A 144,179-nucleotide genomic window follows, 5' to 3' on the forward strand; every position below is an offset into this window, starting at 1 on the left:
TTGCATCTTGTGTTGCTGTGAAAAAAATCTGATGTTAACCTGATTCTTAGCCCTTTTAAGTGGTCTGCTCCATCTGGTCTTCTTTAGAATTTTCTCAAACTTCACTCTACTATGTGTGTGGGGGGAGGTTCCTTATCTCTTCTGTTTAGCAGTCTGATTTCTTTCATTCTAAAGTCTTTTATTTTACTTAGTTATGGCATATTAATCTTTACTATTCCTTAGGAAGTTCTCCTTCTCCACTTCTACTTTCTCTCCCTTCTGGGACTCTCATAATCTGGGTTTAGCCACACTTCTTTCTGTCCTCCACATCTTTCAGTGTTTCTTTTTTATTTTATATACTGTCAGCTTTTCCTGATGTTTTCTCAGAGAGCCGCACAGTCTCATCTTCCAACCCATTCATTGGTTCTTCATCTTTTATCCCATATGGGTGATGTTCTTTAACTATTTCCTTGTCTCCTTACGTAAGCTGACTCTGCTTACTTTTTTCTGATCTTTCAGTTCTGCTTCAGATGGTATTTCTTGTTCAGTGTCTCTCTTTCTTTTGCAGTAAATGATTAGTTATTTTGGCCTTTGAGATTATATTTTCTTGATCATATCAGCTAGTTTCCCCAGGGTTGATTTGCAGAGAAGGAGCCAGTAAGTCCACACCAATTTGCCATATTGGCAGAAACTAGAATTACTCTCAATGGATGTTTCTATCCTATAAATCAAATACCTTGATGGCTCTAGCTCTGGCCCCATTAGTCTTTGGACAAAATGGTTCTTGTGGAGATTTCTTACTATGGTTTTTGGGTTTCAGCCTAAAAGACTTCATCGTATTTCAATTAAAAAAAAAATGTTGAAACCTGTCTATAACTTCTCTTTTACACTCAAGCTCTGGGATAGCCCTGCAGAGATGGCAACATCGTGACTGAGACTCCTTGAGGCTTTGGGTTCAGGCTTAATCAACCCAGTCCCTCTAGGCACTTCTCATGCCATGGGGTCTGCAGCCTGCTCCTCAACCTGATACCTTCTCTGGTTATATAATAAGTGTGACCTTATGAGAAATCACTAGTGTCTTCCAAAGTACTTGTACCATTTTACATTCCCATCAGCAATGTATGAGAGTTCTAATTGCTCCATATACTTGCCAATAGCTGTTAAATTTTCAGTTAAAATTTTGCAGCCATTCTGATAAGTTTCTAGTAGTATCTCACTTGTGGTTTTAATTTGCATTTCTTTAAAAGACTGATGATAGACATCTTGTTGTGTGGGTTTTTTTTGGTTTTGTTTTTGTCATCTGTCTTCTTTTACAAAATGTCTATTCAAATATTTTGCTTAGTTAGAAAAAAATTGGGTTGTTTGTACACTAATTGGGTAGTAAGAATTCTTAGGTATTCTAGAAATTTGTGTTTTTCTCAAATTTGTGGTGCTCCATTTCTTTTTGGAAAGTGTTGTTTTTTGCTTTTGTTTTTGTTTTTAGGAGCTAAAATATTTAACTTGGGTAAAATGAAGTCCATTATTTTTCTTTTCATTACTTTTTTAATATTGTTGTAGGAAATTGCTGTCTGCCTCAAAATTATAAATATTTTCTCCCGAAGTTTTATAATCTTAGCTCTTTATAATTTTAGTTCTTCATACAAAAATATGAAGTTTTATACCTGAAGATCAGCTTGATCCTTTTAAGGGTTCTTACAATCTTAAAATTAAGGTGTAACTGCCATATAGTAAAATTCAGTCTTTTTGGTGTACAGTTCTATGAGTTTTGACAAATGTATACAGTCAGGTATCTACTGCCATAAATAAGACATAAAATAATCCCATCACACCCCTGCCTCTGCCAAATGCCCTCGTGCCCTTTATGGTCATCCCCAACCAAGGCAACCCCTCATCTATTTTTTCTGTCCCTATAGTTTTATCAAGAATTATTTTTAGGGGCACCTGGGTGGACCAGTAATTTAACCACCTGCCTTCAGCTCAGGTCATGATCCTACCTGGGATCAAGCCCCACGGTGGACTGTTTTCTCAGTGGGAGCCTGCTTCTCCCTCTCCCTTCCACTCCCCCTGCTTGTACTCTCTCTGTCAAATAAATGAAAATATCCTTAAAAAAATTGTTTTAAAGTTTTACTAGGGAGGGTCTAGATTAGCCTTTACTCCAAGACCAGCTTATCCCTATTCATATGAACTGGCTTTTCTGGGGTTTTCACTGAAAGGCCAGGTCTCTACTTTTTTGTGGGGGGGAGTTTAAGTTTTTAACCTCAGTTAGTTAACATTATTTATATTGATTGCAGGTGTACAATCTAGTGATTCAAAGATTCCATACATTACCTGGTGCTCATCATGACAAATGTACTCCTTAAAGCCCATACCTATTTAACCCATCCCTCCACCCACCTCCCCTCTGGTAACCATCAGTTTGTTCTCTATAATTAAGAGTCTGTTTCTTGACTCTCTTTCTCTCTCTTCCTACCCCCCCCCACTTTGCTTATTTTATTTCTTAAATTCTACGCGAGTGAAATCATGGTATTTGTCTTTCTCTGATGATTTGTTTGGCTTAGCTTTATAATAGCTCCATCCATGTAATTGCAAATGGCAAGATTTCATTTTTTTTATGGCTGAATAATATTCTGTTGAATACATATATGTATATCTTCTTTATTTATTTGTCAATTGATGGAAACTTTGGTTGCTTCCATATCTTGGCTATTATAAATAATGCTGCTATAAACATAAGGGTGCATGTATCCCTTTGAATTAGTGTTTTTGTATTCTTTGGGTGAATACTCAGCAGTGCAATTATTGGATCATAAGGTAGTTCTATTTTTAACTGTTTGAGGAATCTCCATACTGTTTTCCACAGGGGCTGGACTAGTTTGCATTCCCACCAACACTGCAAGAGGATTCCTTTCTCTCCACATCCTTGCTGACACGTTGTTTCTTGTGTTGTTTATTTTAGCCATTCTGACAGGTGTGAGGTGATATCTCACTGTGGTTTTGATTTGCATTTCCCTGATGGTGACAATGAACATCTTTTCGTGTGTCTGTTGGCCGACTGTATGTCTTCTTTGGAGTAATGTCTGTTCATGGCCTCTGCCCATTTTTGTTAGATTGCTTTTGGGGTGTTGAATTTTATAAGTTCTTTATATATTTTGGATACTGACCTTTTATCAGATATGTCATTTGCTAATATCTTCTCCCATTCTGTAGGTTGCCTTTAGTTTTGTTGATTGTTACCTTTGCTGTGCAGAAGCTTTTTATTTTGATGTAGTCTTAATAGTTTGTTTTTGCTTTTGATTCCCTTGCCTCAAGAGATGTATCTAGAAAGAAGTTGTTATGGCTCATGACAAAGAAGTTACTGGCCCATGTGTCTACTTCTGACTGGTTGGAACTTTAATGTCTCCCAACCATCTGTGAACTGTTAGTTCATGCCTCCCCTGTAGTTCTTTACCTGGCCTCATGAAGTCATGCCCTAAACATGTGCAGTTTAGCATTCAGCTGAAGACTCAAGGAGATCCCTAGGCAGAGTTCTAGAGTTCTCTCTGCATAACCCCCTCTTCTCTGATACCCTGCTCCACAAATTCCAATCACCTCTCTCTCCCAAAATTCTGATCTCTCTCCTCAGTTCAGCAATACTATCATACTCTGAATTCCCCTTCCCTGAACCATGATCCAGAAAACATCTCTGACAGAAACGTAGGGGTTTACAGAACTTTCTCCTGCCTTATTATTTTTCAAGGGTCCCCTCTAGTACCAGTTACTCCGACATGTTTGGAAGCAAAATTCAGGCCATCTCTTTTTTGTTTAGTTATATCTTGTTCTTTGCTTATGTTTTCAGTTCCTTCTTTTGCTTATTTAAACATTAAAAACACTTTATATTGTCTGACAAGTCCAATATCCAAAATCTTGGATGACTAATTTAGTGTTTGATATTTTCATTCGCTTTGGCTTATATTTTTAAATTTTGGATTTTTAGCTCACGCTCAACTGGATTATCTCTGTGGGAATCCTATGAAGTCTAGGTTGAGAGTGAACATCTTCAGAGAGGATTTGTTTGCTTCCACCAAGCATTCTGAGGGTTTCCTAGACCTCGTGGACAGCATGTATATACATGTAAACCCAAAATCTCTCTGAAGACAGAGCTGGGTTATACATAATAGGGGGATCCTTAACCAAAACTTTTTTTTTTCTCTAAGGTTAAGATATTCAAATTCCCATGTCATTTTATATCAAAGGTCCCAGATTTATATTTGGGAGTCTTATTTAAAGTTTGGTGTCTTGTTCAGGCCCGAGGTTTTGTCTCATGTCTCTCTACAACCAGAAACCCCAGGTTCTGGGTCATTGGGATGAACAAAACAGCCTCAGGACAGCTGTGGTTTGAGTCCTTGCTTACTACTTGTACTACTTGTACTACTACATTTTTTGACCACCTGTAGATTTTCCTTTCTACCATGTGAGCTCCCATATGCATTAAAAGGGTTTTTGATTTATGTTATTCAATATTTCTATGTGGTTTGCAATGTAATTTTTTTCAGATTTATTTATTTATTTGATAGAGAGAGCACAAGTAGAGCAGCAGGCAGCAGAAGATGGAGAAGCAGGCTCTTCACTGAGCAGGGAGCCTGATGTGGGGCTCGATCCCTGAATCCTGGGATCATGACCTGAGCCAAAGGCAGCTGCTTAACCAACTGAGCCACCCAGGTGCCCCCCGCAATATAATGTTTTTCAGGCCCTTTAATCCATACTATTGTTGGAAATGGAAGTCTGATCTTTATCTTGCCTGGTTCCCTCTTCCTCTGGCCCTGGCTGGAGGAGAAAGAATGGATTCAACACCAAGGTCTTTGCCTAATGCAACCATACGCTGACTGTGTGGCCTCTGGCAGTCCCTTCCTTTCTCAGGGTCTCAGTCTCCCTCTTTATAAAGTGAGAGATTAGATGCCCTAATCCCTGGTTTTCCTTCCAATTTTAATTTTCTTTGAGTCTATTTATCATAATCTTCTCTTTTCCAGGGGGCTTTCTAATGGGTCACTTGGAACAAGAATTTGGGAAAGAGTGCTCAGTGATAAGGGTATCCTGCTCCCATTTCCTAGATGCCCTGGGGTTACTGACCATTAAGTGTCCCCCTGATGGACTGAGTATCTCGGAGGTGAGTAATTGGGTTACTCCTTACTTCCCTGCTGGCACAGATAGCACACAGCAAGTCCTCCTAACAAAACCTACATCTAGGCTCTGGCTCTAATTTCACCCTCACTTCCCCCAAGAAATCTTTCTAAAAGCTGACGTCCAGATAGAGGAGAGGACTACTCAATGGATGGCAAAAATTGGTAGTGAACTGGCAGTGGTTGCCTGGACCTTTGTGCTAAGGATATTTTCTGAACCATCACTTGAGTTCAAATTGTTGTGATTGATTAATGATGCCTGCAGGGGCCTGGGCGGAACACACAGTACCATGGATGACATGTATTTGCCATCTCTGGAGTGTCCACTTGAGTCATGCTACATCTTTTTGCTTTAGAAAGACTTGGACCTCCCTAATCCAAGGAAGATGACAGGAGGGAGCTTTAAGGAAAAGTCTAGCTGCTCTAGTGAGACAAGAGTTTAAGACTCAGATAATTTCACATCTTCCCATCATACCTCGTTTGTTGGGGGCATTGTTGAGGGGGTGAAGCCTTATCCTCCTCTCCTGGTGTTTCTCTGGAGAAAGGGGCTCCTCCTTTTCTCCCTCCTCAAGAGACAATTTGATTATGTAGCACTGGATATTCACTGGGCCCTATTTCACCAGTGGGAGACATCCCTGCTCAAGTCTGCATATTTTTGGCCCATTTTCAATGTGGCAAGCACCCTGAGTCAGACTGGGGCCTGCTCTGTAGAGATAGTTCCATGGTCCCTGTGCACACAGCTTCTGAAGTACACAACTTAGCATCCAGGCCCAAGGGTTCAATTCGGGGAAGAAGGTAGGAGGGCCAGTGTCTCCATTCCAATGTCCTGCCTGAGGAGCTGGAGAGTGCCTTCATGCCAGGACAAAGGTAGAACTTGTTTTCCCTTGTCTTCTAATCCTTTTATGCCCTTATGCTCGGAGAGGGGGTTACGGAGGGGAGAGTAGTTAGATGCCCAGGACCCCTAGAAAATATCAAGCCCTTATGTATCAAGAGATGCAGGCTTAAGAACGTAGCATGTCATTTCAAATCCATTTTTAGGGGAATACATGTATAATTCAAAACAAGCCTTTGAATGATACAAAGGATAAAAATTAAACCTCAAAAAATTCAGATGAGAAAAACATCTATTCCAAAGGAGCACAAGTAGTTAAGTATAGAGCTCATCACCAAACACAGCCCACAGATCAGGGCCTGAACTCTTTTCAAAGTCTGGAGAACCAGGCAGACCCTCTGGGGTCCAGGCTCTGCTCTGGCAAGTAGCTCTCGGGAGCCTCAGACAAACAGACCCAGAGCTGGTGACTACCACCGGGGGGTAGTCAACACCTGAGAGGTGCAGAGGGGGCTGCCATGATGCTGGTAAGGACTCTTCAGGCCTATCAGCTTGAGAAGGGGTGTCTAATCCACCAAAGAGTACTGAGGCTGGGCTACATGGGGACATTAACACACGGGGGTGCCGCAGGAATTCTGGCTTTTGGGATACCACCAAAGGGTCCCCGGACGTGGTCTCTCACCATCTTTTCCATCCCATTCTGTGCCCCTTTCCCTTATTCTCCCTCTTCCCTACTTTCCTCCTCCCTCAGTCCTTGCCCTGCCCACTTCTCAGTGGCTCTCTTATCTCTCCCTCTGTCTTTTCTTCCATCTGTTCTTCCTCTCCGTCTCCGTCTCCATCTCTCTCCTCCCTCTTCTCTCTCATCCACTCTTACCCACCTGGGCCAGAAGCAGAGCCCTTTTCCACCCTGTTAAGGGTAAGAGGGCACACTTCAGTCCCATCCACGACCTCCTCAGAGTTAATATACCCTTTGGCTTGGCCCCCTTGCAGTGAGACATCTGTTTCCTTGGGAATGTGGGATTTTCTGGCTGATTTAACTGGTTACAGAGGAAGCTCTGGGTTAGAGAAATCAAGTTTCCATGAATTCAGCCTAGAACAGGGCTGTGGGGGCCTTGTAGGAGGCAGCCTATCCCATGGCCTCATCCAGATGCTGGAGACATGCTTATTTATTATTCAGAGGCTCAGAGAAAGCGGGTAGGGGAGTTGGGAGGCAGGGCTGGGTGGACATGAAAGGAGCTGTGTCCAGGCCTGGAGCTCTGGTAGCCACAGGGACAGCATCACCTCTTAGAGGCCTGTTTTTTCCAGGGGACCACCTTCTTACTGCCCCTCCTGACTTTGCTGAGAACAGGCAAATCCACTTCAGGAGATTTCATTCTAAAAATCAAAATAGAGAGAAGCAAATGCTGAGAAATGGATGGAGAGAACTGGTGTAAACAGTGCTCAGAGCCCTGCCCTGGCCTGAGCAGAAGTGGGCCTGGCCCTCTGCCTTGCACAGCTGAAGCCCTCTGGGTGTTGCTCCAACCTGGAGGTCCCAGCAGCACCTGTGACCTTTCTAGAGGCTCACAAGTTTGCTTTTCTATTTTCATAAGAAATGTGTGATTTTTACACTCTTACAGAATATGTAATTCGCTTCAGTCGATGTGGCCGAGTTAGTAGACTTCTGACAGGTCTAGAAAGTTTCCTGTAGGGAGACAGCAGGCAGCGTCTACCCTTCTCAGATTAATGGGCTGGGTTGTAGGGTTTTGCAGCAGAGTCTACACAAGACCTCAATCTCCACCACCCAGACCACTGCCTGCAGCTCTAGGGAGCAGGCTTGGTGCCCAGCTGGACATGGTGGTGATGAAATGGGCCAGAACAGGGATGGCTGGAGATGACCCACGCCCAGGGTAGAGGGGAGGGGGAAGGGACTTGCCCAAAGCCACTTAGCCCCACAGGAACCCTGTGGCCTGTGGCAGAGCCAGGGGCCCTGCTGTGATCCATGCCCCTTCTGTTGACCACAAGAGGGCCCCTCGGCCCCAGGGCTGGGGTGGCCACCTACCTCTTCTCAGCTTCAGGAGAGGACTCTTCCACCTTGTCCCCCATGGCCAACGAGGAGAAGCTTTGTTGGATATCTTCCGATATTGCTTTCTTGGCTGAGTCAGGGTCTTCCGGGACCGGGGTGGAGGTTGGAACACTGTAAGGGAGGCAGGGAAGGGAGGGCAAGGCTAAGCAGCGGCACAGCCAGAGGGAATCCCGAGTTTGCAGCACTGGCTTGGTGCTTCCATTTAAAATTCCAGCTCCAACAGAGAAAAGGGTGCAGGGCTTTTCTTCCCCAGGGTGAGTAATGGAAGAGTCTGACCCCTGGGAACCCAGAGACTCCCCTGGAGCTTGGTTTTTCTGGCCTCGGTGGAATCACCCTAACTCTATGTCAGCAACACCTGTGCACCCAGCACTGACCACCAGAGAGGCAGGAGGGCTCCATAAAGTGAGCAAAGGAGAGAGCACAGGAGGCCAGGGAAATAAGCCATCATGCACAGCCTTATGGGGTGCTTGTGTCCCCTCCCCAAACTCACAGATTGGTGGAGTCCTAACCCCCCAGTACCCCAGACTGTGACCTTATTTGGAAATAGGGTCACTGCAGATGTCATGAGTCAAGAGGAGGTTATGCCAGAGTAGGGTGGACCTCTAATTCAACATACCTGGTGTCCTTATAATAAAAAAAAAAGGCGGGGGGTGGGGGCGGCGCCTGGGTGGCTCAGTGGGTAAAGCCTCTGCCTTCGGCTCAGGTCATGATCTCAGGGTCCTGGGATTGAGCTCCACATTGGGCTCTCTGCTCAGGAGGGAGCCTGCTTCCCCCTCCCCCTCTACCTGCCTCTCTACCTACTTGTGATCTCTCTCTCTCTTTGTCAAATAAATAAATAAAATCTTTAAAAAGGGGGGGTCAGTGTGGACAGAGACACACAAAAAGGAGAACATCACGTGAAGCCTGGAGTAATAATGCTGCCATAAAGCCAAGGAACTACCAGAAGCCCAGAGACTGGCCTGGAGCCAGGCCTTCCCTAGCACCCTAGCACTTCCATGCCTGCACCTCTGTCTGTGGCCTCCAGAACCATGACACAATACATTTCAGTTTAAGCTACTCAGTGTGTGGACCACTGTTACAGGAGTCTTAGGAAACTAATGAATAGGAGACAGGACAAGCCCTTTTATTCATTGAGCTCCTTCTATGCCACTTTCTTGAGGGCAACTCATTTCAGGGACAAAAGACAAGCAGGGGAGGGGAGAGGAGAGCATCCTCCATTGTTTAGAAAACCCTAGAAAGATTAAAAAATGGAGGTATGGGCTGAGCTGTCTCCCCTGCTCCTGGTCCCAGGTGGACAGAGGTGTTAGGGAGTAGATCCTGGGAGTGAGTCTCTTGGGACTTCCTGAGCACCATGGTGGTGCTAAGGGCTCTTCCTCCTTTCCCCAACCCCATGTCCACCCCCCTGGATGGGTCACAGCTCAGCATTTCCTAGAAACTCAAAGCACAGGTAAATGGAGAAATGAGAGTCCAGCCAAGTGGGACACTGGAAAGGGAACCCTAGGTAAGAGCTACCAATAGCAGGTTACACAATGAGAGTGTCAGGGTGACCAGGATGCGGGCAGCATTGGCAGTGTCCCCAGGTGAGGCCCTCTACCAGGCCTGGGGCTGTGTTGGCAAATGAAACATGCTGGCAGCTAGGGAGACGGTCTCCTCTGCCTGGCCCTGGGCGGATGGAGAATGGGACCTGGTGTTACCAGAGTGGGGAGGGTGCGCACTGGAGACCAAATCAGCCCCTCTCCTTCCCCCTCCCTCAGCTGCAAGCACACACAGAGCATCTTCCCTAACCCTCCACTTTTACGTTGTGATTGCAAGTACATAACATAAAATAGACCCACTTGCTAATGCCTAGCTCTGCGGTGTTAAGTACACTCACATGGCTGTGCAGCCATCACCGCTATCTACCCCGACTTTTTCATCTTCCCAAACTGAAACTCTGTCTGCATTAAACACCAACTCCCCATTGTTCCTCCCCCAGCCCCTGACAGCCACCACCCTCCTTTCGTCTCTGTGCATTTGACTCTCTAGGGACCTCAGGTAAGTGTTTGTCCTCTTGTGACGGGCTCATTTCACTGAGCATAATGTCCTTGAGTCATATCCGTGTTGTGGCCTATGCTAGGATTTCCTTCCATTTTAAGGCTGGGCAATATTCCACTGTATGCACAGACCACATTTTCTTTATCTGTTCATCCACTGATGGACGTTTGGGTTGCTTCCTTGAATAGTGCTGCTGTGAACACAGGTATAGAAATACCTCTTCGAAACCCCACTTTCAATTCTTTTAGTATCTACCCACAACTGAAATTGTTGGATCATAATTCTGTGTTTGACTTTTTGAGGACATACAGTACTGTTCTCCACAGCTGCTGCACTGTGTCACAGTCCTGCCTACAGCACATGTGCGTTCCAGTGTTTCCACAGCCTCACCAAAACGTGCTGGTTTTGCTTATTTGATGGTAGCCATCCTAATGGGTATGAGGTGGTATATCACTGTAGTTATGACTTGCATTTTCTAAGGATCAGTCCCCTTCACTCATTTTCTCATTGACTTCCACATCTTTGGATCGGCCAAGATGAAGCACGTAGAGATCGTGTTCACTTCCAATCCCTAGTGCTGAGCATGAGCCCGGGAAGGCACTCGGAGTGGCAGGACTTTTACGTTAAAAGTGGGGGGGGGCTGCTTCCAGGGAGAGGAGCCTCCCATCACTGAAGGCACATGAGGGGTGGGCTGGATGACCAGGGTGGCTGGTTATCAGTGGACACTCTGTCAAGCAGCCCTTCTTCAGTCTGAACTGACCTTTGCCTCTCCCAGGGATAAAAATCAGCTCTAGGTCATCATTCAATGAAAATGTCCAAGAGGGTTCTATGTGCCGGGCCCTGGGGCTGAGCAAAGGACACAAAGAAAGGGAGGTAGGCCATGTGATACAGGACACCCGGCCTTTGAGGCTGGCCCAGCTTAACAGGTGCAGAGGGACCTGCAGCTCCTTCCCCACCCACGGCCTGCTCCTCAGGGCAGAGCTGGCTTGTCAGGCCTGCATGAATCTCCCCTCAGCTGTCCTTGGCCTGGCCTGCCCCACCCCTTCTGCTCTGCCACAACCCATCTACTCCCAGCAGGGAGTCACCTCATTCTCTGCTGGGGCTTGCAAGGCCTCAGTGGGGAGACTTGCCTCCCCATGCAGCCAAGCTCCTTCGCTGGCCACAGACAGACCTAGCTCTTCTTCCTGTTCACAGCCCTTGCTCCTCCATGGTGGTGGCCTCACAGACCTCGAGCCCAGACTGAGGGCTGTCTCTGTGGCTGGCCCCCCTGAGTGCCCAGTGAGCAGCCCAGGCCTTCTGGATCTGTCCTCCAGCTCTGCCCACCTCACTGCATTTACTCTGTAGACATGTCTCCTCTCCCTCTCACGTCCCTGCCTTGAATCCTTGCACTAGAGCTGTACAAAGCCAAGCACACTGAAAGTCTACTCTGGCAGGGAAGAAATGATTCCCACCCAGGGACAGTGAGGGCACCCTCCCGCCAGAGCTCTGGATATGAGGGTGCCTGCCAGCTCCCTCTTGTAACAGAGGACCCAGAAATGAAAACACTAGCACTCCAGCAACTGCATCTCCCTTGTGCTACACCTCAAGCTCTGACTTCTAAGATGCTTTTTCAACAAAGTGGTCTACCATGCTGGCACTTTCCACATGCACTGACCATACACCTCTCAAAACTAAAAGTGAACATTTGCTCTACTTCTTCCAAACTACCGCTTGGCGGTTGAGCTTACTGCAAACCTCCATTCTGTCATCCTTCCCCATCTAGGGGCCAACTAATTGGTTAGCCTTCCGGGAACACATCCAAGTTACATATTTTGGGGAAAAGTGGACAGGCTGAACACAGAGGTTTGCCCTTCAGGTTGATCACCACTTGCTGGGTGTAGCCGAACAAGCAGCAGCCTGAGCCGCATTGATCCACCTTGTTCGTAAGGATCTCACCAAAAGTCTCACAAGCGATCTCACCCAGTGTCTTCCTTAAAGTTAGATAGTCTAGGCTGACAGCGTCTCACTACTATTCCAGCTACCCTGCTGGAAGAGGAATCGGATGAGTGGCTGGCTGTAGAACACGTCCAGAAATTCTTTGACACCCCTCCCATCGAGAGAGGCGCGTGGGCTGGCCCTAGGGACCCACAGGCAGTGCAAGCGGACGTTACCTGACTTAGGAGGAAACACAGCTCCCACCTGGCTGCATCTCAGGACACTTGCTTTGGAACCCAGCTGCCATACCTGAGGAAGCCCAGGCCACATGGAAAAGCCAGGTGTAAGTGTTCTGGCTGCAAGTGCAGGGACCGCCACGCATGGGAATGAGCAAGTCTTTGAGATGACTCCGGCCACCGTCATCTTCTGACATGACCACATGAGAGAACCCAAGCAAGAACTACCTAGGTGAGCCCCTCAGTCCCCAGACCCTCAGAGACAATGATAGGAAATGGCTGTGTGGTTTTATACCACTGAGCTTGAGGTGGTTCCTTTCACAGATGTAGATAAAAGAACTGTTGTTATGGCAACATTTTCTTGTCGAATTCCATTCCCTTTTTTCTCTAAGTGCCTTTAAACTGCCAACTTAATAGGCCATTCCAGAATTAAGAGGAGTCCTACTGGTTTATAGTCTCAGGAATCCTCCCCTTTCCACTTTCGAAAACCTGGACTGTGCACACATGAGTGTGTCTGTGTGTGACTGTGTGTTTGTGTGTCTCTCTGTGTATGTGTCTGTGTGTGTGTGTATATGTGTGGGGTTTTGTCTGCATCTGTGTGTGCATCTGTGTATCTGCGCGTGTCCATGTGTGTGTAGTTTGTTAGTTCTCTCCCCACCATTCCTCAAAACTTACTGAAATCTTCAAGTTGTGAGCATGAAGTCCTTTCCGAACCCTTGCATATAACAATTAGGAGCCTAGAATTCATTAAGTAACAGTGACAGCAGTCACAACTGTAATTTGTAATGTGTCAATAGGTGGTAGTGATGTGCCAGGATCTCACCCATGCCTGACTCATCCAATCCTCAGGACCCAGTACAGTGAAAACTATGCTAATTCTTGCTCTATGGACAAAGCAGCTGAGGCAGAGAGGGTAAGTGGTCCTTTTAAGGACACTGGCAGCCAAATAAAGAGCTACATCTGCTTGTCACTAGTTTGGGCCTCTCTCACTCCCCATCTACCACACGCCCAAACACCCCATTAGTCAAATGTCTCTGAAAATGCCTTCGCTTGCTGTCTTCGGCACCTTCCAGTGGCTTCCACTCATCCTCAATTTGGGCCTTCTGGATGGCATCCTCCCACCCGCTCTGTTTTTGGTATAGTACTTTCTTGAACCTGAGCAGACCCAGAGCCTCCATTTCTCTTTTTCCCTGGGACTGTCAGTAAGCTACCCCAAGCCATCCTCCAGTCTCAGGTGGTGGGGGCTCAGTGACTTTGCTCTCTGTACCTGGCAGCATCTGCCCTTCCTGATGTCTCTGGGCTCCTGGGGATCCTGCCTTCTCTACTAAGTGGTCCAGGGTGTGACCGCTACAGTTCCTCCTAAAGGAACCTCTTTAGGGTCTGGCAGACGTTCTGGCATGGCTCGAATTCAGTGCACTGGGGAAAAACTGACTCCAGGACTCCTAGAAAGCTGAGGGGCCCGGTAGGAGTGGGGTAGGGTTGCTGTCTGGACTTTCCGTGCTAGGGGTGCAGGCACAGGGAGCCCCTATGTTTAGGCAGGTAATGCTTTGTATATGTGTTTGCTCCTCACTTTGTTTTTTTTTAAGCTTTTATTTATTTCACAGATAGAGAGACAGAGAGAGCAGCAGCACAAGCAGGGGGATTTGGAGAGGGAGAAGCAGGCTTCCCGCTGATCAGGGAGCCCCACTCGGGGCCTGATCCCAGGACCCTGGCATCATAACCTGAGCCAAAGGCAGTCAGTTAATGACTGAGTCACCCAGGTGCCCTCACTTTACAGTTTATATGACACTTTGGCAAACACACTTTCATAAGAGGTGGGAATTATCCTCATTCTAAAGGTGAGGACAGTGAAGATTAGGGAGGCAAATGGTCCCCCAGCCTATAAAGACCAGAGTTGGGGCTCCTGACTTTTCTTGGGACCCCTGACCCAGTAAGGTTTTTCACTGTACAGCCCAGGCATTTCAGAATCCACTCCTAACATAGCCTCCAGCAATGTCAAAAACTGTGGGCTCCTTCCCTGGACGAGGCTGCATACTTCTTGAGCTAAGAGACCAACCCTTGTTCATCTCACCCAAGCTGGGCCTGGGAGGCACTCAATAGATGGGTGTCACCTGGTTGAAATGCCTACACTCAGTGGCCAAGAGGCAGCCTCAAGCCAGCACCACCCCACTTCCCTTCCCAAGCTCACTTCATGAGGGACCCTTATCTACGTGGCCCTGCTGTAAACAGAGAAACAGGACAGGGATTACACACAAGATGGGGTAGGGCATGATGGGGAAAAAGGTGGAGGTATCACTAGGACACCTACTCAAACCTGTCTTCATGATTTCCAGCACCACGCAAACCATCCCATGTTCCCCTTTCTCCAGAGGGACCTTCTCTCCAACTTGTGTTTCAGAGAAACCAACAGCATGACCTCACTCCCCCTTGCTAACCTGAGAAGTCTTCTGCTTGCTGCCAGCTTCTGTCCTCACCAGTGTCCCTCCCATAATGAGGCCCACCCCGTGCCTGCCCTGCATCCCAAGTTTTTCCCATTTTACCTAAACTTGTAGTTGTCTGGCAGGAAGTAGCCCATCTTGCAGTCTTGTCGAGCCTGGAAGATCTGTTTCAGCAGATTCTGCCTACTGAAGCCATATCCATTCAAAACACAGCCACCAAAAAGGAGCTTCCCCCCGGCGAACATCTGTGGATACACAGGAAGCACACGATGGGAGGGGCCCTCAGCACACCAGCACTGAATCCCAGGCCCGTGCCTTGGGCCCTCAGAGCTTGTGCCGGAAGCCAGGCCTTTCTCTGGTGGTTTTGGTGGTGGGGGAAAGGGTGTTGCCTTCCCCAAGCTGCCCAGTCAGTTGTGGCTCTCTCCAGGCCTCTCAAGTCAGAGGGCAGCCAACCTTTGCCCCTGCCAGCCCACCTGCTCAGACGCCCCTTCACACACCAGCGCTCCAGGGTCCTGGGGCTGGAAGGGTTTCTTCCTGCTCAGAGGGTCCCACCACACCCACCCACAGCTGGCTGGCCCACTTATCCCTGTGCACTGATCAGCTGGTCCCATGGGATGGGAGCCTCTGGAGGGCAGGGATCTTGTCCTACTGCTCTCTGTACCCCCACTCTCTAATGTCAGTCTCAGCAAGTAGACATCTGTCTAGGGATTTCTGTGCAAGGATATCCATTAGCGTGTTATTTGTTATGTAAACCTACCCAGAAATAACCTAAATGTCACACAAAAGGCTCACAGGCAGAGAAATCAAACGACAGATTCTCATGTAATGGTTAAAATCACAATTACAAAAGTGGGACCCCAAAGTCAGAAAAAAGACTGAAAAAGCTAGAGGCACACCACAGGTATGGCCCAGATGTTCTGATTGTGTTGGATCTAGCAGGAGCCCGGTACATACATGCTGCATGAGCAAATGAGGCAATCTGTGTAATATGGGGAAGTCATTATTTTCTCAATTGTATATTCTAAATTTTCTATAATGCATAGGTGTGTGTATATATATATATATATTTTTCTTTTTTTTACAATGCCCTGTTTTTGGTAAAAAGTTACTTAAAAACAGATGAAGAAAGGAGCACTTGGGTGGCTCAGTCAGTTAAATGTTCAACTCCTGATTTTGGCTCAGGTCATGATCTCAGGGTCCTGGTATCAAGGCCTGCATGGGCTCCATGCTCAGTGGAGAGTTTGCTTGAGGATTCTTTCTCTCTTCCTCCCTCTACCCCTCCCCGACCCCTCAAATAAATAAATCTCTAAAACAAAACAAAACAAACCAGATGAAGAGAATTTGGTTCTCTAGGTTGGGTATGGCCTGCTCCCTTGAGTCTTCCAGGATGAGGGATGCATGGGGTCAGGCAGGAAGAGGAGACTGGACTCCCGCCCTGACTCTGTGTGTTGGGTGACTCTCAGTCAAGCCTTCAGCTCTCTGGGCCTCAGATTTCACAGATGCTCTCTCCTTTCCCCTCCCATTTCTGATTCCACAAGGGTAGGGACTGCAGGAGACTATGTTGGCAAGCGGTTGGCACTGCATCCCCGGTGGGCCCCAGCTCACCAGAATCATCCCCGGCAACACAGCATACTTCTTCACCAGCAGGGGTGGGTCCTTCTGAAGGGAGCTGTCCAGGTCATACCGCAGCAGGCGGTAGGGGTCATGCCGACACTGCCAAGACAGAAGTAAGTGCCCATCCATCCTATGCCAAGAGGATGCACTGATTCCTGCATTCTCAGGCTAGCCAGGTTCCTGTGAAGTCCCGGAGCCCCATTCAACACCACCTCCCATCTCCTGTTCAATGGGTTGTTCAACTCCCGCACACACACACCCCATTGCCACGACCATCTAGGCATCTGGGTCTATCTAGGACCTTTTGCTGGTGAAGGGTGTCACGGAGATGACTGCCCCTCACCACATGACAGCCACTAGCTCCACCCTCTAGGGTCTGCAGGACTTGACTGTTCCCTCTGCCTGGAAGAAGCCCTACTGGAAATTTGAAGGCATACCATATTCATGGGTGTCCCCATTTTCAGGATTCCTCCACCCTCTACCCACTGCTGGCTGCCCCTCTAGACAGTTCCCTGTCATTAGATCCAGTGCTGGGACCTGAGTCAAACCTACATCACAAGGTGGGGTCTCGTCAATCCAGAGTAAAGCTGGTCTCTTTCCCCTCCTTCTTTCTGTATGTTACAAACCCTTTAAAATGGCTAATGTATGTTTCCTGGTTTTATCTGCCTTTTATTCCAGTTGCCTCCAGCTGTCCTGCCTGATGTTTCCATTTAAAATGTGAAATCCAGAACTGTATCTGGCATTCTAGCTTTCAGAGCAAGACAATGTTAGGAAACATTTCAGCCTTAATCACATATACTGGAATGGTGAAACCAGAGTCGCTATGAAACCTGACACCTCTCTCCAGATCCATCCTCCACATCCCTCAAATCCCACTGCCCACGCCTCCCTCAGATTCAAGGTCAGGGCCTATGCTACTCATGCTGGGCTGGACTGCTGTGCATCCTATACTTACAGATAACTAATGGCCTCGAGGTAGACTAAAGGCACCTCTAAGTTCCCATGTGGGCAGGGATCCTATATCTATATAGCAATGAGTACAGGGCAGGACTCAATAAGTGTTCACTAAGTCTGTGTAAGTTGGGGCTGACTCTTTAAAATATATACAGCTTGGATGTACAAGACCAGTAAAAGGGCTTTTGGAGTCTACTCAGAAGGGTTCCAATGCCAAGCAGGAAGAAGGGGTAGACGATGGACCAGAGAGGACATAGGGCCAGAGGACTTGAAAGAAGTCAGCAGGTGGACATGAAACTGACATGCTCACATAGCATCCTCTGCTCCAGTCAGGGTGGGGATTGTGTTACCCCTGAACCCTGCTAACCCTGGCAGGGATGGCTACTGAGGGAGGATGATGATGAGATTCAGGAATGACCCTGCAGCCAGGACAGGACTGGGAGTGTTCTATGTGCCCCGGACAGACCCTTGAGACTTCAACCACAATGAACAGGGACCCCTTGACCACCTTTGCACAGGCTGCTGCCTCTGACAGGAACACTCACCCACCTGCCCAAACCCTCGCATCCTGGGAGACTCCCCGACTCTCTGGAGGTGGCAGGCCCTGCTCCCAGCTCCTGAGCCCCCGGAGCTGGCCTTTCATGGCCCTGCTCAGGGCTGCTATAGTTGTTGCCTCACCATGCTGGGAGGCCCCTCTGGGGTCTGGCATGAGGCCAGCATATAGTAGGAACTCGGCCACAGTCTGTGAGCATTCTTGTGTCTTGAGTATCCATTGGTGAGTCCATCTCTGACCCAAGCATGCACCCCAATACATAACCACAAGCTAGGGGGAGTGCTCTGGATGAAAATGCCAGAAAAGTTCTCGGTCAGAAAGAGTGCCCACTTCAATGTGGTGACATTCGTCTTAGGACAAGAGGATGAGTCAGAGAGAGAGAAGAGAGGCAAAACATGGCAGACAGCATGTCAAAGAGTATATGCAAAGGCCCCAAGGAGAAAAGGAAGTGAGGGGGGCCCATGTGCTGAGGTTGAAGGGCAGTCTCTTAGCCAGATGCTCAGTCAGTCCTAGCATCCCTGTGGGTGTCTCTCCCTTGGGGCTCCCGATGCCTGGACCTTGGGGCCTCCTCAGCTGGGCCCAGGACCCACCTGGATGCAGGGCGAGGCACGGCCCTGCTGTCGGTGATTATAGAGTGTGTCAAGCAGCCACTGGAGCTGTGCGGTGCTGGTGGGGTTCTGGCTTGAGACTATCCCGAAAACCAGGACCTGGCCGGGGTCACGGGGTGCAGACAGGAAGCGCTCTAGCTCCACGTCGGTGACCAGCGGTGCCTTCACCATGCACCTGCAGCCAGCCCGAATGTCTTCCTTGCGAATGAGCTTCCTCAGCACCAGCGGGCAGTCGGAGGGCGAGGCTGCCCACCTGGTGGGGCTGCACATCTCTCCAGCCTTTCCTCTGCAATGAGGGACAACGGGCCAGTGCTCAGTAGGCCAGTGCTCAGGCCTTGGATGGGGCCCCCTAAACTCTGTGTGTCTCAGTTTCCACAGGTAAAACTGGTAACTCCTTCATCCACTCAACAAAAAATTTGGAGTCATCCTGAACCCCTTTCTTTCTCTGATACCTCATGTCCCATCCAATCTACCAGTAAGCCTGTCTGCTCTATGTTCATGAATGATCTAGAATCCACCCATGTTCCTTCTCCCCCACTCCTACTGACATGGCCCAAGCCACCATCATTTCTTGCTTGGATGCCTGTAAGGGCTCCTAATGGCACTCTGCTTTCTTCCCTGGCCCCCCTTCAATCTATTCTGCTCACACCAGATGGAGAGATCCTGGCTCCTGTTAGAACCCAAGTCATATCATGTCACTAATCTCTTTGAACCCCCCCAGTGACCTTCCACCTTTCACAGAATAAAAGCCTATCTCTCCATGATGCCCTTCCAGGCTGTACATGTTCTGGTCTCCTTCCTCAGTCTCTTGCCCTCTCTTACTCTCCAATATTCTCACCTTTGCTTATTGTGTTCAGTTACTCCAGCCTCTGCTTATCCCCCAGCCTTAGGACCTTTGCTCTTGCTCTTCCTACTGCCTGCCTGGCTTTCCCCCTGGGCAGCCACCACACAACTCACTTTCTTTCCCACCTCCTTTATATCTTCATGCGAATGTCAACTTGTCAGAGAGGCTTTCCCTGACTGTCCTATTTGGAATTGCACCTCTCAACCCTCAATACTCTTTCCCTCTCCCTGGCTATTTTTTCTCCTTAGCATTGCTCACTAGAGCACATACCATACATTTTATTTATTTTGATTATTGTACTTCTCCATTCCAACAGAACATAAATTTCATGAGTTCATGAGTTTGGAGTGTTTTGCTCAGTGAAATAATAGTTCTTGGTAGATAGTAAACATTCAATAGAAATTCAATAAATATGCAAACAAATACTAATCAGGTACCTATTATGTGCCAGGCATCACACTGGGTCGTCCAGCATTATTGTATTTAGGTGGGAATGAGAACCATTCAAATACAAAGTGCTGCTATGATTTTATTCTTATCATTACCACTGTCTTACACTGTGGTTAGCATTGTAAGCACCCACAGCCCCTGGCATAGACATTGTCTTGGCTAATTTTGTAATAACCCTATGTGATAGTCTGGACAGAAAATACTATCACTGTTTACAGATTGGAAAACAGAAGATTCCCACTGGGTGAATGGGTTATCCAAGTTCATACAGTGATTAAATGACAAGGGCTACGATTAAAAACCAGGTCAACCTAAAACAAGATCAATGCCAGTAATTTAACTATTCATATTTTCACAGAAGCTGCCTGATACTAATAAACACTTGCTAAACTTAAGAATATCTCTTCTTTAAGAAAAATGAATATCTTGGAGAAAAAAGGTTAGATCTACTAATCACAACTCACACTAAGATAAATCCAAAATGGATCAAGAATTTAAAGAGAAAATTAAGCCATGAACATTCTAACAGAAAATAGGGATGAATCATCTTATAGTTTTAGAGTAGGGAAAGCCTTTGATAATTAGGATTCCTAAGTCCAAAGCCTATGAAAGAAAAATACTGATAAATTTAACTACACAGAAGAAAAATGAAAAAACCTGAGTGGCAAAACCATCACAAAGACAAATGACAAATGACAAACTGGGAAATATGTATATGAAACTTCCATCTCAGACAAGTGGTTAGTTTCCCTACTAAGTAAAATACTGTAAATGAGTTAGAAAAAGTTAATAACCCAGCAAAATATGAACAAAGTAAGTGAATACACAGTTCACAGAAAATTATATAAAAATGATTTTTTAAAAGATTCGTCCATTTATTTGAGAGCAAGAGAGTGCAAACAGGGGGAGGGGCAGAGGGAGAGGGAGAGAATCATCCTCAAGCAGATTCCCTGCTGAGCACAGAGCCTTACATGGGGCCTGATCCCATGACCCTGAGATGATGACTCAAGCTGAAATCAAGAGTTAGATGCCTAACCAACTGAGCCACCCAGGTGCCCCAAAAATGATTTTTAAAATTATACAAATAAAAGAGTGGCATAGCAAAATGTAAAAGTGGCATAGAGAACCCTAAATCTATGTCCCTTCACTAAAGCAACAATTAAGCTGGCAAAAACTGTCAGAATCAACTTTATCAGAACTCTGGAAACAAATTTAAAAACTTACCATAGTCAAGGAATGCTTAATGAATAAAGAAACTGCTATATTTTGGTAAGAGAGTACTGTGGTGTTTTAACTTACTCACTTCCTATCCCCTGCTCCCCACCTTGGTGACATCTGTGAGGATGGCAGCCCATGTCCCTAGTGTGGTTTGCTGATACCAGAGACAGTAATATGGACTTTGCTCTCAAGGAACTGTGATTATGTGGTTTGGCATGTCTAGAGATTCCCTAAAGGACTGGCTAAGGGGCTTGACTTTGTTTCGCTCACCTTGGAACTTTCTCCTGGACAGCATCTGTTAAAATCATTTGAAAGGAAGTATGGGATATACAACCTCCTGGTTTAAGGGATAACAGACAGGCACACGGTACACAAATGAAAAAACCTGGGAAGAAGACGCTGGGGGAAAAATACACGGAGGGGTGGGTATAAAGACTTTGAAAGTTTCCACATATACTAGGGAATCTAAAGGGGCACATACATGTCCAGGGTTGGAACCATGTTTAGAGAAACCTGAGAATACTCTAGTCTTTCATATCTGGATGACATTTGGTCTCTGCCAATGTGGGACATGAAGGACAAAGCAGAGACGTAAGGAGCCTGGCTAAAAGCACTGAAGGGGTGTACCTTAACACAGTTAATCTGCAAAGACTAGGAGAGTGTTTTTTATTTTATTTATTTATTTGTTTATTTATTTATTTATTATTTGGCTCCAGGTATTTAAGAAGTCTTTCAAATTTCACTAGTTGACCACTAAGCTAAACAGAGACTTTATGACCACACATGACAAAGAATGTAGTCTTTATAAAAGTAGTCTTAGAAAAGTCACTAAACAACTACAAACTATGAGCAACAAAAATAAACCCTGGAAAAAGGGAAGAATTTGATTTCCAGAATTACCACATTATGATATTAAAAATGAAGCACTAAAAGAAACAAGAAAAAAGGAATGAAGAAAACCTATCCCTGAGGAATTCCAGCCATTGTACTTACTAGATAAAGATCTATAAATCAACTGTCCTAATTATGCCCAAAGTACTAAGGAAATGAAGAATGAATAATTAAAGGAAACCAGGAAGACAATGTCCTACCAAACATGGAATATCAACGAAGAAATAAAAAGTATAAAATAAGCTAACTAGAAATTTGGGAGTTGAAAAGTACAATAAATGAAATGAAAAATTCAACCGCAGATCTGAATAGTCAGGAAAAAGAATCAGCAGACTTGAAAACAGGCCATTTAAGATTATCCAGTCTGAGGAACAGAAAGAAAAAAGAACAAAGAAAAATAAGGAGAGCTTCAGTTACACGTGGGACACCATCAAGACTGCCAAGATAGGGGTGCCTGGGTGGCTCAGTGGGTTAGGCCTCTGCCTTCAGCTCAGGTCATGATCTCAGGGTCCTGGGATCGAGCCCCACATTGGGCTCTCTGCTCAGCGGGGAGCCTGCTTCCCCCTCTTTCTGCCTGCTTCTGCCTACCTGTGATCTCTCTCTCTCTCTGTCAAAAAAATAAATAAAATCTTAAAAAAAAAAAAAAGAATGCCAAGATACACTCAATGGGAGTTCCAGAAGGACAAGAAAGAAAGAAGCAGAAAGAATATTTGAAGAAATAATTGCCAAAGACTCTCCAAAATATGTCTTTCTAAGAAGCTCAACAATATCTAGGTAGATAAATTCAGAGATCCACAGAAAGACACATTATAATACAATTGTTGAAAGTCAAAGACAAAAAGAGAATCTTGAAAGCAACAAACGTGGTTCATCACCTACAAGGGATTCTTAATAAAATTAACAGCCAGTTTCTCATAAAAAATCATGGGGCTGGAAGGCACCAGAATGACATATGTAAAGTGCTAAAAGAAAAAAAAAAGATCTCTCCAACAAAGGATTCTATATTAAGCAAATTTACCATTCAAAAATAAGAGAGAAGTCAAGACATTCCAAGATAAATAAAAGCTGAGGGATTTTGTCACTAGTAGACCTGCTGCAAAAGAAATGCTAAAGTGCCTTTAGATTGAAATCAAATACTAGACAGTAACTTGAAACTATATGAAGAAATAAAAAACACTGTAAAGCTAACCATATAAGTAAATATAAACCAGCATAATCATATTTACAACTACTCTGTTCTTTTCCTATATGATTTAAAAGACAAACACATAAAACAATAATTATAAATCTATGTTAGTTGGGCCCATGATGCATAAAGATGTAGTTTTTTACAACAACAGGGTGAGGTGGTGAGTTTGTATTGGAGTAGAGATTTTGTAGATTTTTGAAGCTAAATTTATATTAATTCAAGATAGATTGTTATTGTAATCCCCAGACCAACTACTAAGAAAATAACTAAAAACTATACAGAAAAGGAAATAAGAAGGGAATCAGAACTGTATGTGGGGCACCTGGGTGGCTCAGTTGGTTAAGTGTCTGGCTCCTGATTTTTGGCTCAGGGTCATGAAATTGGGCCCCATGTGGGCTCCATGCTCAGCAAGGAGTCTGCTTGAAATTCTCTCTCTCCCTCTCTCTCTGCCCTCCTCCCACTCATACACACAGACACACACACTCTCTCTCTCTCAGATAAAACAAATAAATAAAATCTTTAAAAAAAAACTATATGTATTACTTAGGGCTCTCTAGAAACAGAGCCAACAGGATATATATGGATATATATCAGAGAAAATTTTTATTATAGGAGTTGGTTCATGTGATTACAGAAGCCAAAAAGTCCCACAATCCGCTGTTTACAAGTGGCAGAGCCAGGGAATCCAGTAGTATAATTTAATCTGAGTCCAACAACCTGGGAACCAAGGGAGCCAATAGTATAATTCTTAGTCCAAGGCCAAAGGCTTAAGAACTAGGAGGCTGCTGTGTAAGTCCTAACGTCCAAAGACCCAAGAACCAGGAGCTCTGATGTCTGAGGGCAGGAAGAAATGGACTTTCCAGCTCAAGAATAGAGAGAAGGAATTCACTTTTCTTCTGCTTTTTTTTTGTTTTATTCAGGTCCTCAGTGGATTGGATGATGCCCATCCCCATTGGTAAAGATGAATCTCTTTAATCTGTCTACTGAATCAAATGCCAATGTCTTCCAGAAGCACATTCACAATCACTTCTTGGCCTTTTGGCTAAGATCAAGTGCAGAAGCACATTCACAGACATGCCCAACAATACCATTTCCCCCTTATCCTAATCAAGTTGGAACAAAATTAAGCATCACAACACACACACGTAAAAAGAAGAAACAAAAATAAAAGTCAACAATGGAGGAATTGAGGAACAAAAAAATATATAAGATTTATGGGAAACCAATAACAAAATGGAAGATGTAAGTCCTTAATAGTAATTACTTGTAAATGTAAATGGATTGAAATCTTCAACAAAAGTCAGAGATTGGCAGAACGGAAAAGAAAAACAACAACCCATGATCTAACTATATGCTCTCCACAGAAGACTCAAAGATACAACTAGGTTGCAATAAAAAAGATGGAAACAAATTCCAAGGAAATAGTAACCAAAAATGAACAGGGATGGTTAAACTAATACCAGACAAAAATATACTTTAAGTAAAAAATTATTTCAGGAGACAAATAAAGCACTATATATTAAGAATAGGGTCACTCTCATTAAAAATACAATTATGAATATGTATGCAATATGATAATACAGCCTCTAAATATATGAAGCACAAACTGACAGAATTGAAAGGAGAAACAGAAAATTCTACTCTAATTCTAGTTGGATATTTTAACAGCCTATTTTTTTGTTTTGTTTTGTTTTATTATTTTTTTTTATAAACATATAATGTATTTTTAGCCCCAGGGGTACAGGTCTGTGAATCGCCAGGTTTACACACTTCACAGCACTCACCATAGCACATACCCTCCCTAATGTCCATAAGCCCACCACCCCCTCCCTAAACCCCTCCCCCAAGCAACCCTCAGTTAGTTTTGAAAGATTAAGAGTTTCTTACAGTTTGTCTCCCTCCCAATCCCATCTTGTTTCATTTATTCTTTTCCTACCCCCCAAACTCCCCATGTTGCATCTCCACTTCCTTATATCAGAGAGATCATATGATAGTTGTCTTTCTCCAATTGACTTATTTTGCTAAGCATAATACCCTCTAGTTCCAACCACATCATTGCAAATGGCAAGATTTCATTTCTTTTGATGGCTTCATAGTATTCCATTGTGTATATATATATATACCACATCTTCTTTATCCATTCATCTTAACAGCCTATTTTTAATAACAGACAAAACAACTAGAAAAAAGATAAACAAGAAAATAGACACTTTAAAGAACACTGTAGGGGTGCCTGGGTGGCTTAGCGGGTTAAAGCCTCTGCCTTTAGCACAGGTCATGATCCCAAGGTCCTGGGATTGAGCCCCACATTGGGCTCTTTGCTCACCGAGGAGCCTGCTTCCCCCTTTCTTTCTGCCTGCCTCTCTGCCTACTTGTGATCTGTCTGTCAAAAAAAAAAAAAAAAAAAGAACACTGTAGACAACTAACCTAAGAGACATGGATAGATTATTTAACTCAACTATAGCAGATACACATTCTTCTCAAGTGCACAGGGACCATTCTCTAGCATAAACTATATAGACACCCATCAAAAAGTCCCAGCAAATTAAAAAAGAATGAAATCATACAAAATATTTTCTCTAACAACAGTGGAATAAAATTAGAAATCATTAACAGAAAGAAATTTGGAAAAATCATAAATTGGAAATTAAGCAACACATTCTTAAACAGTCAATGGAGCAAAGAAGAAATCACAAGAAAAATTAGGAAATACTCTGACATTAATGAAAACAAAACAGCCCAAAATAACAAAATTTAAAGGATACATTGATTAAGAGAGAAAAAAGAGCTCAAATCAATAACCAAACCTAACATTACACTAGCAAAACAAGAACAATCTAAACTCAAAGCTAGCAGAGGGAAGGAAATCAGTCACAGTAGAGTGAGGATAAAGAAAATAGAAATAGAAGGCAATATAGAGAAACAACGAAAAAATGTTGGCTCTCTGAAAAGATCAATAAGGCTGACTAATCTTTAGTTAGACTAAGAAAAAAGAGAGAAGACTCAAATTACTAAATTAAATATGAGAGTGGGACATTATTACTGATCTTACAAAACTAAAAAGGATTATAAGAAGTTATGAGCTATACATCAACAAATTAAATAACCTAAGTGAAATGGATAAATTCCTAGAAATAAACTACCGAAACTGACTGAAGAAGAAGTATAAAATCTGGATAAGTCTCTAATAAGTAAAAAAATTGAATCAGTAATCAAAAAAGCTTTCTAACAAAGAAAAGCCCAGGACCAGATGGTTTCACTTTTTTTTTTTAAAAGATTTTATTTATTTATTTATTTGACAGACAGAGATCACAAATAGGCAGAGAGGCGGGCAGAGAAAGAGAGGAGGAAGCAGCCTCCCTACTGAGCAGAGAGCCCGATGTGGGGTTCGATCCCAGGACCCTGGGATCACGACCCGAGCCGAAGGCAGAGGCTTTAACTCACTGAGCCACCCAGGTGCCCCCAGATGGTTTCACTTTTGAATAATACTGAACACTTGGAACTGACACCAATTGTCCTCAAATTAATCTAAAAAGTGGAACAGGAAAGAAAGAACACTTCCTAACTCATTCTATGAAGGCAGCATTATCCTGATAACAAAGCCAAAGACAAGAAAAGAAAAATATAGGTAGATATCCATTATGAATATAGATGTAAAAATTCTCAATGAAACAAATACTAGGAAGCCAAGTCCAACAGCCTATTAAAGGATTATACACCATGACTAAGCAGGGTTTACTTAAGGAACATAAAGGGGGTTCAACTTACAAAAATCAATCAGGGTAACACATCTCCTTAATAAAATGAAGATAAAAAAAACCACAAGATCCTCTCAGTTGATACAGAAAAAAATTTGATAATTCAAACACCCTTTCACAACAAAAACATTCAACAAACTAGGATTAGAAGGGAACTTCTTCAACATGATGAAAGACATTTATGAAACACTCACTGCTAACATCATACTCAACATTAAAGGCCTGAAAGTTTTATCCCTTATAGATTAGGAATAAGACAAGGATGTACACTTTCACTTTGTCTATTCAACACTGTACTGGAAGTTCTAACTAGAGCAATTAGGCAAGAAAAAGAAATAAAAGCCATCTAAGTTGGAAATAAGGAATAAAACTATTTCTATTCACAGATAATATGATTTATATATGGAAAATCCTAAAGAGCACACACGCACATACACACACAAACAATAAGAGCTAATAAACAAATTCAGTAAAATGTCAGGATAAAAGATTAACAAGCACAAGTCAGTTATATTTCTATACACTAGTAAAGAACAATCTGAAAAGGAAATTAAGAAAATAATTTCACTTATAATAGCATCAAGAAAGATAAAATACTTAGGAATAAATGTAACCAAGATAGTGAAAGGCTCACATAATGAATACTACAAAATACTGAAAGAAATTGTTTTGTTTTTTTTTTCTATTTAAAATTTTATCTAACTTCTAGTTAGTTAACATTCAGTGCAATATTGGTTTCAGGAGGAGAATTCAATGATTCATCACTTACATACAACACCCAGTGTTCATCTTAACAATCCTTAATACTTAACAATCGTTGATACTCATCACCCATCTAGCCCATCCCCCACCCATCTCCCTCCATCAGCCTTCAGTTTGTTCTCTATCAGTAAGAGTCTCTTATGGTTTGTTTCTCTCTCTCTCTCTCTTTTTCCCTTTTTCCTTTCTCTCTTTTTAAAAGAAAATTTAAAATTGTTTTTAAAAGTATTCATTAACAGATAAATGAATAAACCAAATGTGGTCTATATATACAATGGAATACTATTCAGCCCTTAAATAGAAGGAAATTCTGACACATACCAAAGCATGGATGAACCTGGAAGACATTATGCTAAATAAAATAAGCCAGTCACACACAAAAAATACTGTGTGATTCCACTTATATAAAGTAGTTACAGTAGTCAAAGTCATAAAAACAAAGTAGAGTGGTGGTTGCCAGAGGCTGGGGGAGAGGAAATGAGGGGTTAGTGTTTAATGCGGACAGAGTTTCAGTTTTATAAGATGAAAAGAGTTCTGAGATGGACAGTGGTGATTGTCATATAACATTATGAGTGTATTTAATACCACTGAAATGAATACACTTAAATATGATATATAATTTTTATTTTACATGCATTTTATACCACAATAAGAAATTGAGAAAAGAAATTATAAAAGATGCTTGACTTCACTTACAATAAAATAAATGCACAAGATGGGAGAGTAGGAGGATCTTAAGCTCACCTGTCCCACAGATACAACTAGATAACACCCATATCAGTGTATATAGATGTAATAGATTCAGAAAACAACCCGAAGACTGGCAAAATAGACTATCCACAGCTAAATGTAGAGAGATGACCATATCAAAGAGGACGGGAAGAGTGGAAACATGGTCAGAAACTAAATGGACCCTCAAGACTGTTTTGGGAGGGAGGGACCCTGCAGGGTGAAGAAGGGGAAAGAAATAGATCCTCACATCAGGTACCCGAATCACAGGGAACCCACACAGGGAAGAAAAATCCCCATGACATTTGGCTTTAGAAACCAGATGAGCTGAATTTTGTGTTCTTACAATCAGTGGGGCTTATTACTTGGAACTTTAAAAATCAGTGAGCTCAGCTCTGGGAGAGCTGGGAGAGGACAGTAGGAAACTGAGTCCCTGCCCTTAAAGAGACAGCACAACAAACAGTCCCATGGAGATACAGCAGAGAAGCAGTCATTTGAAAACTGCCCAAAAAAAACGGGAGGGAGATCTGTTTACCAATCTCAGAGTGTGTGCTAAAGGGGCAGTCATTGTTGGGAGACTTCTCCAGGAACAAAGAAGCTGGCAAGTGCCACTTCCCTTCCCTACCCCCAGCTTAGACACACAGATAGCTACAACTAGCACAGTGCCAACATGCTGACATTTGCTACCAAACTTGCTAACAGTGCACCCTACCCCCACACACTTCTGCAGATACACCTCTTTTAACGTGGCAGGCCATGGTTGCCAAGGGCTGTAGGTACCCTCCCATGGCAAACCTTCTCAGACCTTGATAACACCACTGTCCCATTCCTGTGTTCTCCTTCAGAGAGGCACCCACTAATACTATCTTGGCTAGAGCCCATCCAAAGCAGTGCCACATGGCTGGCAACATGCAAGCAGTCCCAACAAGGACTGGCACCACTCCAAAGTGACCCTTGCCTTAGGGAGAGGGGAAGATTGCCACCCACACCAGTTTAACTGTGGCCCAGCAATGGGCTGGGAGTAGACGAAAGGTCTGACTACAGGCCCTGCCCACCATAAAAAGCTTCTCAGGGGACAACACAGGGAAAGCATCCTGTACATCGATGCTACTGCATCTCTGGAAAATGCCTGGTCTGGTCAGGCCCAAGGAGACCCCATTAACAACCAGGAACTAAACCCTGCCCACAACAGGTAAAGAGAGCCATTGCAGATGACTAGACTGAAGGCAAAATGGCTCAGCCACAACAGCAGGGTACACAGAACACATACACTAGACAGTCCTAAAGTGCCAATTCTGGTGAATAGGGGACACTGCATAGCGGGGCACCAGAGGACATCTTCTTCATAAGACCACTACTTTTGAGAGCAGGAGATGTAGCTGACTTTCCTAAGACACAGTAACAGACAAAAAGTGAGACACAATGAAGAGGCAGAGGAATATGTCCCAAATGAAAGAATAGGACAAATCACAGCAAGACACCTAAACAAAGTGGAGATAAGTAATATACCTGATCAAAAATTTAAAGTAATGGCCTACAAGAGTCTCATTTCAGACCTGAAGACACATGTAGGTTAAAAATGAAGAGATGAAGAAGCATTTATCATACAAACAGAATTGAAAAGAAACCCAGGATAGCAATACTTATACTGGACAAAATAGACTTTAAAACAAAGACTGTAACAAGAGACCAAGAAAAACACTATATAATTAATCATAAAGGGAACAATACAAGAAGAAAATATAACTGTATATATTTATTCACTCAACATGGGAGCACCCAAATACATAAAGCAGCTTATAACAAACATAAAGGAAGTAATTATTAGTAATGCAATAAGAGTAGGAGACTTTAACACCCCATTTACATCAATGGATAGGTTGTCCAAACAGAAAATCAACAGGAAATAGTGGCTTTGAATGACACATTGGATCAAATGGATCTAATAGATATATTCAGAACATTCCATCCCGAAACAGCAGAATATACATTCTTTTCAACTACACATGGAACATTCTCCAGAATAGATCACATATTAGGCTACAAAGAAGTCTCAACAAATTGAAAAAGACTGGAGTCATACAATGCACCTTTTCTGACTACAATGCTATGAAACTAGAAATCATAAACAACAAAAAATCTGGAAAGACTACAAATACATGGAGTTTAAACAATATGCTACTAAATAATAAATGGATCAATTAATAAATGAAAAAGTAAATTAAAAAGATACAGGGGAAGAAATGAAAATGAAAACATAATGGTACAAAATCTTTGGGATGCAGCAAAAGCAGTTCTAAGAAGGAAGTATATAGTAATGTAAGCTTAACTCAAGAAACAAGAAAAAAATCAAATAAGCAAACTAAACTTACACCTAAAAGAGCTAGTAAAGAACAAAGAAAACCCAGAACCAGTAGAAAGAAATAATAAAGATTAGAGCAGAAATAAATAAAATAGAAACTAAGAAAACAATAAACAGATCAATGAAACCAAGATCTGGTTCTTTGAAGAGATCAACAAAATTGATAAACCTTCATCAAACAAACAAACAAACAAACAAACAAAACCAGAGAGAGAGATAGAGAGATAGAGGACTCAAATAGACAAAATCAGAAATGAAAGAGGAGAAATAACAACCAACACCACAGAAATACAAAAGATTAAAAGAGAATGGGTTGCCTGGGTGGCTCAGTGGGTTAAAGCCTCTGCCTTCGGCTCAGGTCATGATCCCAGGGTCCTGGGATCGAGCCCCGCATCGGGCTCTCTGCTCAGCAGGGAGCCTGCTTCCTCCTCTCTCTCTGCCTGCCTCTCTGCCTACTTGTCATCTGTCTGTCAAATAAATAAAATCTTAAAAAAAAAAGATTAAAGAGAATATTATGAAAAACTATGCTAACAAACTGGAAAACCTAGAAGAAATGGATAAATTCCTACAAACATATAACCTCTCAAAACTGGATCAGAAAGAGACAATTTGAACAGACCAAACATGGAATAAAATTGAATCAGTAATCAAAAAGCAAACAAAAGTCCAGGACCGCATGGTTTCATAGGTAAATTCTATCAAATATTTAAAGAGTTAATACCTATTCCTGTCAAACTACTCAAAAAAATAGAAGAGGAAGGAAAGCTGTTCTGAATTTATTCTGAGGCTAGCAAAACCCCGATATCAAAGACACTACAAAAGAAGAGAATTATAGGTCAGTATCTCTGATGAACACAGATGCAAAATCCTCAGCAAAATCCTTTGCAAAACATTAGCAAACCAAACCCAACAATAATCATTCACCACTATCAAGTGGGATTTATTGCTGGAATGCAAGGGTGATTCAATATTCACAAATCAATCAATATAATACATCACGTCAACAAGAGAAAGGATAAAAACCATATCATCACTTCAATAGATGCAGAAAAAAAATTTGACAAAGCACAACATCCATTCATGATAAACATCCTCAGCAAGTTCATCTAGAGGAACACACCTCAACATAATAAAGATCACTTATGAAAAACCTACAGCAAATATTATACTCAGTGGGAAAAATTGGGCAATTTTCTCCTAAGGTCAGAAACAAGATAAGGATGCCCACTCTCACCACTTCTATTCAACATAGTACTGGAAGTCCTATCCACAGCAATCAGACAACAAAAAGAAAAGGTATCCAATTGGTCAGGAAGAGGCAAAACTTCCACTATTTGCAGATGACATCATACTAGAGATAGAAAACCCTAAAGACTCCACAAAAAAAACTACTAGAATTGATAAATGAATTCAGTAAGACTGCAGTATACAAAATCAACATACAGAAATCCATTGCATTTCTATGCACTAATAATGAAATAGCAGAAAGAGAAATTAAGAAAACAATCCCAATCGTTACAACTGCACCAAAAATAATAAAATACCTAGGAATAAACTTAATAAAAGGAGATGAAATATCTGCATTCTGAAAATCATAAACACTGATGTAAGAAATTGAAGACAACACAAAAAATTGGAAAGATATTCCATGCTCATGGATTATAAGAATATTGTTAAAATGTCCATCTAACCAAAGCAATCTACATATTTAACACAGTCCCTATCAAAATACCAACAGCATTTTTCACAGAACTAGAATAAATAATCCTAAAACTTGCATGGAACCACAAAAGAAGCCAAATATCCAAAAGCCATCTTGAAAAAGAACAAAACTGGAGGTATCACAATCCCACCTTCAAGTTATATTACAAAGCTGCAGTAATCAAAACAGTATGGTACTGGCACAAAAACAGACATGTAGGTCAATGGAGCAGATTAGAGAGTCCAGAAATAAAACCACAATTATATGGTCAATTGATTTTCGACAAAACAGGCAAGAATATACAATGAGGAAAAGACAATCTCATTCAACAAATGATATTGGGAAAACTGGACAGCTACATGTAAAGGAATGAAACTGGATCACTTTTTTACACCATACACAAAAATAAACTCAAAACGGATTAAGGACCTAAATATGACATGAGAGACCATAAAAATCCTAGAAGGGAGCACAGGCAGTAATTTCCCTGACATTGGCCATAGTAACATTTTTCTAAATATGGCTCCTGAGGCAAGGGAAACAAAGACAAAAATAAACTGTTGGGACTACATCAAAATAAAATGCTTCTGCACAGCAAAGGAAAAAATCAATAAAACTAAAAGACTACCTATGGAATGGGAGAACACATTTGCCAATGACATATTTTATAAAGGGTTATTATCCAAAATATATGAAGAACTTATAAAACTCAATGCCCAAAACCAAATAATCCATTTAAAAATTGGGCAGAAGACATGAACAGACATTTCTCTGAAGAAGACATTCAGATGGTCAACAGATGCTCAATATCACTCAATATCAGGGAAATACAAATCAAAACCACAATGAGCTATCACCTCACACCCATCAGAATGGCTAAAATTAACAATACAGGAAACAACAGACATTGGCAAGGATGCAGAGAAAGGGGAATCCTCTTACACATTTCGTGGGAATGCAAACTGGTGCAGTCACTCTGGAAAACAATATGGAGGTTCCTCAAAAAATTTTGAAAAAGAGTGGGGAAGGAAGCAAGATGGCAGAGGAGTGGGAGACTGAAATATTATCAGGTCCCAGGGTTCAGCTACTTAGTTATCAAACCATTCTGAACACCTACAAACTCAACAGGAGATAGAAAAGAAGAAGAGCAGCAATTCTAGGAACAGAAAATTGACTATTTCTTGGAAGACAGAAAGGGCAGAGAAGTGAATCCAAAGCAACAGGAAAAGAGGCCGTGAGGGGAGGGGCCAGCTCCCAGCAAGTGGTGGAGCAGCGGAGCACAAAATCAGAACTTTTAGAAGTCTGCTCTGCTGAGGGACATTGCTCCAGAGGCTAAGTGGGGGTGGGGCCCTTGTGGGGACAGTGTGGTCTCAGGACCCTCAGTGTCACAGAAAGACTGGAGTTCCTGAGTGTGGCAGAGCTTCCAGGTATCTAAGCAGGGAAGCCGACTACAGAGATGGAGCCACGGAGGGGGCTCTCAGCTAAGGGTTACCTTAAACTGTGATCCAAGGTGCAGTTGGGCCACTGTTCTTCAAGCAGGGACCCCACAAGTGGCAGGTTCAGAGAGATTCACCTTCTTCCTCCAGGAGGAGTGGCATGGGAGCACACTGCAGTAATCTGCTGGGTTTGGAGACCAAATGGGGCTGTGTGCCAGAGATAGAAATGCTCAATCACAGGCCAGGTTAGCACGGAGTGCGGCTGGAGACAAGGGAGATGGGAGAGATTGACTGCTTTTCTCTGAGGGCACACTGAGGAGTGGGGCCCTGAGCTCTCGGATCCTCTGGGCCAGATATTTGGAGGCTACCAGCATCATTCTTATTCTCCAAAGCTGTACAGAAAGCATCCAGGGAACAAAAGGTACCTAGAGTGACCAAGCACATTGCTTAGCTTGGCCCCTGGCAAGGGCAGTACAATTCCACCTCGGGCAAAGACATTTGAGAATCACTACAAGAGGCCCCTCCCCCAGAAGATCAGCAAGAACATCCAGCCAAGACCAAGTTCACTGATTAACAAGAACTGTGGAACTCCAGAGCTAGGGGAAAGCAACACATAGAATTCATGTCTTTTCCCCTATGATCCTTTTGTCTTTCAAAGTTAAATTTTTAAAATTTTATTTTTTTCTTATTCTATTTTTTTAACCTTTCCTCTTTCATATTTTAACACTTTTAACTATTTTATCTTATCAATACCTTTAAAAAATCTTTTAAAATGTTCATTGTTACAGTCATATTTTATCCCTTCATACATATCCCTATATGTATCCCTTATTTTTTGTATACATATAGGATTTTTTTTCTTTAAAATTTTGGGATACAATTTCTTCTAATAGATCAAAATATACCTTAAGTCTAGTGCATGGCTTTGTTCTAGTCTCCAGACTGATCACATTCTCTCCTCTTTTTTTTTTTCTTTTTCCAACCAACTTCTTATCTTATCAATTCCTTTTTTAGAATCTTTTTAAATTTTCATCTTTACAGTCATATTCCATCATTCATTGTGTTTACCCTTATTTTTGTATATATATGTTTTTCTTTATTTAAAATTTTGGGAGGTAGTTTCTTCTAAGAGACCAGAATACACCCAAAATCAAGTGGGTGGCTCTGTCCCATTCACCAGTCATTCATATCTATATCTATATCTATATCTATATCTATATCTATCTTACCCCCCTTTCTTCTCCCCCTGGTTTCAGGTCTCTCCTGATTTCATTAGAGTATATTTTTCTGGGTTCTTTGCCACCCTTTTAGCATTTTGTTCTCTCATTTATCTATTCTTATCTGGATAAAATGACAAGGCAGAAAACACACACACACACAAAGAACAAGAGGCAGTACCGATAGCTAGGGACCTAGTCAATACATTAGTAAGATGTCAGAACTAGAGTTCAGAATGATGATTATCAAGGTGCTAGCTGGGCTAGAAAAAAGCATGGAAAATATTAGAGAATTCCTTTCTGGAGAAATAAAATACCTTTCTGGAGAAATAAAAGAACTAAAATCTAACCAAGCTGAAATAAAAAAAGCTGTTAATGAGGTGCAATAAAAAATGGAGGCTCTTACTGCTAGGATAAATGAGGCAGAAGAGAGAATTAGTGATATAGAAGACCAAATGACAGAGAATAAAGAAGCTGAGCAAAAGAGAGACAAACAACTAGTAGACCATGGGGAGAATTAGAGAGATAAGTGCTTCCATAAGACAAAACAATATTAGAATAATTGGGATCCCAGAAGAAGAAGAAAGAGAGAGAGGGGCAGAAGGTGAATTGGAGCAAATTATAGTAGAGAATTTCCTTAATATTGCAAAGGGAACAAGCATCAAAATCCAGGAGGCACACAGAACGCCCCTTAAAATCATTAAAAATAGGTCCACACCCCATGATCTAATAGTAAAACTTACAAGTGTTCGTTACAGAGAGAAAATCCTGAAAGCAGCTGGGGACAAGAGGTCTGTAACATACAATGGTAGAAATATTAGATTGACAGCCGACCTATCCACAGAGACCTGGCAGGCTAGAAAGGACTGGCATGATATATTCAGAGCACTAAATGAGAAAAATATGCAGCCAAGAATACTATTCAGCTAGGCTTTCATTGAAAATAGAAGGAGAGATAAAAAGTTTCCAGAACAAACAAAAATTAAAAGAATTTGTAAACACCAAACCAGCCCTACAGGAAATATTGAAAGAGGTCCTCTAAGCAAAGAGAGAGCGTAAAAGTAACAGACTAGAAAGGAACAGAGACAATATACAGTAACAGTCACCTTGCAGGCAATACAATGGCACTAAATTCATATCTTTCAATAGTTATCCTGAATGTAAATGGGCTAAATGCCCCAATCAAAAGACACAGGGTATCAGAATGGATTAAAACAAACAAACAAAACAAAACAAAAAAACAAGACCTATTGATATGCTGTCTACAAGAAACTCATTTTAGACCCAAAGACATCTCCAGATTTAAAGTGAGGGGGTAGAAAAAAATTCACCATGCTAATGGACATCAAAAGAAAACTGGGGTGGCAATCCTTATATCAGATAAATTAGATTTTAAGCCAAGACTATAATAAGAGATGAGGAAGGATACTATATCATACTTAAAGGGTGTGTCCAACAAGAATATCTAACAGTTTCAAATATCTATGCCCCTAACATGGGAGCAGCCAATTACATAAACCAATTAATAACAAAATCAAAGAAACACATTGACAATAATACAATAATAGTAGGGGACTTTAACACTCCCCTCACTGAAATGGACAGATCATCTAAGCAAAAGATCAACAAGGACATAAAGCCTTTAAATGACACACTGGACCAGATGGACATCACAAATATATTTAGAACATTCCATCCCAAAGCAACAGAATAGACATACTTCTCTAGTGCACATGGAACATTCTCCAGAATAGATCACATCCTGGGTCACAAATCAGGTCTCAACCAGTATCAAAAGACTGGGATTATTCCCTGCATATTTTCAGACTACAATACTCTGAAGCTAGAACTCAACCACAAGAGGAAAGTTGGAAAGAATTCAAATACATGGAGGCTAAATATAAATATCTGAGTAAATATAATAAACTATTTTTCTTAAGTTCTTTAAAATTTATGACTATTGAAAGCAAATATAACATTGTTAAGGGGTTTCAATATATGTAGATATAATACATTTGACAACCATACTATAGTGGGGGGAGAATAAAGAGACATAATAGATGGTTGTAAGATGACTACATTTCCTTTAAAGTGGTAACATTAAACTTAAATAGGCTCTTTAAGGTAAGGCATATAGAATGTAAATCCTAAAGCAAACACTAAAAGAAAAATTAAAATACAAAGAGATATACAAAAAAGCCAATAGTCAAATCAAAATGGAATATTAAAAATATTCAAGCAGGTCAAAAGAAGGCAGGAGAGAAGAGAGGAGCAAAAACAAAACAAAGCAAAACCAAAAGACAAAAACAAGATATAAACAGAAAAATAATAAAATAGTAGACTTAAATTTAACTATATCAATAATTATAGTAAGTGTAAGTGGTCTAAACACCAATTAAAAGAGTGTCATGTTGGATAAAAATATAAGACCTAACTGTATGCTCTTTATAAGACACATACTTTAAATATAATGATACAGACAGATTAAAAGTAACAGAATGGAAAAGTTTTGCCAAGCAAATACTAATCAAAAGAAATCTGAAGTGAGTGTATTATTATTATACAGAGTGGACTTCAGAACAAGAAAAATTACCAGGTATCAGGAGGAAATTACATAATGATAAAAGAGCCAGATGTGCTATACTTAACAATATGGCTCCAAGATTCTTGAAGAAAATAGGATAAAATTTGAATATATTGAAGACATATATCTATACACCTCAAAAATGTTATAATTTTTTATTTCAACAGTCATACATATTTTAAGAAACTTAGGTAAAATAAACTAATCCACAATCATACTTGGAGACATCAACACTCTATTCTCAGTAACCAACAGAACAAGAAGACAGAAAATCAGCAAGGAAACAGAAGAACTAAACAACACTATCACTAGTCCTTTTCAATGATACTCTGTTGATTTGCTTTAGACTCCACCCATCAAGAGCAGAATACATTCTTTTTTCAAGTGCACATGTAACATTCTGGGGTCATAAAACAAATCTTAGCAAACATGGGGAGTTAGGAGAAGGGAGTTGAGGGAAATTGGAAGGGAAGGTGAACAATGAGAGACTATGGACCCTGAAAAACAATCTGAAGGGTCTGAAGAGATGGGGGGGTTGGGAGGTTGGGGGAACCAGGTGGTGGGTATTAGAGAGGGCACGGATTGCATGGAGCACTGGGTAGCACGTAGCACGTAGTACAAAAACAATGAATACTGTTATGCTGAAAATAAATTTTAAAAAATGATAAAAAAATAAAAAATAAAATAAAATAAAATAAAACCAAGGGAAAAAAATTGAAAAGAATACAAATCATATAAAATATTTTCTCAGATGATATCAGAAATAAACTAAAAATAAATAACAAAGAGATACTTAGAAAATCCTCAAACATCTGGAAATTAGAGATTTGATTTCTAAATAACCTATGAGCCAAAGATGAAATCACAGGGAAATTAGGAAATACTTTAAATGGAATAAAAATTAAAATCCATCATTTCAAAATTTATGGAACTCAGGCAAAATGTACTTAAAAGGAAGTTCACAGAATTAAATACATATTAGGAAATAGGGCCTCATTAATAATCCAAGCTTACAATTTAGAAACTAGTAAAAAACAATTTATACACAAAACAAGCAAAAGGAAGATAAAAATAAATGGCAGAAATAATGGAATTGAAAACAGAATAACAATAGAGAAAAATCAATGAAACTAAAAGCTGATTCTTTGAAAAGATTAATAAAATTGATGAAACTATAGCCAGACTGACCAACATAAAGCAGAAGACCCAAATTACTATCAGAAATAAAAGGGGATATCACATATCCTTTCATTATAATAAACCTCACACATTCATGCAACTATATGCTGAATCCCATGAGTTCTGGTAAATATCTGAATGTGGGGATAGTGTTGAAGCCCCCTGAAAGAGAATACTACACAGCAATAAGAGTAAATGAAATGTTGGTATGTGCCACAACATGGACAAATCTTGCATGCATTATACTAAGTGAAAGAAACTAGACTCAAAGTATAATTCCATTTATATGACATTTTAGAAAACACAAAACTATAGCTACAAAGAACAGGTCAGTAGTTGCTAAAGACTAAGGGTGAGTGAAGAGTTTGACTATGGAAGGGCACCACATGAAGGAGTATGGGGGTGGGCAGTGGGAGGTGATGGAACTGTTCTGTGTCTTGGCTATGGTGGTGTTTACACAGCTCTGTGCATTTACCAAACCTCATAGACTTTTACACCAAAAAGAGTAAAGTTTACTGGAAGTAAATTAAAAGTAAATTTAAATCGAGATATAATCAACTGCCTTTCTGTAAGCAGCAACAAATAGAAAAATTAAATTAAAAACATAATTTATAGAGCCACCAGGGAGGCTCAGTCAGTTGAGTGTCCAACTCTTGATTTTGGCTCAGGTCATGATCTTGGGGTCCTGGCATCAAGCCCCACATCAGGCTCCATGCTTGGTGGGGAATCTGCTTGAGAATTTCTGTCCCTTTCCCTCTACCTCTCCCCTGGCTTATGCTCTCTCTCCCTCGCTCTCTCAAAATAAATAAATCTTTAAAAATTGAAAAAGAGCATAATTTATAATAGCAACAAAAACTATTAAATACCCTAAAATAATCCTAATGAAAGACTCTATGTTGAGAATTATAAACTATAGAGAGATTAGAGAAGACATAAATAAATAAATAAAAAGATATATCATGTAGATCTGGTAGGAATTTGAGAAATAAGACAGAGGATCATAGGTAAAGGGAGGGGAAAAAATGAAACACGACAAAACCAGAGAGGGAGACAAGCCATAAGAGACTCTTAATCTCAGGAAACATACTGAGGGCTGCTGGAATGGATGGGGGTGGGAGGGATGGGATGGCTGGGTGATGGACATTGGGGAGGGTATGTGCTATGATGAGCGCTGTGAATTGTGTAAGACTGATGAATCACAGACCTAAAACAAATAATACATTATATTTTAATTAAAAAAGATATACCATGTTCATGGATTGAAATACTCCAATATTACAAAGATATTAGCAATCTAGATGAAATCGTAAGATATATCTTTTAAACTGAGAAGGTGATTATAAAATTATATGGAAATGTAAAGGGTGAAAAATAGCAAAAAAAATTTAGAACAACAAAGTTTGAGTACTTAGTCTCCTGTATATCAATATTTACTATAAAGCTGTAATACTTAGTTAGATATTTTGTATTGGTAAAAGTTTGGACAAGTAGGAAGCAAAATAGGGAATCCAGAAAATGTCCCCTGATTTATACACATAGAGCCCCTTAATTTTTGACAGAATTTGCACCAAAAATCATTGGGGGAAATTACAGTCTTTTATATACATTGGAATATTTGTATATTATATATCTATATCTATAGCCATATATTTATCTATTTATCTATCTATCTATATATATACACATATATATATATACTATATATGGAAAAAAATTAAAACTTGGTTCCTCTTTCACATCACCACAGAAATTTCCAGGTGGAGGACAAATATAATGTAAAAGTTAAAATAAAAAGGTTACTAGAAAAGTTTTTTCATTGAATATTGTCATCGTCTCTGAATAGGGAAAGTTCTTGAATAAGATATAAAAAGCTAATTATAAAGAAAAATATTAAAAATTGGACATTATGTTTGCCAGCTTCTCTTCCTCAATAGACATCATTATCAGAGTAAGTGTAAGATCATTTGCAGCATGTAAGACATACAAAACATACAAAAACTCCAAAATATAAATCAAGAAAAGGCAAATGACCAGTAGAAAAATAGATGAGAGAGCTAAACAGGCCATTTACAAAAGAGAATATCCAATACGGTCAATGAGCAAACAAAAGGTACTCAACCTCTACAGTCACCAAGGAAATACAAATGAAAGCCCGTATCATCACTACAGAATGGCTATAATTAAAATGACTGGCAACATCAAGCATGTTGATGGAGCTCTCACTGGAGCTCTCACTGCTGCTGGTGGAGTCGAACTTGATACCACCACCCGAGAACATGGCCAGGTCGAAAATGGCCAGGCCCTACTACAAGTGAGACATGTACCTACTCTAGGAGAGCCATCGCACACCCAGGCATATACCAACCATAAATAAGGACATATGCTAACACTAGCACAGTTTGTCATTACCAAAACTGTAAACAACCCAAATATCCATTAACATTAGGAGGCATAATTCATAGTGTATTCAAGTAATAGGTTACCACACAGCAACGAGAATAAGCAAACTACTGCTACACACAACTCACAATTATAATGTTGAGCAAAAGAGGCTAGATGCCAAAGAACACATACTGAATAGTTCCATTTCAGTAAAGTTTTTAAAAAACCCACTAACATATGAAGCTAGAACTCTTCCCTTTCAGGAGGAAGGCTTGGGAGGGCAAGGACAAGAGCACACTTCTAAGGACCTGGTAATGTTCTATTCCTTTGTTTGGTTATAAGGTGTGTTCACTTCATGATATGCATTGAGCTATACACTTAGGATTTGTTCATTTTCCTGTATTTTTAATATAGAAATATTCTACTAATATTATATTAAATACCTGAATGAGCTCCTCAAAATGTTTTCCTCCCCAGGATTTTAGTATTATATTGAAATTTATATAATTAATATTATATAAAATTAAAATAGAAAAAAAAATATTTTTTTTTAAGTTAAAAAACACCATGAGTCAGGTGATACCGCTTCCTGTCTTAAAGTTATGGGATGGTTTTCTACAATACTAACAAGGCCACCTGATCTGGCTCCTGCCTACTTCTCTATCTTCAATTCATAGTCCTGCTCCCTCTTCATCACCATGCTCTGCACTGGTCTTTCTTCCCCCTCACACATACCAGCATGGTGGTATGTTCTTGTTGCAGGTCTCTGCTTGCTCTACCCTTTTTGCCTGCTGTTCCTTCCCCATCCTCCTCTGTGGCTGCCTATTTCTCATCTCTCACCCTGGGTCCCCACTTAAATACTACCTCTTCAGAAATGCCTTCCTGGCCTGGCTATGTCCTTTAGCACATCCCACCCCATTTCCCATTCACTTCCCACCCCTGGCATTAGTCAACATTTTCTATACAGGCCCAGATAGTAAATATTCTAGTTTGTGCAGGCCAGATGGTCTCAGTCATAATTATTCAACATTACTGCCTTAGCAGGAAAGCAGTTATGGACAATATGTAAATGAGTGGGCATGGCTATTCCAAAAACACCTTACTTATGGATCTTAACATTTAAATTTTTTATCATTGTGCATGTCATTAATTTTATTTTGATCTAACCCCCTACCCTGCAAGCATTTCAAAAGGTAAAATCTCATAACAAGGCAGGCAGTGGGGCCAGATTTGGTGAATGGCCCTAGATTGCCAACTTCTGCTTTAACCCATGACCCTGATTTACTTAATTCCTAGACCTTATCACTATCTAAAATGACTTCATTCATTCATGTGTTTATTGTCTATCTTCTCCTGCCCCTAACATTTCAGCTCCCAGAGGGAGGGGCCTCATCTCTTTTGTTCACCATTGTGAGACTACTGCCCATCACCATGCTTGACACAGGGAGGCCAAAAGAAATGTTGGCGCAAGCCCACCTGGGTGTGACCACGGCTTTGGCGTGGATCCTGATGCTCTTCCTCCGAGTGGGGCTTATAGAAGCAGACCCATGCTCTTCCCTCAAAGACTCTCCAGTTGAGGATTCAGGTCGGGCTGACTGAGATCGTAATAAAACAGCTTCTCCTGGGTATGAAATTGGCTTGATGCTCCGCTCAAGATAGGGACTCGATTTTACCTTGGCTCGACTGATTTCTGCCTCTTCCTTAACCGGGTATTCTACGGTGAACAGCCCTGTTAACAGAAGGCATGACATCACTCTCCCTCATGGCCCAACCTTTCCTGCCCTGCCGTGGAGCTCTATATATCAGTAGCCCTTCCTTCAGCTCATCTTCCACGCCACTCCTCCACCCTTGCATGTTCTCTGGCTGGGCTGCCTCCCCTCTACTCTCTGGCACAGAGCTTCAACCCTAGTACAGTTAGTGGCTCAGTAAATGCTGGCTGAATGTAGGAACAAATCAATCTTGTTTCTATTCATTCGTCAAGACCCAACTGCGATCCCTCTTCCACCAAGATGTCTGTGTTTCATTCAGCTCCGCGTCCTCCATTGCACTCATACAGGCTGGGTACACAATGCATCCATACTGTTCTCTTCCCTGAGAATGCGGTTCCCTATATCTCTGGATTTAAGTCATTTCCATCTACTTTCTTTGTTGTATTTATTTGTATTCTTGTTTTAGTTCCCTACTAGACTTGAAAACTTCTGAGGCCTGGGAACCTCATTCCTTCATTCACCTACAAAACATTCCTTGGATGCTGGGAATATATAGATGACCCAAACAGGGTTCCCGGACTCTGAGAACTCCAAGTTGGGGTACAGGGGGGTTGGGCAAACAAAGAAATATTCACAATGCTAGGTAGTAAGATTTATAATTAGAGTACATTTTGTATGTGCTGTGGGAACCCAGAGGAATATAAGACTCATTCTGCTGGGGAAATCAGAGAAGGCTTTCTGGAGGAGGGATACAGCTGAACTGAGTCTTTTTTTTTTTTAAGATTTTATTTATTTATTTGACAGACAGAGACCACAAGTAGGCAGAGAGGCAGGCAGAAAGAGAGGAAAGGAAGCAGGCTCCCTGATGGGCAGAGAGCCCGATTCGGAGCTCGATCCCAGGACGCTGGGATCATGACCTGAGCCAAAGGCAGAGGCTTTAACTCACTGAGCCACCCAGGCACCCCTGAACTGAGTCTTTAGGGATGAGAGAAACTCCTTTGAGCACAGCTTCCTGGTAACCCACCAGGGGGTGACATAGAATGGAAGTCACTCTTCCTTTGTCCCCAGGCCCATCAGCAGGAGAGCCTAGATGTGGGAGGGGTCCTGGGGTCACCATGCTGGCCCTGGGGGTGCCCTGTAGCCTAACAGGGACAGCCTGCTGAGCTGGCTGCTTTTTTCTTTTCTGCTGAGATTGTCTGCAAGGAGAGGAACAGGGTCTGTAAACGGCTGATTGACAATACGGGAGAGAGTGCCAAAAGGTGAACCAGTTGGAAGTGGGTCAGAGAGAGTTACAGAACAATGACAGGAGGCCCAGGAAAATAAAACAACCAGGGAAACATTGAGGACACACAGGGTGGTGCTCAGAAACTGAAGGTGGCTAAGGCCACCATTACTTGCAACATGGCCCTGAGCAAGTATCTGCTTCAGCGGCCCAAGCCTTGTCACCCCCTCTATCAATGAGGAAGTCACCCTGCCACCCCATCTCCCTGAGTGGTAAAAAGTTGTCCTCAGTGGTGGAGGTGACTCAAGATTTAGGAAGTTATCGGATAGGCATCCCCCACATTTCTGCCCCTTACCTGCTGCTAGCAAGACAGAATTCATAAACTGTGACACTGTCTTTTGAAAACGCTTCTTGATCTCTGCCAGAGCTCGGTTCATCTTAAATATTTTGTCATCCATGCGGGTCAGCAGCTGGGGAAAGGCCAAGGAGGAGAAAGCATTGTTGCCTCCCCACCAGGAGCTATTAGCTCAGCCCACCAAGAACTAGATTTTGCTCTTGTTTGGAGGAGGTGCTGTCCCCTCTGCTGGGACACACCTCTCTCCCCCTCTGCTCAGTGAATTCCTGCATATCGGTCCAATTTCTGTGGAATTGAAGCCTCAGGTAGAGAGAATGGGGTGGACAGTGGACAGATTTTCTGAAGACTGATGGTCACTCTACATGTCCTTCTTTACCCTACAGGCAGGACTTCTATAAAGGATGCCCTCAATTAATAGCAAAGCCTCAACCATCCTTCTGGCCTTTGGCCCCAGCTGCTGCTTCTAGGCTAATTTTATTTATTTATTTGTAATTTATACCTAGCCTGCTTCCAAAAAGGATTTGAGGTGATGCCCTGGGCTAAAAAAAAAAATAAAAAAAAAAAATTAAAAAAAAAAACCATTTAAATTGAGGTGTTGCCTCACTCTCAAAGTGCTGCTTGATAGAAATATTTAGTGAGGAGCCTGGCTGGAGAGCCATAAAAGCTGGGGCTGCCGTTCCGCCTGTCGCTCTGATAGGTGGCTCCTTTCAAGGTGATGCGTGTCTGGGGAAGCCATTTAACAAGCGTCTCAGTGACAGAAACTTAGTGGGAGGAGGTCACCCTACCTCCCACCCTCAGCTTTTCTAGACTGCCATGGATTTTGCTGATGAACAATACCCAACCCCAACACACAGACCTAGGGAGAAGTTGACCGGACTATAAAAGTCCCAGGCAGGAGAGTGTGGAAGCCACGTCCTTACATGTACAGCTGGGGACACTGAGACCTAGAAATGGAAGGGACCAGCCTAAGGCTCTATGGGCTCTTCCTAGCCTGGGCCAGCCTGCACAGTCAGCAAATTTTCTCCGGGGCCCCTTGCAGCTCAGGAAGTCCCAAGAACCGAACATGAGCCAATTTTCTGGGCCTCCAGATTTCGTGTAAAAGTGTTCCAAGATGCTTAACCTGGCAGGTAAAGTCAACATTTGGAAATTGTGTTCCCTATAATAAATCTGATAGTTCCTCATTTGCTGTTGTTTATCTAGTCTGAAATCTGTTCTCAGACAGAAGGGGTTATGACCTTGACACTTCTACGGAAAGTCAGTCTTCTGGGTCAGCATCAGCGACGATTGACTAGAACCCAGCACTGTTTCCAGAAGCTGCTTTAATGTACTGGTCTGCTTAGCCCTATGCTTAATGTCCCTGAGACAGTTACACTTTTTGAGTTATGATGTCCCTTTAAATAACTTTCCAGGGGCGCCTGGGTGGCTCAGTGGGTTAAAGCCTCTGCCTTCGGCTCAGGTCATGATCCCAGGGTTCTGGGATCGAGCCCCACATCAGGCTCTCTGCTCAGCAGGGAGCCTCCTTCCTCCTCTCTCTCTGCCTGCCTCTCTGCCTACTTGCGATCTCTATCTGTCAAATAAATAAATAAAATCTTTTAAATAAATAAATAAATAAAAACTTTCCAGCTTTCTCTCACACTGTCAAAATGCCTCTATGAGTTTCCCTAATGAAGATGTCCCCTTCTAGACCCGCACGGTCCACTAGAAATAAAATGCAAGCTACACGTGTGGTTGTAAACGTTCCTGTAGCCACATAAAAAAGTTCTTAAAGGTGAAGTTAATTCTAGAAACATATTTATCTAACCTAATATATCAAAAAAGTGGCTGTTTTAACACATACTGAAACTCAAAAAATTTCCCAAGAGAGAAATTTTACATTTTCTTTTCATGTTAAGTTTTTGAAATGCTATGCATATTTTCTTTTATGGCTGATCTCCATTTGGACTTGTCACACTGCATGTCTCCAGTAGCCACTTGTGATTTGTGGCTACCACATTAGACAACACAGCCCTGGACTTCTAGTTCTTGCTTCTAAGATTGGATTCAGGTAAGATAAAATAAAACTTGAATTATAAAAGGGCTTTCCTAGGCCCAGAGGTAATGTTTGGTACATGGGCAGAGAGTGATCTCTCTTGGCTGTTCATGGGTGTCTTTAATTGCTTCCATCCTGGTTCTTAGCTGTGACCCAGGCTCCAGTGATTACCAGATAAGAGGTTGTTAGGAAAACGAAGCATTAATACCATTTTATGGGAAAGAACAATTCTCTAATAACTACTGCCTTTGGTAAGAAAATTAAGCTCACATTTCTTTTTAATACATTCTAAAAGGTTTTTAAGAAATATAGACACAGGACCTCATACATCATGCGTGCTTAGTCATATAACAACGATTTTTAGAGTAATGGCATGGAACCAAATGGGCAGGGTGGACTCACCAATAAGCATGATCATCATCTTAGCCCAAATGGAGTCAAAACTTGGGGTTCTTTTGCTCTTTGAAGTAATCAGTGCAGTCTGAAGTCACAGGCATCTGAGTTTCCTGGGTGCTCCTATGGGACCCCTTTAATGAACACCCTCTCCTGGTACCCCAGTGGCCCCATGGCGCCTGGGAGAGGCGCATTGTACCAATCCAGTTGAATTGCAACTGGTGTTGATGATTTACCCCCTTCCATTAGAAAATATTTTAGATGAGAGGGAGTGAGATTTCTTCCATTTCTACATCTCAACAGCCAACTTGGCACACTGCAAGTGCTAATCAACGTTTATTGAATTATTTAATGAATTAATAAAGTTGAAATGCTGCTCAAATGAAAAGGCAGTGGGAAAACAGGTGCAATCCTCTCCTCTGAGAGAAAAACAGGTGTTCTCTGTATCTTGTTCATATAGCATGGGTCCCTAACAAATGACTGCCTCCATGTCCCCATGTAAAGTGAGAACACTGGGCTGGCTCTTCCTAATGGGCTCTGTCAGCTCTGTGAGTCTATGAGCCTGTGGCATGCTGCTGGCAAATGTGCCTGCAGCACACTGGAGGAAAAAAAAAAAAAAAAAAAAAAGCCTTGCTCAGCCCTAGATAGGAAAATGGGGAGGGTGAACTGCCCTGTGGCTGATCATATAAATGAGCATCCAAACCAAGACACTTTTGAGAGTGAAAGAGGACATTATTAATAATTGCTCCAGGCTGGCAGGTATAAACTGGGACTGGGCCCGCTGAAACTAGGAGGTGTGGTCCTTCTGCCCCTGTTCCAAGAACCTTCCACAGAGAACTAATCCCAGCAAAGTGCCCTGTTTGCAATGAAAATGGCCTGCTCCTTCAATGAACCCTTGTTTACACCAGTCTCACGGTGTATGTCAAGTGTTCTCAGCTAGACCAGAAACCCCTCAGGAACTGGGGACCGTGTGCCCTCCATCCTCTCCATCTCTCTCCATGATGTTGACTCAGGATCAGACACACAGTAATAAGACCCAATGACTAGAAGACCTGAGAAGACCTGGGCTTCCAGACTCCACCGTTTTCTTACCCACCCAACAAACATTTAGTAAGTACTTAATCTGAAGCAGTCCTGTGCTGAAGCCCTAGGGAAACAGACATTAGTAGAAATCATAGGGAATTCTCAATCTGGTAGAAAAAATGGGTTTATAAATAAAGGAGTGCTAGAATAGAGATGAGTCATGGTTGGGAGGGCTGAGCAGAGGGAAAGGCAGACTCTCCTAGGGATGGGAAAGGGAGTGGTGGAGAAGGTCATCAACACACATTGGTAGTTACTCTTTCCAGTATCATCTCTCCCTCTTCTGGTAACAGCACCATGATGTTCCTGCCAGGTGGTATAGCTGGGGCTGATCACACCCTTTGGCTTTCAGGATGGACATGCTACTCCAACCTGGCCTGTGAGAGCAACATGTGCTCCTGGTCATGCGGGCCGCTTCAGGCAGAGGCAGCAATGTTGGTGTTGCCACTTCTACTTGAGCACTTAGGAAAGAGAAGCCCTTTTTCTCCTAGGAAGAACAAAGCTGGTAGAATCATGAGCCTAGAGATACTCATGACCATCTTGTCACCATAAGGTGAGAAACTCCCTGAGAGTGAAGCCAACAAAGAGGAAAGCAGGAGCCAAGGGATGGGAAGAGCTGATGGAGTCATTTGAGAGTCTGGATCCAGCCATGCCTAAAGCTGCCTACTGACAGACTTTTCAGTTTGCTGAGCCAGTATTGTTTCTCTCCATGTTAGCTAATCTGCTTTGGATGCTATTACAACTGAGACTCCTAACTGATAGAAGTTTCACAGAGAAGGCGGTGCTAACATCAGACAGTGAATGATGAATAGCAGTTCACTCATTAGTCAGAGAAAGAGGTAGGGCCCTGTCCCATGCAGAGGGATAAGGGATAGAGGGATAGGAGGAGCACAGGCATTGAGATATGGACTGGCAGCCCATAGTGAGACAGCCTGGGGTCAGGCCTGGGGACCTGGTCTGCTTTAACTTACCCGTTTTTCATGTGCTACCCCATGGGGACAGTTGTTGGCTGATACGGAGAGTGTTATTCTTTCATTTAGGGAGGTGAAGGTGACCGTGATGGAGTCCTGGCTTAGCACCGTCAGCTTCATTTGCTCATTCACCTGCAGAAGAAACGGTACTTAGGGAATCTCTGTTTCTATTATCCACCCTTCCACCACAAAGCACAAAACTCCTCTTGGGTTGGGGCCAAGAAAGCTGTAAGATCTTTTCAGTTGGAATTTAGCTTTCATGGAGAAGAAAGAATTCCAGTCTTTCTTTGGGGACTGACAGAAAAAGTAACTGATGCCTTCCCATCCCTGCTCCTTCCCTTTCCAGCCCAAGCTTAGAACCAACTGTGAAAGAGACATAGGTGTCTGGAGGTAAATCAGCTTTGGTTCTAGCAGAACTAGATGGCGATGCAGCTTGGGTCATAAGCCTACACTCTCTATGAGTCAGACATGTGCACCCAGGCACCAGGTCTGACTATGAGCCTTGCTCTAGAGTATGCAGAGCTGCCTTGGGAAGCTGACAACATGGCAGGAGGCACCAGAGTGCACTCTGTGGGTGCGTGGGCAGTTGAAAAAGGCGAACCCAGCAGGGGCTGAGCCACACATGCTCAGTCCCCTCCCCTCAATCCCCAAATATGTCACTACTCTTCCCCTGAGGAGCCAAAGGAGCTTTTTTAAAAAGTCACTTCCAAAAAGGTAGACTTTCCTATGTATCAGTCCTAGACAGAAAGAGGGAGGATGAGCTGCCTTTCCAGCAAATCACTCCTTACTGAAAATTTTGTGTTCTAGAAGTAAGTTCAAGTTCAGACTCTGTTAGCAAGCCAGCTTCTCTGAAGCTCAAATTCCTCAACAGGAAGAGTTGAAAGGCTAGTATTAGGTTCAAACAAGATAAAGATTATGGAAGTGGCTTCACATGCCACATAGGCCCATAACACACATGAGCAGATATTGTCAGGATGCAGCAGTGCAATCCCATGAGGTCCCTGGATGGTTCACATGTGCAGAGAGTTATGTGTGCACAGTGACCCTACCCAAGGGGCTAGGAGTCTATAGCCCCACCTGCTGCTGTTCCGTCTTCAATGTCCCTGACCTGTGTGCCCCAGACTCCTCTGTAGTAAGGAAATACTCTTTATTTTGCTCCTTCCATTTCCTTCTGCTCTTCCACTTATTGGCCCCAAGGTCTACTTTCAGTTTCCGCACCACAGAGTCCCTTTCTCATACTCTGCAGTCTGTGTGCTAGCACTCTCCAGCATCTGGAAAACATTTGATCCATGGCTGTCTTCTTGCCAAGTGTCTTGACATCCTCAAACTTGTTGATCACTCCCACTTAAGAAAAAACCCTACCTTCTCCTGTTCTTCTTCTATGGAGTGTAGAATAGAGCTGTGGTTGAGAGCTCAAGTGCTACAGTTTGACAAGTTTCAAATACCAGTGTTGCTACTTACCAGTGGAGCAATTTAAGGCAAGCTGGTTAGCTTTTCTGAACCTGGGGGCTGTAACACAAGTTTTTTCCTAAGGCACTGAGCAGATTTCATGGGATAAAACAAGCAGAGGGCTTAACACAGTACAACTGTTTTTTATTATGCCAACTCCCTGGGTGGTTTCTCTTCCTCTCCCCCATGCCCCAAATATGGGTGCTCTACAAGCTCATTCACTACTCATCTTCTTGGGAATTCATGAGCCAATCCATCACATATATCCATCATCCCTAATCTCTCACCCTAAGAGAGGATTATATCACAGAAGCCACTGAGCCCAATCAGCACATCTAAAACTACATTGATTTCTGACTCTCTCAGAAACTTCTTTTTTCACACAGACACATATTCCATTGTGGTCATCTATACTCCTCTCTCCTCTTATTTAGCCCCTACAGCTGATGTTTGAATGCCACTGAATCCTACTGAAATGGTTCCTTTAAGAAATGTTGCTGCTACCCTTCATCATGTCAGGTATGGCTAGTAACTCCATAACTAGTCTTTGTACTAGCCCATCCACTGATTTTTCCCTTTCTAACACAGCTGACCCAAGCATGGCGGCCTTCAACTTAGAAACTAACCAGCTGGTTGTACTTCCAATATAGCTGAGTCAGTTCCTACCAGGCTGACCCAACCACAGAACTTGACACAAATACAATAAAACAACATCCCAAAGACTCTGAAGAATAAACAAAAGAGGGCAAATTTTGAAGAATCAAAACTTAAAAGAAAGGGCCAGCATAGGATGAATTTCTACTTTATAGATTTAGCCCGAAGGCAAGCCACAGTCATGGCCAAAACACCACTATCTTCCTGGTCCAGGGAAAGAGTGAACCTGTGGAAACTACAATCACAGAAAAGTAAGGATAAAATTCCAGAAGGGATGGTGCCAAAGAAATGGAGGCCCAAATTCTTTTTTTTTTTAAGATTTTATTTATTTATTTGACACAGAGAGAGATCACAAGTAGGCAGAGAGGCAGACAGAGAGAGGGGGGAAGCAGGCTTCCCGCTAAGCAGGGAGCCCAATGTGGGGCTCGATCCCAGGACCCTGAGATCATGACCTGAGCCGAAGGCAGAGGCTTAACCCACTGAGCCACCCAGGCTCCCCGAGGCCCAAATTCTATGAATAAACCATCCATACCCCTGGCTAATCCCTGAACCATGCATAAACAGGGAAGACTCAAGATAGCTTACTGATAGGGAAACAGAAAAACTGAACTGAGATGTGAACTCTTGCCTCCTGCGGGTAAAACAGAGTTTGTGGTGTGAGTCTGACCAAGATCACTGCCTGCTAAAACAAAAATGTTAACACTTTTCAGAGAAATATACCAAATTTCAGACTCCACAATCCACAGATCCTCAGACAACATACACAATGTCAATGTCTAAAATTACTCAACATGTAAAGAACCAGTGAAGTATGAGCTATTCTCAAGGTAACAGATAAATGTGTGGTATGTCCCGGATGTTGACATACCATTGAAAAGAACTTTAAAGTAGCTAATTTAACTGTATTCAATGAAGCCAAGGAAAATATATTTGTAATAAATGAAAAATAGACAATCTCAGCAGAGAAAATAGAAAATATAAAGAAAAAACTAAATGGAAACCTAGACTTGAAAATACATATATGAAATTTTAAAGATCAACAGGATTAGCATAACAGCAGAATGAAGATATCAGAATAAAGTCAGTGCACTTGAGACTTAGATCCATAGAAATTACCCAATCTGAGAACAAAAGAACAGAGTTGGAGTGCCTGGGTGGCTTAGTTGGTTAAGCATCCAACTCTTGATTTTGGCCCAGGTCATGATCTTGGGTTGTGAGATCAAGCCCCATATGGGGTTCCACAATGAGCATGGAGCCTGCTTAAGATTCTCTCTGGGGGTGCCTGGGTGGCTTGGTAGGTTAAGGAGTGACTCCTGATTTCCACTCAGATCATGATCTCAAGACTGTCAGATCAAGCCCTGTGATGGGCTCCATGTTCAGCAGGGAGTCTGCTTGAGATCCCCCCACTGCTCCTACTCTCTTTCTCAAATAAATAAATCTTTCTTTCTTTCTTTCTTTTTTTTTTTTTTTTTAAGAGGCAATGTCAACTCGAATGTCCACACACGGTAGCCTTAAAAAAAAAAAAAAAAAGATTTTCTTTCTCTCTCTCTCTACCCCTCTCCTCTGTCCCTCCCCCTGGTTGTACTCTCTCTCTCTCTCAAAATTAAAAAAAAAAGAAAGAATGAATTAACAGAGTCTCAGAGACCTTTGGGACAATATTAAAATCTCTAAAATACATGTAATTGGAGTCTCAGGGGAAAAGGAGAGAGATTGAACACAATTTCCCCTAAAACAATGACACAAGACTTTCCAAATTCAGTGAAGGACAAAAATGTACAAATTCAAGAAGCTCAAGAAATCCCAAACAGAACAAAGACAACCATACCCAGACACATCATAGTCAAACTTAGAAAATCAGATTAAAGAGGAAATCTTGAAAACAGCTAGAAAAATGAAGAATGATTTGAACATTCAATGATTTCAATAACTACAGACTTCTCATTGTAAACTTTGGAGGACATACACAGTAGAAAAGCATCTTTAAATTGCTGGAAGGAAGGGGAAAAAAACCCAGTCAACCCAGAATTCCATGCCCAGCAAAGATATCCTTTCATAAAGACATTTTTTTAAATGAAGGTAAAGATAATTTGTTGTCAGCAGATCTGTACTTCAAGAAATGCTTAAAAGAACTTCTTCAGACTGAAGAGAAAGAATACTGGAGGGAAACTTGGATTTTCGGAGAGGAATGAAAAACACTGGAAATGTTAATATCTGGGTGAAAACAAACTGGCCAATGCAGCCTACAAAACAACAAGCAATTTCCTCAGCCTGACATCTAACACCTCTCACCTCTACTCCACAGCATATACATCTTCTGCCCCCTTTCTTTCACAAGAAGCACCTGTGGGCTTTTAAAACTGCCACACTAAGTCCTAACTCTAAGCCTTTAAAGATACTATTCCTTCTACCCAGATGCTTTCCCTTCCCTCTTCTATCTACATGAATCACATGCACACATGCTGCTGTTGCAGCTCAAGGGTCACTTTGTCTTCCTGGCCTCTCCTGACTGCACCAGCCCTATTGTGCATTTCTCTGTATGCAGCTGCAGGGGATAAAACAATGAACTGAACTATATTGCCAAAACACTTTAGTGATGTCAAAGCAACTTCCCTGCCATTATTTTATTTAGTTTCCACAAAAGCAGTGTGAGGCAGGGCTGGTGTGGCGACCTACTCTGCATTGATTAGACCACCCAGACTCAGAGGAGCTTAGTGATTTTCACAAAGCTTCATAGTCAGAGTCTGGCTAGCTGGCACAAGGCTTCTCAGGCTCTCATTCCATTCTGTCCACTAAGTCACACTGATACACAATATGTGGTGCCTGTCTGCAACCAATTTATAATTGTCATGGACTGTAAACTTTTCATAGAGCTACAAAAAGCTTAATATTAAGACAATAATTCAATACACTCCTAGACTGACAATCTCTGACATGGCCAAGCATCAGAAAAACTTGTGAAAACTACAGAAATCTAGCACTTAAAACAGACCACCTGAATCAGAATCTCTCTGAGGCTGTGCCTGCAGATCTTCATTTTTTAAGGTTCCATAGGATTCTGATATGCAACCAGAGCATGATTAATAATCATATGACTAACCCAGAATGTGGGTACTGTGAGAAAAGAGAAATGGATGTGGACTGCAGTGCCATGATGGAGAAGAAGCATGAGCTGAGCTGTGAAGGAGGGGAAATTTGGTTTGACAGAGAGAGGAGGGGGCACATTTCAGGTCAAGGGATAGGAAGGGTGAGATATGTTCAAGATATTGAATGTTTCTGAGTGGAGGTCTGATCTATAGGAATTGGGATATAAGGATGAAAATCCAGTGGCCAATGCAGAGGATGAACAAGATGGGTCTGAGACAGACGATTAGGGGAAGGGTACCTGAGCCCTGCCACACACTTCAAGAGTAGTTCCATCCATAACACTTACACTGGGGCTCTTAATATCAAGCCACCTTGAGTAGATTCTGTGTTCTGTGATCTTTCTTTGAATCCCAACCCTATGAATTTGTCTCTCTCTCATTGCCCTTATTCTTCTCTATCTTATATTCTTATTAATCTCCTGGACTTTTGGGGTTCCTTGAAGGGTTTACTTATCTTTTTACCCTCTAGATCAGTGATTCTCAGTCAAGGGCAACTACTCCCTCCAGAGACATCTGACAATGACTGAGGATATTTTTAGCTGTCACAGCTTGGGGAGGTGATACTACTGGTATCTGGTGGGCTGCTGCTAAATATCCTACAATGCATAGTTATAGCAAAGAATTATCCATCCTAAAATGTCATTTCTGCCAAGGATGAGAAATTCTGCCTTAAATAAGTTACAAGCACATTTAGTTACTTTATTAATAAATTTATCATTATTATTTAATAATAGTAATTCCACTCTAATTTATTTTACTTGATAAAATAAATTTTATTAATTTATTATTTAATCTTTGATGAATGGCTGTCTGAACAATCAAATGAATAATAAAAAAAAGATTTGTCCGTCAGCCACCTTTGACTTGCAGGTTTCTTATTTCGTGACATAGTAAAGATATAAAAGAAACTGGGCAGACCAACATAGAATTACTAACTCTTCTTATTGCCATGTATAGGCATTAAAAACAAAGCTATCAACTACTATAATGATTCCTTCATAAAGTGAGGGGTATTTAAACCATCAAAATGTAGTAATATTAACAATAAGAACAAGATAGGACAGATATTACTAGGAAGATTCAGTACAGCAACGAACAGTTGCTGTAGGCTGGTGAAAAGTTTACCTCAGCCAGCTCCCAACCACTACTCACCAACTGAGGAACCTTTGAAAGAGATTATAAAGCTCCTGAGGGCAAGACATTTGTCTTACAGGTAGCACTCTGACTCTAAATGCTGGGAAGCCCAAGGAAGGTTGCTGAAGCCACCCCACCTGTGCTGTCCATGCCCACCTTATATTCCAGGGAAAGCAAAGCCTCTGTCTTAGAAGTCCAGCTCCATTTGTGAACTACGTAGCCTTTGTAGTCATTGGCAGTCCCACCTTCCTCATCCAAGACCAAGACGTATGGGCAACTAGAAGAAATATAGCAGTGAGAAGTTGATGTCAAGCCCCTGAAGGAAGCCTCATCACTACAGACTATAGGCAGGCAGGGCTCCGAGACTCTGCCCTAGACTAGAAGAACCCTGAAGGCCAGTGGGCAGCCTCACTTCCTCTGCCTAATACGGTTTGATACCTCTTCATCTGTTGATGCCACAGGAATGTCAGTCAGAAAGGGCAGGTTTGAGAGAGATAATAGAGGCTCAGGCCAAACCCAAAAGGGAAGAAATGAGATATGTGCCCAAAAGCCTGGGTGTATAAGATCTCAGGCACCAAAATGGGAATGGGAACATCTATAGCAGAAGAATAAGTCATTCCTTCTGAAAACATTTCCTTATGACATTGACTTTTGACTGACAAGAATATGTGCCTCTCTTTAAAACCCCCATGGAAGTTGTACCCATGGCTTCTCCTTCACTCACTTCTGGTATAAAACACTCTTCTCCACTAACTCTTCCATGAATCCAGCCAACAATCCAGACCTTAGTGCTCTGGGGGTACAAGTGGAGCAGGACTTGGGGAGGTGCCCTTCTCTTTTGCTATGACATGGATCTAGCAAGCAAAGATCAGCCCTCAACATACCTATGTCCCTGCAGGTCCCAATTTAGCCCTGCCTCACAGCCTTCCCAGGCCTCTGGACACTGACGGCCCCTCCTTTTCCTGTGGACCACCACTTCAGTGCCTCCTCTGTAACCTCCAGAAACACTTCATGGGGCCAGGATTCCCCCAAAACACTCACCGGGCCTTCATGTTGTACTGAACACAGCCCTGTCCTTCAGCATTGAGCAGAGCCAGAAAGAAGCTAGGCGTATCATTAAAGAGGCAGGTGATGGTTCTTCCTTTGCAGCATGTGGGGATCTGACACATGGCGATGTTTCCAGAGGGATAGCTGGCAGATAGTCAAGGAGAACAGAAAACTCTCCAGGTTCTGCTTTCAGGTGCTCCAGATCTCATGTCAAAATGATAGTTATTTGGTGCATCATTCTCAGTCTTCAAAGACCCTCTCTGCACTTTGCTAAGTAACAACTAAATAATTATGGAGCACAACCATGCCCCGCGTGCCTTCCTGTATCTTCTTTCCATTCGTCAAAACCACCCTATGGTAGGTAGTATTATCTCCATTTCACAGATGAGTAGGGCCTCCTGGGATGTGGGACTTTCAGTGCTAAAGCCAGGAAAGTCTCAGGCAAATCAGGGCAAGTTGGATCTATAGGATGAGGAATCCAAGGTGCAAAGAAATGATCATCCCACACAACAGAACAGGGAAGTGGCAGAACTTGTGCCTGAAATATGAAGTATATTTCTAATGTTGTCAGACTGCCTCCCCTTATGATCAGTCTAGGAGAGGAGGCAATGTCTCCTTGCTCATTTCCTACTAAGGCAACCCCAAAAAGCACTGGTCTCAGCTTAAAGGAATATGGTGTGGACAGCAGGAATTTCAATAGTACCCCAGAAGAATTTCAGGGGTTGGCACCAGGGCTCAACTGCTTTCAAATGCTTCCCCACCAATGGGGGGAAAGATAAACAGATAGGAATAATAAACAGTAACAAATGGAAATTCTAGAGCTGAATAGTACAATAACTGGAATGAAAAAAAATCACTAGATGGGTTTAGCAGCATATTGGAGCAGAAGTGTCAGTGAACTTGAAGATGGATCAATAGAGTTAACCAGCCTGAGGAGCACAAAGAAAAAAGAATGAAGAAGAGTTAATGGAGCCTAAGAGATCCAAGGCAGACCATCATGCATACAAACATATCCGTAACAGGAATCTCAGAAGGACAGAAGAGAGAGAGAAGAGGGGAAGAAAGAATATTTGAAGAAATAATGATAAAAAGTGCCACAAATTTGATGAAAGACATGGCTGTACACACTCAAGAAGCTTAACAAACTGGAAGGAGAATAAACGCAAAGAGAGCCATGCTGAGACACATTATTATCAAATTGCCAAAAGACAAAGACAAAGACTCTTGAAAGCAGCAAGAGAAAAGAGACTCATTGTGTACATGGGATACTTAATGAAGATAAGGATAATTTCTTACCAGAAACCATGGAGGCCAGAAGGCACTGGGATGAAATATTTAAACAGCCAAAAACAAACAAACAAACAAACAAACAAACAAAAAAAACCCCACACAACTATCAACCAAGAATTCTATATTGAGCAAAACTACCCTACAAAATGAAGAAATTAAGACTTTCTAGATAAACATAAGTTGAGGGGGTTCACCATAGGTAGACCTGCCCTATAGGAAATGCTAGGCTGACATGAAAGGATATTAGATAATAATTAAAAGCAATATAAGTAAAAAGAATACCAGTAAAGGTAACTATACAAGTAAATATAAAACCAGTATTATTGTATTTTTGGTTTATAATTTCTCTTTTTACCCCAGCTAAGTTGAAAGACAAAGATACAAAACACTAATTGTAAATCTATGTTAATGGCACACATTCATATATAAAGATGTAATTTCTGATAACAACATAAAGGAGGAAGGGTGAGCTGTTTAGCAGCAGAGTTTTGTGTACTATTAAGCCTAAATTGGTATTAGTTCAAACTAGTATGTTGTCAGCTGTAATTCTCAAATGTATTAGTTTCTTGGGATTTCCATAATATCCAGGCCACAAACTTGATAACCTGAACAAGAGAAATTTATTCTCTCACAGTTCTGGATGTTTGAAGTCTGAAATCAAGGTGTTGACAGGGCCCATATCTTTCTTTCCTCTTTGTAGGTCTGTTTTCTCTTGATTGGATTGGGCTCCACCCTAAGCCAATATGACTTAATCTTAATTAATCATATCTGCAAAGACCCTACTTCCAAATATGATCACATTCTGAAGCTCCAGATGAACATACATTTTGGAGACACTATTCAACCCATTATACCAGAGTAAACACTAAACAACAACAACAAAAACCCAAAAGATATGGAGTAAAGAAAATGAGAGAATAAAAATGGCATATTACAGGGCGCCTGGGTGGCTCAGTTGTTAAGCAGCTGTCTTCGGCTCAGGTCATGATCCCAGGGTTCTGGGATCGAGGCCCACATTGGGCTCCCTGCTCTGCGGGAAGCCTGCTTCTCCCTCTCCTGCTCCCCCTGCTTGTGTTCCCTCTCTGTGTGTCTGTCTCTGTCAAATAAATAAAATCTTAAAAAAAAAAAATGGCAGGGCGCCTGGGTGGCTCAGTGGGTTAAAGCCTCTGCCTTAGGCTTGGGTCATGATCCCAGGGTCCTGGGATCGAGCCCCATGTCGGGCTCTCTGCTCAGCAGGGAGCCTGCTTCCCTTCCTCTCTCTCTGCCTTCCTCTCTGCCCACTTGCGATCTCTGTCTGTCAAATAAATAAAATCTTTTAAAAAAAATGGCATATTACAAAAAAAAAATCAGTTCAACATAGAAGGAGGTAATAGTATAGGAACTCAAGAACAACAACAACAAAAAGATATCACATATAGAAAATGAATAGTAAAATGACAGAATCAAGCCCTTCCATATCAGCAATTACATTAAATAAAAATGGATTAAATTCTCCAACAAAAAGGCAGACTGACAGAATGGATTATTTTTAAAATCCATTTAAATATATGTACATATATATGTTTAAATATATATGCTGTCTATAAGAAGCTTACTTTAGATTCAAAGACACAACTAGGTTGAAAGCCAGATGATGGAAAATAGATATTCCATCCAACTAGTAACCAAAAGACAGTAGAGGTGGTTATACTTATATCATAGAGAAAAGACTTTAAAAATGTTTATAAGAGACAAAGAAGAAAATTGCACATTGAGAAAAAGGTCAATACCTCAAGAAGATACAATTATAGACATATACGCGCCTAACAGCAGAGCCCCCAAAAATATGAAGCAAAAACTTACAGGGTTAAAAAAAGAAATAGTTCTACAATAGAAGTTGGGAGATTTCACTATCTTACTTTTAATCATGGACAGAACAATTACACAGAAGATCAATAAAGAAAATAAAGAATTTGAACACTGCTATAAACCAACTAGACCTAACAGAACACTCCACCCAACGATAGACAATACACATTCTTTTTGAGTCCACAGGACCATTCTCTGGTAGAGACAATATGTTAGGCCACAAAACAAGTCTCAATAAATTTGAAAAGATTGGAATCATAGAAAGTACCTTCTCTGACAACAGAATGAAATTAGAAATCAATGTCAGAAGGAAATTTAGAAAATTCTCAGATAGGTGCAAATTAAACAATACACCCAAAAACAAATGGATAGAGAAGCATTCACAAGGGAAATTAGAAAACAGCTAAAAGTGTGAAAACAAAAATACAATATATCAAAATTTATGGGATAAGGCATGGGAATGAGGTCAGAAGGCAGAGTCCAAGGGAGCAGCCACAGAGGCCAGGACAGCTGTTGACATTTGGGCTGGGACACTGAGGAGCCCTGGGAATCTGGCCCAGTCTCATGCTCCCATCCTCATCCAACGTGCTCTTCACAGGGGATGACCCTCAACCAGGTGCTCACACCTACATTCAGGGCAGACAGACCTGGCAGATTTACTATCGGGTGTTCCATTGTAATAATGTTGGAGTTAGAAAATCTCCATTTCTTTGCTCCAAACCAGAAGACTTTGTTCCCTGCATACAGAGTAGGAGTAATGTTGGTAGAAGCTGGCTGACATTTAAAGCTGAAGATTATCATGACTGTTTAACATAAGCTCTATTCTGAAGTAAAATTAATTGTCTTGGAAATACAGTGTTGATTTCATTCTGAGTGCTCAGAGAATCATCCTCACAGGAACACAATATACCGCCCAAATTTGCTTTTGGAACCATGAAAACTGCTTATTTTTTGTTTTGACAATACAATCATAGATGACAATAGTGACACCTGGATTGTACAGTGCACTCCAGAGAAAAATCTTCTACAAAACTCTTATGAAAAAGGATTCGGGGCAGAATCTTTAAGTATTTGGAAGTTGCAGGTGTAAGAGAAGATGAAGTGAAAAGATCAGGGACATCAATATCTTTCATTCTAGGGATGGTGGAACTTTTGAACTTTATAAAGAAGGACAAGGATAAATTTTACTGCATCATTATTACAGATTCAAAATCAGTTTCCATATATGGGGTTTTAGGAGCTACCAATTTTCATGATGTGTTTGGTGAAGTGTTTGCAAATCTAGCAGATTTTGATAACAAAGGTCATCTAACTGAAAAATTATCAAACTCATTCTTGCAGTTAGGTACCCAGAGAATCTTTGCAAAAATGTAGTTTTGGTAGAATTTGTAGATTCAGTTACAACTTGTGAATTATATACAAATTGTTTATATAGGTGATGGTGAAAATGATGTCTGTCCAGTAACTATTTAAAAGAAGAATGCTGTTGCCATGCCATGGAAAGGATATACTTTAGAGAAAACTCTTTCCAAAATGTCTCAAAATCTTGAACCTATGGAATAATCTGTTGTAGTTTGGTCTTTGTGTATTGAAATAATTTCTCATTTACAATTTTTAGTAAAGGAGTAATATGTCAACAACATTATGGGATGATGTGAAAGCAGCGCAGGAAGAAATTAATAGCTATAAATACCCACATTGAAAGAGAAGATCTCAAATCAATAACCATAATTTCTACCTGAGGAACTAGAAAAAGAAGAGAAAACCAAAGTTAAAACTAGCCAAAGGGAGGAAATAATACAGATTAGAAGAGAGAAAAATAGAACAGAGCAAAGAAAAACACTGGAAAGAACAAACAAAACCAAAAGTTGATTCTTTGAAAAGATCAACAAAATTGAGAAACCTTTAGCTAGACTGAGTCAGAGAAAAGGGAAAATTCAAATTCCTAAAATCATAAAGTGGAGACTTTACTACTGACTTTACAGAAATTAAAAAAAATACATCATAAGAGATGTATATGAACAATTGTATATCTACAAGTGATATAGTCCATTTGGGGAAAAAAAAATCCTAGAAACACACAAAGGAAGTTGTAGGATACAAAATCAACACACAGAAATCAGTTGTCCCTCATGAACATGGGATGTCTTTCCATTTATCTCAGTCTTCTTTAATATATCTCAACAGTATTTTGTAGTTTTTGATGTAGAAGTCTGACACCTCCTTGGTTAAATTTATTCCAAAGTATTTTATGCTTTTGGATGCTAGTGTAAATGACATTATTTCCTTTGGTTCATCACTTTTTTATTCTTGCTGCTGTTCATAGAGCATTTCACATAATTTGTTGTTAGTATTCAAGGATTGGCAGACTTAATATTGTTCATGGCAAAATGCCCCACAGTGACCTATAGATTCAGTACAATTCATATCATAATTTCATCAGTCTGTTCTTACAAAAACAGGAAATTTGATTTTAAAAATCATATGGACTTGCACAGGACCCCAAATAACCAAAATAATCTTGAAAAAAGAAACAGGTGAGTCAAACTTCCTAATTTCAACACTTCACTACAAAGCTACAATAATCAAAACACTGTGGCACTGACATACAGATCAATGGACTAGAACTGAGAGTTCAAAAGTAAACTCATATATCAACGATTAACTGATCTTCAACAAGGGTGCCAAGACCATTCAATGGCGAAAGAATAGTCTCCTCAAGAAATAGAGGTGGGACAACTGGCTATCACTTGAGAAAGGATGGAGTTGGATCCTGATCTCACACCATATGTAAATATCAACTGAAAATGGATCAAAGACCTAAATGTAAGATCTGTAAACCATTAAACTCTTAGAAGACAATACAGGCACAAGGGTAGTTTCTTGGATATGAAACCCAAAGCAGAAGGAATAAAAAGAAAAGAAAAGAAAAGAAAAATTGGACTTCATAAAAATTAAAAACTTCCATACTTCAAAGGATACTATCAAGAGAATGAAAAAACACCCCACAGGATAGGAAAAAAGTTGCAAATCATTTATCAGATAAGGATCTAGTATCTATAATATATAAACAACTCTTGGAACTCAATAAATAATGGACAATAAAAAAATGGGTAAAGGACTTGAATACACATTTTGACAAAGAAGATATGCCAAGAAGGCACATGAAGATGCTTGAAATCATTAGTTATTAGGAAAACCATTCAAAGCCACAATGAGATATTACTTTACATCCACTAGAGTGGCTGGAATTTAAAAATTGGAAAATATCAAGTAGAGTCAAGAATGTGGAGAACCTGGACCTCTTACACATTGTAGGCGGGAATATAACACAGTGGCACAGAGTCACTGGGGAAAACATTTTGGAGGGCCTTAAATAAGTTAAACATAGAACTACTATATGACCCAGTAATTCCACTCCTATGTATAGACCCAAAAGAATTCAAAACAGGTGTTCACAGTAGCCCAATGGTGGGGAAAACCTAACGTCCATAAGCAAATGAATGGATTAGAAGAAAGTGGAACACCCATATAATAGAATATTATTCAGCCACAAAAAGGAAATTGTGAGATGTGCCATAATGTGTGACCCTTGAAAACATTATGCTCAGTGAAAGAAGCCAGACACAAAAGGTCACATGCGATAGGATTTATAAGATGTCCAGAAGAGGCAAATCAAAAGAGACAAAAACATATTGGTGGTTGCTAGGGCTAGGGTAGGGGAAAACAGAAAGTGATGGGTGAAGGGGCATAGGGTTTTCTTTTTGGGTGTTGAAAAGTTTGTGGAACTTGAGACAAGTGATGGAAGCATCACTGTAAATGCACTGACTGCCACTCAATTGGATATACCCCAATTTAAAAAAGGAGGCACTGTTGTATAGTATAATGTGGATGAACCTTGAAGACATAATGGTGAGGGAAAGAAGCCAGATACAAAAGGCCACATGCTGCATGATCCCATTTATACGAACTATCTGGAACAGGTAAATGCAAAGAAGCAAAAAACATGTTAGTGGTTGCCGGGAACTGTAGGGGAGGGGAAATGGGGAGCGCCTGCTTAACAAACATGGGGTTTGCTTTCAGGGTGATGAAAAAGCCCTGGAACTAGGTTGTGGAGATGGCTGCCCAGCATTATGAATATAGTTCATGCCATTCAATTACACACTTTAAGCTGGTTAAAATGAGAAATTTTATGCGATGTACATTTTTTCATATTAAAAAAAAATAAGTACCTCAGAGTATTTCTAAGGGAACAGTGCTGAGCACAGTGAATAAAGTTTGTTTTAAATATGGTAAGTCCGTGCATAGGAAAAAAGGCTTTGAGGGAAGTTTGATGGGAGAATCAGCAGTTGTGGGGAGACATCCGGGAGATGCTGACAATGGAGGGAATGACACCCAAATGAAATGAATACTGGGATGGTTCTGGGGTCTGATGTGGACAAAGAACAAACCAATTGGGGCTGGCAGCTTTCTGGCACCTCAGGGGTAGATAAACCATTTCTACTTGAGAGCTTTGGCCAGCAATCTCCATGAGACCAGAATTAACTGCTGAGTCCAGAAAAATGTCTTCCAAACATTTTTCTCTGCTTACAAGGGATCTAACAGGTACATGCGTGCTTTGGCCACTGGAACACAGTAACACAGAATTTCTCCAAGATCACTGGGTCCAACTTCCTCTCCTTATAGTGAAGGCAAGTGAGGCCCAGAGAGATGAAGTGACCAGCAGGGACACCAAGAAGAACTGGGCCTAGAACCCAGCCTCTTGGGACTTTCAAAGATGAAATGCATTGGAGGACAGGATGTGGTCACTGGTGGCATATGGGTCAAGCATGCCAGTAGCAGGGCCTGCAGGTTTGGGGTGGTCCCATCCGAGGGGACCTCGGGATTCTGGGACAGGGAGGAGAATGAGGGCTGTGCTCTAGGTCACCCACTGTAGTCCTGCTGATAGCAACAGAATTCACATAGTTTCTCGAGCTCAGGGAGATGGTCCTATTTAAGGCAATGATGAATCAGGAAAGGGGGAAGGGAGAGCCCATGACTCCCAGTAAGCAGCAGTTACCCTGGAAGGAGTTTGCTGTGTTCAATATCACAGGCCTCCCTGGAAGCAGGGCCAAGAGGAGTGTGATGAATGCATTCATTTACGGTCAGAGAAACAATAGGATGCCTTTGACAAGGCACTTAAATTCTGAATTCCCAGTTCAGCTGGAGAAGAGGCCAAATTAAGTGAGGGCGGGGGGTGGCGGCAGGGGGGCTACTGGGAGGCAGGCTTGGCTTGGCAACCTATTTGACAGTTCAGGGAGCTCCCTCTCTTCCAAAGGTATGGGACACTGAGTACCCTGTGGTTTTATTATTAAACAAGGCCATCTTCCTTCCCCCCATCTCCTGCTCTCTGCTCCACGGAAGAATCCTGGGAGGCCTAACAATTGTGCCAGAAGGAGGGACCTAAATAGAGGTGAAGTGGCCCTGATTCACGGCCTGGCTCTGCCACCAAATTCCTTTTGTGACACTGAAGTGAGTGACACCATCCATTCCTACAAGGAAGGGACAGGGATGTCTGGCTTAGTGGCTCCTCTTTTTGATGTCTCATCCAACTCAGACTATAAAACCTGGAAACCTCAGAGCCTTGCTGCCAAATGGGCTGGGCATCCGGTCCAGCCCCACTGTCTGTTGGGGAGTGGGCAACAGGACCCCTGCAAGGAACATAGGGGTCCAAGGCGGCTTCTTGATGCATTGCTTCCCACCCAGACATTCTCCAAAGGGAGCCCTCTCTGACCTGAACAAAAAATGCCTAATATCCTGAAGAACACATCACCAGGCTTCTCTGGTCAGTTGAAAAGCCAAAGTAAACACTCGGGCTTATTCAAACCCGGGGATTTTCTGGGGCTGAGTTGCTGGGGAGAAGGGGCAACAGCAAATAAAAGGATACTACACAAAGGAGGACCCATCATAGAAGGCGTAATGGAACTTGATGATCTTCTTGGATACCTTCCACTCCTGAGAATGCCGGACAAGGTGAGGGTGGTGGTAGGCGGGAGGCTGGTGAAGGGTGGAAGCGGAGGTCTGAGCACCTGAAGGGTGAGGGTGGTGGGAGCTCGGGGTCTGAGCATCCCCTTTCGGGGCTGACATTAGATGAGGGGGCACCTTTGCCCTGTAGTTGCGAAAGATCAGGGGACAGGAGAAAGTCCTCCCTTTCCACGAGGCCCTTTCCGCTTCTCTGCAGGGAAGGAGACCAACATATCTTCTAGCCACTTGGCTCTTACTCACCAGGGACACTCTCTCTACAGCCCCTTCCCAGTTCCCAAGACTTCCATCCCATTTCCCTGTCCCCGGAGCACCTCTGCCTGCCCCATTCCCCCTTGTCCTTAAAAGCAGGAGTTTTAGGTAGAACTGGGAAACTGTCCTCTGAAACTAGTCTCTGCCTGACTTCTACCTTCAGCAATAGGGTAAGGACCCATGGAGTGGGACCGAATACAGAAGGGGGACCTGGTAGGGGAGCTGGAGGTGCTGCACACTCCCCACTCCTGAGGTTATAAAAGAGCTTCCTTCCAGAATATCACAATAAGGGGCAAGCTGGGTGGTTTCCCTCCTCCCGTGTTCTGTAGCTGCATTAATGGCCCAGGGAAGCCCAAGACATATGCCTTAAATGGGGCTAGGTTTTAAATCCTTTATGACCCATGGTCTGAGTCTTTGGAGAAATATAGACTAACTTGCTAAGACTTGTGGGACCCAGAATCATAGATATCATTAATCACCCATGTCGATGTTTTTTTTTTTTTTTCCCTCTGAAAGGATTTTTGCTGCTGCTATTGTTATAGGAAAACATCTGACAAATTATGTTAAGAAATAAATGTTCAGGGCACAAAGCCTTTAAAGTGTAAGGAGCCCTGCAAATTGTGAGGAGGCAAAGATCAATGCCCTGGTGTCAGGTCCACCAAACTGTGGGGCCTCTGGCAATGGCTTACCTACCCATCTGCTTGGGCTGCCTCAGTTTCCTCATCTGCAAAATGGGCATACCTCCTCTTCCTCATCAGGTTGTAGTAAGGACTGAAAAGAACTGTGTTGGGGGAGAGACTGGGGATGGGAGAGTGTGTGAGGGACAGCTGTGACCCCTGACACTGTCGTTGGGGGCACTGGGTAGCTAGCACTTCCTGGCACTGCTCAGGCACTTCTGTGAATTCCCCTTCATGCACAAACAGGTAGCTGGTGGTCCTACCCAACTCTCACATCTGCCCCCAACCACTGAGGTGCTCACATATGGCGACACATCTCCTGCAGCTTCTCCCGGACCTCAGGGCAGGGGTCGCTGAATTCCACGCTGTCAGAGGCAGACATTCCAGCTCCTCGTTGAAAGGACAACACGGTTATGTCTTCTAAGTTTTTTGATTTACCTGTTACTGAAGAGTAAGAGGTTAGAGAGGGGATTTTAGGGAGTGGTTTCTTAAGACATCGTGCTCAGATGGGGATGCGGTGGCAGGGAGAGCAGGAGAGCAGTATCTTCTGATGGTCAAAGTAACTGGGGGCATCATTCATGGTTTCCAGGGACAGGAATCCCTGGCAGGTCACTTGTAACGCAGAGACGTTGCTCTGCAAGTCAATTAAGCATGCATAAGGAACAAATGTGTGCAGAGTGATGAGCCCAGCCATGTTTCCCCAGGATGGCCTGTGCACGTGACTGCCATGGGGGCTGAAGTGATTCTCTTCTGACACTTCTGATTAAAGACGGAAGGTCTCAGGGGCACCTGGGTGGCTCAGTCGGTTGTGTCTGACTCTTGATTTGGGCTCAGGTCATGATCTCAGGGTTGTAAGATCAAGTCCCGCATCAAGCTCCAGCTGTGTGTAGAGCCTGCTTGAGATTCTCTCCCAAGGCACCTGGGTGGTACAGTCGGTTAAGCATCTGACTCTTGCTTTTTGCTGAGGTCAAGATCTCAGGATTGTGGGACTGAGCCCCATGTGGAGTCCTACATGGAACCCTTTGTGGAGCCTGCATCAGACTCCGCACTCGGTGGGAAGTCTGCTTCTTTCCCTCTGCCTATCCCCAACCCCCCTACACACACACACACATACTCTCTCTCTCTCTCTCTCTCTCTCTCTCTCAAAAAACAAACAAACAAAAAGGCAGAATGTCTCAACTCCATCTCAATCAACTGTAACACTTGTCTGATGTTGGCTAACCTCAGGCCTTCAATGAAGGGTAGTGTATATCGACTGAGACTTGGACTGAAATTATTTTTATATATATGTATATGTTGTGGTTAAAAACACCTCACAAAAATTTACCATCCTAACCATTCTTACTGTGGAAAGCCCCGTGGTACTAAATACATTCACACTGTTGTACACCCATTGTCTATTTAGTCTGAATTATAATTATCAGATATATGATTTACAAATATTTTCTCCCATTCTGCCTTTTTACTCTATGGATAGTGTCTTTCGATGTACAAAATTTAACATTTTCACAAAGTCCAATTTGTCTATTTTTAAATTTTATTTTTTAAATTTCTTTTCAGTGTTCCAGAATTCATTATTTATGCACCACACCCAGTGCTCCATGCAATACGTGCCCTCCACAATTTGTCTATTTTTTTGTTGTTGCTGTACCATATCTAAGAAATCATTGCCAAGTCCAGTGTCATGAAATTTTGCCTATATCTTCTTCTAAGAATTTTATTGTTGTAGGTCTTATATTTAGTACCTTGCTCCATTTTGAGTTAGTTTTCAGATATGGTATTAGGTAAAGATCCAACTTCATTCATTGCTAGTGGAAATCCAGTTTTCTCAGTGCTATTTGTTGAAAAGACTGGATGCCCCATTAAATGGTCTTAGCATCCTTGTCAAAACTGACCATATATACAAAGATTTATTCCTGGGGTCTCTCTTCTATTCTCTTGGTCCATACATCTGTCTTTACATGAATACCATGCCATTTTGATTACTGTATCTTTGTAGTAAGTAATGAAATCAAGAAATGTGAGTCCTCCAATTTTTTCTTGTTTTTTTTTTTTTTTAAGATTGTTTTGGTTCTTCAGGGGGTCCCTTGAGATTCTATATGAATTTTAAGATGAATTTTCCTATTTCTGTAAAAAAAATCATTGGGATTTTGATAGGGATTGCTTTGAATCTGTAGATCACTCTGGATAGTATTAACATTTTAACAATTTTAACTCTTCCAATTCATAAACATAGCATATGTTTCCATTTATTTGTTTCTTCTTTAATTATTCCCAGCAATGCTTTGTAGTTTTCATTGTACTAGTCTTTCATTTCCTTGGTTAAGTTAATTCATAAATATTTTGCTCTTTTTTCTGCTATTGGAATTGTTTTGTAATTTCCTTTTCAGAGTGTTCATTGTTTGCATGTGGAAATGAACGGATTTGTGTGTTATATCCTGCTACTTTGATGAATTCATTTATTCTAACAGGTTTTATTGTGTGGAATCTTCATGGTTTTCTGTATAAAAGATCATATTATCTGCAAACAGATAATTTAAATTCTTCCTTTCTAATTTGAATGTCTTTTATTCCTTTTTCTTGTCAATCTTGCTTTGGCTAGGACTTCCAGTTCGGTATTGAATAGAAAGGGGTGAAAGTGGATATCTTTGCCTTGTTTCTGATCTTAAAAGCTTCCAGTCTTCCACTACTGAGTATGATGTTTATGTCTTTATGTTTTTCATATATGACTTTTACCGTGTGAAGGTAGTTTACTTCTATTTACTTCACTTTTTTTTTTAATCATGAAAGGGTGCTGAATTGTCAAATGATTTTTCTGCATCAATTGAGATAATCATGTGGTTTTTTCCCCTTCATTCTGTGACTGAGTTTTGTGTGTGAACCACCCTTGCATTCCAAGAATAAATCCTGCTTGGTGTCATGGTGTATAATTCCTAATGTGCTGTTGAACTCTGTTGTTAGTGTTTTGTTGAAGATTTTTGATTCAATGTTCATAGAGGATATTGTCTGTGGTTTTCTTTTGTTGTAATGCCTTTGTCTGATGCTGGCTTCACAGAATGAGTTGGGAAGTGTTCCCTCTTCTTTTTTTGGAAAAGCTTGAGAATGATTGTAATTAGTTCTTAAAATCCTTGGTAGAATTTGCCACTAAAAGCTGTCAAATCTAGGGCTTTTCTTTGTTGGGAGTCTTTTTTTTTTTTTTAAAGATTTATTTATTTACCTTAGAGAGAGTGCGAGTTGGGGGGAGCGGCAGAGAGGGAGGGAGACAAGCAGACTCCTGGCTGAGTAGGGAGCTCGATGTGGGGCTCAACCACAGGACCCTGAGATCATGACCTGAACTGAAACCAAGAATCAGATGCTCAACTGACTGAGCCATCCAGGTGCCCCTTTGTTGGAGATTTTTGATTATTGATTTAATCTCTTTAGTATCTATAGGTCTATCAAAATTTTCTACTTCTTCCTGATTTAGTTTTGGTAGGTTTTGTGTTTCTAGAAATCTGTCCATTTCATGCAAGTTATCCAATTTGTTGGTGTACAATTGTTCATTGTATGCTATCATAATCCTTTTTTTGTAGAATCAGCGGTAGAGCACCCACTTTCAATTCATTTTAGTAATCTGAGTCTTATCTCTTTTTTCCTTAGTTGGTCTAGCTAAAAGTTTATCAATCATGTTGATCTTTTCAAAGAATCAACTTTTGATTTCAGTGGGTTTTTAATTCTCTCATTTCTCTCTGTTCTAATCTTTATTCTTTCCTTTTCTAGCTTTGGTTTTATTTATTTATTTTTTTTTTTTAAAGATTTTATTTATTTATTTGACAGAGAGAGATCACAAAGCAGGCAGAGAGGCAGGCAGAGAGAGAGAGGAGGAAGCAGGCTCCCTGCTGAGCAGAGAGCCTGATGCGGAGCTCGATCCCAGGACCCTGAGATCATGACCTGAGCCAAAGGCAGCGGCTTAACCCACTGAGCCACCCAGGCGCCCCTCTAGCTTTGGTTTTAATTTTTTCTTTTTCTAGTTCCTTAAGTTGTAAATTTAGGTTTTTTAATATGATATCTTTCTTATCTTTAAATGTAATCATTTGTGACTATAAATTCTCCCCCTTAGTACTACTTCTGCTGCATCCTGTAAGTTTTTGTTTATGATGTTCTCATTTTCATTCATCTCTAAATATTTTCTAACTGCTCTTGTTCTTCTTTAATGTGTTAGTTGTTTAAGAATGTTATTTACAGGGCATCTGGGTGGCTCAGTTGGTTAAGCATCTGACTCTTGATTTTGGCTCAGGTCATGTTCTCAGGGCCATGAAATTGAGCCCCGTGTCAGGCCCTGCACTCAGTGCAAGTCAGCTTGAATTTCCCTCTCCCACCTCCTTTTCCCTGCTCTCTCTCTTTCTCTAAAAATAAAAAAAAAATATTTAAAGAATGCATTATTTACTTTCCACAATATTGTGATTTTTTCTCTAATTTTCCTTCCATTATTGCTTTCTAACTTCATCCTACTTCAGTCAGAAAAGATACTTTGTGTGTTATCTGTCTTTTTTAATTCATTAAGACAATCTGTGGCCTAACATATGGCCTCTTCTGAAAAATGGCCCATGTGCACTTGAGAAGAATGTGTATTGTTTTTGTTGTTTTCTAATTGATTTATTCTGTTATTTAAGTCCTTTATTTCCTTATTTATCTTCTGCCTGGTTGTTTTTCCATTATTGTGAGAAGGGTATTGAAATTTCCAAACATTATGGTAGAACTGTCTTTAACCTGTCAGTTTTTGCTTCAGATAGTGTTATGGTCTGTCATTAGGTACACAAACATTTATATTATCTCTTTGTTGTATTGAAACTTTTATTAACACAGTGTGTCCTTTGTCTCCTGTAACATTTTTGATTTAAAGTTTTTTGTCTGATACTAGTATTGCTATCCCTGCTCTCTTTGGTTACTCTTTGCATAGAATATCTTTTTCCATTCTTTCTTTTTTCCTTTTTAAGAAATTTTAATTCAATTAGCCAACATATAGAACATCATTATTTTCAGATTTTTTCTCATTCTTTCACCTTCAACCTGTTTTGAGTCTTTGGATCTCAAGTGACTCTCTTATAGACAGCATATTGTTGGATCATATGTTCTTATCCATTCTGCCAATCTCCGTCTTTTGATTGGAGAGTTTAATCCATTCAACTTAAAGTAATTGCTGATGAAGGGCTTCTGTTATTGTAGTTTTTGTTTACTATATGCCTTATGGCTTTTGCCCCTCATATCTTTCAATACTGTTTCCTTTATATTGATTGTCATAAAAGGTTTACATTCCTTTCTCATTTGCTTTTTGGTATATTCTATGGCTATTTTCTTTGTGGTTACATTGGGGATATCATGGGGAATTACATTTAACATCCTAAAGTTCTAAAACTCTAATTTGAATTTTTGCCAGCTTAACTTCAGTAACACAAAAAACTCTCCTCCTTTACAGATTCATCCTCAACCCTTTCAGCCATCACAAGATCACAGCTTTATATACTATGCGCACCAAAACATAAAATAACAATGCTCTTAAATGTATGTCTTTTAAATTACATAGTAAATAAGATTTGTACTTACCAACCAGAGTTACAGTAATACTTTTATACTAACAATTTTTCTTTAAATGTCTCTTAAATCATGTAAAAAACAAAAAGTACAGTTACAAACCAGTTACAATAATACTAGCTTTTATAATTGCCCATATCTTTACTTTTATTGAGATCTTTATTTCTCCATACAACTTCAAGGTACTGTCTAGTGTCCTTTCATTTCACCTTGTGGGACTCCCTTGAGTACTTCTTGAAGGGTAGGTCTAGCAATCATGAACTCCCTTGGGTTTTGACAATCTGGGAAAGTTTTAATAGTTCCCTCACTTTTGAAGGACAGTTTTGCTGAACATAGGATTCTTGGCTGACAGGTTTTGGGTTTTTTTTTTCCCCCCTTTTAACACTCTGAATATACATGCCCAGAGGCCACATGCCTTGTGGCTTCCAAAGTTTCTGATGAGAAATCTGCTGATAATGTTGTTGAGAATTCCCTGGATGTAATGATTTGCTTTTCTCTTGCTGCTTTCCAGGTTCTCTGTCATTGTCTTTTGAAAGTTATGATGTGTCTTGGTGTGGGTCTCTTTTGAGTTCATGTTGCCTGGAGTCTGTCAATCTTCTCTGATGTTTATATTCACATCTTTCATCAAGTTTGGGAAGTTTTCAGCCAACATTTCCTCAAATATTCTCACTGTCCCTTTCTCTCTTCTTCTGAGACTCCTGCAATGCACATGTATTCTCCTTGATGGTGTCCCACAGATAACCTTAGGCTCCATTCATTTTTAAAAAACATTTTCTTTCTGTGCTTCAAATTCAGTAATTTCAACAGTTCTATCTTCAACTTCGCTTACTCTTTCTTCTGCCTGCTCAAATCTGTGGGTGGCAACGTTTTGTGCCTATTGCACTTTTTTTCACAGTTAACCCCTTATGGCAAGTATTAGTTGGTATAAGGATATGGTGACATGAAATTGTGGAGGTGGTCTTCCATAACTGAAATTCCAGGGGCATCTGCTGAGGTCCACATGTTTCTGAGCCTCTGCTGCCCACCCAACTGGAGCCACATGCTCTCCCTTAATATATGCAAGCTCAACTTCATGAATGAAAACTGGTTCTAAGCCAAAGCCTCTGCTCAGGCTCCAGCTGAGCCCTGAGCACCTCAGAATGAAGTCTTCTCACTGTCAGCAAGCCTTGGGGTTTCTGGCTGGTGCTTGAATACTATCTCTGGTATCTGCACCATGACTGGTTTCTGGTCCCTTCCCCCAATCCTCCTGCCACCAAAGACCAGAGGCCCAGCTAGCAGCTGGCTGACCTCCTGGAACATCTTCTAGTCTGACCATTCATGTCTGGCTTGGCCCCAGGTGCCCTGAGTTCTTGAGGATGACAGCCTCTTGCTCCAGCCAGGAACCATTGTTGATAGACTTCTCTCAGTTCTTCTTCATAATGCTGGGCTACTTTCCAGACATAGCTTCTGTCCCCTCAGGGAGTAGGCTCAACTCTTGAAGCCTGTCTGCTCCAAGTGTGCCTGGCCCTAGAACTGCAAAGGGGGCAGTTGGTAAGGTATCATAGCACATGGGCATGAACAGATAGCAGAGGTCCAAAATTCAAAGTGGTCTAAAGCCAGAATAATTCTACAATATGTCCAAACTGGGAAAGTAATTTTTAGAGTGAAAATGGGCATCACTAATTGTTATGTCAGGAAAATAAGCATAAATTGGGACATTCCTGGGGAAGATACATCACATGGTTACTTATAAACTATTAGGAAAAGTTAACCATCCATTCTAGCATGCATGTGTGAGATGAATTTCTGAACACATCAAGAACCTATAAGAAATGCAGCACTGTGAACACACATCTAGTGAGAACAATGCAATATCATGATGACAAATCACATCTTGGTAGGGTAGCAGAGGAAAACAGCTAGACAGACAAAGAGACAAACAGAAAGCATCACCCTCAAGGTCATTAGAAAGAAAAATCATGAAATCTCTGTGTATCTTGACGATAACTTTGTTTTCTCTCAAAGGGATTGTGTTTAATTATGGCCGGTTCAGGAGTGGATATAATAAAACCAGGAGCACATAATGTAGGATGTTAGAAATGATGCTGCGGGTTACTGCAGGGGTAAAGGAACTGGGGAAACAGGACAGCTGAATCTACTTAAAGCAAGGAAGCTGAAGAAGTCAGCTCCATTTGGGAGGGTATTGTCTTAGAGTCCACATGTGTACCCCCAGGATTTAGAACAGTGAATGACAACTAGCAATTGTTCACTAACTGAAAGGATATAGGATCAGCTTGATATGGAGATGAGGCCTGGCAGAAGGCAAATCACACAGACATGAGGATGGGTCAGAAGTAATATCCAAACTTCTCAACTTCCAGACTTACCTCCAGTGTCTGTGGGAATCAAATGGACAGTCTTTGAACATTCCCATCTTATGTTGATCCTCCCACCACCTCTTTGCAAATACATCCCTCCTTTGCCTACCCCATTCCTCCATCTGCCATCACAGCTGGTTGGGTAAGGTGGTGGGGAGATAACCAGAAGTTCCTTGAGACCCTGCCCTGCCCTCTCCAGCTCCAACTTCTTTCTCCTCTGAGCTTCTGGCTGCATGGTTGCTGCTATACTGTTTGGTCTCATCTGCCACCTGCTCTTTCTCTTAAGCCTTTCTTTCTGTTTTGTGTCTTCCTCAGTGGAAATAGCAGAGCCCTCTCTCTTTCTCTTCTTCCTGCATGAACTGGCCCAATTGGAACATTCTGTTAGGTCTGGTAGCCAAGTGCCTCTCTTCAGATACTGGTAGCCCAACCTACTGTGTGAGCAGGAGCAACACAGATCTCTCTCTGAGGAGATGAGTTTGGGGTCCTGAAGGTGTGGAAGATGTGGGTTTGATAGGGATGTTGTCCCAGGTGAATCAGGGACTTGTTTAAATGATGTGATGTGAATCACACCACCAGGAATGGAGGGCATGTAAACAGTCAAATGATGAGACTGAATTGCGGAGTGACTGGGTTAGATGTATTGAATTTCATGAGAGAGAATCTATGTCAATAGCTTTGGCCAACAGCCAAGACAGCCATTAATCCTTCCTTTCAGAAAACTAAATCAAGCCATCTCATCAACCTACACTGGGAATCCTCTATCCCTCTCTCCAGCTCCACCCCCAAAGATTGGCTAAGAGGTCTTGATGGGATCTTCTGTTACCTGTTTTCTTCTTGACTTCCCTTCCAGTTGAGAGGGAAAAGCTCAGACAGCCAGTGGAGGACTCATAGACAAGCTGGTAAGGCGTGTTCACTCCCATGGCTGGAGTGTCCATGAAGGAATCTGGAGTGGAAGACAAAGGGATTCTTTCTTCAACTTTTCAATTTTTATTTTATTTTTTGATTTTATAATTTTTTATTATGTTACTCACCATACAGTACATCATTGGTTTTTGATGGAGTGTTCCATGATTCATTGTTTGCATATAACACCCAGTGCTCCATGCAATACGTGTCCTCCCTAATACTCATCACTGGGCTCACCCATCCCTCACCCCGCTCCCTGCTAAAACCCTCAGTTTGATTCCCAGAGTCCATAGTCTCTCATGGAAATCAGAGGGGGAGATGAATCAATTTTTTCTTTTTAACCAAAAATGTAATACAGACTTTCTGCTCTAGTGGTATGGTAGAGTAGGTACTCTAAAGTGCCCTGGTTGTTACAAAACAACCAGATCTTGGAAGAAAAAGACTTCTTTAATGCATGAGGAGGCTCAGAGTAACTAAGGGAAATCTTTGAGATTCCTTTCTACAGTACCCACCCCCAACTACAATATCCCTTAAGAGAGAAATGACACCAGTACAGGAAGCAGGGAGCAGCAACCACAAAAGATGACAGGATAACTGCGAGGGTAAATGCAGACATAAGTGCTGCACTAGGTGGAGAGAGTAACACCGGGCCATTCCCTTATCCAAGGCACAGAAATCAGATGCTTCTTCAACAGATCAGTCTCTTGCAGAATCACACTGTCTCATGTAGAGTCATTTGATATCTGACCACTTGAGAATTAAAATTTAGTACCCCTGGGGCTCCTGAGTGGCTGAAAAAAAATTAGTACCCCCATCACTAGTAGAAAATCTTTTTTTAAAAAATTTTTAAAAAGATTTTATTTATTTATTTGACAGATCACAAGTAGGCAGAGAGGCAGGCAGAGAGAGGAAGGGAAGCAGGCTCCCTGCTGAGCAGAGAGCCCGATGCAGGGCTCATCCCAGGACCCTGGGATCATGACCTGAGCTGAAGGTAGAGGCTTTAACCCACTGAGCCACCCAGGTGCCCCACTAGTAGAAAATCTTGATCACACTTACAAAAACCTCATCAAATCATTTGTTCATTCTTCCCCCAGATATGGTCATTTCACTGGGTAGGCATGAAATTGTTAGGAAATGTTAAGCAGTTTATTACAATTCATTCAAATTCATAAAGAAAATGGCAAACATGACCTCCTAAATAGACAAAGACTGTAACCAGAGACTGCATACTGGATAATGCACACAGGCAAAAAATAACCTTCGCTAGGATCCAAAAGTTGAGATCAGGACCAACTTTCAGTATTTTTTATTTTAGCAGAAAGTAACAAAAGCTAACACTGATAAAGATAGGATAAAACTGGTCAACCATGCTGGTGTAGACAAAATCCATCTAGAAAACAGTATTTAGCAAGAGATGTACACATACTGAGACTTTCTGCTCCAGTAATCCCTCTTCTAGGAAATCGGTCTTTATAACCAATAGAAACCAAAGTTGCATATTACAGTGCATATTATACTAATGGTAAGAAACCTGAAAACATAAGCATTTGGGTAATTACAGAACATAAACATTAAACTGTCACTTAAAATGACAATTATTAAAAGCATATAACCATGATGGCAAACATCTGTGTCTAAGTATAGGAAACTGAGAAATAGGAAAATGGCAGTATTGTTAAAATACTTTTGGAGAGAAAGAGAGAGAGAGAGAGAGAGACAGGGATAGACAGATGGAAAAACCACAGAAGAGACAGCAAAAATGAAAAATAGCTTTATGTAAAGATAGCAAGATTATTTGCTTTCTTTTTCATATATGTTTTACTTAATAATATTGCCATCAACTAAAAATCAAGGAGGAGTTTTCTTTCATGACATGGCAGGACAAGTAGGTACTGGAAAGGAGAAAAGGCAGGATGCAGGCTTACCATTACCACTAAGGACATGCTACCTTAGCAAGGGGAACATTCTGGCTATAGATTTAAGGGAAGACTACTCCAGACCCAGTTACAGCTTTGGTCTACCTCATGTAATAAGACAGTCCAGAAAAAGAGAAGTCATGTAAAATAAGTCAACAGGGTTTGAATCTTCTTTTTAATGCCCATGAGGGCTAATTTAAGGCCTTCCTGGATCAGTGCTTTTCTAAGAGAAATGGATCACACCTTCATTTATATTTTATCGGTTAGACTTTTTTTTTTTTTTCAAACTCTAGGCTTGTTTAAAGAGGAGTATCTGGAACACTCATGCCAAAAAGTGAGAGATTTCCTAGTGAGTACAGTGGAACAGTCTGCTAATGCAGCAGGATGCAGAAATCATCAAAGTCTCTCCAGAATTCAGCTCAGCTCTCCACAAATTCTCCTGCACCAGATTAACCACAACCCACAAGGGATGCAGGAAGCCACTGTATCACTGGTGAAAGTCTGCGATCCTGCAAGAACCCTCAAGCACCTTATGAAGAAGAATGCTAATGGTGACAACCATTTTCTTTTCAAGGTGAGAGAACACCTTATTCAGGTAGGAGGGCATCATGGGCAGGTCTGAGGGTGGGTGGCTGGGCTGGGTGGGACTTTCCTACCCATGCAACAGACCATCAGACAGTATCCCCCCTCAAATGAAATGGATCTCTAAGCTCTATACAGAACACAAGGTGCAGGAATCCATGTATGCTGATAACCATACATGTGCAGTCCAAATAAATGGCACAGTAAAATTGCCATCCTTAGGGGGAAAATGATCTTCATGAGGTCAGTGGAGGTGATGTTGGAAAGCTGCTCAGCTCCCACGCAGAGCCTCTGATGCTGGCGCAGAGGAGCACATAAGCAGGGGGAGGGGCAGGGGGAGAGAAAGAACCCCAAGCAGGCTCCCTGCTCAGCATGGAGCCCAACACAGGGCTCAATACCATGACCCTGAACCAAAATCAAGAGTCAGATGCTTAAATGACTGAGCCACCCAGGCACCCCAAGAGACAGATTCTTAAATACAGAGAACAAACAGATGGTCACCAGAGGGGAGGTGGGGATTAAGTGGGGGAATTAAACAGGTGAAGGGGATTAACAGTACACTTAATCATGATGAACACTGAGTAATGTATAGAATTACTGAATCACTATATTGTACACCTGAAACTAATATAACACTTTGTTAACTAAACTGGAATTAAAATTAAACACTTAAGCGGCTCTTTTGGCTCAGGTCATGATCTGAGTCCTGGGATTGAGCCCCAAGTCGGGCTCCCTGCTTAGCAGGGAGTCTGCTTCTCCCTCTCTCTGCCCCTTCCCCCGCTTGTGTTCTCTCTCTCTCTCTCAAATAAATAAATAAAATCTTTTTAAAAATTAAAAATGTAAAAAAATTTAATAAACGGAAAAAGAAAAAAGCATACTTAGATTGAGGCTCAAAAACACAGAAGTTATCAAAATAGAGGCACCTGTTTCGTGTCCAACTCCTGATTTCAGCTCAGCTCATGATTCTCGTAATCACGACATCAAGCCCTGAGTCCGGCTCTGTGCTAGGCATGGAGCCTGCTTGGGATTCTCTCTTTCCCTTCTCTCTCTACCCCTCCTCCCATGCTCACATACGCCCTCTCTCTCAAAAAAAAGTCATCAAAATAACTTTATTTTACCTTGTATTTAACAAAATTTTATTGGTATTGTAAACACACACTAATTCTTTAAAGCAATAAAAATGACTGTGTCATTTTTTTGAGGTGGGGTGGTTTTTTTTTTCCTGAAAAATAAATACAATAGAGCAATAAAACGCAAGTCCCTCCATATTTGCCTTTGCAAAAATATCCAAAGGTTTTATCAGCTTTTTAAAAAATTTTATTTATTCATTTGCGAGAGAAACAGAGAGAGTGCACAAGCAGGCTCCCCGCTGAGCAGGGAGCCGTACTCCATGCGTGATTCAAAAACCCTGAGATCATGCCCTGAGCTGAAGGCAGACACTTAACCTTAACCGACTGAGCCACCAGGTGCCTCCCTTTATCAGCTTTTATTTTTAACCCTTTGATAACCGAATCTTCCTTTCTCCATGGGGTCGCTGCCCCAGATGAGCTTCCTGTCTCCAGCAGCTGACTAGTTCTGCTCCACTGCGCCAGCATCAGAGGCTCTGCGTGGGAGCTGAGCAGCTTTCCAACATCACTTCCACTGACCTCATGAAGCTCATTTTCTCATTTACACACACATACAAAGTTCGTGTTAATCAAACATGTTGATGTTATCAGTAAGACTTCCGGAAGGTCAACAGCAGGCTATTAGTAGTTGAGTTTTGGGTGAGTCGGAAGTTACATGCGGATCTCCAACTGCTTGGGCGGTCAGCACACATCACACCTAAGAGTTACATTAGACAGGACCGAATGGCTGTGTCTTCCAGATCCTGTTCCCCTTCACCCCTCTCCAGAGCACACTTTCTCCAGCTTTGCACCTAGCATTCCCCTTCACGCCTTTATACTTACACTTTGCATAATGTACTCATATGCAATATGTTCCTTATTTTTAAAATTTTATTTAAATAGTATTATACCAAATGTATCCTTATAAAACTTGCTTTACTTGCTTAACACTATTTGTTGAGATTTAACTATATTGATCTCTGTGTTTTAGTTCTGGTTTTGGTTTTTATTATTTTCTTTTTAATTGAAGTACAGCTCACATACACTATTATATTAGTTTCAGCTGTACAATATAGTGATTCGATATTTGTGTACATTACAAAATGCTCCAGAGGGGCACCCTGCCAGCTTAATTGGTGGTGTGTGTGACTCTTAATCTTGGGGTCATGAGTTCGAGCCCCACATCAGGTGTAAATATTACTTTAAAAATATATTTATTTAAAAATGTTCATCACAGTAATTGTAGTCACCACTTGTCACCATGTAAAGTTATTACAGTATTATTGTCTACAGTCCCCATGCTGTACAAGTGCTTGGTTTTTACTGCTCACTATGTTCCATTGTCTAAACAGTCTATCATTTGTATTTCTCCTGTCAAGGGACATTTAGAGTGCTTCCAATTTTATTTTCCTTGTCATTCTAAGCAGTTCTGCAATAAACATTTGGTACGACTTGCCCAACGTGTGCCAAATGTGACTCTCAAGTGTGGCCAGTGGACTGTTGTGAATCCACACCAGGCCATGACCAGATGAGCTCGAAAATTAAGAGTAAACATTTAGAAAACTTGGTGGTAATCTGACATCACTGTGACATCATATTTTTGAAAAGGTCAATCCACGCGAGATTGGCAATTTTACAGATTGGTCCCTCACCACAGATAGTTTGAAAAGCACAGCTCTAGGGAATGACTTAGAAGAGAAATTGCTGGGCTATAAGATGCTAGAGCATCTCCCGCCTTGCAGATACCATCAAGCTGCTCTCCAGGGGAACTGAACCACTTTACATACTCAATTACAGCATTTGAGAATCTCTGCTGCTCTAGAATCTCTCTGTTTGAGAACCCACCTCAACTTCTGGAGATGTCAAATGTTTAAACTGGTGATCTGACCTTTCTATCTTGCATTCTTATTGGCACTATTTGAACTTCCACCTAATGGCTGAAGCTTGGGCACCTACCTTTCCCCATCTGTCCGACACTCCGGCTACTTCTTCCCATTGTGCCGATCAGATAGTCAAAAGCCATCTCCTTGGCATTGAGGTGGAGGAGCTGGCTGGCCTCCACAAAGCGCCTTGTGATATCCAGGGGATTGGCACCTACTAAAAGAATCATTGAAGCAACTCATTTTCCTCTCACATGGGGCCAATGCTTCCAGGAAAGGACCTCTGCAAATGGCCAAGGAAATAAGGGTAGATGGAAGATCTACTCCTAGGATAAGCAAGTATAAGGGTCTTCCTAATGGAAGGTCTTGACCTCTCCAAACCTGTCAGGTGGTATTTTGCTCTCTTCCCCTGCTTACCCTTCTTTCTTCCTTACCCTTAGACTGGGGTACTGATGCCATTAGTATGTAAAATAACATCTAGAAGCCTCTAAAACATCTAGAAGGCTCAGTTACTGGTATGGCTTTATTTCCCCTCCTTGATCTTGGGTTATACCCTTGCCGTGGATGATCTTGCTAACCACTAATTAGTCCTCTCAATTTACCCCCTCCTCCTGGGTGCTTCCTCTCTTCCACCACTGCATCATTTCTACAAACTCACTCTTCAGTACCTCTGGCCTCACACTATTCTCCACAGCCCACCTTCCAGTCTGGATTCAGCAATGTTGAGGAAATGGGACGGAAAACTGGAGAACAGAGAGGGGTGGGAGGATGACTCCTGAGGGCGTTGTGGGAAGGGGTTGGATTCCTACAGCAGACCCATGGTTGCCACCTAGCCCCAGCATATCCTTATATACCTGTCTGGGATGGCTCTGGTGGACACACACATTGGTCTGGGCAGATCCTTCTGGGCTCAGAAAAAATGGAGAAGAATTTGGTGAGCCAGCCTTACCAGACACAGACTCCACCATGGCCTTCATCTTCAGGGTGAGCAGCTCTGTCAGCAGGTGGATGGACTGCCGCTGGAATCTGTGCAGGGTCTCCTGGCTAGAGTGTGCTAGATGGCCACGGGTGGGAGACTGGGTGAACTTGGCTGACCCAGTGGATGTGGGCAGCAATTGCTGTGGTGGTACTGATGGTGGTGGTGGTGGTGGCTTCTTCTGGACAGGGGCCTGTGCGGGGGTTAATTCCATGAGCACCACGGGTGGGGGTCCAATGCTGATCTCTAGGCCCACGATGTTGGATGGGGTAGGCAACATGGGGTCAGCAGTGAGTTCTTCCCAAGTGAACTCAAAGATGTTCCTGATGCCCTTAGGTACAGAAATGCCTGCGTTCCGGCAACTGATGAGCAGTCTGGAGATGCGGGCCAGCAGCCTGGGAGCCGAGGCTGTGTACTGCTGGTACAATTCTCGGTTGCTCTTGATGTCAGTCATGTTGGAACAGTATGCATCCTGCTAGGTAATACTGTCCATCACAGACCAGATGGACCTGCAGCTGTAGAAAGTCAGAGCCCCTTGAGAGGTAATCAAAAGGGACAGCTCTTACCTAGGGTGAAGAGTTGGAGACAGACAGAATGGAAGTGATGAAACGGCCTTTATAGGTCATTGAGCCAGCAGGTCCTATCCAGGAAGAATAAGACTCCTCCTCACACAGGAAGGCAAAGGGATGTCCCTCCTCCTTTTTCTTCCCAGAGACAACATCAGATGAACCCACGTTAGTGGGTTACTTTGGGAAGGGCCTTGGAGATAACCAGATTCCAGGTACAGTCATACAAACTGAGTACCTCTAGGAGGACCCCTGGGGTGCTGCAAGAATGGAAAGGAGAAAGGTTCCACTGTACCTTTTATAGTCAGAGACCTGGGGGTGGAAGATCTGCTTGTGGTCTATGAATTAAAACCTGCAAACACAAAAAAGATGTTTTATTGGCTCTCTGGAAGACGGTGATGTGGTAGTTCCTGGTGGCAATGCAAGGATGGGCATGCGATTATTCAGCATGTACATCCAAAGGCAGACGGGAAAGAATGAGGAGAATATAAATTCTCTCAATTCAATGACCAATATTTGCCACATTTCATCAAATCAAGGTTTGATGTAATTGATTGTAAGATTCATCAACTTACAAGATAGAAAAAAAAATCAATGTAAGATGCCATTGACTATAAGATAAATCACAATTTAAGAGATGTTAAAATGGAAAAAACACGTACCTTAAAATCAATGAACTATATAATAAATATTTTCCCATTCTAATAGAATTTCTCGAGGGCTCTGAGTGCTCATCAAGTAGACATAGGTGAGTTAGCAGAAAGCATAATCATGTCTGAGTCAGCTGAACACCATTAGGTATTCTGGTGGTTTTTACCCTGCCATATTCCTAGACTGTGTTTTGTTCTTGTCTTCTTAATATATATAAAAAATAGACCACTGGTTAAAGAGAGGGAGTATGAAGCACAATATAATAAGCACAAAAATGGCTGGAAAAATCCACAAATAGACTTCAAGGGTTTTGTAATCAGATCTGAAAGTTTCATTTATCTGATCAAAATAAGCCCTATAAGGACATTCTTTAGTAATATATCACTACACTGACAAAAATGTAAGGTCACTTCTTGGTCTTGCATTACACAAAAATGATGATTTATTTCTTTTAGTTCCTGAGGGGCTTTGTGAGAACATGAGACTCTGCAAAACGTGCTCAAGAATCCAGAACATTGGGGTGTCTGGGTGGCTCAGTCAGTTAAGCGTCTGACTCTTGGTTTCAGCTCAGGTCATGATCTCAGGGTTCTGGGATTAAGCCCTATCTATGTCAGGGTCCACTCTTTATCCTTCTGCCTCTCCTCCTCCCTCACTCATGTGCGTGTGCACGCTCTTTCAAATAAATACATTAATAAATAAATAAAATCTTCAAAAAAAAAAAAAAGGGAAGAAAAGAAAGAATCCAGAACATGAAGGAAAGGCAGACCTAAGGGAATCACCTTTGTTGACATTCCCATGCAGTGTAGGCCAGTTGCCCCTGCTGTCTGACTTAAGTGGCCCCAAAAGCAAACTAGGAATGTACTAGAGGGTCTTATAGTGTCAGCCTTTAGAGCTGAGGAAGGACGGCTGGCCAGCCTTCTGACAATCCTTATTACCACAGCCTTATCACTGTCAATTCTACCTTCCTTCCTGACAACCACTCCCCACCATGTCCATGGTGCTCTTCTCCTGTCAGACAATCCTCATTCTTTCGCCTTTTAACAGCGTCCTCTGGAGCCACCCCAAGTTCACCCCTGGGGTGCACTACTCCCATTTGCAGAGTAGGTTCACAGGCATGTTCTGGTGTGACCACCCAGGATAAGATTATTATCTCTCCCATTTCCCTGAGGACAATACAGAACTCCTGGTCGGACAGGAGTTGCCTGTGTGCAGACTCCCAGCACAGCTTTCCAAACACAGTCTTTCCTCACAGCCCTTCAGCTGCCTCTGCCCATCTATCAGCAACAAAATCTCCAAGGAACAAGAGTTCCACAGAGCAAGCCCTTCTGACATCCTGGTTTCCAGATAAGTGGCTTCCTATGTCTATTTGCTGACCCCCTAGCATCTCTTTTCCTCAGCTTTGGAGACTCAGAAAAATACTTCATTTTTTAAATGATAAGTCTGTAGAACAAAGAAACCACTCAGAATCTCAGTCATCTGGGCGACCAGCCAGAGGGATCTGACCCTGACCAAGAAGGGCAGTTGTTTTTTTTTAAAGGCAGGACTCCAATGAAGAGAAGACAAATACAGTCCTTGAAATGTTAACTGGTCTGAGGAAAGCCTCCCCATCGCACCCCCTACCAGTTCATTTCTTTTGAGGTTAATTATGAAGATATGTCTTCCAAACAGATAAAAGCTTTCTAAAACAGTTTTATTGAGATATAATTCACACATATAATTCACACAATGTGCCCCTTTTAAAATGTACAATGGTTTTAGTATATTCAAAGTTGTGCAACCGACACCACTATCTAATTTTAGAACATTTTCATCACCCCCGAAAGAAATTCATTAGCAGTCACTCCACATTCCTCCTCACTCCTAGGCACCCACTAATCTAGTTTCTGTCTCTGTAGATTTGTCTGTTCTGGGCATTCCATATAAATGAAATCATACACAATGTTGCCTTTTGTGACTGGCTTCTTTCAGTCAGCGTATTTCCGAGGTTCATCCATGTTGAGCATGTGTCAGTTACATCATTCATTTTTATGGCAGAATAATATCCCATTATGTGGCTATACCACAATTTGTTGATCCATTCATTATTTGATGGACAATTTGGTTGCTTCCACTCTGGGGCTATTATGAATAGTAATACTGTGAACATTCCTGTACAAGTTTTTGTGTGAACAGACATCCTCACCACGATTCTTTTGGCTGTACACTAGGAGTGGAATAGCTGGGTCGTGTGGTAACTCAGTGCTTAATTTTTTGAGGGACTGTCAGATTGGTTTCCAAAGCGGCTATACCGTTTTATAGTCCCCCCAGCAATGTAGGAGGCTTCTAATTCCTCCATGTCCTTGTGAACACTTGTTATTATAGGTCTTTCTGATTCTAGAGCCATTCTAGAGGGTGTGAAGTGGTATCTCGTCATGATTTTGATTTATATTTCCTTAATGACTAATGAAGGTTAGCATTCTTTCACGTGTTTATGGAGCAATTTGTACCTTCTTTGGAGAAAAGATTATGGATCTAAAAGCTGTTTTTGTTTTTTAAGAAATGTCATTTTAAATGAAATAGTTATTATCATGTATTTACTTACATTTACATTTAGTTATGTAAATGCTATAATAAATACAATCAACATAAATATTTGTTATATTTATAACATATTTACCTGTATTTTTTTAAAGATTTATTTCAGACAGTAGAGGTAATGGGGCAGAGGGAAAGGGAGAAACTCAAGCTGACTCCACACTGGGCAGAGCCAGACACAGGGCTTGATCCCATGATCCTGAAATTGAAACCTGAGCTGAAATCGAGAGTTGGACACTTAACCAACTGCACCACCCAGGTGCCCAGACCTGTATTTACCACCATATACTTATCTCTTCAAATTCAGCTAGAGGTGCTCATGTGACTAAATCCTGGCCTATGGGATGAAAGTGGAGCTGCTAGGTGTGGCCCTGAGCCATGTTTTTAAAGGAGGCTACCTTCACAGAACTTTGTTCTTTCCTCACAGCCATTCTCTTTCCTCTCATTTGGAATGGATGAAGTGGCTGTAGCTCTAGCAGCCATTTAGAGCCAGGAAGTTAGCTTGGAGAGGGAAGCCATGCAAGAAGGTGGCTGAGCAGAGCAGCAAAGCCTGGGCTCCTGATGACACAGCAGCACCCTTGCACCAGCACTTGACTACCTACCTCTAAAGTTGTTTCACAGGAGAGAATGAGCCCCTTTGTTTAGATCTCTATCTTTGCAGTCAAGTGTGATTCCTGACCACCAGCCATGTCAGAACATAACCCACCCTCCTTTGTATGTATCCAATTTTAATTCTGTCCTTCATTTTTCCATCACTGAGACACAGGCCTTGCCCTCAAGCAGCTCAATGTTTAACAGACACATCAGACTTACAAAACTGACTTATAGACAATATGATAAGGGTCACACTATAGAAAAATGTACAAAGGCCATGAAAACCCAAAGAAAAAGGTCTAACAGAAGCAGCGTTGAAGATGGTTATAAAAGATGAGCAGAAGTTGTCATTCTGGGCAAAAGGAATGGGATGTACAAGGGAGCAGAGGCACTTAAAGCATGGTAGGTTCAGAGAACTGCAAACCATATCAGTATGCCTGGGGTCTCCAGGAGGGTAGCAGATAAAGTTGGAAAAGTGGTCTCAAATCAGATGCCAAAACGTCCTTGTATGTCCTACCGAAGAATTTGCATGTGTTATATGATCAAGTATTGAAATGTATTGTCTTCAGTCACCAGTTACATCCCATGTGGTAAATCTCATCTCTGCAACTGGATGGCAGAGGTCATGTCTTCTCTTCCTCTTATAATGTCCATATTACTAAATACAGTGCTGCTACATACCAGAAGCTGAAAAATATTTGTGGCATCAAAGTCCCATGAATAGCCTAATGGACCCATGCAGATGGCCATAAGCAAAGTTTCAAGAATCACCTCCCACAAAGAAATGAAAAGATTGTGTGAGAAGTTTATAAAGCATATAGAAGATGACCACAGGCCCAGTGCCACCTTCATTCCATTTTCTGTCTGGCTGCTCTGTCCCAGAGGACAGATCCAAGAGGAGAAACACACACACACAAAGCTACAATGACAAGTCAGAGTGCTTTCTGCAAGGCAGAATGGAAGCCCAGAGAAGGCAGTGTGGCTGGGCAGCTAAGAGCTCAGGCAATGTGACCTTGAGCTTGGCACTTGATCTCTGTGATGATCTCAAGGGCCCTAGTCCCCACCTCCCCAGACTGTGAGAATTAAGTGAGACGATGCATGTACAGGGTTGGCACAATGCCTAGCACAGTTAAGTGCTCGGTGAATGTTAAATAGAAAAAGGAAATTATTTGGAGTGGGTGAAGAAGGTTGCATAATGGAAATGACAGAAACTGACCCACAAACAGGTTAGACTAGCGAACAAGGAAAGGAAGAACATTCCAGGTGGTGGGCACAACGCTTGCTCGAGGTGGAGGCTCTAAACTGGCAAGTTTGGGGAGCAAGAAGCAAGCAGAGCATTCTGTGGGTTAGTGTGGAGCAGGAGGGGCAGAACGGGGCCAGCTGTGAGACAATGATCCCGGACTTCATCCTGCAGGTGACGGGACGCCACTGAAGGACTGTAAGCAGAGGGTGCCATCTGTATCTAGGGTGCTCCTCCCAGGCGCTGGCAGTGCAGTGGAAGGAGTGTGAGCAGCCCAGCTGCTGTAGGCATTAGCCAAGGAGAGGGGCCGCTCCCACAGTACCCTGATTTCTGCCTACAGTGAAGAGGGACTCCCAGTCTTTGGTGCACCTGAAAGGGTACTTAAAAAGCACAGACACAGCAAACTGCCAGGGGTGCAGTGGAGCACAAGCAGAACAGGGGTGAAAAGTAGGGAAATTGTGAACAGGCTTTGGGAAAAGCAAGTACATGTAGTTAGAAGGAAGCTGAGGGGTGACATTGGGTATAGGTTTAGAAGAAAAGGGCATCCTTCCTTCCCATTACTGACACCGACCCAAGAATATACTTTTTAGAAATACATACAGCTGGGGATGTCTGGGTAGCTCAGTTGAGTAAGCATCTGCCTTCGGCTCATGATCCCAGGGTCCTGGGATTGAGCCCCAAGTCAAGTTCCCTGCTCAGCAGAGAGCCTGCTTCTCCCTCTCCCACTGCCCAATCCCATCCCACAGCTTGTGCATATTCTTTCTCTCTCAAATAAATAAATACTTTTTTAAAAGTACATATAACTGTATACTTAAAAACAAAATCAAACTTAGCTCTGTCATGTCATCTGGTCCTGGCTTTCTTTGCTATTATCTCTAGTTTCTGGCTTCCTATAGTTTTAATCAGAAACGCTTTGGTAAAGACAGAAAGCAGTGCAGATGTAACCGCATGCCTGCAGTCTGTGAGCAAGCCCAGCTGTCGGCTAGGACAGGCAGGAGAACGAGCCCTTGTTCAGTGCAACGAGAAGTGGAGATGAGACTAGGAAAATGAAGACAGTGTGCTTTCTGTTGTTCGGTACATAAAGCATGCTCTGGACAGATGCTTGAGCTCTCTAAGCAGATGAGGAGGAGAGAAATGCTGAGCTAGAGAGAAGTGATCTGAGAGGAAGCAGAGTGGGGGCCACCACACATGATTAAGCTTAAGTGCCTGCCACCAAGGAAGGTTTACACAGGAGACTGAAACCTCATGGTCACACCTCATCCTGGAGCAGCATTCACTTGCCAGCCACTTGCAACCTCCACCAGGGAGATTTGTCATGACACGAAAGGCCCTTATTAAGATGGGTCTCCCAGCAAGACCCATCAAGAAACATAAAAATGACCATCCCTTTGACCAAGTGATCTCACTCCTGAAAGTAATGCCAGGCGGGGGTGGGGGGAGGGTTAAAAGAGGGAGAGAAGCTACTTTAGTACAGATCAATGCTGGTTGAGCCAAACAAAAAGATACTTACAGCCTCTTCATTCTTAATAGTGAAATAATGCAGCCAGCCAACAACTGAGGAAGTGTTTAACAACAATGTAGATTAATTTGATGAACTTTTAGGTAGCAATTAAAAATATCTGAGCGGGGCACCTGGGTGGCTCAGTGGGTTAAGCCTCTGCCTTCGGCTCAGGTCATGATCTCAGGGTCCTGGGATCGAGTCCCGCATCAGGCTCTCTGCTCAGCAGGGAGCCTGCTTCCCTCTCTCTCTCTCTGCCTGCCTCTCTGCCTACTTGTGATCTCGCTCTGTCGAATAAATAAAATCTTAAAAAAAAAATATCTGAGCAGCTCAGTTTTAAAAACATTATTTTGGGGGCACCTGGGTGGCTCAGTAGGTTAAGCGTCTGCCTTCGGCTCAGGTCATGATCCCGGAGTCCTGGGATCGAGAGGGGAGCCTGCTTCTCCCTCTCCTCCCTGCTCATGCTCTCTGATTCTCTCTCAAATAAATAAATAAATAAATAAGATTATTTTTAAAAATGGTATGTTTACATTGATCACACATCCCTTAAAATTCATGTAGATTATAATTGGAAGCAGAGCTATAAAGCCTCATCTAAGGTAAAGATGATTTTTGTAAATTATGAAAAATGTTCGACATTCCTCATCATCAGGGAAATGCAATAAAAAACCACAATGGGATATCATCTCACACCTGTTAGAATGACTATCATAAAAAAGACAAGAAATAACAAGTGTTGGAGAGAATGTGGAGAAACTGGGACCCTTGTACACTCATTATTGGGAATGTAAATTGGTGCAGCCACTATAGAAGCCAATAGGGAGTTTCCTCAAAAAATTAAAAATAGAATTACTGTATGATCCAGGAATTCCACTTCTGGATATTTATTCAAAGAAAACAAAAACACCATCTGGAAAAGATATATGCACCCCCATGTTCACTGCAGCATAATTTACAACAGCCAAGATAGGAAGGAAACCTAAGTGTTCACTGATGGATGAATGGATAAAGACAATGTGATTCATAGCTATAATGGAATATTACACAGCCACAAAAAAGGAAATCTTACCATTTCCAACATGGATGAGGGCATCATGCTAAGTGAAAGAAGTCTGACAAAGACAAATACCATATGATCTCTCTTGTGAGTGGAATCTGAAAACCCCCCAAACCAGAAAGCCAAAAAGCCAAGCTCACAAAAAGAGAACCAACTGGTGGTCACCGGAGACAGAGGGCGGGGGTGGGCAAAATGGGTAGAAGGGAGTCAGAAACTGCAAAGTTCCGGTTACAAACTAAGTAAGCCATGGAAGTGTAATGTACAGCATGGTGACTACAGTTAATACTGTATTGCCTACCTGAAAGTTGCTAAGCGAGTAGATCTTGAACGTTCTCATCACAAGAAAAAGAATTCTGTATGTATGGTGATGGGCGGTAACTAGACTTATTACAGTGATCACTTTGTAATATATACAAATGTCAATTCATTAGGTTGTACAACTGAAACTAATGTTATATGTAAATTAAACCTTGACTTTAAAAAGTCAATTCATTTTTGGAAAGAAGACAATCAATCCTGGGTCCCCTATAAAGACAGCAGTACTGTTCTCAGAGGTGCCTGTGACCTGGGAGACCTGGGCTGTGAACAGGGTGTACTTTTGTGTTTCTAGTTTTCGTAAACAACCCTGAACAACATGCACAGAGAGGTGTGGGGCAGGGCAGGGAATTCTGTATGTATGGTGATGGATAAGGGGCACCCGAGGGGTCAAGTGTCTATAACTACCCCCAAGTTCAAGTTCATGGAAGCTTCACTGCTAAAAACATTCAGAAAGAGAAACAGAAAACAACGTACCCCAGTGAAAACACTTACCACCAGGCAAAACTGCCACCAAGCAGGTGAGCTTTCAGAGTCAGGAAGAACGTGGCAGTTAGAAATGTGGTGGAGAAAGCAGCTGTTTAAATTGAGGTTGACAAAGAAGAAATATATCTGACCATTCCCATCACTGGACAAAATGCACTTAGTATGCATGTGTATATAAATGCAGCCCGGGATTTATTAAGAAACATGGTAACAGATCAATACTGGGCCTGAGTGCCAGGTTTTCATTAAAACACCTTGCTTCGTTTCATTAATCTTCCAGTTTTCCTACACAATAATGTACACCTATTACATCATTCTCTACCCCCAACCCCAAATGTTAAACATTAAGCTAGATGTCCATAATCTACACTAGCTAAATGCCTCACTAAGGCAGCTCACAAAGGCTGGGCGGGAGGGCCTGGGGATTTCATTTTCTGTTTCCAGCGGGTCAACAATTCTAATTATTATCACTTACCTTAGCCATATAGCTTTTTACACAAACTGCCTGACATATAACTGACTTAGTTCAATTCACTGGCTGAAAAAGAAACGAAACACATATGGCGTGGCTCCTCTATGTTGTATTAACTGTAAAGACCAGTACCGACCCCTGTTCCAAATTCTAAATTCTACTGCCTCCTCTCGATGTCACAACAAGGTTAGCTGAAAACCATCCTGCAGGCTGCACTGTGGCTTTAAGAGGAAATAAATGATCCCACAAGTCTTTGGCAAATGTATGGCTAAACATAGCAGGAATCTCATGTATATGGATTTAAAATTTCTCCTTCGGGAATTTTGCAAGCGAACAAAATGATTTATTTAGCCAATTCAAAGGGACTGTATCAAAACACACAAAGGCCTAGAGGAAAGATTACAGTGAAAACAAATAATTCAAAGCAATTTCTGATCCAAAACATTTCGCTTAGCTCTACAATGATATGAATAAGGTGTGGTCGTGTTTTCTGACAGAAGAGTTCATGACTCCTTGCCTCCGAGTTAAACACTGCGGTAAGAATAGCTTCAGTGCTTAATGCATGCCTGGAAGAAATGTTTATCAGTCCTTTAGTCACTAATGGGAGGATTACGTGTAGTCAGACCATAAAGCATATAAAAAACAGATCATGCAGAGTTGTGCTATACAGGACGGTAGCACTAGCGTCATGTCTTCTGAGTATCTGAAATGTGGTATGACTAAGGAAGTAAAATTGTATTAAGAACTGATATTTGCCTGTACCCCTGGGGCTAATAATATGTTAATAAAAAATTAAAAATTAAAAAAAAGAACTGATATTTGATACAGTTACTGGCAAACTTAGAAATGTTTGTGTGTATGGAACTTGGGTGTGTGAAACTACCTTTTCACTGTATTTTCTAAGAAATATAAATATAGACCAAGTATTCCTGATGAAAATTTAGCATCTGAATTGAGATGTACTGCTGGTGGATATACAGATTTTTTAAAACTCAGTGTGCAAAGAAATATAAAATATCTGGATATTTTTAAATATAATTAAAATGTTGAACTAGTTTCGATATACTGGCTTAAATACTGGATTAAATACAGTATATCATGAAATTAATTTCACTTTTTTAATGTGGTTCCCAGAAAACTGAAAACAGACAGCTTACGTCATATTTCTACTGGGTGGTGCTGTTGCAGTGAATCTGAAGTCTTGAGAATGCTGGCGCCATCTGCTGGACACACACTATAAAACAGGCCCATGAGAAATAGTAAAACTGAAATTGTGTCAACACCTGAACTCTGGGTCTGAAAGGCAAGAGGATGTAACTAACAACTGGGCTCCTGAAACACTAAATCTGTATTCTAAGACAGGATGAGAAATTTTAAAATAGTTTTGAAATCCTAGAGAAAATCTGACTTACAGTTACTAGTCGACGGTGACCATGAGCCAACGTGCAGACTGCTTTACCATCCACCCTAGGTTGGGCCATCCTGAGCAACAAAAGGTTATTTCGGGTTCCCTCTCATGACCACTGGCTCCCACAGGGATTACTGCTGCCTGACCAGCCTTCCCATCCCCTCTCCACATACAGCCCAAGTCCTTCTGCTCTACCTTATAACCATACCTTTTCCATCTTTCTCATTTGTCTGTTTTCTTCCTTCCTTCCATTTTTCCATTTTCCAATGTTCCCAGTATAACTAATAATTCTATTTTTTTCTTTCTACTATTCCAATTTTTCTTTTTCTGTCTCCTCTCCTTGTGCCCCAAAGCTGTTTCAGTTGGTTATGTAGTTTTAGTTCCTATGTTTAGGCCTTTGATCCATTTTGACATTAGGTTGGGTTTGTTTATGGCCTGAGTTATGTGTCCATATTCATTCTTTTGCATGTGGATAGTCAGCTGTCCCCAAATCATCTTTTGAAGAAACTATTCTTTCCCCATTGGATGGCCTTGGCACCACTGTCAAATATGAATTGACCACAGAAACAGAGCTTTCTTTTCGGACCTTCAGCACTAGTCCATGGAACTAGATACTTATCCTGTGTCAGTACAACACTGCTTTGATTCCTGTAGCTTTGCAGTAAGTTTGAAATAGAAAGTGAGAGTCCGGGGCGCCTGGGTGGCTCAGTGGGTTAAAGCCTCTGCCTTCGGCTCGGGTCATGATCTCAGCAGGAAGTCTGCTTCCCTTCCTCTCTCTCTGCCTGCCTCTCTGCCTACTTGTGATCTCTGTCAAATAAATAAATAAAATCTTAAAAAAAAAGTGAGAGTCCTCCAACTTTGTTCTTTTTCAGATTGTTTTGGATATTCTGGGTCTCTTCAATTCCATACAAATTTAGGATCAGCTTACCAATTTCTGCAAAAAGATGGCTGGGTCAGTTGATTTTAATGTGTATTTTTAAAAAGAGATTTGCCTGATCAGACTGACAGAATGACCCTTAGGACAGGCAACTTTGCCCTTGACATGGAGTTCAGAGGTTAAGTTTGCAAGAATTTGGGATTTTCATCTAGTACTACTTGATACTGGAGTGATAACACTGAGAGCACAGGGCAGTGGAGAAACTGAATTTGGAGCAAACGTGAGCTTAAACAAGCTACATAGAAGTCCCAGAGCTGCCGTTTGGATGCTACATGACCCTGGACAAGTTTTTGACCTTTTCTGGACTCCAGTTTGTAATCCATAATGAGCACTCCCATCAATATCACTGAAACTATGTGGATTGGAGCCCACAGGAGTACAGGCTCCTTCTGGCACTTGGAAGATCTGGTGGCCAACTCCCACTGCTTGTCTGGAGCCATGAAGACACTGAGGTGCAGGAGGCAGAGGACAGGATGTATTTAGGCACAGGAAAGGCTTCCAGAGCTCTGCTCACTAATTCACTGTTAGTAAAGATGAAGGGACCTCCCTGCCTCGCACTCCAGCCCAGATCTATTTCAATAAGAATTCTGAGGTGATGGGGCTCCTGAAAGTGATGAGGGCCTACAGTGGGCAGAGCAGAGACAGGCCCAGCTGAAAAAGTAACCCTTAAGCTGCAAAGCATCTCACTCTCTGACTTGGTCCGACAGCCTCCACATGGGCCCCAGGTATTCCACACACACTTAATGAATACCCACCAGGCATGTGTGGTGACAATATAAGTGACTTCATCTCCTACCCTTTTGGATTAGGAGGTTCTACTCCCTGGTCTTCCTCATCATTTCATATGTTATTGCTTAATAGTCCACCAGCTTCAGGGTCTTCTTGGAGACTAGATTACTTTGCCCTGCACACTGTTCCCTCATTTGCCACTTTGACAGGCAAACATGCCTCCTGACAGACGCTCCATCAAGTGATATGGAAGCTGAATCCTTGGGAAAAAGAGAGCTGCATGCTAATGTTTGCAAAAGGAAAGGAATGGAACCCTTAAATCAAATAAGCCAAGGAAGTGGGTAGGAAACAGGATTACAAGCTCCTTAGGGTCATGTTATGACAGCTTACACATAAATCCAGAAGGACAGGTCTCCATATCAATCAGAAAGAAATGAACAGCCAAGTGACCACAGAATTCCCACAGTACCATTCAATTTCTTCTTTGCTGACAAATCCAACCTGAAGTCTGTATCCTCTAGGGAAAGGGCAGGAGGAGAAAGATACAATTCAATCTTTAAAGTTATATTTTTCCCAATTTGGGAGAAAAAGGCACCATCGTAGTATACACCCAAGCGAGAATGGTTTTGAAGTTCATGTCACTTGTTTATAATATGATATCATATCATCCAGAGTTTCGAAAGTGACTGTGGGGGCTTGTGGTGGGCTGCTGGGGGCAGGAGTGGGTGATGTATGTGAAGAGCTGGGGTCATGGCTCTGGCCAGAGCACTGTCCTGGGTCACTCTGTGCAGGTGCGGGTCTGTTCCATGTCTGGCTACCGAAGGTACCAGTTCTCTTTTGACCCACAAAATAATCTGATGGTGGAGCAAACTCAGGATCTCTCTCAGCCCGGAGATCCGCCTGCCTCTTCGACCAGTACCCGAAGGAAAATTCTAGTAAAAATAAAAGAGTATTATTAGAACTGATTACAGAATCAGCTGAACTTTTACCATTACTACTTTTCAATTATTATATATTAAAAGTCAACTCCCATTCTCTGGAGAATAAGGATAGCAATAACATAATACAAGGTCTATGTAATGCCTACAAAAATAAAAGTAAGCAGACTAAGAAAAGGGAATGCCTACTACCAAATGGGGAATGATTCAAGGAAGACTCTGTGGAGAAGGCTGGTAGGTTCTGGAAGTATTGCCAAAAAGGCACTAAAATTGTATTTCAGAGAGTAATCTACAAAAATCAAACCCTCAAAACATTTGCTTGACACGATGTAGGTACTTCACAATGAGACACAAACTTTGGCCTTTACTGAGTTTTAGAAGACACAAAAAGACACATGTCCCAATCTCATTTGGTATTTCAGCTCTGCTTCTAACAGTAGCACTAACCTAAGGCACTCACCTATTTGCCTATCTTTTACTTCAGTCGTGGATCTCACCAGCTCATATAGCATGAGCTAATGTACTATTCTTTTTTTTTTTTAAGGTTTTATTTATTTTTTTAACAGAGAGAGCTCAAAAGTCGGCAGAGAGGCAGGCAGAGAGAGGGGGAAGCAGGCTCCCTACTGAGCAGAAGTCTCAATCCCAGGACCCAGAGATCATGACCTGATCCGAAGGCAAAGGCTTAACCCACTGAGCCACCCAGGTGCCCCTGCTAATGTCCTATTCTAATGATCTCATTTGGAGAGACATAAATCATAGCCTCCAACAAGAAGCTGTTGTGGGCACCATGGTGTACTTACAGGAAATTTTGCATGACCCAACACAACCATATGCAAATCCAAATTAATACTGTGGCACACAGACTATTTTCAACTGAACGTAAAGGAGACTGCTAAAAAACAATCTGAGGGTTTTGAAGGGGCGGGGGGTGGGAAGTTGGGTCAGCCTGGTGGTGGGTATTATGGAGGGCACATATTGCATGGAGCACTGGGTGTGGCGCATAAACAATAAATTCTGGTACACTGAAAAGAAATTTAAAAAATAAAAATTAAAAAAAAAAAAAAAAGGAGACTGCTAAAAACACAGAGGACATTAAAATATCAAACCTTGTAAGATTTTCAAAAGTGGATCCTGAGAAAGGGCATTCCAAATCTGTAAAGGCACATGAGGGTAGCACAAATTTTAAAAAACTTCACCCAGGGGCGCCTGGGTGGCTCAGTGGGTTAAAGCCTCTGCCTTCGGCTCAGGTCGTGATCCCAGGGTCCTGGGATCGAGCCCCATCAGGCTCTCTGCTCGGCAGGGAACCGGCTTCCTCATCTCTCTGCCTGCCTCTCCTGCCTACCTGTGATCTCTGTCAAATAAATAAACAAAATCTTTAAAAACAAAAAACAAACTTTACCCAGTGCTTCTAAAAAATTGTCCCTTTGAAATGATGTATTATAGACCCTGGTCTTTTATGATCACACTTTCTAGTGGCCCTGTTTACAAATAAGCTAGTGTCTGGGTCATAAGAAGAACTCAGCTGGAATTTCTGGAGAATTCCTTAAGCCTTGAGGGACCACAGAGACTCATGAGAATCATATTGAAATGAACCAGAAAAATCTTCTGTGCAAGGCCCATCACTGGAAGGATTTACACCTTGAAGCCCACACCCCCTTACCTTTTCCTCTGTCCCACTCTCGGACATGGGGCACTCCGGGCCTGGTATCCTTCCTCTCCTGAACAATGACTTCTACTTTGCTACTCTGGGCAGCAGTACGTGGAGTTGGCACAGCCTCTGGTTCTGGTGGCAAAGGTCCAATAACATCTGTTTTTTGCAAGGGAATAACACATTATTATAATGAAGCTTAAAGCTATTTAGAAAATAAACATTAAATAGAACATGCTAATCTTAAGAGTAAAAGTAATAACCAGTATTTAATGAGCACCTATCATGGCCCAGGCAGTGGACTCAGCATCTTGTATACAAAAGTTCGTGTAATTCTTTTAATAACCCTAACAAAGTCAGTATTACTATTTTATAATGTAAAAGTAGTACTTCGGTAGTACTCTTTTATAAATGAGGAAAATTGAGCTCAGAAATGCCACACAAGGAGAAAGTGGCAAGAGCCAGGATCCAAACCCAGGTTAGATGGATTTCAAAGTCTGTTTGACTCCCCAGACCAACGGAAGGACCAGAAACCCCCAACGACTCAACTGAAAATCTCAGACAGAGCAAGGGGATTTAGGGTGATGAAGAGCACGGCAACAGGCTGCAGGTTAGTCACTTTGGTCAGATTTTTAAAGAAAATGGGTTTTTAAAAAAACCACTGTGGTGGCACTGCACGTGTTGCGGAAATGACAGATGTTTAGGAGTAGAGCAAAAATGGAGAAAAGTATGCAGAGCTTAACACGTTTCAGGGACCTAGCATCATATAAAATGGCACAGATGACTGCCCAATTCCTCAGTGCTTCTGGTCTCCTTTCAGAGCTAAACTGAAGCTGAGTTCAGAATCAAAAGATGGCCAGTGGCTTGGCACAGGTTTCTGTGAGGGCTGGAGTGGCTGGCATATGCCCCTGATACCCACACACCCCCTTCTTCCTTTTGGGAACAGAACGCCCCCAGTTTCAGTCCGGGGGTGCAGCTGCCTCATTGACAGGCCATTCCCCAGCCCCTTGCAGCTGCATTCAGGCCAGTGGGATGTAAATGTGTGGGTGGCATGTGCCTTTGATTCACATTCCTAAAGAAGCAGCTGGTTCCTATCCCCTTTTCCCCTTTCCTGGGGCTGGACCGCGAACAGGTGCCAGAGAGCAAGTTTCTGTCCTACAGGTAGAGCAACACTCTAGGAATGGCAGATGCAGGAGGACAGGAGGAAGCTGGGACTGGGTGACCGTCTGGAGCAAGGCTACTACCTGCTTGGAAACCCACCACCTCTAAAGCATTAAAACAGAACAGACTTCTCTTGTGTGAGCTCATCCAGACAGCTTAGCCCCCAGACTAGGGTAACTCCTACCGCAGGCAGCAAGCCAGCAGGAACACAGCATGTAACAGTGTTTCCACTATGACCTTTCATGAACTGTCCAGACTCAATACTTGTAAATTCCTTTATCTGATTTTGTGAATATACTTCTTCTTTAAATTAACGTGTAATAAACAAAAAACATACAGCCATAGCAAAAGAAACGTGTGCACGAGTAAACTTCATCTTAAAACATCTCTTCTCTAAGTTAAGTCTCAGTTACCAAACCATGCCATCCTCTGAAGTAACACAATGCCCTCTTTGTTAATATTTTTGTCTACAGAAAAAGTTTCTTTGGAGTGTCACCTTGCACCACTCTGGTTATAAAAACCTACTCCTGGCAGTACCTCAGAGGTACTCTGCTTGCTTAGAGAAAAAAATGAAATGGCTCATTTCCATAGTGCCAGTCCTATTTGTTGAGACATCAATGGAACTAAAATTTTTCCTTTTGAAGGTCAGATATATGAGCCATGATATACCTCTATTTTCTTCCTCTGCTCCATCTTCTTTTGACTTTTTCATCTTTTTTTGTCGGAGTTTAGCAAGTCTTGCTTCTAACATTGCCTTTCGCTTTTCCTTTATGTTCTCTCGTTTTGTTCTCTGATCTGTTGTCTGAATACAAAAGAAAATTAGAACATTTACTGTAAGCCAAATTCACAATATTTCTGTTTAAAGGGATAAAATAATTTATTTTAAAAACAGACTAATTAATTCATTTTTCATGCCACCTCTGGAAAACTAGCCTTGAGATCTTCAAAACACAAAGGTCCTCTTATACAAGCCCTCTGGCGTGTTTTCTAAGTTTAGCGAGTGTTCACAGAGCATCCTGGAATCTTCACATTCAAGGAAACCAACCAATTCTGTTCTACTCCTTAATCCCTTAAATAAATCCCTTAAATAACTCTCTATTTTCTAACCCAGGCCACTCCAAAAGTACCATATTTAAAACCAAATTTAAAACATCAAAGTTACATAAGTTACTTCTGAGCAGCTATAATTTTAAAGTCTGAAACACCAAAATAGAACAGCAATTACCTTCATGAAACTATAATAGCATACTGATAAATAATAGTGATAAAACTCTATTTGCAGAAGACATGATATTATATATAGAAAACCCTAAAGATGCCACCCAAAAGCTAATAGAATAAATGGCTTCAGTAAAGATACAGAGTACAGGGGCACCTGGGTGGCTCAGGTGGTTAGGGATCTGCCTTCAGCTCAGATCATGATCTCATGGTCCTTGGGTATAGAGTCTCACATCCGGCTCCCTGCTCAGTGGGGAGTCTGCTTCTCCCTCTCCCTCTGTCCCTCAGCCTGCTTGTCCTCTTTTTCTCAAATAAATAAAAATTTTTTAAAAAGTTACAGGGTACAAAATTAACATAAAAAATCAACATGAATCTGTTGCGCTTCTATAGGCTAATAACAAACTATCGGAAAGAAAAATTAAAACATTCCCATTACATCAGAAAGAATAAAATGCCTAGGAATAAATTTAACCAAGGGAAACTGTAACACAATGACAAAAGAAACTGAAGACACATAGAATTGGAAAAATACAGCATGCTCATAGATTGGGAGAATTAATATTGATAAAATGTCCATATTACCCAAAGCAATCAAAAGATTCGATGCAATCTCTATCAGAATTGCAACGAATATTTTTCACAATAATAGAACAAACAACCCTAATATTTATATGGAACCACAGAAGCCTTTGAAGAGCCAAAGCATTCTTGAGAAAGGAGAACAAAAATGGAAGCATTAAGCTGACTGATTTTGAACTATATCACAAAGCTACAGTAATTAAAACAGTATGATGGCATAAAAACAGACACAGAGATCAGGGGAACACAAAAGGGAGCCCAGAAATAAACCCAAGCATATATGGTCAGTTAATTATGACAAAAGAGCCAAAAATATATAATGGGAAAAGGACAATCTCTTCAATAAATGGTTGGGAAAACAGGACAGCCACAAGCAAAAGAATGAAACTGGACCACTATCTTATGCCATACACAAAAATTAACTCAAAATGGACTAAAGACTTGAACATAAGATCTGAAACTATCAACTTCTTGAAGAAAACATAAGCAGTAAGCTCCTTAACATCAGTCTTGGCCATGATCTCTTGGATGTGACAACAAAAGCAAAGGCAACAAAAGCAAAAATTAACATGTGGGATAACATCTAACTAAAAAGCTTCTGCACAGCAAAAGGAAACCATCAACAAAATGAAAAGACAAATTACTGAATGGGAGCAAATATCTGCAAATCATATTATCTGATAAGGGATTAATACCCAAAATATACTGAGAACTCATACAACACAGTACCCCCACCCAAAAAAAAGTGAGAAAAACTCACAAAAACCAATCCAATTAAAAAACAGGTAGATGGCAAAAACAAAACAAAACAAAAACCCAGATGACCTAAATAGACATTTTTCCAAAGAATACACACAGAAGGCCAACAGACATATAAACAGATGATGAACATCATTAATCATCAAGAAAATGCAAATCAAAACTACAGTGAGATATCAACCTCACACCTATTAGAATGACTATTATCAAACAGAAAATAACGAGTATTGACAAAGAGGTAGAAAAAAGGGAACCCTTATGCACTGTTGGTGGGAATGCAAACTGGTACAGTCACAACAGAAAACAGTATGGAGGTTCCTCAAAAAATTAGAATGGAACTACCATATGATCCAGCAATTCCACTTCTGCATATTTATTTGAAGAAAATGAAAACACTAATTTGAAAGATATCTGCACCCCCATGTTCACTGTAGACTTATAGCCAAGATTTGGTAAAAACCTAAGTGTCCATCAATGATGAATAAAGGCATGTGTATGCGTGTGTGTGTGTGTATGTGTGTTTATATATATATATATATATGGAACAGAATATCATTCAGCTATAAAAAAGAAGGTAAGTTTGCCATTTGAACAACATGGATGGACCTTGAGAGCATTATGCTAAGTGAAATAAGTCAGACAGGAAAAGATAAATACTACATGATCTCACTTATATGTGGAATCTAACCTCCACACCCCCCAAAATCTCAAAACATAATCTTATAGATACAGAGAATAGATTGGCGGCTGACAGAACTGGTGGGCGGGGGGGGCAGTGGGCAAAATGAGTGAAGTAAATCAAAAGGTATTTAAACTTCCACTTATAAAATAAACAAGTCATGTGGATGTAATATAGAATATGGCAACCACAGTTAATAATACTGTAATGCATATTTGAGAATTGCTAAGAGAGTGGACCTTAAAAGTTCTCATTGCGAGAAAAAAAATTTTATACTACGCGGTGACGGATGTTAACTTGACAAAGCAGTAATCATTTCCCAATAGACACAAATACTGAATAATTATGTCATACATCTGAAACTAATAAAATGTTGTGTGTCAATTTTATTTCAATTAAAAATAGGGGCACCTGGGTGGCTCAGTGGGTTAAAGCCTCTGCCTTCAGCTTGGGTCATGATCTCTGAGTCCTGCTCAGGGTCCTGGAATCAGAGCCCCGCATCAGGCTCTCTGCTCAGCAGGAAGCAAGCCTTCCCCTCTCTCTCTGCCTGTCTCTCTGCCTACTTGTGATCTCTGCCAAATAAATAAATAAAATCTTAAAAAAAAAGTAATAATAAAATATCTGGTCTATGGCTATAATAGTATTTATTAAATATCAGAAATATCAATCATTCGAAGTTTATTTGACGCACTTCTGTCCATCACTGCTCTGAATATTAACTATGAAATGAATATAGCATTTTTTATTTTTTAAGATTTTATTTATTTGTCAGAGAGAGAGATACCGAATACAAGCAGGAGAAGTGGCAGGCAGAAAAAGCAGCAGACTCCCTGCTGAGCAGGGAGCCTGAAGCGGGACTTGATCCCAGGAGTCTGAGATTATGACCTGAGCCGAAGGCAGACACTTAACTGACTGAGACAACCAGGCGTCCCTATATATAACATTTCTTAAAAAAGAAAAAAAAAAGGCCATTCTGAGTACCAATTTAAAAAATAGATTGTGGGATGCCTGGGTGGCTCAGTCAGTTAAGCACCTGCCTTTGGCTCAGATGTGGGGACTGAGCCCCACATCAGGCTCCTTGCTCAGCAGAGAGTCTGCTTTCCCCTGTCTGCCCCTCCCCCGACCTGTTCTCAATCTCTCTCTCTCAAATAAATAAGATCTTTAAAAACTGGTTTAATTAAATAAATAGATTGTTTTTGTTGTGTAGTCTAACAAGAAACCAACTGCTCAAACACTTCTCAACATCAATTCTGAATTTAATTTTTACCTGTTCACGCAGCATCTCTAATGTTTTCATCTGCTTGTTTCTCAACTCTTTATCTCGAGCAAAAGCAAAATATCCAACACCAAGTTGCCGGGCCTCTGAAATAAGTCAAATTATTCAAAAGATTAGAGTTCCCTGATTAATGAATTAGACTCACTTTAATGAATTAGACTAACTTTCCTAATTAATGAATTAGAATTAGAATTAATTAGAATTTCTAATTAATGAATTAGACTAACTTTCCTACCAAAGCAAAAAGAAACACAGTGATGGGGCACCTGGGTGGCTCACTGGGTTAAGCCTCTGCCTTCAGCTCAGGTCATGATCTCAGGGTCCTGGGATTGAGTCCCGTATCAGGATCTCTGCTCAACAGGATCCTGCTTCCCCATCTCTCTCTACCTGCTGCTCTGCCTACTTGCGATCTCTATCAAATAAATAAATAAATAAAATCTTAAAAAAAAAAGAAACTCAGTGATATCCAGCACAAGTTAGAAAAAAACAAAAAGTAGCTAAGCCAAAAAAATCTCCTCCTTGTGATTAAAAGACCCTCTCTTAGAAAGAAATTTCCAATACGAGTATTCTTTAGGCTATGAAGTGAACAAAGGGGATATTTTCAATTTCAAAATTGGAATCTTTTCTTTCTACCTAAGAGCTGCTGCTTTATGAATATTTCCCTTTATGCTTACCATTAGTTCATGATTTAAAAAAAAAAAAAGATTTAAAAAGCTGCAAGATGATCATACCATTTTCACGAATGTCTTCATAATGTATGGGCCCCATTGGCCTTTTCAAGGCCTCTCTTTCTTCTTCCTCCCATTGCTGGCGCTGAAGTTCTTTTCTCATATCTTCAGATAATAAGGTTTTCTCATTAGCAGGACTAACAAAACTAGTAATGGAAAAGAACAAAACTCTTTAGCTCAGAGACGTGAGACAGCAATGCTTCAGTTCAGTAGGACAGATCATGGACAAGCAACTCTAGCTGATAAAGAACACAGCTCCTTACAGAAGTTTCTGACCCAATATCACTGGGAAATTGCAAAGAAGGTTTTCACCTTTCTTTAATCAAGCAGCCGACTTGTTACAAGAGTGCACCAGAATCTTTTCTCGGCACTTGAGATAAATCCATTTCCTTCCCACGCTGGCTCAGGGAAGGAGGAACCTGAGCCTTCCCTGCATGGTCACCTGCCCAGTACTGAGGAGGCTGCATAATGTTACAGCCCAGGCACACCTCCCGGCCTCTGTCAGACAGCTCAGGACTTCTGCATTTCCTTCCTTGCACTGAGCCCAGGCCTATCTGAACTTGAAGGATTTGGACACGGTGCGCCTTCTCCCACCATTTTCCTCATAAAAACTACCCTTGGTGAGGGGAATTTTATTCCCCGGAGCATAGGAGCAAGTTATCTCTTCAATGTGTCTTGGTCCCTGTAGAAAAAAATCTAGCTATAAGGCCCTTCAAAATGCAAAAATGTACAAAGAAAAAGTTAATAAGCTAACAACCTCTCTGCTCCCACTTGGTATGGGATAACCTAGTATATATTCCTAAACACCTTTCTCCACAAAGGCAGGTTTGTTGGATTGGGCTTATTCTCTATTTTTTACTCTGATATCCGACACCCTTCCAAATAAACAGACAGAACTCCAACTCATCCATTTTAGTAGCTACACAGTATGGATGATCGACTACTCAGGTTGTCCCAAGTGTGGACTGTGTACGTACTAGCCGCAAAAGAGCACCTCAGTAGATATTTTTATATGTTAAGAAGAGAACCTCCTCATTGGACCATCAAAGATAATGGACTAAAGGCAGCCTCACTCAAAAACAATCCTTGTGTCTACATTTCAGACCCAGGCAAAGCCTCACATTATCACATACTTACAGCCTCCCTTGAAGATTTTTATCCATTTCCAGCAGATCTGGCAAATCCTTTTTCATACAGCGCCGAGATCGCCCCAAAGAATCCACATAATCCACCCTGAAATAAAAGTGAAAACATGTGAAGGCGGCTTTGTACATGACATATGGTTCCTTAAGTTAGGGAGTTGGTGCACAGTAAAAAAATTAATGTAAGCCTCACTACCAAGAAAAACCCTCCACCTGAGAGACCATTACCACTGATAAGAAAATGCTTTTTAAAGTTTAAAGTTGACACACAATGAACTCATTATGCCCTTTATTAAACCCTTGGTTTAGAAACTGCAGAAAATGATTGATCATGTATGTCTGATTTCAAAAATTAATACCTCATACAGACCCCTGCTGCAACATCTCAGAACTGATTTCAATCTGGTTTAGACAATTTCACATATTTTATTAGCATCAGAAAAACTGAGCTCTGTACCATTTTCAAAGTGTTCATTTTCTCAGTCTTCCCAAATTTCACTTTTTATTCTTCTATTTCTTCTAATTGGTACATTTCTTTCCAATTAGAAATTTCTCAAGTCATGATATTTTGAGGACCCATTAATTAGAGGGAAGCAAAGCAACACGCATTTTGTACTGCAAAAGCATCTTGGCGGTGGGCCAGTCTATTATCTTTTACTCTAAGTTTCTCTTTCCTCATCTTTGCCCAAACTAGACAGCCAAGGGAACCAGGCAGACAGCAAGGCAAAATGAAAGACCAACTTCCCACAACAGGAAATATGGACAGATTTTCATGGAAAACATTTTAATTGCACCATGATGCAACAGATTTTTTTTTTTATTGCTTAATTATGGGAAAGGAATTTCCCAGGCTTTAGCAGGGTGCTAATTACACAGAAAGGGGTCAGTATTGATAGTGCAGCTCAAGGTCAGAGTCTCACATGTTGGCCATTTCTTTCCTCTTACACATGCTGATTCCAATTGTTAGCCCATGATTTGAAAACAGAATGCTGGAGAATCTATTACTGTTGTCCTAACGCTGCTTACCACAAGAAATAAAACCTCCAACTCCAGAAAGCAGTTTCATTCTTCCTCCCTACCCCCCACTTTTCCTAATGAACAGAAAAAGAAAATCTAGCCAGATGGTCTGAGTAATTATTTACAGTATTTTTGCGGAAAGATTTTCCACCACCTGGAACTTAACTACCAAAAGGATTTTACAAGTAGTTACAATTCTGGAGCTTAATTTAAAAACAAAAAAAGCGTTAGAACTGCTTGCAGTGTGTCTTCCTTCACCATATGGTGGCATGTGACACCTTCAATTGCCCTCCAAACTCTTCAAATCACTGACAAATTGCTTGTAATCACACGGCATTAGTAAGGGGAAAAAAAAAAAAAACAACAACATTAAACCTTTCAGAGGAGATGAGATTTCTGCTATGAAAAGCAATCATAGGCTATTCTGTTTCTGGAGAAGGTCTCTAAAATGTACAGATCCCATCAAAACAGAAGCGGCAAGACAGTAGTCAGCAAATGCTCTGTGTAATCAGCAATCACGGAGCAAGCCCCAGGGAAACAATTACTTGAGGTACAAGAATAATAAAGGACGACTCAGAGTCATGTCATCTTCAATGGGCTCCGGGGGGGGGGGGGGGGGGGGGGCGGTTACAGCACGTGCCCATGAAACACTTCCTAACAACAGCAGGGAGGATATGAAAAGGACCCAAAGTTTTGTCTCAAATCTTTTTCTGGTAATAAGGCTAGTTGTGTGCCAGTACTAAAGAAGAGGTAAGACCCAAAGGAGCTGGAAGCGCATCTAAGCACTATCAGGGTCCGGGTGAGGAAGAATTCACTCACACGAAAACACAGAGGAAAAGCATAGTGGGAGCGATTGCATTGTACGTGCTTCTCTTTGGGCTGCTTGTAGCCAAGTATGCAGCCAGAAAACCTTGCCCCAAGATAAATTTTTAGAAAGCAGCTAAGCAAATACCTGTTCTATCCCAATGTGAATGTTATCTCTGGACCACTGGGGACCCCCGAGTATTACAAAGATGCGAGGTCCCTGTGATCCTCAGCAGCCGGCACTGCTCTCTCACACTCATAACCCACCCCTGCCAGCAGGGCCAATGGCTGACCAAAGGTCAAATGCTGCAAACCATCCTAATGCAGTTCCTAATAAAGACCCCAATAATGAGGCTATCTGAGCCTGGAAGGGAAGATGGGTAGGCTCTGCACAGGCAGGAGGGTGGGCAGGCAGGGTTAGTCCCAGTCTTAACAGTGTTTAGAAGAGAAAATCATCAGAAGGGAATTTTCATTCTGGTCTCTTATTGATGTATCAGTCTCATAAAGAAAAGACAAGTTTGGTTTCCCCATCATTCACCTACATGTAGATAAAATTCAGGATAATTTCAATAAAAATTTACTAAATGCCCACTTATTCCCCACAGACAGCAGTTTCTTGGGTAGCTCAGAATACGCTTGACTTCCTGAAGGGAGTTGAAGGCAAAACAATCCCTATTTTACAGGTGAGGAAACCGAACCTCAGCAAGGATGGAACTTGATCAACGTCATGTTACCATGGAAAGATGGAGCTAGTGTTACACAGGTCCAAGGTCCCCAGTGCCTATACCACGCTGCCAGATAATGTCCCAGCCACAGTAAGGTTTACTGGACCAGGTTTGTCTGCCTCTTTTCTATGGAAATGAGTATCACCACCAGCTAGATAGTGACTCATCATGTCTGAATAATGGCATGGGCAACCTGGGTAACAAAAGAACATGCTTCTGTCTAAACGACTCTTCCATGCCAATGAAACAGGTGTATTAATGCCTTTTGTACTTGGCTGTCTTGTGATTACTTCTTCTTCAGAGTTACTATTTCTACATCTGTAAATCCAATCTTAAAAGAAAGAAAACAATAAGGAAAAATGACTTGATAACATCCAAACAAATACACTTTTAGAAAATAAATACAGGGGCGCCTGGGTGGCTCTGTGGGTTAAGCCACTACCTTCGGCTCAGGTCATGATCTCAGGGTCCTGGGATCGAGTCCCGCATCGGGCTCTCTGCTCAGCAGGAGCCTGCTTCCCTCTCTCTCTCTCTCTCTCTCTGCCTGCCTCTCTGTCTACTTGTGATCTCTCTCTGTCAAATAAATAAATAAAATCTTAAAAAAAAAAAAAAAAAAAGAAAAGAAATACAAGTCGGGGTGCCTAGCTGGCTCAGTCGATAGAGCAAGGGACTCTTAATCTTGGGGTTGTGAGTTTGAGCCTCATGTTGGGTGTAGAGATTACTTAAAAAAAAAAAAAAAAAAAAGTGTGGTTGGGCTATGGACACTGGGGAAGGTATGTGCTATGGTTAGTGCTGTGAAGTGTGTAAACCTGGCGATTCACAGACCTATACCCCTGGGGCTAATAATACATTATATGTTAATTAAAAATTTTTTTTAATTAAAAAAAAGAAAAAAAGGTAAACACAAGTCTGAGAATGTTAACATGATCAAACTGTGTCATTATCACCAACCATTCTTCACTGGGGTCCTGGGGAGGAGGTATATCTTTTTCAGAAAGATTTTCTTCATCATCATCTCTTTCTGCTGCCTTTCTAGAATCTCTATTGGCACCAAACACCTCCATTTCTTTGTGTTTATCTATGATCTTCTGTGTGAAATCCACAAGGTACAAATCTTCCACTTCTTCATCTAAGAAAGAAAAATCAATTTTCAGATTTTTTTTTTTGAAGATTTTATTTATTTATTTGACAGAGAGAGACACCAGTGAGAGAAGGAACACAAGCCAGGGGAGTGAGAGAGGGAGAAGCAGGCCCCCCGCCCAGCAGGGAACCCAATACAGGGCTCCATCCCAGGACCTTGGGATCATGACCTGAGCTGAAGGCAGTCACTTAATGACTGAGCCACCCAGGCGCCCCAATTTTTAGATTTTTGACATTCTTTTCAAAGCAGACAGAACTGCTATGAAGCGGTCACAGTCACCGCTGGGCAGCTAGCCCTGGACAGTTCACTAGTTGATGCATTCACTACCCCCTCCTCCCCCTGAACACTTCAAAGACACGGAGCCATCACAGACCTGACAGGGAAGCGGCAAACAGGCCATCAGAAACACAGACCACACAAAAAATTCTTACAAGTGCTTAAAGTCTTCTGCTGACCCATCAAAAGGATGAGTGAGCAATACGGTCTCAGAATGCAATTTTAAGATCAAACCACTTGATCTCAAGAGACCCGTCCACCCGGTGACATGTCGATGCAGAACTACAGTGATCATGTTGCTGGACCGGAGCAACAGACCTTTGTTGCTATGTGTTCCTCCCCAATCAAGGGGCTATCTTACTTAACCCTAATTACATTGCAGTGGTACGGTGTTTTTTAAGCGTCACTGTATAGGGTAAACAAAGTCATCTGAATTCTTTTCAACCCAACGAACAGCACCTTCAGGCAAGGCATGGTGCCAGGATCTGCAGGGCACACAGAGACGTGTGGCTTGTGACCTCCTGAGCTAATACACTGGAAGTTAAATAACACTCCATGACTTTAATTTAGCCCAGGACAGTTGATGTATGCACAATAAGGTTGATGTGAAGTGTCACTACACTGGATTTTATAGAGTTGCTTCAGTTTTTCTGAGGACTGTATTGTGCTGTATGGGGCAGATACTATCCTAGTATCTGGTGTTAAGCCCCAGCATACAGGGGAGAATAACTGAGGCTCAAAACTCAACTTGCCCAAACACACAGGGACACTATGCCCATCAGAAGGTAAGCCTGATGTTTTGGACCACATCCCCACATCCACAGGCCTTTGGACCTGGTCTCTAGAGTAACAATGCAAATCAAGTCTGAATCAAAAGTAAAAGATTTTAATTTTTCTTAAAGCCACAAAATAACTCACATGACCAAGAGATGTACTTTCCCAGAGCAGAGTTATAAGACCACATAATAGTGAGGCCTCCTGGTTAACAAACACCCTGCTGCTTCTTAAGGAAGAAGACAGGGCCTCTCTTCTGTACCCTAGCTTTAAGAGTGCCTGACTCTCCCACACGGGGCTCAAGTGCCATGCAGGGTACATGCCTCTGCCATCCGGGAAGAGGGAGTTTGGCTGTGTGGGTAGCCAACGACCAGGGTTCCGGCCCTGCCTCTCCTGCTGCCCCACTGCCCCCTTTTCCAGCCCACTGGGTCCAGTCACACTACTCCGTCCTGCCAACACTGGCCCTCTCCTCCCTCTGCAGATCTGCTCTCACCACTCTCCCCCTGCAGAATCCTTTCTCCAGCTATTCAAAGCCTTTAAGACCCTATCAGAGCCTACCTTCTCCCTAAAGACTTCCCCAAATGCCTTTTGGCAATAAAATACACACTGTCTTGTAAAATCTCTTCTACTGGGGCGCCTGAGTGGCTCAGTCGGTTACACTTCTGCTTTCAGCTCGGGTCATGATCCCAGGGTCCTGGGATCAAGCCCCGCATCGTCTCCCTGCTCAGCAGGGAGTATGCTTCTTCCTCTGCTCTTCCCACTCTCTCTCTCTCTCTGTCAAATAAAAGAAAATAAAATCTTAAAAAAATAAAAAATAAAAAAAATAAAATCTCTTTACTTCTGTCTAACTGTAGACTGGGTTTTACTTTTCTGGACAGTATGAGGAAGGGGGGATCTTCTTATTATTTTAGAAGCAATTATAGGCCCATCACAGAAAAAACAAAAAACGGAGAAAAGGAAACATAACTTCAACACCCTGTATACCCGTAACTCCTCCTAATCTTTTTTAACATAGCTATAATAGTTTATAATGGTAGTCTCCTTGGACCTCGTCTCCTACCTTTCTTCTGCACCACTGGCCTCCATTGATGACAACCCCCTGGAGGGCAGAGGCAGAGAATCTTGTTTGTTCCCTCACAGCACCTAACATAGCCTGGTACACGCTGGGCAATCAACAATTATTGCGGATTTTCTGGTCTCGCCAGCACAGAAATTAATCTGTATTATTCCTTAAATTTCCTCCCCGTTCTTATGGTTATTCTAACAAATAACAAAATATTACAGGGCTGTATGAGTTACAGAAAATAGAAAAGTATAAATTATTGTATTTACCTATAAAGTCTCCTTTAGTCATTTTTTCATATAATTTGGCTTTTTCTTCCAATTTCTCCCTAGAAGAAAAAAAAGACAAGTATTAGAAATGGTCCAACACCTGCCATTCCTGCTAAGCCTGCCTGACTGTGACACCCTGCACCAGAGAAGCCTGGTCTGACGGTGCGGCAGCTGTAACTTGAGCTGACCACTCTGCCTTAAGGGGACCCTCAGACCCAGTGACGCCTGATTTGCCAACTAAATGTCAGGCCCATGTTTCTCTTATTCATGATTGTATCCCAGGGCCTAAAACAATACCTGGCACAAGTTCTCAATCAGTACCTGAAAATAAATAATGAAGTAAGATTCCAGATGCAAATGCCAAGTGCAACCTGAATTAAATACCAAAAAAAAAGGAGATATTTAAACAGAAACATTTTCTATATACAACCTTCTAAACAGATCACCAAATTCAATGTAAACTCTTTGCATTACTGTTTTCAGACAAGGGTCCCTGATCATCTATGGTTTATTAGGCTTCTCTAAGGGGGCTAAAGATCAACTTCTTATAAGTCTCTTAAAATTACAATACCTGACAAATGAGTGATCTGAAGGGGCACCTGCACCCCAATGTTTATAGCAGCAATGTCCATAATAGCCAACTATGGAAAGAGCCCAGATGTCCATCAGATGAATGGATAAAGAAGATGTGGTATATATACACAATGGAATACTATGCAGCCATCAAAAGAAATGAAATCTTGCTGTTTGCAATGACGTGGATGAAACAAGAGGATTATGCAAAGCAAAATAAGTCAATCAGAGAGAGACAATTACCATATGATCTCACTCATGGGTGGAATTTAAGAAATAAAACACAATCATAGGAAAGAGGAAAAAATAAAACAAGAGGGGCGCCTGGGTGACTCAGTGGGTTGGGTCTCTGCTTTCGGCTCAGGTCGTGATCTCGGGGTCCTGGGCTCGATCCCCGCATCGGGTTCCCTCCTCGGCGGGAGGCCTGCTTCCCCCTCTCTCTCTCTGCCTGCCTCTCTGCCTACTTGTGATCTCTCTCTGTCAAATAAATAAATAAGATCTTAAAAACAAAACAAAACAAAACAAAAAACACAAGACAAAACCAGAAACAAACTGAGGGTTGCTGGAGGGGAGGGGAATGGATGGATGGGGTAACTGGGTGATGGAGGGCATGTGATGTAATGAGCACTGGGTATTATACAAGACTGGTGAATCACAGACCTGTGCCTCTGGAACCAATAATATATTATATGTAAATTAATTGAATTTAAATTAAAGGATATTAAATATATATATATATATATATATATACATATGATATCTGTTTTATACAGAGCATGAATAATTCATGACACATAGCTAATAAAAAACAAACATCAACCCTGGTATTTCAATAAAGCCGCCTCTCTGCTCATGTTAATTCTGGCGACATTTATTTTTTAGTGGGCACAGACCAAGACAGCTGGCAATTCTTTATTCTAGAAATACTTAATGATGGTAAAGAGAAGTCCCAAAAAGGTCACCTGAGCTTTGGCTTGTGAGGAATCACACTTAATCACAATGGAAAACTTCATTTCTTTTTCTTTTTTCTTAAAGATTGTATTTATTTGACAGGGAGAGAGATCACAAGTAGGCACAGAGGCAGGCAGAGAGGGGGAAGCAGGTTCCCTGCTGAGCAGAGAGCCCAATGTGGGGCTCAATCCCAGAACCCTGAGATCATGACCTGAGCTGAAGGCAGAGGCTTAACCCACTGAGCCACCCAGGCACCCAGGAAAATTTCATTTCTAATGGTGTTCTGAGACAATAAAGTCCCTTGATCACATGGCTATGTGCTCTGGAACAAATTACTTCACCTTTCTTGTAGCCCCAATTCCTATATCTGGAACAGATGAAAAAAAACACCACTGCCTCTTAGGATTATCACGGAGAGTACCTAGACCACACACGAGAGCATGCCATCAGTTATGTCATCTGCTTCTCTGCCATCTGGGTCAGAAAGAGTCCTCTCCCATTTTGCACATGCATTCAACAAGTACTGCTTCCATGCCTCCTTCCTTCCCCACGCTCACAGAGTTCTTCTTATAGAAGGGGAGAAGGACAATAATAAATCAATGAGAATGAGGATTTTGGACAAGTGCTGAGAAGGGGAGGAAATAAAAGCAGCTGTCACCACTGGAGGCCCTTCAACTTCCAAAAGGTTAACTTGCCCTATAACGGGGGGCTTACTGTAATAACCTGTGTAGAATCTTACTGTTTCCATGAAAATAACACTTTAAAAAACAAAACACAAAGAGCAGGCGTCAGAACAGAGTAACTGGTGGACACTAGAAAAGGTAGCCAGGGGAAACCTCTTTGAAGGTGACATTTGAGCTAAAGCCTAGAGAGCAAGAAGTCCACCATGACAGGATCTTGGGAAGAAAGCAAGCGAGGCAGAGTAAAGAGGAGGTGGGAATGAGCTCGATGTGTTCAAGCAGAGACCAGAGCTGTGGAGGATGCTAAGCCCAGGAGAGAGGGGCACAAAATAAGGACGGAGAAAGTCAGGTACATACGGAGAAAGTCAGGTACATCAACACGTGAGAAAGGATATGGAGTCTGGATACAGTGTAACAGAAGATGGCAGGAGAGTCTACAAGTGAGTAACGGAGATCAAGGAAGATGTCCGGAGAAATGGCCACTGGATTTAGTAGATGAGGAAGTCATTAGAGACTTCAAAGAAAAATTTCTTCAGTAAGAAAGATGAAATTCAGAGGGCAAGCATATGGAATACTTATCTGGAACAACTCTGTGCCAGACACTATGTATCTCCTTTAATCCCCTGAAGAGCTCTGTGAGCTGAGTAGACACCACCTCACTTCATAGATAAGAAAAGTCTCAAGGCGAAGAAACTTGCCTAAGGCCCTATACCCTTCTGGAACTGCCCGTCTGTTCTGAGCTCCAGGAGACGCAGAAGTCCTGCCAACCAAGGAAAGACTTGACCCCTCACAAGTGCAGAGAAGCCAAAGTATTACATTAACAGGTCACTGGACAGAAAAAATCATAGCAAAGTATCTGGGAAAACATTTACAAATGTATAAATGAAACTTTACGTTTGAACAAATTAGATTTCTGAGAATATGTCCAGGAGGTGAGAAAGATGTCTCAAAAATTAATATACTCTAAGTCTGCTGGGAATAGGTCAATGCAAAGAAAAATAGTGTCCCAAATGTGCTAATATTCTCTTTTTTTCAGACCCAGAAGAGCTGAGCAACCTTAGCGACCACTGTTTGCAACTGCAGTTTTTATTATGCAATAAATCAAAAGCACATGAGTCATGACAGACATTAAAACTTGGGATTCTCAGGGTGCCTGGGTGGCTCAGTGGGTTAAGCCTCTGCCTTCCGCTCAGGTCATCTCAGGGTCCTGGGATCAAGCCCCATATCAGGCTCTCTGCTCAGCAGGGAGCCTGCATCCCCCCCGCCCCGCCGCTCTGCCTACTTGTGATCTTTCTGTCAAATAAATAAATTAAATTAAATTAAAAAAAGAAGAACAAAGATGATCATTTCATTTAAAAACAAAAACAAAAACGGGATTCTCTCTAAATCTAGGGTGACACTGCAAATAAGGGAGAGTTCTTCTTCACAGAGGAATGCCAGTTAATAAATGGAATGAAAATAAAAAAGATGGAATGAAAGAATTAGAAAAATTATCACTTAGAAATCACCAATGTAATAACTATGTGGAAATATGTTGGTGAACAAAATATTCATAATCTCAGTTTCCCTCCTTAGATTATTAATTACAAATGGGGAAGAGCACCTTTACAGTGGAAAAATCTAGCAGGCCTTTCTTAACCAAGTGATCAAACTTCATCACTAATAACAACTCAAACTGACACTGTGAGCCTCCTACTGTGATCCAATAGGAAGAACACATCATATACATTTTATTCTTAACCTGAAATAGTTAATGTGACTGTAATCATACACTGCAGAGCAACAGGCCTGGACTCTTCAAGAACAGCAATGGGATAACAGACAACAAAAAGGCCTGGGAATTAGTCTAGATTAAAGGAGACTAAAGAAATACACCATCCGGAGTGCTTGGCTGGCTTAGTTGGAGGAGTGTACAATTCTTGATCTCAGGGTTGTGAGTTTGAGCCCCACGTCAGGTCTAGAGATTACTAAAAAAAAAATAAATTAACTTAAAAAAAAGAGAAAGTCATGCTATAAACAAAATTTCTCCCCCTTAAAAGAGAAAAATAAAGAAAAATATGAAAACTAAATGCAATGTGCAATCTTTAATTCTGGATTAAATTAAAAAACAAAACAAAACTATGAAGGACTTAATTGTACCAGGATAACTGGTGAACTCTGCCTATAGACCATAAAGTAGATAATATTATTTTATTAGTATTAAATTTCATGGGTATGATAGCATTATTGTAGTGATGTAGGACAACGTCCTTGTTCTTGGGAGATATATACTGAAATATTTTGAGGCAAAGTATCATGATGTTTAGCAAAGTTTCTCTATGTACACATACACCAAGACAGGGGAGAGAGAGAGAGAAGCAAAAGCAAACGTGGAAAAACATTAATTGGTGAACTTAGATAAAGAATATTAGAAGATTCACCGTGCCCTTCTTTCAACTATTTTGTTGTTTTCAAGTTTTTCAAAATAAAAAGGGGGATAATTTAGTTTCTAAATGCTACTGTAATATTATCTAGTAGCTCAGAACCACACCAACATGTGGACACTTCTTAAACACTTGATGACCATCTTAGTGCCTAATAAAGGCTCAAAGTGGGACTCCTGTTTCATCTTTCAGACTGAGGTTATGTCTTCTCTTCTTAGAAGACTACAAATACATCTACAAATTATATTATTTTCAGAGTCTATTTTATATTTATAGAGCATATGGCTGAAAAAATGACAAAATTAAAACTGTTAACCCAGAAGTGTAAAAATGGAACTCTCACTTCTCTGCTTGGGTAGCCTCAGAGGCAACTATAGTTAGCAGAGCTTAACTTTACCTTGCTTTGTCTAAAGTCTTCTGTTCCTCCATCTTCTGTTCTGTATCCTTCTCAGCTCGATTTGAAACTCCTGCATTCTGTTTGCTCCAGATACTGGGTTTCTGCAGCATATTTATTTAAAAAGACAAAACAGAACCAAGTGGTTGCAAAAAAATCTCTACTTACACATCAGAAGAAAAACGGATTAACCTTAGGAATCTATGAAGAAAACTAGATCTGAGAGCCAACCTTTGTCATGCAGATAGACTATACAAGGAAAAGCAAGTGCTAGAAAAAAAAGCCCTAAATTACATAAAGAATTCCTTTACACGACTACAGAATTACTTATCTCTTACCTCCTGAATGATTACAACTTAAGAGATTAATAAAAGTGATAAATATCATAACCTAGTCACAACTCTTAAAGACCCTGATATTTTCTGCTATACTACTGTATCATCTAATTGTTTATGTTTGTATTAATAATACCTATACAGCTGATCTTTCATAAGAATGTACACAAACCACTAATTAAAACATGCCATCTTGCAAAAGAAGTGCAGCGTAATTACAGTATTATAATGTGCTTTTAAATGCTCTAATTTCTTTTTTAATATAAAACATTTTATGCAGATGTTCAGCTACCAGGGATTTTCTCTTAATTTTTATATGTAGCAGAGAAGGACATTTTCAAAAAACCTCGGTATGGTATAATTTCCCCATGTTTGGAATTAATGGAGATAACTAGATCTTATTTTTACCTTATTAGTTGTTTTTGGTTTTCCCAAAACTCCGGAATCTTTTAGAAGCTTTTCTTGTTTGAATTCTTCTTGTTTTCGGAAGAGTTCAGCCTTAAGGTCTACCAACTAGAATAAAACCAATGAGCAAACATCTAGTTAATTCTAATGAGTGACTAGATTTCCAAATTATTGTAATTCTCAAAGCAAAACTTAAAGTTCCTATAAATGCACAAAAATGGATACAAAATTAAATGTCTGTGAATGCATAATCCAGTACAAAATAAAACCAAGTCCTACAGCATTCCAGTTCTCTTGGTAATGTATTTCTACCCTAACCTTCAATACTGGGCTAAGGGGAAGGTGATTAAGCAAAGTAAATGAAGTCTGCACTTGTTAGATTCAGATTGAACTAATAACTTTAAGGGGCATCTGCGTGGCTCAGTTAGTTAAACAGTTACCTTTGGCTCAGGTCATAATCCCAGGGTCCTGGGATCGAGTCCCACATCAGGTTCCTTGCTCAGCGGGAAGCCTGCTATTCCCCCTGCTTGTGCTTTCTCTCTGACAAATAAATTATTTTTTTAAAAAATGAACTAACAATTTTAAATACCTTCTCGATGCCTGACATTGTACTTGGCTTTTTTATATTGTAACCTCATTTAATCATCACAATTTATTATTTCTGCAGAAAAAGATCTTTGTTCATCAACTATCTGAGCACTAAAGAGCAGGATACAAACATGAAATAGACACTCTTGTGCCTCAAAGAGTTACAACCTAATTAAAAAAAAAAAGGTAACTTATAATATCAGTAAAATGTAATAAATAACTTTAAGAGTGAAAGAAAACAGGGACACCTGACTGGCTCAGTGGGTGAAGCATGAGACTCTTGTTCTTGGGTTGTGAGTTCCAGCCTCACATTGTGTGTAGAGACTACTTAAAAATAAAATCTTTAAAAAGGGGTGGTGGTGGTGGAAGAAAAAGCACAGAAGTTCAGCTACAGGGGCATTTCCTTCTGTCCACAGTGATCACAGACAGCCCTGAGCCCAGCCTTCAACGACAGGCGAGGGGCGTGTGACTGGCTCCGTCAGAAAAGTGCACAACTCCTAGACCTCAGGGTCATGAGTTTGAGGCCCATGTTGGGTGTAGAGATTACTTAAATAAATAAACTTAAAAAAAAAAACAAAAACAAAACATCGGCAAGATTTCAACAGTTAGAAATAAAGTGGACTGAGTGAATGAGAAGAGCTCCAAGTTTATGTATGTTCTGGAAACTGTAAGTTTGGTTGAATCACTGGGTTCAGAAACAGGAAAGAACAGGGCTCTTGGGTGAATATCCATGCCTACCTCTCACTTATACCAATCACCACTGTCTACTCTGCAAAGAAATACAAATGCCAGTTCCTTTTTTAAAGGTCCGGATACAGTTCCCTATACGTCAGATACTTATAGAACCCGGCATCACAGACCGACTTTTAAGGGAAATCAAAATGACTGAGTTCAATGACTTCTATTTTGGAAGACACCAATTTAAAAGCAGCCTTGGCAGGGATTTAATAATGCTAAGGGCAGTTTCATCCTAAGACCTAATACCCTAAGTTTCTAAACACAAAAACTTTGGTTCCTTCTTCTGAGCCTTCTTAACTGCAACAATTTTATAGCCACACATTTTCCTCTTCTATGACCACTTTTGAGTTTTAAAAGGAAGATGCTCTGAAAACTGTCCATTTCCAGATGGCATTTCTACTATGGTTACTGCTTATTTTAACCTGTCAGATAGAACAACCTTAATATTTACAGCTTTTTGGTTCCTTATGCTGAACCCTAATAACCAGTACTAATTTTCAATATGAGACAAGAAAAAGAGACTCAAATATTGGGACACGTAGTAGTTTTCCTTTGCACTCCTTTTGCATCCTAATACTTTGCAGTAAACTGAAGATTACATCAAATATTAGGCAATTTGCTCTGATGTAACAGAAAAGGCAATAGCTTTGGTGAGGAACAGCCTGAGTGCACCAGTTCTATCGCTAAGAATTCTGTTTGTAAGCTGGGAAAAGCCACCTCCTTTACTGGGCCTCAAATTTATCCGCTATAAAACACGAATATTAATAACACCTACTCCCTAATGCAGCTGGGAGAATTCAATGAGATAGTGCACTGAAACGTACTCCAGCAGGTTTTCTCCCTAGAAGTAGCTAATTTAACAAAACTCCTTACATCCTGCTAGACCTTACAACCCGCAGGCTCTGCAACCTATGGGTGCATTCACACTGTTTAGCTCCTGGTCGGGACGCTGGGCGCTCTCGGCTCCCCGGGAATAAGTCACCCTCCCTCATGTTCTGGGAAGCCCCTTCTAGTCTGTGGAGTGGAAAGGAAACGAGGAAGGCGGTTTGTGTCTGTACAGCAAGCACAGAGGAAGAAAGGACTGGCAAGGAGGCCTGGCCGGGTTGCCGCAGGGGGAAGGCAGGGACACTCAAACAGGAAAAGACACCAGGTTCAGGTCTGTATCTAAAGAGGGAATCCTGGTCCTGTATCCGAGGGGAGAAGCCAAGTACCGCGGCCTGCAAGTAAGAAAGTTGGCCCGAGTCCCCAACCGAGAAAAGCCAGGTCCGGGTTCCTGTCTGAGGGAAGGCCAGGTCTGGGTCTCCCGAGTGAAGAAACAAGGTCGAGATTCTTGTCTACTGGAGATGAGAACTCGGAGCCCCCGTAGCATCACCTGTACCCGCACTCACCGAGGAGGCCGTAACATCCAAAGGCTTTTTCCTCCGGTCCATTCTGCCGCCAGCGTGTCTCAGCGAAAAACTGAACCCGCCGCTGTCTCCCACAGGCCTCAAATGCCTGCGTTCCGCACAACCGGAAGAGTCTATAATAATAGCGACGATAAGTATGCGACGCTGGCGCCATCTTGGAAAGGTCAGATTTTGTGCGTATTGCGCCTGCCACCATTTTGAGAGAGTCAAAGAATGCCCAGTGTTAAGGCCATCTTGAAGAAAGAGAAAGGATAATAAGAGTTAGTGTTGGCACCATCTTGAGAAGGGCGGAATGTCGCTTTCGGAGCAATGGGCGCCATCTTGAGTGGGGCGGATTTGGGGGTGGGGTGGCGCCATCTTGGGGAGGGCGTAGTGACCGCAAACATTCTTCGTGGTGAAAAGAAAGGCAGAAAAGGTGGAAAGATCTAAATGCCTTTTGAAGACCTGCAGTATGACTGGCACTGTCTGGTGCTTCTCATAGGTTAACTTATTTAATTCTCACAAGAACCATATGTGATTATATTATATAAGATTATTATATTAATCTTGGTAGAAATAACGATAATAATAGGTAACATGAATATAGTGCTTACTATGTGCCACTTTACATATTTCAGCTGATAAGAACATGAACTCCAGAGGCGAGTTTCCTGGTTTCCAATTGCACTTACTGGCTATGTGACTTTGGGAAAGTTACTTCTCTGTGCCTCAATTTCCAAATGGGAATAAAACAGTATCTACTTCATGGGATTTAATGAGAGTGAAATAAGTTAAATGAGCTAGTGTTGGTAAAAAATATTAATGATTGTATTAGACAGCCTAATCACCCCTGGTCAAAGGTGTCCATCTTTTAATGTCCAAAACCTCTGAATATGTTACCTCTGTGGCAAAAGGGAATTTGCAGCCATGATTAAATTAAAATCTGAAGATAGGGAGATTATCTGGATGGGCCCAATGTAATCAAAAGGGTCCTTATAAAGGAGGCAGAAGGATCAAAGACCACATGCTAGGGAAAACAGGCAATCTCTAGAAGGAAAAGAAGTCCTCTTCCAGACCTCTAGGAGTATAGCACCATGACACCTAGGTTCTAGCCTTGTAGTGATTCCGCACCCCAGTTCAATGTGTGCAGGTCTTCCCACCACCAAGCAATTCTCCAGTGGCAGCTGTGTCCTACAATTCAACTCAATTCTGAGATTATCTAACTGGAGATAGCCTCAGATCCTATAGGTTAAGGGCTCAGTCCTACAAGGGTGCCTTCACTTCAGATACAGATTCCAAGTCCTGGCTGTCACCTGTGCTTCTAAATTGGAGGTTCCAATGAACCCCTCCTTGGGTTTGATTGATTTATTAGAGCAGCACACAGGGCTCAGAGAAACATTACTAGATTACTGGTTTATATTATAAAAGGATGTAATTCAAGAACAAGATGTAATTCCATCTCTTATGGAAGAGATAAACTAAGGCAAGGTATGTGGGAAGGGGGGTGGAGATCCCTTGCCCTCTTTGAGAAAGCTACAAATCTCCACAAATCTTTACATGCTCACAAACCTGGAAGCTCACCAAAATCTGTCTTTTTTTTAGAGGATTTTATGGAGGCTTCATTACATAGGCATGACTGATTAAATCATTGGCCATTAGTGATTGAACTCAATATCCAGCCCTCTCCCCTCCACGGAGGTCAGAGGTGGGACTGAGCATCTCAACCCTCTAATCATACCTGGGGTTATGGTTCTCCAAGCAACCAGCCCCTATCTTTCAGTGCTTTCCAAAAGTCACTCATCAACATAACAAAAGACTCCTTTATTGCTGTCTTCCCTTAGGAAATTCCAAGGGTTTAGGAGTTCTGTGCCAGGAACTGAGCTGAAGACCAAATGTATATTTATTATAAATCACAGTATCACACTTTGTAGGGCTCATTTCAGACTTCCGACCTCCAGAACCATAGGAGAATTTATGTTGTTTTAAGCCACAAAATCTGTGGTAATTCATTATGAAATAGTTTAAAAGCACAAAATTGAACAAAAATCAAAATGGCTGCACTAATCCTTCATCGAGGCTTAATATTAAACTAAATAACCTTTTCTTCTCTTCCCCAAACCTCCTCTCCTTCCTTCTTAGCTTTTTTGTTTCAGGAACCTCATATCACCCCCGAAGACATGACAAATGAGGCTGGCGGCACATACACAATTCCTGTCAAAACCAGCTAGATCCTGATTTCCCTAGAAAACACCTCAGCCCAGATCCTTTGGGAGGGCTTGCAGTTTTGAAGGCCTTAGCCTGCTGCAGCCTCCTTTGCCTGGCAAAGCAATAAAGCTGTCGTTCCTCTTAACCCCAAACTCTCCATGCGTTCTATTTTGGCTCTGAGGCACTGAGGTCAGTTTTCAACAACAGCTACCATAGGAATCTGATAGAAATGATGAGTTTAGCAGTAGCACTAGTGGATGTCAGGCATATGTGTAACTCTTTTCATGGGTTATCTATCTAGCTTAATCCTTGGAATAATCCCAGAGGTGGTAGCTATTATCCCCATTTTACAGAGGAGAAAAACAAGACCCAAGAGGTTAAGTGACATGCCAGAGGGCCTTTGCCAGCTAGCTTGTGCTGGAGCCTAGAGTCAAAGAATAACTCAAAGACACTGGGTTAATTTTGTGCACACTACTTCCTTGTCAAGAGGGGAACCATCTGAAAATGGCTAGAAAGGAATTACATAAAAGAAAGAGGGGAAAGGGGAGAAGGAGAAGACAAAGATGGACTGGAAATCATGAACTTTAATTTTCTTGCCCAGCTGACTGCTGGTAATGATGCCATTCAGGGGGTTCTGATCTTGGGCAGCTGGAAAGAAAGTTTAGTTGTTTATGGATGCCCAGAAGACCTCAAGGGTTTAGCTTTCTCTGTGTAATGCCTGCCATGGTCCTTTGTTGTCATCCTCATGCTCATTAGGCAGGTTTATACCATCACCTTTACCAGAAGTTCTCACCAGATTGGCATCCAGCTGACTTTAATTACCTACCAAGCCACTGAAATTACTAAGGAAAAAAACAAGGAACCTCCTTTACTTCCCTCAGCCTCACACACTTCAAGGTCTGGAGAAGAAGGGAAAGCTTCATCTTGGACTGACGGAAATGCCCTCCGAGCACACCCGTGATTTTTCCCATTATCCTGTTTCCTCAAATTCTTCCTTCGATGCTTTCCAAACGTCTGGGTCCATCTGGAATTGCCTTCTGCTACCAAATATGAAAATTGAGGCCACAGCCCCTTATGTTGTTTACCAGGTCATTCTCTTCACCGGGTGTCATCTTCTCAACCGGATCCCAGACCACACACCACAGACCTGGGTTTGTTCTGGAGGAAAAGAGGCAGACAGGGGGTACTCCAGCCTGATGAGAAAGAGCACAGGTTTTCCTCCAAGGAGCCTGGGATTGGTCCCAGCTGTACCCCTTTAGTTACCTCGAGAACGTCACCTCACCCCTCTGTGCCTCAGCTCTTGCACCTGGTTGGACCCACAGGTTGTTGGAGATCCAGGGTACAGAAACGGTTTGCCAGCTGACAGGCGCTGTGCATGCATCACTTGCAGAATACAGAAGTTTTGCTCAGTGCTGATTTTCTCACAGCAGAAGGCACACACTTGAAGACAGTCTGTGTTATGACGCTGCATATTTTGCAGCGTTCTGAGGTCCATTTTGTCCCCCTGCTGAGTCCCCAGGGGGTGGGACTGGGTGGGAGACCAATTATCTTCTTCCTGCTCATCTCTTAAGTGGATTTTGTCAAATCTCCTAGGCGCTTTAAAGAAGGGGGAGAGAGGAGACTTCCTGAAACACACAGCAGCTGGTTCCCCGTGGACACGGCCACCAAGCCACGCTCTTCTTTTTAAAGGGGGTCCTGGAGTCATTTTTTCCAACACGAAGTCTCAGAGCCACTTAGTTGCAGGCTGCCGCCTGTGTTGCTATGTGAGGCTTTAATGGGCAGTTAAAAGGTTCTTCATCCCACCCCCCTTTTGGCATGTGTACCATTTTTCTACATATCCTGTTTCCTCAGACTAAAAATGTGCCTCTCCCCCATGAGTCCAGCCCGTAGTGCCTTAACCTTTGGTCTGTCTCCAGAGCACTGCCTGTGATAATAAATTACTCAGCACTGGATGAATTAGCCGAACCCAGTGGGTGGAAAAAGATTAGGTTGGACCTAAGGAAATTAGGTTCTAAGCACAGACACAGGATGAGGCAGAAAGATACCGAGATTTGGGCCCTGGATGACGAAGAAGCTAACCTTTATTGGCATCAGGCCCCTAACTGGTTATTGGCAAGATCTCACTGAATCCCCACAATGACTTCAAGAGTATGTATTGTTATTATCCTTATTTTGTAGATGAGGAAACGGAGAGCCAGAGATGTTAAGTAACTTGACTAAGGTCACACAGCTAGTCTTGGTCCCAGGATTCGAACCCAGGCAGCCTAATTCCAGAACATCACACTGTCTTCCCGCAGTGCATTTCCATTCATTCATTTATTCATTCATCCATTTAACTCTACTGAGGAAGGGAGAAAATGTTATATGAGAGGACCCCAGAATATTTCTGAAGGAGGCACCTGTCATTAGGTCACTGTGGGTGCAAGGGGCCCAGCAGGTGAATACCAGCAGAAGCCTGAAGGTACAAGCTAGGGTGGGACAAGGATTATCTGGTGGTCTGGAAAACCCACTGGAGCTTGCAAATCTGGGGTAAAGGGATGGTGAGTGGGGCTTGTCCTGCCACCTGGGAAATTGGTGCTTGAGGCCACAGTTGAACACAAGGGGTACAAAGAATTCTACAGCCTGGAGAAAAAGGCCCATCATGGGGTCCTGAGTGTTGCCCCCAACCTCAACCAGTGCCTCTGAGGAGAAGAGCAGGGGAAGATGCCTTACCACATTCAACCCCACCCCTACATCATCCCCACTGGTGGGAGGGAGCAGGGGGGCCTGAAGCCAAATAAGGGGCTCCAGAGAGGGGACACAGAAGGCAAGTCAGGGACCTGGCAATGCTTGGGTCGGGGTATCCCTCTGAGGATGGTAAAGGCCATGAAGTGGGACAAAGCAGACCCTTCCTTCCGGCCCCGTGGTAGTTTCCCAGGCCCAAACTTGGTGGCTTAAAACAACATATATTGTCTCACAGTTCTGGGGGATGGAAGTCTGAAATCAAGGTGCCAGCAGGGCTACAGCCCTACGGTCTGCTGGGGAATCATTCTTTACCTCCTCTTAGCTTCTGGTGGTTTGCTGGCAATCTTTGGTGTCCCTTGGCTTGTGGAAGCATCACTCCAATCCTCCGTCTTTGGTTGGTCTTCTCCCCATGTCTCTGTCTTCACATGGCCTTTGTAAGCCTTTGTAAGGCTGCTAGGCATATTGGATTAGGGGGCCCAGCCTCTTCTGTATGACTTCATTTTGACTAATTACATCTGTTAATGACCATATTTCCAAATAAGGCCACATTTGGAGATACTGGGGTTCAGACTTCAATACACCATTTGATGGAGGAGACATATTTCAACCCAGAACAGGCTCCATGGCCAGTCTGGAAAAGGACGGCTCACAGAGCCAAGGTGCTGGTTGGGAGGAGAGACTCTAAAATCTCCACCCCAGAGAGCCTGGGGTTGTAAACTGCCTGGGGCTTCATTAAGAAGTGCCAAAGGAGGGCCAGAGAGCCTGGCTGCAGAGATGAGACAAGAGAAAAGTTGTTTGTGTGTACCCCACCCCCATCCAGCTCAGGCTGCTCAGAGGCCAGCTTGTGAAGCCTGTTGGTGACTGCTGAAGTCACTCATCACTGACATTAACTTTGATCACCTGGCTTGGGGCCCGATTTGCAGGTTTCTCTACTAATAAGGCATCTTTAACCCTTTGCACACCTACTCTTTGGAAACAAGTCACCTGGGTCAGCCCACAGTCAAGTGGGGCTATGCAAGTTTTACCTCATTTGATTTTCACAATAACCTAACCTGGCAGGGCCTGTTGCCATCTCATTTTACAGCTAAGGGCAATGAGGCTCAGAGAGGTTCAGTGTCCGCGCTGAGACCATGTGGGAGCTCCTAACCTCACACGCCTGTTTGACTCACAAGATGGGCTTCCTGCACCCACCTCTCCAATTCACCCCCTTCTCTGCATCCTGCCTGCTGTCCTCACTCTTCAGAATTCCTTTGTGGCCCCAAGTTTGCTATGAAACTGTACTTGAAAGAAAGAGGCCCCGAATCACATTCCTTTTTGCAGACATCACAGGGTGTTCTGGAGCTCTTTATTGCAAAGGATGGCTGCCTACTTTCATTTCCTGCATGGTCTAGATGGACACAGATAGAGGCAGGGACTGGGAGGCACCCACAGGGAGGGGCTGTGACTCTTACTAGAGGGACCCTAGTGATGGCTGCCTTGCTCCTGGATCTTGCAAGGGAGAGGCAGACTGCACAGAAACCGGGCATCAGGCTGGGTCCTGGGACTTTGGGCAGAGGAACCTAGGGTCATGGTCTTACAGGAAGGGGTGGGGTACAGAATAGGATCATTGAGGAAGAGAGAAGCAGAAGCCGCTGGATAAACTAGGCTCTGGCATTCCAACTCCATCTTCCTTCCTCCCTTCCCAGTGTTCATCCTCAAAATGAGAGCACACAGGGAAGTGTGTTTATCCATGTACCTGCTATTCACTGCACATCTTACAAGGGTCTGTTCTGTGCTGGGAATCATGCCGGCACTCTGCATACACTGTTCTCCTATATCCTCATGGCAGCCTGGGAGATGGGATTCTTAATGTCCATTTTACAGATAAGCAGATGGGAGGTTTGTAGATGGAAGATGACTCACAGCTGGTGGAAGAGCCAGAATTCAATCCAGGGGTGGCTGACTGCAAAGACTCTGCTCTCTTTACCCATTACTCATCTACTCATTCATTCAACACATTTATTTTTTACCTTGCACGGGCACCAGCTGTTGTGCCAGGTGCCGGAGAGACAGAAATAAATGACACAGGCATGGCACTGTCCTCATGTCCTCACGTTCCACAGGGAAAACAGATCTGTCCCCTCCCAGGTAACCAGCACTTTCCTGCACTGTAAATCGGGCTTGTCATGATCACCAATAATGGTGATATGGTGGGATAATGGAGAATCATGAGGTGGTGGAAGGGAATCTCAAACGGACTGTGTGATCAGGGAAGGTGTCTCTGAGCAGGTGACATGTAACTTGTACCTGCATAATTGGAAGAGCAGGGGAAAATGCATTTAAGATAGAGGAAACAGCAGGTACAAAGGCCCTGAGGTCTAAAAAAGGTCAGATGAAGCAAAGGTGCTTGGCATCGAGTGAGGGAGGGGGAGAGGACAGGATGTGAGGTAGGAGCGGGGAGGGGGGGGCAGGATCCCAGTCCTGCAGGGCCTTATAGATCAAGGTAGGGAGGGCCCAGAATTGTTCCTGGGTGTGATGGAAGCTGTTAGAGGGTTCTAAACAGGGCCATAACAAATCTTTTCTCTCCAGGTGTTCATACTTTAAGGCAGGGTTTCTTAACCCTGGTGCTATTGACATTTGGGGCCAAGTAATTCTCTGCGGTGGGGTGTCCTGGGTACTGTAGGATGTTTAGCAGCATCCCTGACCTCTACTCCCTAGATGCCATTTCCTCACCCCACCCCACTTCTCAATGGAGACCAAAATGTCTCTAGATATTATCAAATGCCCCCCTTGGAGAACTACTGATGTAACATATCAAAGGTTTGGTTGTTGCTTCCACAAGGTCCCATGTACCTGGGGCCAGCTGATCTCCTGGGGGGCTTGCCTCCACACAGTGACTGAGGTATTAGGGCTGGTTCAGAAGGTAGCTTCAGTTTCTCAGAGCACTTTGCTTCCACCAGACAGGCAGGGGAGAGAAGCGGCATGGAAGGCAGCCAGGCCTGGACATGAGTATGTATGCCATTCCCACCTGCAGCCCATTGGCCAGAACTCAGCCCCGAGGCCCCGATCTCCCTGCAGGAAGACAGGGACGTTCTTTCCTCCTGCATCCCAGAGATGGAAATAACCTTAGTGGCATAAAGCACTGCCTCCAAACAATGAGCTAAGCATTTAATTACATGACCCCATTGATCACTCACAACACCCAAGCAGGTAGTTTAATTTCACTCTCCCAACACTTTCTGAGTCATGGGCCTGCGGTCAGAGCAGGGACACTGGGTCCCAGGGGAGTGCACCAATGAGAAGACTCAATGCTGGGCCCCTTGGACCACAGCTTCAGGCTGACACAGGTAGTAGATGGTTGCAGTGTGTCTTGCCAGCATCCTATGCTCCTTGACAAACAAGAACCCTCAAGTTTTCTTTGGGGAGGTAACTTTGCACACTGTCTCCCTGCCCGGTGTCGTCAGCCTGTGAGTGGGATGCATTTCTTGGACCACGGTGCCTGGTTCCTTCTCTCCTCACCTTGCTTGGTCAAAGTATGTCTCAAGATTTTGCTAAGAATGCTGGGACAGAGACTTACATTTTTCAGGCTAAGTATGAACCAGTGTTGCTGGCAACCATCTTGTGGCCATGAGGAAAATCTTGAGAACGAGGCCAACCTGGAAAAAGTGGAGAAGAGAGAGACAGGGTAAAATCAAGTTCAGATGGCCTGTTTGTGCCTTGTGTCTAAGGAAGTCGGATAGACCCTTGAACTTTCTCATTACACAGATCAGTTAAGTTCCCATTTTCCATCACTTGCAACCAGCAAAGTACTGAGCAACTAATACATTTTCCCCTCAAGGCCTGGGAAGGGGCTGGATCTGCAGGAGAGTGGATCTGTGGAACCACCCCCACGACACACAGGAATGCAAGAGTTGGGGACAAGAAGCTGAGAACCGGGGCCAACTAGAAAAGGTTCATAGTATCTCAAGTATCAGGACAAAGTTGCCGTGACATGCCACTCTTAACTTAGCAGCTCAAATAAAGAAAATAAAATCCAGCACTGCATCCAGCTTATGAATCACTAACCTAGAGGCCTTGACCACAATCCTGAGGGGTAAATACCTTTAAGAGATCAGATGAGGAGGCTCAGAGAAGCTAAACAACTGACCTAAACTCACCCATCAAGTTAAATGGTAGAGTTGGAACTCAAAGTCAGATTTCTCTGATTCCACAGCCCATGTGTTGTTTGTTTTTTTTTTTTTTTCCTATAATAAACTCTAACATCTCCCTGAGCTTGTTTTAAAAAAATAAAACCAGGATAGCCTTTTGTTTTTATCCAAGCCTGGGATTTAACAGGCTACCCACCCAGGTCACTCAGACATAGACTTGGGGAAGCCAGAGCAATGCCCCCCACCAGCTCCTCCTCCCTCGGGTCCTGTGTTTGGATAACAAACGCCTTCGTTACAGTACATATTTAAGCATTCCCGGGGCACACAACATCTGCTCCAAGCACGCTCGTGTTCCTTTCTGCAGGTGCATGGTTCAGTGTGGGCGAGACGGAGCGCAGAGAAGGCGCGCTAGAAATGTCAGACGATATTCACACCCCGCCATCTAAGAATTAACAAGCCTTTGCAGAATGGCTTCTGTCGGTAGCCCCAGGCGTGGGGGACACACCCACTTCAAGCATGGCGTGTTTTTGCCCCTAGCAGGTGTGTGTGTGCGTGCGTGTGTGTGAGCGTGTGTGTGTGTGTGCCCGTGGTTTGTGGGCGTGCACAGAACCAGAACTGAGTGGCAGCGCCTCCTGGAGCCAAGCAAGTGAGTCAACCACCCAGGAAAGAGAGGCATCATGATGAATTTTTTCGGATGGAATGATGCTTCCTGCCACTTAAAGAAAAAAAAAGTCTTCCTGGCAATTTAGAGCAAACAAAAAGCCAAATCAAACCCCAACTCGTACAGACTCTAGGGAGACTCATTAGTGTGAGAGGTACTTTATCATAAAGAAATTGGGTTTCTCTTCATGTAAGCGAGTCAAGTTTATTTTTTCACAACCAGTTCTGGACAAAGCCAAAGTGAGTTGCAGGAAGGCTTCTGGTTATTCTTCCCCTGGACCCATAGGAGGGTCAACCCAAGAAGGCCAACTCTTCACTTCTGTTCACTGCCCTCACCTGAAGCATCTGGCCAGTCGTGCTTGACCCTAACTGGCCAGTCCTAACTGGTAGAAGCTCATGGTTGATTAGTAATGTCTGCCTTGGGTGCTGAGCAGTGAGCATAGTCATAAGTCAGATACTTCCCATTCCTGCCTAAGAGTTTGAGACACTGAACATGTCTTATGACTAACATTCTTTTTTTTTTTTTTAGATTTTATTTATTTATTTGAGAGAGAGAGAGCATGTGAGCATGAGCACCTGGGGAGAGGGCAGAGGAAGAAGATGGCTCCCATGGGGCTCAATCCCAGGACTCTGGGATCATGACTTGGGCCAAAGACAGACTCATGATCAACTGAGCCACCCAGGTGCCCCTCATGACTAATATTCTTAAAGCAATGAGACTATTACTTATCAATCCATTAATAAACATTTATTGAGCCCATACACACCCCCAGTCCTATGCTAGGTGCTAGGGGGCCATAACATGAGAAGGGTGAACAGAGTTAGCATGGAGCACCTTCCACAGTCTGGTTGCTTTCTGTCCATGTTCTCAAATTTCATTTCACCATCAAAATGCCAAGGCTGAAAGGTTTTAATATCCCCATTTTATCAATGTTGAATTGAGGATCAGAGCTAGTCAGGGGCACATCCTGGATTCAAATCCAAGCCATAGGTCTTTGATCTGAGCCTTTTCCCACCACATCACTCGCTCATTCTGTATAAGTTGATTCTGTTTACTTACAACATAACACCATGACCAATAACGGTGGCAAATGCTTACACAGTCTTTACTACATGTCAGGCAGGGCTTTGCATAGTTAATTCACTTTCCAGTTCCTATGTTAAATAGAAGGGCAGAAAAATAAATGAATAAAATGCGTATCCTGATCACAAGAAGCTTATAGTTCAGCCAATGAGACAAAGACTTAGATGGGTAATTAATAATTTTATGTTCATGTTCACACTCTCAACCTAATAAAGGTCAAGACTCAGCTCAAACATCATCTGCTCCACGATGTCTCCCCTGGGAGCCCCCAGCCTCTAGGTGCCTAGGAGCCCATCTGGTCCATCTCTGACATCTGGTTCCCAGCAGAAGACTTTCCTAGGGTATGTGCTGGGGAGTATTTGCTTCGTGCATGTGCACATGGAAGTCTCCGGGGATGTATGGATGGGGGAAGGAGATGCTGCCTCTTCTGGGTCAATGAAAATAAATCTCTGGGGCCTCTCAGAGCCAACGGACTCTGGGCCATTTCCATGTTCAGGGGCTCCTATAGAGCAAATAATGAAGAAATGGTGCCACAAAGTGGTATATTTTAAATGGTACAAATCAATAAATGAATGCATTGAACAAGACAACAAGGGGTATGTGAAGGAAGTGTTCCTGAAGACCTTGCATAATTCAACACTCTCAGAATTAAGAGGCCAACAATGACAGACAGAGGCAACTTCTGTCTATGGCTGGCATGGCGCCATCGTGTGGCAGCAGCGCAGGGCAACTTAAAATTCTTTTGGCCTGCCCTCTATGAAAGTGTTTGACTCTTGAATTTCCTTCCACTTACTGGTGTGTGTGTGTATAAAGGGAAATATTTGTATTGTTTCCAGTTTTGCATTTAAAATTAGACTTCATTAATATTTTTACAAAGCACTGATTAAAAATTCACACAGAATGTGACCTTCCTGGACTGTCTCAATTCTGAATGTGAGAGGCCCGTGGTGAGGATGGGACGAATTGCCACTCTCCAACCTGTGACAGGTCCCATGAGTCACCATGTTCACTTGTTCACACCCCTCTCTCATTGGGTCCCGTCCCGGGGACAGGGAGGAGGCGTGAAGCCAGGGTGGCTGTGTTTGACCATTCAAGCAGGGTGCCCCCCCAAACCCTAGGGGGCGCCATCCACACTGTAGTGATGAGTTCCTGTAGAGGCAAGCCCTTTGCTCCCACGCTCTGGAGAGACCCCACACCAGTGTTTAGTTTGGGATCCAAGACCTCTCAGACCATGGAATCACACATGAATAAATACTTAGTGAGCATTTACAACATGCATAGAGCTCCCTCCCTCCCACTATCCAGGGGGCTGCTTTCCCACCTGATCCCTTTCTTGACATGCTGTATCTCGCCCCGGGTATTCATACAGCCCATTTGGACAGTATTAAGGCAATTCTAAGGTTTTGCACTTTCTAGGAAGTGAAGAGACAGCATTCAACATTGAACAATATTGCGTGAGCACCTCCCAGGTGCGGGGCAGTAGTACCCTGTGTGCCAAGGACCCAGCAACTGAACAAAACAGGCAAAGAGCCTCTGGAGCTGCCATTCAGTGAGGAGAACAGAAAAGAAACTACCTAAATAAGTAAAATACATCATATTTCATCAATTCTATGACGGGGATTTTTTTCCCTCACATTTACCATGTCTGAAATCAGGGTGTATCCTGCCTTCAATGGTGTCTTCGCATTGTTCTACGGTTTACTTGGTGGCATTTTTTCTTCCTTTGTGGTACAAAACTAATGGCTCCTCTTGCTTTTGACGATTTGTGAATGTGATGAACTGTGGAGTAAATTATACAGTGCTAAGTAATGAGGAGAAAAATCAAGCAGGGAAGCTGGATGGGGAGTGTCAAAAGTGGGGGCTACCTTCTCTAGACAGACCTGGCAGACAGGGAGAAGGTGAGTTTCAGCAAAGGCAGGAAGGGGGTGAGGGAGAGAGTCATGTGGCTGTCTTGGGGGAGAGCACTGCCGGTTGAGGGAATGGCATATTCAAGAGGAAGCAGCCTGCCTGGAAGAGCAAGGAGGCTCATGTAGCCAGAGGAAAATGAGCAAGAGGTTGCTGAATAGAGGATGAGTTCAGGGAGGGAACAGGGGCCAGATTATTCAACCTTTGCCATCTTTTATTTTTACTCTGAGTGAACCTCAACTGGGTCATCTGATGCCCATTTTCCAGATCAGAAAGCGGAGTTTCAGTGAGGTTTTTAAAAATGTCCCAAAGCAACTCAGGAGGACAGTGGAGCCCAGATTCGGAGCCAAATCTAACTCCCAGGGCTGCTGTCACCCAAGTCAGGCAGACAAGTGATTGGCATGGGGGATGACAATGGACAGTTGAGTGCCCAGCCAGGGACAAAGCAGAAGCTGGTGGGGAAGCTGGCATGGAGGAGACTCTGAAGTCCAAAGGATGGTCAGCGAGACTGGAGGGATACCGCCTTTAACTCCCTCTGATGGAGTCCCCTAAAGCTCAGGCACCCCGAATTCAGACAAGGAACACCCCTTAACATACGGTTCTTGAAAGAGGGATTAAATGAACATGATCATCATGGCAGCAATGACAGTGGAACAGACTGCATGTGTTTATCTTGTTGCTTAAAGACGTGGGTAAATATGCTAAACAATTAGTTGCTAGTTTATGCACCAGTAATGCCCTATTAAACCAACTTACAGCACTGTCTCAGGGATTCACTAAGTATTAGGAACTCCGAATTGGATGCCTGGAACACTCAGTGCCAGAGTGAATCCCTCCCAGACCCTTGACTGTTGGTGAGGGGACATAGTGTTACCAAGATCCCAGTCCTCTCTTCCTTCTTCCCTCCTTCCATCCTTTCTTCCCTGGAGCAAGGCTGAACCTGCCAATTTGAAGACCCACATGCCTCAGCTGTGGGTAGTGGCAGAAGAGATAGGCTGACCATTCCGGAACGCTTCCCTTTTGTAGTAGATTCATTGTATTAATGGTCTCCCTGTCCTCGTGTCCCTTTGTGATGTGACTTTGCAGCCCTTCTCACCGAGAGATGAGTATATTTCTCTACCACTTTGAAAGCGAGCTGAACACATGACTTGTTCTGGCCAGAATGTGGCAGAACTGATGGTGTGAGTTGTGTAGATTGTGAGTACTTGCACACTTCCTCTCTCTCTCATACCATGTGAACAAAGGAGGTTAGTCTGCTGGATGTAAAAGCACTTGGAGGAGAGCCCTGATGTCCCAGCTTACATCCTGGACCAGCTTCCAGCCATCTGACCCCCAAAAGTACAAGAGGGCCCAGAGCAGATCAGAAAGCTCCTTACAGGACTCTCAGCTGACCTCAGACATGTGAGTGAGCCAGCTGAGACTAGAAGTATCACCCAGCTAACCTGTAGTCTCAGGAGCAACAGTGTTCATTGTTTTAAGCCATTGAGACTGTAGTGTTTGTTACACAGCAGTAGCTAACTGATGCCCCTCTGTTCTGAAGTTGTTCTTGAAGGGCCTGGGCAGTGTGACTTAGGATGTAAGGTCTTTTTATCTCTTTTTTCTTAGCAGTAAGGAGAAAATAGAAACTGGAGGATTTTTGAAGGAATGTCAGGATATTTGGATATTACTATAACAGGATAAAAATGACCCAAAATTAGCCATGACAGGAAAAAAATGTAACAAGATAAAAGTGTGTCAGGGGGGCGCCTGGGTGGCTCAGTGAGTTAAGGCCTCTGCCTTTGGCCCGGGTCATGATCCCAGGGTCCTGGGATTGAGCCCCACGTCGGGCTCTCTGCTCAGCAGGGAGCCTGCTTCCTCCTCTCTCTCTGCCTGCCTCTCTTCCTCCTCTCTCTCTGCCTGCCTCTCTGCCTGCCTCTCTGCCTGCCTCTCATGCCTGTCAAATAAATAAATAAATAAATAAAATCTTAAAAAATAAAAGTGTGTCAGGGGAGAGTATCCACTGACACGAAGTTCATGCACATGTTTTGCCCCCCACACGCACACAATGAGGACACCTGCATAAGCAAATAAGTGAATATTTACTGGAACAGACCCGTACTCGCTCATGAGCTAACTTATGTGACCCCCTCCTAGAAGAGCGGAAAGTATATATATCCTTGTACTTGCTTTCTGACAAGACTTGAGAAATGGCCAGCCTTGCCTATACTCATTTTTCACTAAGAACTCTATTGTGCTACCAACATCATGAGTGAAGATTGCAGCCATTGAAAAAGGAAAAAAGATGAAGACTACTCAGGCTTATCAAGAAATGCAGTGAAACATTTCACCAGAACAAAAGGCACCAACTGCCTTTGTTTCCTCATTAGCTTGTTCGCCCCTTAAGGTAGGTTCTGCCATGATCCCCATTTCAGAGATAAGGAAATTGAGACTCAATGAAATGAACCTGTAAGACCACAGCCTAGAAGGGCAGAGTGGAGCCTGGAAGCTCGGGTTCCTGCCTCCACCCCTCTAATGGTGGTTCTTGAAAAGATGGAATCAGCTTGAAATGGTCTAGCTCTAAAGCTTGCGGGTGGGTACATGGGTCTCTGTGACGTTCCTGTTCTTCCACTTTGTCTAAAATATTTGATCATTATTTTCTTAGAAGAAATGAAAAAGAATCAACCTGTTGTTTACCGAACCCCAGGCACCACATTTCAAACCCTCCAGACGCTCTCCAGGAGCCTCTTTGTGTCACACTTATTAAAACTTGAGGGAAACAGTAAGAAAAGTGGAGGGAGAACAGGAAGAAGCAACAGCCTAGGGGAAACACTGGTTCTGCCAGCACCTCCCCCTCAGGCTTTCCCACGCTCTGGGGGATGAGGTGAGCGCCTGATGTGCTCCACTGTTGAGGGACTGGAACAGCCCCGATTTAAAATATTTTGGTCTGTTTTTCTGTTGAAGAGCCACTTCCAGCTTGGGAGGATGAGGGTGGCAGCAGCTTGTCAGTGCCCCCCCGTGAGGCCCCTGGCCTGTCCATCTGGCAGGGTGAGGCCTTTTTCTAGCCTTGGGCAGCCTGGCAAAGCATTGTCCCAGGGAGCAGCCCCAACCAATGGCTGAAGAGAGTCAGGGTAAAACAGGCCAGATCCCTTGCCCCTGGGGTGGGACTGCTCTGAGCTCTTCCCTGGCCCTCAGCTGGTCTCCACGGCCTTCCGCTCCAGTTGTTCACAGCGGTGTCCATGCCTGACGCTTGCACCACTGGCTGCCTTCCCCTCTCGGATTCCCTCAAACACTCTCGAACATTCTTCTCAGCAGCGCACCCTGGATCCCCTGCCAAGTGAAACATGGACACTTCAATCTTCATCTCAGGGTTTGCCTCTGAGGGAACCCAAACGAAGGAAAATATTTCCAAAAAGCCCCAGAAGGTGCTTCTGAGTTCTTTCTCTCTCTGTGTCCCCCTGAATTGAGAACCCCTTCAGCAAACTGTCAGCCAGGCCTGGAAAGTCAGCCTGGGTGGGTTAACTCCCACCAATTCCACTGTGTTAACTCAGATAATCTACTCGGTGATTTGGGACCCTCAGTTTTCTCGCCTGTTGAGGACAGAGGGGGCCCTGCTTTCTCCAGCATCCGGAGGATTCCACGAGAGACCCACGGACTCGCCCTGTATGGGCACTGACACTGAGCAAAAAACTCACTTTATGATTTTAAAAAATTGTCAGGAAGCATTACCTTAATAAACATATCACAAAACTCGTTGTCAAACCCTGTTCTGATTTACTTGCTATGTAGGTCACACCACAAGGCAATGCCTAAAATGTACAATTTAATGGCCATTTATTAAGCTCCTTGCCCCTTAGGCTGGAATGGTGTTCCAGAATTAGAAATTAGAAAGACCCTTGTTCCCAACTAGCTGGAGGAGAGAGCTATAAACAAATAATACAATGTGAAAAGTGCTCTAAGACATCCAAGGTGGGCACTTAACGGCTTTGGGCTGCCTGGCACCTACTTGGCCTCTGGTTCCAGAGTTCCGGTTTCCCTCCAAAAACGGCCCCTCCCTATTCTAGTACCTGTTGCTCTGGGGATGGCCAAGTCACTCAGGCTGGACCAATGAGAGCCCTTGATTCCCCCGGCCACGGTGATTGGTTCAAGGATCAGCACGTGACCAAGCCAAGACACTGAGACTTGATTCTGGGGCTTTTGCAGGGCTACTGGGAGAGTGAAGTCTTTCCCGGAACTTAAAGGTAAGAGGCGGCGTGTGCGCTTGTGAGGGACTTCGTGAGGGAGAAACCCACACAAAGGAAGGCAGAGCCAATCCACAGCTAGAAGCAGGGTTCCAGGGGCACAGTTTAACCCTTTGTCTCAGCTGTGTCTGAAACCAGCTCTACCACCAGGACTTTTCCCTTAGGCAAACCAATGAATCCTCCCCCTCGTTTTTTCCTAAGCCACCTGGTAGCAAGAGTTGTGCCCTGTGTCAGGTCCGTGCAAGACATGGCACGAAGGAGGCTTGGGGCAAGAGGTCAGTCACTGCAGGAGAGGTTCTGGAAGGCTTCTGAAGGAGACCTGTGACAGGTTCCGAGGGATAAACTGAAGCTTGTTCTTCGATGATCAAGGTAGGGAAGGGCATTTGAGGCAGAGGAAGTAACACGGCAGTGGCATGGAAGTTGGGCTTGGGAACCCTTCAGTGTGGCTAGAGTGTGGGGCAGAAGAAAATGAGGCAGGAAAGTTACAAGGGATCAGATCATAGACCGTCAAGCACCAGGCTATGAGGGGGCGCTTTTCTGCTGTGGGATGCTGGGGAGAGGAGCAGATGCTGTGTGTGGTAGGCATAAGGGAGATGATCAGCTCTCCCTAAAACTGTGGAGACTTAACACACATCTCTTGTTGAAAGTGGTCCCCTCCCAAGCAGACACCTTAGGGTTTAATAAGCTAAGATTTTAGCTGGGAACACATCCAGTGGACAGGGGCAAGGCTGAGATCTGAAATCATCGGTCCCACCTCGGCAGCCAAGATTAATGAAATCTGTGTAACCTTCATGTGGCAGAGGGGCAGGCATGGTAGGAGGATGGAGAATGGGAGATGTGGGTGGCAGCTTCCGCCTCTGCTCCACACCCTGAGCAGTTCCACTCTGGCCCCAGTAAGACAGAGCCCTGAAGTTACTGGGTCACCCTCCCTAGAGCCTCCCTTTGGAGTGGGCTTCTCAGGAATCTCATCCCTACCTCAGTGGCTCCTCAAACCCACATAGTCCTCCCAGTGACATTTTGGCAGTGCTTAGTCATGGGTGCCTTGGATGTCTCTTACCGTCAATGGCAGACCCCCGCTAAGAACCAGGACTTAGGAACTAGAGCTGAAAGGCTGAGTGGGTTGCCTAAAACCACACAGCCTGGGGTTTACCCCAGCTCTGTGTGATTCAGCGTGTGGTCCAGGACCAGCAGTGACATCATCTGTGAGTTTATTAAAATTCCCTGGCCCTGCCTCTGACCTACTGAGTCAGAATCGGCATTTTAACAAATCTTTAGGTGATCTGCTGGTATATCAGAGTTTGAAAAGCACTGAGCTACACACTGCATGGAACTAGTCAAACAAAAAGAAGAAAAACACCAAAGAAACTAACTTTGGTTTAGTGGAAATGAGGGAATTATAAAGAGTTGGGTTTTTTTTTTCCTCTTCTGCATATCCCAAAATGTGGTTATATTACTTTCATAATGAAAAAAACTAACACTTAAAAATTAAAAAAATCTGAAACACAAAATTACACTGTGTTATAAAACTGGTAAATTAAGAAATGGTTATTTGCATTTGAAACAGGCCCCATTTTCGGTCTGTTATTACTTTTTATGTTAATTTCCTCCTCCCTTTAAAAAAATACTTCTGCTTCCAAAGCCAGAAGGAGAGAAGCTTCAAAGGCATGCTTGGGCCTTGCCCTCTTGGGAATGGCCAGTGCAAGGGAAGGGCATCTTTCTGTCTGCAAAAGGAACTCATTGTTATAACGTAGGTAGGTCTTATCAGAAGTGAATGGAGACGAGTGTGTCTGTCCCTATTGGAACAAAAGACAATGTGTTATGGAAGCGTTAGGTGTGATTTGTGATTTGCCTTCTCCCCGCGATGATCTCCTTTGTGAATGCCTTTTCTGCACACAGGATGAGGGCCCTCCCCTTTCCTGTATTTCTCAATGTTTTCAAGGTCCAAAACTGCTGATTTCAGACTTGGCCTCTTTGCCTAGTTTACTCTTACTTGTCCTTCAGCACTCAGTGTGAATGTCACTTTTCAGGGAAGTCTTCCAAGATCCTTTGGTCCTGTACTAGGCAGAGCTCTCGATTGCAAGTGGTGGAAAGACAAACTTAAATTGACTTAAGCCCAAAACGGTGACTGTTGGTTCAGATAACAGAAAAGCCTAGGGATAATGGCTTCAGATAGAGCTGGACCTCAGGTCTCAGATGACACGGGAAGCTGCCTAATGACAAATCTCTCAACTTTTTTTTGTGGGTCTCCACGCTTAGGTAGTCTGTCCCGGGGGCGTGGGGTCCCCATGGCAGACGGAGATTTTCTACCTTTCTAAGTTTAGAAACACCAGTGCAGAGAGAACTTACTTTCCCTTAATTGTCCTTAAAAAAGTCCCAGAGTTTAATCTCATTGGCCAGACTTAGGTCACATGCAAATCTTTGACCAATCATTGAAGTGGTCAGGAAGTGGAATGTTCTGACTGGCTGGCATTATGTGTCTACCTTCAGCTCATCCCCATCTGAATCACATGGGCTGAGGAGAGAGAAACATGGGTCCCCACATGAAAATTGAGAAAATGAGGGAATGAGGCTGGTGGGTAATAACAACAGCAGTTTACAACAGATGTCCTGTTACAAATTTTTGTAGTACCCTGCAATTTGCCTTTGCAACATTTGCTAGAGTTGAAAAAATATACATTAATTTGAGTGGTTACTTGATCAATGTCTGTTTTCCTAACCAGACTGAAACTCTAAGGGCAAGGATTATGCATGCTCACAGAAATGGTATTCACAATGCCTGACATGTGGCAGGTGTTCATCAAATATTTATTGAATGAATGGACTCTCTCTAACTGCTTTAATGACAGCTATGTTTACTCACATTTGCCAGAGGTGATTCTGGAATGCTGGCAATCAGGGTCCCCATTTTAAATCAGATTTGGCTATTGACACAGCCAGGACCTCTGTTCTAGCTGTGATCTGGGATAATCTGTGCCTTGGAAATGCTGCTCTGCAGAACTGGGGACATCTGCCATGCAGCCAATGGCAACTACAGACTGTTGCTAGATAGTACAGCCCTGGGGTGGGTTGGCATCAGACAGGATGAGGATAGAGGGGGGAGATTTTAAATTCTGCTGCACTTAGCACCTGACTTCGGAAAGTGGACTATCTCAAGCCTCCTTGTGTGGTAGTGTAATTAGATCCACTTATTTCAAGGGAGAGACTGAGGTTCACAGTAGCCCACAAGACCTGCCAGCTTATACCCAACAGATCACCACTTAATTTTTTTAAAGATTTTTATTTACGTATTTATTTATTTGACAGACAGAGATCACAAGTAGGCAGAGGCAGGCAGAGAGAGAGGTGGAAGCAGGCTCCCCGCTGAGCAGAGAGCCCAACGCAGGGCTCAATCCCAGGACCCCAGGATCACAACCCGAGCCGAAGGCAGAGGCCTCAACCCACTGAGCCACCCAGGTGCCCCAACAGATCAGCACTTAAATCTGATGTTAGCTCTGCCATTTGTTTTCTGCATGGCCTTCAGCAAGTCTCTACCTCTGGGAGTCTCAGTCTCTTAATCTGTAAAACAGGCATGATTATCCTCACCTGAAGGGAGTGTTGTGAGATGATACGAACTCTTATACAGTATGTTGAAGTCCTAGGCCAGTAGTGAGCATTGCCTTCCCCTCCTTTAGATGTTGCTCTAGCTAAGTTAACTATTCCAAGTGCTTCGCTAGCTGTAACTGAAGCAGAGATATGAGCTAAAGGAGGAAGTCTATGGGCGGGGGGGCTTCTTTGAATTCATTGAAACAATGAAATTCACACCTGACCATAGGACATGCTTGTTGCAGTCCAAGAATAGCCTGCTTAAGGGTAGCACCAGGACTTTCCTATTCCCAGGAGTCTCCACAGCAGTCCAAGATCTAGTCATGTTTGGTACCCAGGTGACAACTTTGGCCCAGGAAATGAGATGTACTTTGGGCGGGTGTGGTTATCCAGACTCAGGCTATAGTAGCCTATGTCTCTTGTAACAACAGCTCCATACCAAAGCTTCCAGGGTGCCTGCAAGGACATACCCAGTTCTAGGAGTCATGAACACATGAAAGCTCAACATTATGGCATCCCCATTAGGCACTTATAATTCATTCATTGTCCTTCTAGTGTAGATGTAATTCACCGGTCAAGAGCCATTTTTAACATAAACAATGTTGCCTGGCAACACAGCCAACATTCCACCTTTTTTCTGGTTTCTAGGGTTGACAGAGCTAGTACATTAACCCAAGGTCAAATCTATTCTTAAGAGAAGGAAAGGGTTTTGTTAACCTTTCACCCACAAATATTTACTGATGTTTCCCCCATACCTGTGAACACACACACACACACATACACACACACACACCCCCTACCCTATCCCTGAATCTTTTGTCCTCTCCCCATCTCCCAGTGCCATCCATTCCATTTTGAAAGCCTAGACTTTGGAGTTTCAAATGCCAGGAATTTCAGAAGCTAAGACATTTTAATTTGAAAAATTGAGACTTGAGTTTCAAATGCCAGGAACTCTCAATTCCAAGGCTAGGATTGATAAGCTTCAAATGCCATTTTGATTTTTCTGAGTCTGGCCTTTTGGGTTTCAAACATTGAAACCCTGAGTCAGAGCATAGGTTCATGTTCTAATCAATAGATTTGGGAAGAACAGTCGAAGAGCCAGGTGTCCCGGGCCTCAGAATATTGAACAGTTTTCTGAATTGAGGAAGAGGGGAGGTGAGGCCATGATGAGGGATGAGGTCAGCAGAGTCTGCACAAGGAGCTGGAGGTTGAAGGGGTCTGGTTGTTCTCACTGGTACCCTATGAGGACCATTGCTTGAGAGAGCAGCAGGAAGGACACTGTCTGAGCCCTGAGGCATCTCTCGGCTCTGACTTAGTGGGTAAACAGCCCCCTACTTGCCCACTCCATCCGTGGTGGTGAAAGCGCCTGGAGCCTGCAAGCTGCTCATGGCCTGAAGGGAAGCCAGCGACCTTGCACTTGGGTGGTTCTGAGCAGAACCCACCTGTGGTCCAGAGGGAGCAGTGGGGAAACCCAGCCCCCCTGTCCCCGGAAGTCCATACCCCACAAAGAAGACAGCAGATGAAGCCTGCCACTGTTGTATGAGGGAGGGGGATGGGAGGTCCTAGTGAGGAACACAGTTTTTCTGTGTGTGAGGGGCAGGGTCATTGATTCCTTCAACAAATTGTCTTACTGCTCCAAGCCCAGGTTCTGGAGCCAGACTGCCTGGGATCACCAGTTCCACTACTTCTTAGGCAGGCTATTTGATCTCTTTGTGCTCAGCTTCCTCACCTGTAAAACAGGGACAAAACAATATCCACTTCCTGGGGTCATGTTGAAGTCTAAGAGAAGTAAAACATGCAAAGCATTTACCAAAGTGCCAGGCAGCTAGGAACCACCCTGCAAATGCTAAGTGTTGTTCTTATTCCACATCGGACGTTTCTCGATGCACGAGGGGTGCAGGAGTGAACAAAGGATCAGCTTCATGGAATTCTAGTGAGGAGATGGAGGATACCAGATGCAAAACCAGTATCCTCCTTTGAAAGAAAGCTAAAGCTTGGATGCCTCTTCTCTCTGAGTGCTGGCCCTTCTGGGAAAAATGATGGTTCCCACACAAAGGCAAGTGCTTCAGCACAGGCCTGGCATCCAGTCAGTGCTCACTGAAAGGGACTCCGTTCCCCTCTGCCAGCTCTCCTCTCTGCTGCCCGCAGGACTGGCCGTGAGCCGCTACTCTGCCTCGTTGGAGAACCCTGGAGCACCGGGACAATCAATAGAGTCACAGATACAAAGGAGATTCCCAGAAGCACTATTCCCACCAACCAGATGTTCCCACGCCTTTCTCAAAGAGATTAGTGTCCTAGCAACTGGAAAAGGGGGTATACGGTCTGTTTCTCTCTGGGAACAGAATGGACAAAAGACATTTGTTGAAGTTCAGCCTTCTGGGAAAGTCCCACAGCAGGGAAGGCATTTAGTGAAGAGAGCATTTGGTTCAGGACGATCCCCTTCATCACTGTCACGAGGTCACTGTCCTGCCTGGAGAGCCCTCAATGACTCTCTGTTGTCAGAGCAAATAGAATGGGACTTTTGATCTTCTCCATCAGACCTGTGCTCTTGCTAGCCTCCTGGACTCTTTCTTCCTTATCTAGATTTAGGGGACCCTGTGCACCCAGAAACCTCGGGATCCTCCTTGACCTGTCCCCAATTCTCACTCTCACATGCGAACCATCAGCATCCTCTGTTGACTCTGCCTCCAGTGCACTCCAACCTGTTTCCTTCTGTATCAGCTGCCTTGTATTGTGATACTGCTGTGTAACTCCCCACCTTCTCTGTCCCTAATGCCACTCTTTTGCCACAGGCCACTAGCTCAGTTCTAGACCTCAACCTGGCCTCCATCTGCCACCACACTTTCATCCCTCTGCACTCCCTTGCAGAATGGACCCCACCCCAAACCTCAAAGGAACTTCTAGAAATATAAATCTGACCATATCTCTCCCCTGCCTAAACCCCCTTTGTGGTTTCCAGTTGCCCTTAGAGTGAAATCCAAATGCCTTATGAGGGCCTCCAGAGCCTGTGAGATCAGGCTCTGCCATTTTTTCTGACCTCACTGTTGACCGCCATCTCTTGCCTCCCCGATCTTCCAGTTGCTGGGGCCGTCCCTCAGTGCTCCGTGTGTCTCATGATGGACTTCTCACCACTCAAATCTCTCCTTAAACACTAGCCCCTTATTGTCCTCCCCGATTTATGTTCTCCTCATCACTCATTGTATCTCATATATATTTTAACTTTTCTCCCATTTTTTTTCCTCCCTTTCCAGCTAGAATGTAAGCTCCACAAGGGCAGGGACTATGTCTCTCTTGTTGACTTTTTATGCCCTGAGCCAACACATAGTAGATGGGGGCTGTGGACTGAATTGTGTCCCCCCAACCTCCCTCCACAATTCTCAAGTTGAAGCCCTAACCCCAGTGTGATGGTATTTGGAGGTGGGGACTTAGAGAGGTGATTGGAGTTGGATGAGGTCATGAGGATGGGTCCTCATGATGAGAAGAGGTAGAGACAGCAGAGCACTCTCTCTTCAGGGGAGCCATTAAGGATGGCCATTAAGGATGCAGTGAGAAGGTAGCCATCTGCACCCCAGGGAGAGAGCCCTCGCCAGACACTGACCCTGATGGCACCTTCATCCTGGACTTCCAGTCTTCACAACTGTGAGAAAATAAATTTTGGTGGTTTAAACCACCTAGTCTTTGGCATTCTGTTGTGGCAGCCCCAGCTGACAAAGGTAATGATTACAGTGGATGAAGGACCAAAGTAACATTTTTTTATCCTGTTCCTGCAAAGACATGAGGAAGAGGATGGGGAGTGGAGAGCAGCTGGGTTCTGGCAGTAGGCCTGTCCGCTGGGGTGGGGGCCACAGACAGTTGGGCAGCTCCGGGGTCGGAGCAGACACGTTCAGCTCAACATCCAGCTTAGCCAGGATAGATGAGTGATCAGAAAGCACAGTAATTTCTGAGCCCCAAACCAGCCCCAGGGACAGCCGTTCTACAGATTTCTCTTGAGCAAACTACTCCATGCCAGGGATTGAGGTAGTCCTTGGGGACCTCTTTTCCTTCATTCAGTGAACACCTAGCATCTGTTCTGCTCAAGAGAAATTTGAGCACGGGGCAAAGTGCAGGGAACGCCTTTGGGGGCATTTCTCCACCAGTCTTGTCTTGTGGTGACCCACTTACCTAGCTGTCTGTGTCCCTCACTGGCTCCCCAGCTCCTTGGGGCCTGGGAACTTGTGTGAGAGATTCTGGCACCTGTGGGCCTGGCATACTTCGTGGAGCTGGAGAAAGGAGCATTGACTGAAAGTGAAATAGACCCAAAGTTGCCCTCAAGAGGTCACAGTTGAGGCAGTGAGAGTCTGATCCTTAGCATACAGTATGACAAGGCTAGCCTAGGGACAAAATAAGCTCAGATGTGAGTAGAGCGCTTCAGTGGAAGTTCCCACTCTTAGAAAACTCTAGCTTATCTTTCATGACCCTGGTCCTCTGCTCTCTACGGTAGAAGCTTTTTCTCTCTCTCCTGTTGCCCTAGACACTGCTGGTGCTCCACCCAGTTCCCCATCACCAAAGTGGTGCACCGCCTCCTGGCTTCTGCAAGTGTTGGCTGCGAACAGCTCCCAGCTGCACCTTTCCATGGAGAATGGCTTTCAGCCAACAGGAGCCTCCCCGGGGAATTTCTGGGATGCTATACTCTTCCCGTGGGACGATGAAACATCCCCTCTAGTATTGCTCATGTTCCAGGGCTACTTGTGGGACCAGGCTGAGGCTAGACCTTTCCAGAAACCACTTCTTTGTGTGATTTCTTTCTTGCCTCATCCTGCTGCCCTACCCCCTCCCCCAAACACACTCTTTCTAG

General features: G+C 42.7%; 2 protein-coding genes and 1 pseudogene across 7 annotated transcripts; 1 reads left to right on the forward strand and 2 right to left on the reverse strand.

Moving 5' to 3' along the window:
• Positions 1-7,119: 7,119 nt before the first annotated feature.
• On the reverse strand, positions 7,120-91,878 carry CUNH3orf20 (chromosome unknown C3orf20 homolog). 6 transcript variants are annotated; one of them, XM_032841479.1, is made up of 19 exons: positions 91,102-91,878; positions 90,636-90,666; positions 82,507-82,563; positions 81,619-82,179; positions 80,746-80,886; positions 75,103-75,222; positions 74,289-74,297; positions 66,654-66,795; positions 65,328-65,615; positions 56,258-56,407; positions 55,373-55,493; positions 48,837-48,968; positions 44,364-44,478; positions 42,554-42,806; positions 18,360-18,663; positions 16,254-16,361; positions 14,751-14,893; positions 8,003-8,137; positions 7,120-7,338 (listed from the first exon to the last, which is right to left on the reverse strand). In XM_032841479.1, the coding sequence occupies exons 4-19, from the start codon at positions 82,097-82,099 to the stop codon at positions 7,242-7,244; spliced, it is 2,739 nt and encodes a 912-aa protein (XP_032697370.1). In that variant the 5' UTR covers positions 82,100-82,179; positions 82,507-82,563; positions 90,636-90,666; positions 91,102-91,878; the 3' UTR covers positions 7,120-7,241. The 6 variants fall into 6 exon arrangements, with proteins under 6 accessions (XP_032697370.1, XP_032697371.1, XP_032697368.1 ...); XM_032841480.1 differs by lacking the exon at positions 90,636-90,666 and having other exon boundaries at positions 80,746-80,883; XM_032841477.1 differs by lacking the exon at positions 90,636-90,666.
• LOC116857431 lies at positions 60,348-61,030 on the forward strand (annotated as a pseudogene).
• Positions 91,879-94,521: 2,643 nt separating the features above from the next.
• Positions 94,522-118,928, reverse strand: CCDC174 (coiled-coil domain containing 174). Its single transcript, XM_032841484.1, has 11 exons — positions 118,845-118,928; positions 116,134-116,238; positions 115,394-115,494; positions 110,370-110,428; positions 107,798-107,975; positions 104,296-104,391; positions 103,162-103,304; positions 102,422-102,516; positions 98,589-98,721; positions 96,771-96,917; positions 94,522-95,104 (listed from the first exon to the last, which is right to left on the reverse strand). The coding sequence occupies exons 1-11, from the start codon at positions 118,884-118,886 to the stop codon at positions 94,806-94,808; spliced, it is 1,398 nt and encodes a 465-aa protein (XP_032697375.1). The 5' UTR covers positions 118,887-118,928; the 3' UTR covers positions 94,522-94,805.
• Between the last annotated feature and the right edge of the window lie 25,251 nt (positions 118,929-144,179).

Source organism: Lontra canadensis, unplaced genomic scaffold (genome assembly GCF_010015895.1).
Source record: "Lontra canadensis isolate GAN:19392208 unplaced genomic scaffold, GSC_riverotter_1.0 scaffold124, whole genome shotgun sequence".
NCBI classification, from domain to species: domain Eukaryota; kingdom Metazoa; phylum Chordata; class Mammalia; order Carnivora; family Mustelidae; genus Lontra; species Lontra canadensis.

What these genes read in the sequence shown, in the direction of transcription:
- CUNH3orf20 (XM_032841477.1), bottom strand. Translation starts at nt 82,099, where the DNA reads ATGACTGACATCAAGAGCAACCGAGAATTGTACCAGCAGTACACAGCC. An exon ending in TGCTTTCCCTGGAATATAAG is followed by an intron (nt 48,969 to 55,372) that starts GTGGGCATGGAC and finishes TTTCTTCTGCAG; the next exon opens with GTGAATGAGCAAATGAAGCT. An exon ending in GGGTAGCACATGAAAAACGG is followed by an intron (nt 44,479 to 48,836) that starts GTAAGTTAAAGC and finishes GCCTTTCCCCAG; the next exon opens with CTGCTGACCCGCATGGATGA.
- CCDC174 (XM_032841484.1), bottom strand. Translation starts at nt 118,886, where the DNA reads ATGGACCGGAGGAAAAAGCCTTTGGATGTTACGGCCTCCTCG. An exon ending in TGGATGTTACGGCCTCCTCG is followed by an intron (nt 116,239 to 118,844) that starts GTGAGTGCGGGT and finishes GTTTTATTCTAG; the next exon opens with TTGGTAGACCTTAAGGCTGA. An exon ending in AACCAAAAACAACTAATAAG is followed by an intron (nt 115,495 to 116,133) that starts GTAAAAATAAGA and finishes AATATGCTGCAG; the next exon opens with AAACCCAGTATCTGGAGCAA.